This window comes from Hyperolius riggenbachi, chromosome 8 (genome assembly GCF_040937935.1).
Source record: "Hyperolius riggenbachi isolate aHypRig1 chromosome 8, aHypRig1.pri, whole genome shotgun sequence".
NCBI lineage: Eukaryota > Metazoa > Chordata > Amphibia > Anura > Hyperoliidae > Hyperolius > Hyperolius riggenbachi.
The window spans coordinates 83,919,099-84,063,277 of NC_090653.1; the positions used below are offsets into that span (position 1 = coordinate 83,919,099).

The 144,179-nt window shown below is 44.3% G+C and overlaps 1 protein-coding gene and 1 long non-coding RNA gene across 3 annotated transcripts; one reads left to right on the forward strand and one right to left on the reverse strand.

The window, feature by feature from the left end:
* Window positions 1-9,019: 9,019 nt before the first annotated feature.
* Window positions 9,020-82,529, reverse strand: LOC137528989 (zinc transporter zipt-7.2-like). Of its 2 annotated transcripts, XM_068250837.1 has the most exons (6): window positions 82,455-82,529; window positions 78,511-78,642; window positions 54,791-54,896; window positions 21,403-21,608; window positions 17,718-17,786; window positions 9,020-9,228 (listed from the first exon to the last, which is right to left on the reverse strand). In XM_068250837.1, the coding sequence occupies exons 2-6, from the start codon at window positions 78,601-78,603 to the stop codon at window positions 9,112-9,114; spliced, it is 591 nt and encodes a 196-aa protein (XP_068106938.1). In that variant the 5' UTR covers window positions 78,604-78,642; window positions 82,455-82,529; the 3' UTR covers window positions 9,020-9,111. The 2 variants fall into 2 exon arrangements, with proteins under 2 accessions (XP_068106938.1, XP_068106939.1); XM_068250838.1 differs by lacking the exons at window positions 54,791-54,896; window positions 78,511-78,642; window positions 82,455-82,529 and adding an exon at window positions 46,816-46,946.
* Window positions 82,530-82,569: 40 nt separating this feature from the next.
* LOC137528990 (uncharacterized) lies at window positions 82,570-113,296 on the forward strand. The gene is made up of 4 exons (XR_011023541.1): window positions 82,570-82,678; window positions 93,237-93,414; window positions 93,506-93,550; window positions 112,821-113,296. It is a non-coding gene; the product is annotated as an uncharacterized lncRNA (long non-coding RNA).
* Window positions 113,297-144,179: the final 30,883 nt, after the last annotated feature.

Here is a 144,179-nt window from a genome sequence, read left to right on the forward strand (position 1 = left end):
AGCATTTTGTGACCTTTTGAGCAATCACGACTTCCTTTTTTTTTTTTTTTTTTAACATTTCAATTGCTATTGCTGCACCGTTTCAACGGCTGCAGTGAGATCACCACCATGTACATTTAATCACTTTAGCGCTTGTCGGCGATTCTGAAATCTGTGGAAACCACCTGCAAAAATCGCCTCAGTGTGAATGGGCCCTTAGAGGAGCTCACTATCCAGTCATACCCTAGTCAGTCAGTGTCGTGTACCTATTGCAGTCTAAGGCCATTTTTTTTGTTGGGAGCCAATTAAACTATCTGTATGTTTTTTGGGGTTTTGGGAGTAGTAAAAATGTTTCTGTACTGTGTTAGCCAAACAAAGTATGTATGTATGTATGTATGTATCTATGTATGAATGAAAAAACAGTCTTGTAAAAGTAATACCTTTTAATGGCTAACTGATAAAGTTAAATAATGCAAGCTTTCTGGGATCTAGTCCCCTTCTTAAAGAGATACTGTAGGGGGGTCGGGGGAAAATGAGTTGAACTTACCCGGGGCTTCTAACAGTTCCCCACAGACATCCTGTGCCCGCGCAGCCACTCACTGATGCTCTGGCCCCGCCTCCGGTTCACTTTTGGAATTTCAGACTTTAAAGTCTGAAAACCACTGCGCCTGCGTTGCCGTGTCCTCATTCCCGCTGATGGCACCCCAGGAGCGTACTGCGCAGGTCCAGTATGGTCTGTGTCTGTGCAGTATGCTCCTGGTGACATCAGCGGGATTGAGGACATGGCAACACAGGCGCAGTGGTTTTCAGACTTTAAAGTCTGAAATTCCAGAAGTGAACCGGAGGCGGGGCCAGAGCATCGGTGAGTGGCTGCGCGGGCACAGGATGTCTGTGGGGGACTGTTAGAAGCCCTGGGTAAGTTCAACTCATTCCCCCCCCCCCCCTACAGTATCCCTTTAACCACTTGAGGACCTAGGGCTTTCTACCCCTTAAGGACCGGCCACTTTTTTTCCATTCAGACCACTGCAGCTTTCACGGTTTATTGCTCGCTTATGCAACCTACCACCTAAATGAATTTTGGCTCCTTTTCTTCTCACTAATAAAGCTTTCTTTTGGTGCTATTTGATTGCTGATGCGATTTTTACTTTTTATTATATTCATCAAAAAAGACATGAATTTTGGCAAAAAAATGATTTTTTTAACTTTCTATGCTGACATTTTTCAAATAAAGTAAAATTTCTGTATACATGCAGCGCGAAAAATGTGGACAAACATGTTTTTGATAAAAAAAAAAACCCATTCAGTGTATATTTATTGGTTTGGGTAAAAGTTATAGCGTTTACAAACTATGGTGCAAAAAGTGAATTTTCCCATTTTCAAGCATCTATGAATTTTCTGACCACCTGACATGTTTCATGAGGGGCTAGAATTCCAGGATAGTATAAATACCCCCCAAATGACCCCATTTTGGAAAGAAGACATCCCAAAGTATTCACTGAGAGGCATAGTGAGTTCATAGAAGATATTAATTTTTGTCACAAGTAAGCGGAAAATGACACTTTGTGACAAAAAAAAAAAGTTTCCATTTCTTCTAACTTGCGACAAAAAAAAATGAAATCTGCCACGGACTCACCATGCCCCTCTCTGAATACCTTGAAGTGTCTACTTTCCAAAATGGGGTCATTTGTGGGGTGTGTTTACTGTCCTCGCATTTTGGGGGGTGCTAATTTGTAAGCACCCATGTAAAGCCTAAAGGTGCTCATTGGACTTTGGGCCCCTTAGCGCAGTTAGGCTGCAAAAAAGTGCCACACATGTGGTATTGCCGTACTCAGGAGAAGTAGTATAATGTGTTTTGGGGTGTATTTTTACACATACCCATGCTGGGTGGTAGAAATATCTCTGTAAATGACAATTTTTTAATTTTTTTTTTACACACAATTGTCCATTTACAGAGATCTTTCTCCCACTCAGCATGGGTATGTGTAAAAATACACCCAAAACACATTATACTACTTCTCCTGAGTACGGCGATACCACGTGTGGCACTTTTTTTGCACCCTAACTGCGCTAAGGGGCCCAAAGTCCAATGAGTACCTTTAGGATTTCACAGGTCATTTTGAGAAATTTCGTTTCAAGACTACTCCTCACGGTTTAGGGCCCCTAAAATGCCAGGACAGTATAGGAACCCCACAAGTGACCCCATTTTAGAAAGACACCCCAAGGTATTCCGTTAGGTGTATGGCGAGTTCATAGAAGATTTTATTTTTTGTCACAAGTTAGTGAAAAATGACACTTTGTGAAAAAAAAAAAATCAATTTCCGCTAACTTTTGACAAAAAATAAAATCTTCTATGAATTCGTCATACACCTAACAGAATACATTGGGGTGTCTTTTTTCTAAAATGGGGTCAGTTTCTGGGGTTCCTATACCGCCCTGGCATTTTACGGGCCCAAAACCGTGAGTAGTCTGGAAACCAAATGTCTCAAAATGACTGTTCAGGGGTATAAGCATCTGCAAATTTTGATGACAGGTGGTCTATGAGGGGGCGAATTTTGTGGAACCGGTCATATACAGGGTGGCCTTTTAGATGACAGGTTGTATTGGGCCTGATCTGATGGATAGGAGTGCTAGGGGGGTAACAGGAGGTGATTGATGGGTGTCTCAGGGGGTGGTTAGAGGGGAAAATGGATGCAATCAATGCACTGGGGAGGTGATCGGAAGGGGGTCTGAGGGGGATCTGAGGGTTTGGCCGAGTGATCAGGAGCCCACACGGGGCAAATTAGGGCCTGATCTGATGGGTAGGTGTGCTAGGGGGTGACAAGAGGTGATTGATGGGTGTCTCAAGGTGTGATTAGAGGGGGGAATAGATGCAAGCAATGCACTGGCGAGGTGATCAGGGCTGGGGCCTGAGGGCATTCTGAGGGTGTGGGCGGGTGATTGAGTGCCCTAGGTGCAGATAGGGGTCTAATCTGATAGGTAGCAGTGACGGGGTGATTGATGGGTAATTAGTGGGTGTTTAGGGTAGAGAACAGATATAAACACTGCCCTTGGGAGGTGATCTGACGTCGGATCTGCGGGCGAACTATTGGTGTGGGTGGGTGATCAGATTGCCCGCAAGGGGCAGGTTAGGGGCTGATTGATGGGTGGCAGTGCCAGGGGGTGATTGATGGGTGGCAGTGACAGGGGGTGATTGATGGGTGATTGACAGGTGATCAGTGGGTTATTACAGGGAAGAACAGATGTAACTAATGCACTGGCGAATTGATAAGGGGGGGTCTGAGGGCAATCTGAGCGTGTAGGCGGGTGATTGGGTGCCCGCAAGGGGCAGATTAGGGTCTGATCTGATGGGTAACAGTGACAGGTGGTGATAGGGGGTGATTGATGGGTAATTAGTGGGTAATTAGTGGGTGTTTAGAGGAGACAATAGATGTAAACACTGCGCTTGGGTTATGATCTGATGTCGGATCTGCGGGCGATCTATTGGTGTGGGTGATCAGATTGCCCGCAAGGGGCAGGTTAGGGGCTGATTGATGGGTGGCAGTGACAGGGGGTGATTGATGGGTGATTGACAGGTGATCAGGGGGGATAGATGCATACAGTACACAGGGGGGGGGGGGTCTGGGGAGAATCTGAGGGGTGGGGGGGTGATCAGGAGGGGGCAGTGGGCAGGGGGGGAGATTAAAAAAAAAAAATAGCGTTTACAGATAGTGACAGGGAGTGATTGATGGGTGATTAGGGGGGTTATTGGGTGCAAACAGGGGTCTGGGGGGCGGGGGGGGGGGGGTCTGAGGGGTGCTGTGGGCGATCTGGGGCAGGGGGGGGAGAAATCAGTGTGCTTGGGTGCGACATAGGGTGGCTGCAGCCTGCCCTGGTGGTCCCTCGGACACTGGGACCACCAGGGCAGGAGGCAGCCTGTATAATACACTTTGTAAACATTTCAAAGTGTATTATACACTTTGTATGCGGCGATCGCGGGGTTAACATCCCGCCAGCGCTTCCGTATAGCCGGCGGGATGTTGCGGCGGGCGAGCGGTGACAGGCGCCGGCGGAGGATCGCGTCACGGATGACGCGATCGCTCCGCCCATGCCCTTACAAGGACCGCCGCCTCTGTGGGTGAGCCGGTCCTTAAGGGCTCCACTTCCCGGCCACCCCTGTGCGTTAGGCGGTCGGGAAGTGGTTAAGGCATATTTCCAGATGTTAGCTGAAGTAAAACACTGATGCAGGTAAATGGCAAACACAAAGATGGCAGATATGCTGGTTGCTGTTTAGCAGTTAGATGTCAGGCGATCAGCAGGCTGGAGCCAGTGAGCTCATGCAAGCAAACATGAAATCTAGCAGGTTTCTGAAGATCATGAAGCCAAGTCAATCATGTTACATAAGGAGTCATGAATCCCATTCCACAATTTAAACCTTCTGTTAATGTCTTGAACATTTTCATAAATTTGTACTCAGAAATCTTTCTTGCTTGTTCATTTTTGAAGTTACGCTTAAGAATAAGTACTTTGAGATCTTGCATGCTGTGTCCTGGTTCACAGAAGTGTTGGCCTGGTGTGTCCATTTTACCCTCATTAATTTTAAAGCGGTGATGGTTCATTCTTGTGCGCAGTTTTTGTCCTGTTTCTCCTATACAGATTCCTCTTGAGGGGCATTTCATGCAGCGTATCATGTATACAACATTGGGTGACTCACAGGAAAATTGGTCTGATATTTGATGATATTTCTGTGAGTTTGGTATTTGTATTTGGCTTGTGCACAAGATATAAGGGCAGGTCTCACACCTTGCGTTATTACAGGGTAATGTGCCTGGAGTTTCTGGTGTAGATAATGCACTTCTGATAATCATTTGTCTCACATTGGGAGGTTGTCTGAAAGCAAGCAGTGGTAAATCAGGAAAAACTTCTTTCAGGTTATTTGGGAGGAAACTGAAGTGCCTGAAGGAAACCCATAGTACCAGATCCACAGATCTGGCACCATGTCTCAGTAATCCCTGTATCCACACAAGCACCTCATTGAAGTGAAGCATTACTTCCTGCATTTATTTTTAAGAAATGCTGCCACTTGCTGTTGTAGAATCGACCTCAGCCATTTAAACGACACCTGAAGTGAGAGGGATATGGAGGCTGCCATATTTTTTCCCATTTAAACAATACAAGTTGCCTGGCAGTCCTGCTGATTTATTTGGCTGCAGTAGTGTCTGGATCACACACCTGAAACAAGCATGTGGTTAATCTTGTCAGATTATTGTCTGAAACACCTGATCTGCGTGATTGTTTTAGGGTATTTGGCTAAAAATATTATAGGCAGGTGATCAGCAGGACAGCCAGGCAATGTCCCTCTTACTTCTGCTGTCCTTTTGGGAGCACTTTGGCATGTCACTGAAACTCCAGGACTGGATACTAGAAAATTACTTGCCTTCAGTAATTTTCTTTTCTTGTATAAACAATGGCAGCATACTTATGGGGTTAGGCCACGTCCCATAAGTATGCCGCCGTGTTTATGCAAGAAACTAGAAAATGTAATACTTTCAGTATTTTTCTTTTCTTGTATAAACAATGGTGGCATACTCAGGGGGCGTGGCCTAACCCCATGAGTATGCCGCCATGTTTATGCAAGAAAATTTGCTTATAGGGAGTGAGGCTTTGCTCTAGAGGGGTGTGGCCTAAAACATTTCTGGGAAATTTGTAGCTACCCAGCTCTGCTGAATTGGATTTAGTGACTATTTCAAGTCATTGGTCACAATACACTTCCACTCAACAGTCTCTCTAGTTTAGTTTTTCTTTTCTTTTTTTAATATTCTTTGTAATTTGAAACAAGCACTCAAGTTTGCAGTTCCTAGACGCCTGTGTTTCCTGTTTACAATATGAGCTGCTAAAATTCTCTTCAAATCATTCCATGCCAATATACACCAATACTCCTCCGGAGCTGTATAAGATAACGGTTATAAAAGTCAGCACCTTATTGGCCAAACTCCAGAGCGATTTATTCATAGTTCCACCACCACAGGCATACAAGCTGGAGAGGGTGCGTGTTTAAGATACCTGAAGTGAGGATATGGAGGCTGCAATATTTATTTCTTTTTAACCAATACCAGTTGCTTGGCTGTCCTGCTGATCTCTTTGGCTGCAGTAGTGTCTGGATCACACATCTAAAGCAAGCATGTAGCTAATCCAGTCAGACTTCAGTCAGAAACTATACACACACTGTCCACAGGTGCAGACCCACCCCCTGCTGCTGAAGTCTGGGTCAGGTGGTACCAAGCCTCAAGCAGGTCACCTTCCTGGATAAGGGTCGGTTAATACTAGTGCAGATGCAGAACGGAAACAGTAAGTGCATCTGCGAGGCCGATGTGTGCCACCCATTCTGCATCCGCATGCAACAAATTTTACTGTCCGTTACGAGTCTGCAGCATTGATCACGTCTGTCTGTACGCATCGCGCTCATTCCCTTCAGCAGCTTGGAGGCCGGCAGAAGCATGGGGCTCTCCATAGGCTGCCTGCAGCAGGCCAATTGTCCCTAGCAACAGGGAGAATTTTCATTAGTCCAACATGAACCAATGAGAATTTTCCCTGTTGCTGAGGATTCCTATTGGTCTTTTGCAGCCCAATGGAGATTTCCTGGCCACCAGGCTGTTTTTGAAGGGGCCAAATTGCGTCTGGACATGCGAGTATGACATAACGTCGGCAACAGGATACGGGCGACTTGGATGCGGCAACTAGCCTAGTGAGAATGGACAGTGTCCGATCTAATAGGCTTTCATTGGGGACGTTTTCCCGTTCAGGTCTGGGAAAATATGCCATGTTGGGACTCATCGTTCCGCGGCACACGGGTCTGTGTATGATTCATATTTTGTAGTGGAAACTGATCCTTTTTTTTTTTTTAACATGGGATCCACTTCCTGTCTTTCAAGGGTTTCTGTGGTTCTTTTTAAAAACAAAAACTGACACCTGGGGCTTCTACCGGCCCCCTGCAGCTGTCCTGACCCATGCCGTCCTCTACGATCCTCCGTTCCCTGCCGCCGGTTACCGTCCAATTTATTCGTCTAATTAGACAAATGCAACTGCGCCTGTGTGGCTGTGCACGTCCTAGCTCCCGCTCGCATCTCTGGGAGCTTACTGCGCAGTACGAGAAGACTTCATACTGTGCCTGCGCTGGAAGCTCCCGGAGATGCAAGTGAGGGCGCGTGCGGCAGTTGCATTCATCTAGTTAGACTAATAATTGGACGGTGACTGGCGGCGGGGAACAGAGTATCGTAGAGGACGGTGTGGGACAGGACAGCTACAGGGGGCTGGCAGAAGCCCCAGGTAAGTGTTAGTTTTTGTTTTTAAAAAGCACCACAGAACCCCTTCACGTGTAGCATCAAAAACTTATTTTACGGATACGTGTTTTAAAGCAAATGTGAACTGGCCCTAATAGTGCCAAACTTTGTATATGAAGAATGAGATGACACAGCAGGCTGTTACCAGTTACAACTGTATTAGTGACACAGAGCACAGGACATGTGGTCCTCATGCCCTGTGTCCACCCTAAAGTTTTGGGAAGATGGCTCCCAGAGGCAAGAGGTGACGATACAGGAAACTCCTCCCCCTCTGCTGCAGCTCACTCCTCGCACACATTAGTACAGTTCTGCTTCTCTTGAAACCCTTTTTACTCACCTTATGCTAGAATGCAAATAACACGCTTCTCTGCTTATCTCCTATCTTCTTAAAAATAGGCGAGTGTGGCCAGTGGAAAGTTCTGCTGATTATTTTTAAGGTCCTTTCACACTGCGTCCATTGTGACGAACAATACAATCGCATTGAAATGCAATTATGTTTCTATGGTACGTTCACACGGGGTGTGGTGGGTTCTGTATAGGTCCTTACACACGCACTACCACTGGCAATGATGGGTCCGCCAGACCCTCCCGCTGGGGGGACAGTCAGCTGACAGTAGTGCGTGTGCACACTGTCGGCGGGCTGGTACGGCTGATCGTTCAGAAACAGCCTTATCAGTCCGCCGACAGCGTGTACACACGCATACTGTCTGCTAAAGACCGCCCAGTTAAGAGTAACTCACAGCATATGCGTTTACAGTGGTGGAGAAGCATACTTTCAATCTATTGTATGCTACTGTATGAAGATATTGAAAGTTTCCCTTATCTCACAGAAAACCTGAACTGAAAATAAACTCTTATGTGTTGTAGCAATAGTATGTAGAAATGTCCTGGGGTCTTATATTGTTGTTCTCTTTGTAGGTGTTTTGTTGTACACGGCAGCCATGTCAGTGTGACAAAACCTGGTTCGTGTAGCGCCTGACAAAAAAAAATAAAGACTTAAAAGGAACCTAAAGCGAGAAGTATATGGAGGCTGCCATATTTATTTCCTTTTAAGCAATACCATTTGCCTGGCTATACTGCTGATCCTCTGCCTCTAATACTTTTAGCCATAGACCCTGAACAAGCATGCAGCAGATCAAGTGTTTCTGACATTATTGTCATCTGACAAGATTAGCTGCATGCTTGTTCCTAGTGTGATTCAGACACTACTGCAGCCAAACAGAAAACCAGAGCTGCCAGGCAACTGGTATTGCTTAAAAGAAAATAAATATGGCAGCCTCCATATACCTTTCGCTTCATGTTCCCTTTAAGACATGTTCTTCGTGCAACAAGCACCCTTGTTTCTCTCATCACGTCACATGTTGGTTCAGGTACAATTTAAAGGACAACTTAACTGTGAGGGATCTAGAGGCTGCCATATTAATTTGCTTTTAAACTGCAATGTGCTTACATGTCCGTTGATCCTCTTACACTTCTAGCTATGGAGCCCGAACAAGCATGCAGATCAGAAGTTTTACTGAAGTCTGCTTGGATTTGCTGCATGCTTGTCTCAGCTTCAGCAGGATGCTAGGCAGCTGGTATTAAATATGGCAGCCTCCATATCCTTTTTACTCCAAGTGTCCTGAAAAGTCTGCAGACCGCTCCTGGTTCCCAGCTCTATTGGCCTAACATATCAGAGAGTACAATAGCATCTGTTCACAAAGGACAATGGTCACCGTATGAAATAGTTTCCATAAAATGTATTTATTAATGGGTATCACATTAACCCTTTAAAGAAACAGACAGCAAATGCCTTACAACACTAAACATTGTCTGATCAGTGAGTCTTGGATTTGTCCTTCTTCTCTTTCTTCTCCTTCTTATGTTTGTGGTCCTTGTGCTTCTTATCCTTATGCCCCTTTTCTTTTTTCTTGTGCTCGTGGCCCTCTCCATGCTGCAGGAACAGAACACATGACTTAGTGACCAGACATACCACAGCACTCCAGGAAGTACTTCCCAATCAGTAGCTGATACCGCTTTCCCATGAGAAATCTTTACCTTTTCTCAAATAGATTGGGGGGGGGGGGAGGGGAATGTCTGTGTGGCTGACATTGTGGTGAAATCCCTCCTACAGTGTGATGTCATGGCCATGGTCCTGACTGATGTCTGTAAACCTCATTGCATTGTGGGAAGTAACAGCTTTTTCCAACTGCCAAGCAACCAATATCTCCCTCTGTGCATAGAACTCTCAGTAAACTAACATTCTGGTACAGATAACCTGACAGAATTAAAGGGAACCTAAACTGAGAGGGATATGGATGTTTCCTGTTAAACAATACCAGTTGCCTGGCATGCTGCAGATCTCTTTGGCTGCAGTAGTAGCTGAATCACACCTGAAACAAGCATGCAGCTAATCCAGTCTGACTTCAGTCAGAGCACCTGATCTGCATGCTTGTTGAGGAGTTGTGGCTAAAAGTATTAGAGACACAGAGTCAGCAGGAGAGTCAGACAACTGGTATAATTTTAAAAGGTAAAATCCATATCCTTCTCAGTTTAGGTTCCCTTTAAGGATGTCACCACCACCTGGCAGAACTAAAGATGTCACCACATACATTTCAGAATGTAAATCAGGGAGAGGAAAGATATTTTATAATGGGCAAACACTGACTAAATCTTACTAATATTATAAATGTGAAAGTTTGGATGTTTGTTACTCAATCACACAACAATGGCTGAATGCAGTGGTGTACCTACCACAGGGCTGCAGGTGCTCACAGCACTGGGTGTAGCCATGGCTAGGGGTGCTGCTGTGATGCTCAGCCACTGTGTTCTTCCATCTGGAATTTTTTTTCATCGTTTGGGCAACATTTGGGAAAATAGCAGCAGGCACTGCAGGGGACTGTACTACTTCCTGCACTAGATGAGGCACCCCACCCCTTCCTGTCCCATGGCCAATGTGTCTCCATGCTCGCTACACAGCCTGCAGTGAGTGAATGTGCAGAGCAGCAGGGTGAGTAGAGCGAATGATTGCTGTGCTGCAGCTGGGACATTAGCAGGGAGAGGTGGCAGGATGTATTTAGTACTTGAGACGTTGCCTGCCAATAGTAGCCATGTGCACTGGCTGCTGTAATACTGACTGAGTGCCCTAGGCTATTAATTATTTATCCTGAACAGAGTAATTAAGAATGCAGGGCAGTCTGCTGTTGCAGAAGCCAGTGATACAGATGTTGACAGCTGACTTCTGTAGTGAGCAGAGAAGCAAGATCCAGGCAAATTAGATCAGCTTGATTGCAGGTAATCTTATCTCTTCTCCCAGCTCCCCCTTTGTCTTCCCCCCCCCCCCCATGACCCTTTCCTCTTTTCAGATTTCAGTGTCTTCTTTTAATAGCATGTCCCTGCCAAACAGCATTAGTGATGTCTGCAGTCCTGGTGAGAGTTCTTCCTGCCAATTTTCCCCTCACCAGGTACTCTGTCTTGTGCCTCTACCTCTTTATCCCCCTCTTTCTAATGCCTCCCCTTTTCTGACTGTCCTCAGAGAAGCTCACAATCAAATCGTACCATAGTCAATCGTATGACCAACTTTTGTCAGATATATTGTATTCATAGAGTCCAAATGGGGCAACGTGCATTACCGAGGATATTACTTTCCTCTACAGTACCTAGGTACGAGACAGTGATGTGAAGTACAGGTATAGCAGCGCTCACAGGGTACCGGCAAAAGACAAGCCACAATAGATGGAAATTGAGGCATCCAATAAAACAGTGGGCTCTGGGGCTACCAGCTATGCAAATTGCTTTGCACCTGCTACTTCCGTTATTGCTGCTAATCTCGGCTTTCGCAGCAGGTTTTTTTTAGTGTTGGGGTGGGGGGTGTACTTAGGGGTTAAGGTTAGGCACCGCCAGACTTAGGCACCACCGGGGGGGGGTTAGGGCCAGAGGGGAGGGTTCTGTGTGAGAGTAGGATTAAGTTAGGACATGGTAAACTATTGGTAAAAATGTCTGATATTTTACTATTGAAATTAGGTAGTAGAGTATAGTGGCAAAATCTAAGGTGGCCATACATGAGGCGACTTGGTGGCTGATCCACCATCTGATTCGGTTATTATAATCGAATAGAAATCGGTGCCACCAAGTGCATGCCCGTCAGACATTGTGATCAATTTTGGGCTGTCGTGGTCGGTTGGGTGCATAATGTTAATGGCGACAACTGTCCCACCAATTATTATTGTGCCCCTTTGGTGCCCAGTGCACTATACATTACCTGTCCGTGTCCGCTGCTGGCTCCGGCACCCGTCCTTCGTCCATACAGGCGCCCCATGTGGTTGCCGGTGTACACGTGGGAGCGTGTGTGACGTCACACGCGCCTACTTCAGCAAGCACGTGGGGTGCATTTGTGGATGAAGGACCAAGCCTGGAGGCATCGGCAGACAAGCGGTGGACGCGGACAGGTAATGTATAGTGCACTGTACACCGGGGAGGGGGGCAGCGTTGAGATGACGAGGCAGCGGATGCACCGTCACATAGCCGATTCTGGTTTGATTTCAGCATGAAATTGATCTGGAATCGGCCTGTGGTGTATGGGGAAAAAACAGATGTTTCTCTAATCAGATTTGATTAGAGAGAGATTTGTCTCTTGGTTGACCTGCCCATACATCAGATGATGTTTAGGCACCTTTAAAGTATTCTCTACAGTAATCTATGTATGATCGATATTACCACTCTGCCCCACTTAATATTGATCAAATAAATGGTGAACTGATCCAGCAAACACTGCAACACACAATGGTATACAAAGGGTAGGGGGAGTGGTTAGTACAGAATGACTGAAGATGAACTGGTTCTGAAAACTGACTTTCTTGATTGCCCCCTTAGGTGAGTACGGGTCGGTTATTGGTTTGGAATACTGCACTGTTAATGTAGGCGAAACATATTGGTTATAAAACAAATTGCTGGAACTGGGCTTTAAACAGGGCAATGCGTGAATTATAGACAATTTGTCCAGTTACTCAGCATTGATAAGTCATTCATTAACTGCGTTGGAGGACCTTCCAGGTATGATCAATGTCCACATCAAGCATCTATGACTAATATTCCAGGTCACAGCAACAGTTTTTTTATGAACTGTTTACTTTCCTTGGTTTGTGTCTCCTGCATGTACTTTTGGATGGAACGGTAGAAAAATCTTGGAAGCTGTCCTTACATTTACCTGCTGCCAGGAGTCTCAGCTGCTAGCCAACTTCTACATACGCATTTGTGGAAAATAACTATGTATACACTTAATGTTCAACATGAAAGCTGCACAGTAGCCTTTAATGCATACAAATCTTCTATATGAAAGAAAATCTATTATTTTAATGTATGCATACCTTTCAATATGAAAGCAAAATGACTTTCATTCTATTATGAAAGCATGGTGGTTATTAATGTGTATACTTAGCTTCCAACATGAAAACATCACTGCAGTCTATTAAAGAGAACCTGACACGGGGGAATATAAAATTATACATACCTGTGCCTACTCCAGCCCCTCCAGGCTGATTGCTCCCTCTGCATCCTCCTCTGCCTCCTGGATCCTCTGCAATTCAGCCCTGGAAGTACTTCGGTCTGGGCCATACTGTGCATGCGTGACCCCGTCATCGGGAGCATTCTGCGCCAGCTCAGTACAACTGCACAGTGGCAGAACGCTCCCAGCCACAGTAGAGCAACAAGGGAGGGCGCATAACCGGACTGCGCTGACTGGCCCCAAATGAAGGAATTTCCGGGACAAATTGTGGAAAATCCAGGTGGGGCAGGAGAACGGCGAGGGAGCGGTCAGCTTGGAGGGGGATGGAGGAAGCCCCAGGTATGTATATTTTTATATGCCCCTCCCATCTCAGGTACACGTTAAAGACCCAGTTCAGGCTCCCATCTTTGGCTAGGTTCACAGTGGCTATTGCGTTCCCTGTAACAATACAAATGCAACAGAATAGGAAAGTGGCTGCGCACGTTATCCACGCATTGTGTCGCATACAGTTAATGAAAAGTATTCTTCCCTGTCACCATTATAAATCGCAATGCACCCGCTGCACTGTGAACGTCACATAGGTTTTGCTTTGCAGTGCAGTAAGCTGTGTTACAGAGTGGCCATTATGTCGCACTGCACCACTGGGAACGTAGCCTTACAAATGTGTTTTGGTAGAAAATGCATTAGAAAGATAATTGAAAAAGTTTTTTTTATTTGAACGTTCAGGGTCCTTCGATTCACAGATGTGAGTTAGTGCCTCAATCAAACAGTCCAGGTTTCCCACCTTTCCTCCTAGCTATCAAAACCACACTTCCTGAGTCATATGAGGGCAGCAATGAGATGTGGCCCTGTAGCAGTGGGATAGATCTAATGAAGAGGTTCCCGGCTAGTGATTAGCTCTCAATCCTCACCACAGTGCTTCTCTCATTAAAAGAGGATGAGGTGAAAGGAGTCAAGTGTTCCAAGTTTACTGGAAATCACTGGCTGGTGATCCCCCAGCTTCTCCCCGACTTCCTCATGCCGGTGATGATGGGATAGGACAGCATCATCCATAGATCTGGTAGGTCCAGTTAAATTCCACTGGTGTCTGATCATGAAAAGGAACTAAAGGACCAAACCAGCCAGGTATTTTTTTTAATATATCTACTGCAAAACGTACAGACATGTAGTGCCCAAAACTCCATACATTGCTAGTTATTGCAAATTAACTATTAAATGGATTAAAAAAAAATTAGAGGTTGAATTAGGGTTTTAAAGTGTGGTCCTCGAAAATATCCTGGTAATTTTTAGTCTATAGAGACATGAAACATCTACTGCCTGACATTTTTCAGTTTTTAAGCATGTACAGCATCTTCTATAATTGGCTACATTAATATTTTTAGGAAGAGAAGAAAAGAACAATCGAGAGCCCCCGATAGTGTGATATTGTAACACAATGGACGTCAAATGGTTAGAGTAAAAGAATTATACTCACAAGTGTGGGTTGCCACGTTCAGGCAACCACTTGTAGCACGGTCGGGGAGATTAGGCCTGTCCCCGCTCAGGCTAAAAAGTCGCTCTCTGTGTAGAAGAAAAAAGGTGTCCACACCTATCCACCAGGTGGATGTATCATGTAATGAAAAAACAGAGGCGCCAACAGGATAAAAATGATGCCAATTAAAACCAAATAAAATGTGGGTGGCACTGGTGGATATGCCTCCCCCACAAAAATAACCACCACAATATATGGTAATCGTTATAAATTTTAATCAATTTCAAACTCCCAACAACAATTAATTATGGGATAGGACAGCATCATCCATAGATCTGGTAGGTCCAGTTAAATTCCACTGGTGTCTGATCATGAAAAGGAACTAAAGGACCAAACCAGCCAGGTATTTTTTTTAATATATCTACTGCAAAACGTACAGACATGTAGTGCCCAAAACTCCATACATTGCTAGTTATTGCAAATTAACTATTAAATGGATTAAAAAAAAATTAGAGGTTGAATTAGGGTTTTAAAGTGTGGTCCTCGAAAATATCCTGGTAATTTTTAGTCTATAGAGACATGAAACATCTACTGCCTGACATTTTTCAGTTTTTAAGCATGTACAGCATCTTCTATAATTGGCTACATTAATATTTTTGGTTGATTGGCATTGTACTTCCTCACAACTGGATGCCTCCTGTTCCTCCGTAGCAGTCATGCTCCAATGTACCCAAATTTGATTCGAGTACATTCGAATTCAGATTTGGCCGTGATCACGACCATAGAATTCAATTCGAATTCGAGTCATGATCGGTAATTGAATTTGGGTAATAGTCGTGATCACGAATTCGGATGGCCTTAAAGCAATTTTTTTAAAGGGAAATCACAATTAATTAGGTGTAATTTAAAAAAAAAAAAATTTGATGGAAAACTTTTTTTCTGCATTTCTTGTTTATTCTTCTTCACAGTCTTCACCTTCTTCTCTCCATCTTTTTCTTCTCTGTCTTCTTTTTCTGTTTACCATCTTCTTTCATCACCATCATCTTCTTCTTCACTGGCACCTGGTTCTTCTTCTTCACCCAGTTCTTCTTCTTCTGGTTCATCCTCACTTGGTTGTTGTTCTTGTTCTGGTTGTTCTTCTTCTTGTTCTGGTTATTCTTCTTGTTCTGATTGTTCTGGTTATTCTTCTTCTTCTGGTTATTCTTCTTCTTAATCTTCTTCACCGCCATCTTTTGTGTGTGTGTGTGTGTGTGTTCATATTCTTTCTCTTGTACCCAACTTAATGTTTTTTTCCCTTACAGAACTCAACTGTTGTAAAAAAATTTCTTCAACAGCATAGCTAAATTTATGGCGTAATAGCTAGTGGCGCATGGCAGCAGCAATAATTCTGTGGACCCTGGCGGCGGGAACACAGACAGCAGGAGGTTAAATGCAGCAGCAGGAGGAGGAGTGACGTGTGGCAGTAGGCAATGTAACAGGCCATGGCACCTAGCGTTGGTACCACGGCTGTAATAATAAACACCATACAGCAGGTGGTTTTGGACAGCAGTCGTGAAGCCCACATTGTGTCCAATACACAACTGGGACAGCACAGTTTTCAACCCAGACACCTCAGATTTTTTTTTTTTTTTTTTTTTTTACAAAACATTTAGCTATTGTAGTGGCATAATAGCTAGTGGCGCATGGCAGCAGCACCTAATTCTGTTGACCCTGGCGGTGGGAACACAGACAGCAGGAGGTTAAATACAGCAGCAGGAGAAGGAGGAGGAGTGATGTGTGGCAGCAGGCAATGTAACAGGCCATGGCACCTAGCGGTGGTACCACAGCACCTACAGAAAAAACAGGCCAAATTAGCAGGGGACTGAAGGCTAATTCCCAGGCACCTCATGTCCTCCTGTCGCCGACAACAGGTGCCTGGAACGTGCCTTTAATCCAGGTTGATCTTCAAAAATGTGAGTCTGTCCACGGACTCTGGGGACAGATGAGAGCGCTTCTTCGTGACCACGCCACCGGCTGCACTAAAGCATCTCTCAGACAGCACGCTGGAAGGGGGCAAAACAGGACTTCCAGGGCGTACTGTGCCAGCTCACTCCAGATCTGCAAGCGCTCGACCCAGTACTCCAAGGGGTCCACAGGTTCCTCGCCGGTGTCAAGCCCACTGAAGGACCCCATGTAGTCGGCCACCATCCGGGTCAGGCGCTGGCTGTGACTGAGAGGAGGATGCTGCTGCACGCACCTCCTCTCTCGGCTGCTCTACCATCATTTAGAGTGCCTTTGTCAAGGACAGCAGGTCTCCTGGGCGCCTGATGCTGCTGCTGGCTGCAGGCATCGGCTGCTGTGCTGGCTGGACAGGTACAGGGGGTGGAAGGCTTCCTCCAATCGCCGAACAAGGGTCTGCTGTGCGCAGGAACCACAGCATGTGCGCTGCCATGGGGAACAAGGTCGTCCGTCCAGCAGAGACATCAGGGTCAGTGGCCTCAAGTTCGCTGTCCTCCTCCTCTGGCCCCTGAGCCTCTTCCTCCTCTCTCCACCCTCGCACCACTGCAGCAGTGCTCCGCTGTGACCCCTCAACAGCAACAGGACCTCCAACTCAAAATCCTGCGCAGAAGTGGACTGCGCAGGTGGCTGCTGTTCCATCTGGATCAGGGCCTCCTCTCCCACATCCAGCAGATCACCCAGGGCCCTGTCCAGCAGACAAACAATGGGCACCCACTGGCAGAGGGATGCCCATTCCTCGCTGACCAGGTTGGTTCCCTGCAGGAAGGGAGCCAACACCAAGCAGACTTGCTGCATCTGCCCCCACTGTGCATTGGAGAGGAGCTGGCGTTTGGTGGTGCCGGCGAGAGTACCCTCAAAGAACATCGCCAGGTGGAATTCCAGCGAATTGGCACATCGATGACAAGGCGGTGTCGTGGCAGGCCCTCGCGCTGCTGCATGTCGGACAGGTTTGCTGCAGCTTTGTTTGCAGCAGCTGAGCGGCGGAAACTGCCCTAGGTTTTAGGAACAGATCAAAGGGGAGTATTCTGGCTATAGAGGAAATATTATTTAGGTTAGCCTTAGTATAAGATTTTATTTGACTGTAGGTCTGAAAATCCGATTTCGGGATTCCATAACCTTGTCTCAATTCGTTCAGAGTGAGGTATCTATGTTTTTGGAGGTCCAGTAAGTTCCCCAGTTTTTCAATTCCCTTTTCTCAGATCGTTTTTCTGATTGATTTTCCAATCTTTTTTTTTCATTGATTTCCATTAACTTCTATGAGAAAATTGATCAGAAAAACGATCGAAATCAGATTGGACCTGTTGGAAATTATTTATCGAGCCATCTATCTGTCAAAAAAACTCATGGTGTATTCCCAGCATTACACTTCTTTATTGCTCCAGTCTCAGATAATGGGGACAAAGGCTTGACATACTCCAAGACAAACAGAAGCCCCAATTCTGGGCTTCTGTTTGCTCCATGGAACACTTACCTTTTCATCACCTTCGCTATCACTTGAGCTGCAACTGGAGTCATTGGAGCCTGCATGTTCATGTTCCCCCTAAAATGATATTAAACAACAATTAAAATGCAGTTAAAGTGACAGTATGTTCAATTCGGCCTGTCATGTTTCCGCAGTTATTCACAAGTGATATGTGTTGCACTTACAATAAGGCACAGACACTTTTGCAGTTGGTGAGAGTGGATCAGAGGTCCTTTTTAGTTTAGCTTTGGGTGGATGTCACTGTGTCAAGTTATTCACCCTTATTTTATATCTCTGAAAAAGTCAAGCAGTTACGTTAGCCTATGTCCTATGAGTCCTATGTAGAGATGGGCCGAACGGTTCGCCGGCGAACGGTTCCCGGCGAACTTCGGTGGTTCGCGTTCGCCTCCCGCAGGCGAACGTTTCCGGAAGTTCGGTTCGCCCCACAATGCACTATGAGGGTCAACTTTGACCCTCTACATCACAGTCAGCAGGCCCAGTGTAGCCAATTAGGCTACACTAGCCCCTGGAGCCCCACCCCCCCTTATATAAGGCAGGCAGCGGCGGCCATTACAGCCACTCGTGTGCCTGCATTAGAGAGAGTAGGGCGAGCTGCTGTCTGTCTCTCATAGGGAAAGATTAGTTAGGCTTAGCTTTTCCTGGCTGCATACCTGTTCTGTTCAGTGAGCCCACTGCATACCTGTTCAGTGATCCTGCCACTGCATACCTGTTCTGTGAACCCACCCACCACTGCATACCTGTTCAGTGATCCTGCCACTGCATACCTGTTCTGTGAACCCACCCACCACTGCATACCTGTTCTGTGAACCCACCCACCACTGCATACCTGTTCTGTGAACCCACCCACCACTGCATACCTGTTCAGTGATCCTGCCACTGCATACCTGTTCTGTGAACCCACCCACCACTGCATACCTGTTCAGTGACCCTGCCACTGCATACCTGTTCTGTGAACCAACCCACCACTGCATACCTGTTCAGTGACCCTGCCACTGCATACCTGTTCTGTGAACCCACCACTGCATACCTGTTCTGTTCAGTGGACCCGCCACTGCATACCTGTTTAGTGAACCCGCCACTGCATACCTGTTGTGTTCAGTGAACCTGCCACTGCATACCTGTTCTGTGAACCCGCCACTGTATACCTGTTTTGTTCAGTGAACCCGCCACTGTATACCTGTTCAGTAAACCCGCCACTGCATACCTGTTCTGTTCAGTGAACCCGCCACTGTATACCTGTTCTGTTCAGTGAACCCGCCACTGTATACCTGTTCTGTTCAGTGAACCCGCCACTGCATACCTGTTCTGTTCAGTGAACAGTTTGGTGTGTCAGTGTGAAGCAGTACCTTAAATACACTACCTGATTGATGTATACACATGCAAGATGTTTTAAAGCACTTTAGGCCTGTCATTTAGCATTCAATGTGATTTCTGCCCTTAAAACGCTGCTTTGCGTCAAATCCAGATTTTTCCTGGGGACTTTTGGCGTGTATCCCACTCCGCCATGCCCCCCTCCAGGTGTTAGACCCCTTGAAACATCTTTTCCATCACTTTTGTGGCCAGCATAATTATTATTTTTTTTCAAAGTTCGCATCCCCATTGAAGTCTATTGCGGTTCGCGAACTTTACCGCGAACCGAACCTTCCGCGGAAGTTCGCGAACCCGGTTCGCGAACCTAAAATCGGAGGTTCGGCCCAACTCTAGTCCTATGCTCCTCCCACATGTTGTGGCCATTTTGAGGGGTTTTACATTTATATTGAGTTGTGGGCTTGTTAATTATTTCCCAGCTACGTCAGTAGAGACAAGACACATAAAATTTATATCACACTTTTCTCCTGTTGGACTTAAAGCGCTTCAAAGTTGCAGCCCCTTAGGGCACTCTCCATGGGTAACCAGCTGCATTAGGGAGCCTTGCCCAAAAACTCCTTACTGGCTTGAGCTGGGATTCGAACAATGATCAAAGTCTTAAACACTACATCAAAGGGAGCCCTCTTAACCATTATGCTATCCAGCTGCCGAGAAATGTTGTCCTGGGAGAATCCTCCCATTATAATACCTCTGGTGCTGTCAATGAAGCATGTCAGTAGGTATCAGTATCAGTAGGTATCAGTAGTGTAACCATAAATGAGCAGCCCCTGTGACCACAGGGGAACTCAGAGCTGCTCAGAACCTTCCCTCTCTTGGATGCAGGAAAAGGTCCATTCTCCAGATCAGGTGTCATTGTGTCTACACTTAGTATGGGTGAGAAGATCATGATGGCCACACTTGTTTTATGATCTTTTCCAAGATGGGCCTCCAGGCTTTGAGAGTAACTATAGGGAGGTAAGGAAAGGGGTATGAAAATAAGAGTGATCCATCAATGGTTTGCTGAAGGGGGAGGGGGGTAGATATTACTAATCCACTATCCACTAATATCTATCCCTGGTAGGTATTACTAATCCACTGTGTTTCTGGGAATTAGTCTGACTGGACAGACATCCTGGGAGATACAGAATATTTAATTGTAAGATTACAAGTTTCCTATTCAATGCCCAATCTAATTAAAGGATACCCGAACTGAAATGTGACATAATGAGATAGACATATGTATGTACAGTGCCTAGCACACAAATAACTAGGTTGTGTTCCTTTGTTTCTTTCTCTGCATGAAAGAGTTAAATATCAGGTATGTAAATGGCTGACTCAGTCCTGACTCAGACAGGAAGTGACTACAGTGTGACCCTCACTGATAAGAAATTCCCCTTTTTTTACCTCTTTCTTGCTCTCAGAAGCCATTCTCTGATAGGAAAGTGTTTTATAGTTGGAATTTCTTATCAGTGAGGGTCACACTGTAGTCACTTCCTGTCTGAGTCAGGACTGAGTCAGCCACTTGCATACCTTATGTTTAACTCTTTCAGGCAGAGAAAGAAAAAAAGGAACACAGCATACTTATTTGTGTGCTAGGCACTGTACATACACATGTCTATCTCATTATGTCACATTTCAGTTCGGGTATCCTCTAAACATTCTTTAGGTAAAGGTGGCCATGCTAAAATAAATTTATAAGTTCAATAAGTTGGATAAAATCTGCCTGAAATATTTTGCTGTACTCAAAAATAATTGATCACTTCTGAGTGAACCTTTGGGTCTTATGTCTTATTGATGACACGTGTGATTGGGCATACTAATCTAAATGACACTGCTTTATGGTGGCCATACATAGTTCAATCTCTAAACGATAAATCATTTATCGATTGCTTGTTCAATACTCTTGAAGCCAATTCCAACTCTAAAAGATGTTCAATTTTGATCAGATTTCTTATCCAATCTAATCAAAATGTTCAACTGTGGAAGATTTTATGCCATTCAAAGCCATGCAAAGCAATCGATTTAGAGCAAGTTCAACTGAAATTTACCAAGCTGACCAAACAAACTTTTGAAAATTAGAATGGCAAGGACTACAGCAGAGGATTACAGATCAAAAATAAGGTGGCTGATGAAAATTAATGAATAATAATTTCAGCAGAATTATGTATGACCACCTCAAGTGGTTTGATTTGGTTTCTAAACAATGAATCAAACAATATTTATATGATTCTTTACTTTAAGACTGAACCATCTATGACCATGCCTGTCCATTCTTAGAGTGGCTACATTAGCAAGTGCTACTGTTTTGGCTGGAAATATACTGTACCTTGTGTCCGTGCCCATGTTCATGTCCATGGCCATGTCCGTGACCATGGCTGTGCCCATGGCTGTGCCCATGGCTGTGGCCTCCATGTCCGTGGCCTCCATGTTCATGTCCGTGGCCTCCATGCCCATGTCCACCATGTTTACACCCATGCTTCCCTTCGGCCTGAACTTCTTTATTCAACTCATCACATTTATTCTCTTCAACGGCTGAGGAAAGAATTAAAAAAGACATAAATGTGCATTCTGGACACCTTAAAAAAATATATACAAGACTTTACGGAAAGCTCCAGATTTGTGTAACTGTAATTAGCTCACTGCTTTTTCCAATAGGCTCTAAGGGTGCATTCACATGCACTGTAAATATCACCTTCATGGATCAGGATTCAATACCTTAGAGATAGTTTTGTTCATGGTGCTATACAGCCATGCTGCTAGGAATCAGTCTCAAAACCTTTTGTTGCTATGGTGTGTGTGTGTGTGTGTGTGTGTGTGTGTGTGTGTGTGTGTGTGTGTGTGTGTGTGTGTGTGTGTGTGTGTGTGTGTGTGTGTGTGTGTGTGTGTGTGTGTGTGTGTGTGTGTGTGTGTGTGTGTGTGTGTGTGTGTGTGTGTGTGTGTGTGTGTGTGTGTGTGTGTGTGTGTAGGGGGGGGGGGGGCTGGGGATTATGGTGCAGTGCATAGCGGAGCAGTTTCCGGAAGGCACTGTAAGGTGGGGAGGGGAAAGCTGCACTCAGGTAAGATGATCCAGCACCCTGGCTTTTTTGGCATCGCCTATGAATGGCTATACACATGCTAAATTCTCAGCAAAGACTGTTCCGACCAGCCGCCTTGGCTGAGAACTAGTTCACATGTGTACTGGCTTTATGGTACGGTTTCAATTGCCATGAGTGCTGCTTTCAACTTTACGCCTCGTTCACATCTACTGTGCCGAGAAACGCGTGAAAGCGCGTAGTAAAAAACGCATGCCCTTGTGTGCGCTTTAGTGTGCGTTTCTGTGCGCTGCGCTAAGCTTCTTTAAGGCACGTTTTGCTTATTGTAGCAGTAGCAGTTGTCAATAAAGCTTTGTTTTTATATGCAAATGTATTTTTTTTCAATTAGGGGTAAAAAAACGCATGCGCTTCTGTGCGCTAAAAAAGTGCACCCATTCACTTGCATTGATGTGTGCTTTACAGCTCAACACACAGAAATGCATGCAACACTACGTTTTGGTAACGCTGCTCAGCGCAGCGCATAGATGTGAACCAGCTACATTTAATTACATTGGAAAATCAATACTTTGCTGAACGCACAGGGCAGTGCGCTGTGAAAAGCGCACAGAAACGTCCCTGATGTGAACGAGGCCTTACTGAAGTGATACTTTCATCTGTAGAAATCAATGGTTCTAACTGTGCATTACAGGGTTACTAGAGATGCCACATAACTCTTCAACATTGTGACTGATCATGAGATTTTATTATAAATCAAGGTATCAATTAAGGCTTTGTTCCAGAGAATCTCTCCCTGGAAAGCCCACAAAAACAAGTCTGGTTAATGATAACTTGAAACAGAACTGTAAAAAAAGAAGCTAAGTATGCTGGGAAAACCAGTACAGAAGTGAAGGCATTAGCCAAAGACACACACAAATCTAAAAGACTGGGAGCAAACAAAATGTGCAGCTATGTCTGCTAAATCCCTTTTTAATATTTATTGGGTAACATTTGTTTTCTCAGTGAAACTAAAGGTTCATATTAAAGTCCAACTTTGTACACAGTAACAAAAACAAAAGATGTGTAAATCTGGACTTCCTATAGATGAACCACAATAGTAGAAGAACAGTGTAGGTACATACACCATAACCGTAGTGATCATAAAAGCCAGGGTCATTGCAGGGTAAGAAACGGTTGATGCATATAATGTCTTTAAAGCATACCCAAGGTGATCTCCACTGTACAAATTAAGGCTCCAGGCATGTATATGCAGGAGTCCTTATGCCCACAGCTCCTCCCCCCCCATGTGCAGAGCGCTCCTGGCCAACGATGTGCGCTGCCAGGCAAGAAAGTGCGCAGCAATGCAGGTTTTGGCTGCGACTTGGCAAACTTGCGGGAGGGTTTTACACAGGAAGGGAGGGAGACGGAGATGAATAGGAGGAGTGCTGGGTTATGAGGACTCCTGATCATACATGTCTGGAGCCTCCATTTGTTCAGGGGAGTTCACCTTGGGTATCCTTAAAGTAGACACAGCGATGGCACTTAGTGTTTGCATGTGCGCAGCGCACCAATTCAGTTAGCCCTGGCCTATAAAAGGCATCCTGCACTGAGGCTGCCCACTGATACCTCTGTCAGCTTTGGTGTATATTGGCAACCAGGGCTGGTTCCAGTAACAATGAGGCCCCAAGGCAAAATTTCCCTCCTCGGGCCCCTGAGCCAACTGCTGACCCTCCCTCCTAATCACCTCCCAACTTAACTGTGCTTCCTGGGGCCCCTGCAGAGTCTTTGGCAGGGTAGTGTCTCACCTGCCTGCCAGCACAGGTCAGATGCTACTGTGCCAAATACTCTGTTTAGACCTTAGGGAGCAACAGTTAAGATGGGGGAGACACCTTGGGAGCCCATACAGGCTCTGGGCCCAGGGGCAATTGCCCCCTTTGCCTCTATGGTAGCGGCGGCCCTGTTGGCGACCTAGCACTTACTCCTCTGATTGATCTTGATCCTGACCTGGTTTGTTTGACCACTCCTTCTCTGTACTGCTAAGTAACCACCTTGGCTTGTTCTCGTGTTGCTGTCTGCTGCCTGCTCTGACCCAGATTGTTCACCATTCTAATTTATCATCTGCCTGCCCTGACCCAGTTTGCCTGAACCGACTTGGCCTGAATCTCATTTATGATAATTTCTACCTTCCTACTGACCCAGATTTGCTTCTCACTATGAGTATTCTCCTAATTGTGGTGTTGCCTGTTCTCTCTACCACTATTAGGGTTTCCCTTGAGGGTGACCTGGTGGGCACATGGCAGCTAAGTCCATTGTTCCTTGCGGGGAATCTGGTGAAGATACATGGTCACTTAGACCCCGCGCTATTGGGTACTCTCACCTCAGTGGGAAAGTCAACAAGTTGGCCACCAGCATAACATTCTCTCAAGCAGATATTTAGGCAAGCATTATTATTTTTTAGTATTTGTATAGCGTTGACATCTTCGGCAGCACTTTACGGAGCATGTTAGTCAGGTCACTAACTGTCCCTCAAGCATAACATGAATGTAGGAAGTATTAGAAGTCTCTAAGATCTATGTACATGTTATTGCAGACTCATCCTATATTCATGTCTTGCTTGACATAAAACATAAATGAAATATAACTCCTGGAAGGATCCATAGGGAATAACAGTAAGTTCACTTCAGCAAAGAGCATCTCTAGGGATCCTGGTGCCTCATCAACCTTCCCTTGAGCTGAGACACATAATTGCCCTCAAGTCTACAGTGGTTGCCAAGCATATCTATATATAGAGTATTTGCTCTCCTTGGTTGTCAACAATATCATGCAACACTACAAGTGATCTTATCCCCATTGCTTATCCTCTTCTTATCCTTTATTCTCCTTTCTCTCACTAAGCAACAAAGCAGAGCTAAGAAGAAGATCCCTGGTGTATACATCATTGCATACAAATCACTTACTGCACGTCTTACATCTTAGTCCTTACAGGTTCCTTTATTCTTGCTTTCATGGAATGAATACTGATGATGAGGAACAAAGGAAAAGTAAACTAAGAAATATTTTAACTCAGTTCTCAATTTGTCTCTGGCCAACAATGCACTTATGATGTTTTATTGAATTTGCTCCACTAAGGTGACCTGAAAATCATTCAGTTGCATAGTATTTATATAGGAGAAAGTTGTGGAGGAAGTCAGACTCTACTGTTAGCACCGTCCTGTAATTTAAAATAGCTCATATATAGAGTAAGGGTTGGGACTGGTGGTGGGACATGGTGGTCAAAGGTGTCCAGCTAAATATATATTGAAACTGATGATCCCTGTCAGTGGTGGAGTTTAATGCAAAGTGGGAACAATGTTGCACTACAATTCCCCCTATTTTTGTTTTGTCTAAGAGATACAAACTTGAAGGAGGAATGTGGTAATGCACAAAGTGACTTGAAGTACCAAGAGGACAGATCCCTGGAATGTGGGCCAATTTTTTTAATTGGTAGCATTTGAAGGAAGCACCTCTATTTTTGACTATATAGACTTTTGCGAAGTGGTTTGTGTGGCACTATAGTAGATGTTGCAAGCCTAATGGCCCCGTATGCAATTCACGTTTTCTCCTGAGTTTTCTCCAAGTTGATATTTTCAAACTCGTCAATAAATACCTTTTAAACCACCAGCAAGCAGGAAAATACTTAAAATAATTGTGATAGTATCCTTTCACCTACTTTTGGTTGTATTCCAATTACAACTTGCTGAAAAATTATTTTAAAGAGAGGATGAAACATTGTCTCCTAGAAGAAAACTCAGGAGAAAAAGTTAATTGTATATTGGCCATGGACTCTACAGTAATAACTTATTGAAAATTGGGACCTCACCTTGAGCAAATACAAATGGAGGGGGCTATTCTTTTCCATCACGATTGAGATTGATTTATTTGTGTCTGTTCATGAGTCCACCCTCAGAAGAACATTCAATAGGGATGTGCATGGCATGATTACAAGGAGAGAACCACTGCAATTCAAGAAGAACATTACTGCTTATCTATAGTGCCTTTAAGTAAACCAGAAGTGAGAAAACTCACTTCAGGTTTGATACTTAGCTGAGTAGAGGGAAGGCTTGGGATAGTATAGAGCCTTCCTGTTCCTCTGCCTGATATGTCATTCTATTGCTGTCCGCCAGTAAAAAGCTATGACCTGTTTGGTCAAACAGCTACAGCATATACGGTAGTCCGGACTCGTGCATGTGCAGTAGCGATGCACCCATCCTCAAAACTACTCGGGGACACAAGTACTGTAGTTCCAAAGAACTATTCAGTCAAACAGTTTTACTATTGGACATGGACAATGCTGAAATGATAGGCTGGGCAGAGGAACGGGAAGGCTCTATACTATCCAGAGCATTGCCTCTACTCGGGTTAGTATCAAACCTAAAGTGTATTTTCTTACTACAGGTTTTCTTTAAATACCATGTGGATTAAGCTTAAGCCAGAAGGCGATTTATAAAATATTGTGTAGACAAATGAAACTTTTGTAGAACGATTTGGCCCGAGTGAAATGAGTTATGTTTAGAGAAAAGTAAACACTGCATTGCAGCATAAGAACACTGTACTATCCAGGGCTGTGGAGTTGGTACAAAAATCTCCGACTCATAAGTTTATGATATCAACCACAATGCCCGGTAGAAGCCGCCACACTTCGGAGAGCGGCGAATCGCGACGGCACGCCCTTGGATGCCATGTCCCATCTGTCCTTTTGATCCTCGCTTGGTAAGCACAGCTCATTGGTCAGCGGGCACGCTGTCTTCTCTGCACTTGTCACTTATTCATGTGTCTTTGCACAATATTGTCCAGCGTGGTTACGCTGTTCCTACTTTAGCACTCTGCACTTTATATATATTTTTTCTTTTTACCCATCTGTGGGTTTCCTTATGCATAGTCACTTATATCAATCACGTGGTTTCTCAGATTGCCTTGCTCTGTGCATTGTATCCTATTAGTGGCATTTAACCTTTTGACTACTGCACCTTACCAATATTGTTGTGGTCTATGGACAGTGTTATTTATTAAGTACCTATATATTGTATACATTATGTTTTTTCATATACACCATATTGTCTGGTTGCATGGCTTCCAATTGTTTTTAAATGATTTTATATGTAGATTTGAATAAAGTGATGAATTCATGATTTACTGCTGAGTGGTGCGGTTTTTGAGGGAACTACTTTTCTTGTTTAGTTTCTTCATAAGTTTATGAAACCACCGACTCCGATTCCAACTCCGACTCCGGGTGCCCAAAATGGCTCCGACTCCGACTCCTCAACTCCTTAGTCTAATACTTACCAGGGCTGTGGATTTTGTACAAAATCATCCGACTCAACTCCCGACTCCTCAGTTTGTGAAATCTCCGACTCCAACTCCGACTCCGGGTACCCAAAATTGCTCCGACTCCTCGACTCAGACTCCAACTCCGACTCCACAGCCCTGCTACTATCTATCTGTGAAACATGGTGGTGGCACTATAGTTTGGTCTGCCTTGTTGCCTTATGACCAGAAGTTTTGCCATAATTGACGGAACTGTGAATTTTAACCCTTACCAGGAATTTTTTTAGGAAAATGTCAGTGGATTTATTTAGGAATTGAAGAGCAAAAGAACACGGGTCTCACAGCAGGACAATGAGCAGCATTCATTAATGATTATTGTTATTGTGTTTTTCAACTGATATTTTTATGGTAAGTTATATTTCAACTAAAATGTGTTTATTTGTTCAAAGATTTATACAGCGCCAACATATTATGCAGCGCTGTACAGAGTACTGTATATACTCGATTATAAGTCTAGAAATTTAGGTCTGACTCATTAAGTAAAAGTAAAGGGGTCGACTTATACACGAGTCACGGGCAACACTGAGCACACTGAGTAATGTGTGTACTAATAGTGACATTCCCATTTGCAGCAATTTACCCAGTGGTAGGTGATACATTCCTGATAAAGGAAATACCAAGAAAGCACAGATCCGAAAGTCCTGGCCACAACAATTACCAAGGAAAGGGGCAGGGGAATAATGCTGGACTGCAGGAAGAGGGGTGAATAATTGCTGCACTTGGAGGCCTGGAGGAGTTGTTGGCTACACTTAAGGGACAGGAGGGGTTAATGGCTGTAATTCTGTATGCAGTGCACTCATTATCCCCTCCTCGGCCCCAAGTGCAGCCGTTAACTTTGCTGGGTAGACTTATATTTAAGTCAATAAAAAGTTCCAGCCTAAGAGGGTCGATTATACATGAGGTCGACTTGTGTTAGAGTATATACAGTATATTGTCTTGCCACTAACTGTCCCTCAGAGGGGCTCACAATCTAGTCCCTACCATAGTCATATGTCCATGTATGTATCGTGTATTGCATGTATGGGGAAACCAATTAACTTATCTGTGTTTCTGGGATGTGGGAGGAAACCAGAGCGCCCGGAGGAAACCCACACAGACACGGGAAAAACATACAAACTCCTGACCTAGCTGGGATTCGAACCAGGGACCCAGAGCTGCAAGGCGAGAGCGCTAACCACTACGCCACCGTGCTGCCCCTTATGAAAAAACTACATTACATGATACAAGCTGCAGTATCTTCAGGTTGGCTATTTCCAGCTATATTCCGATCATTAGTTAATGCAAAACGATCACTTTAAAATAAGTTTTGCACTGAAAAGTGCGAAAACAGGATGTTTTAGAACGTCCATTTTGCATTAATTTGTTAAAATAAATACATTTCAGGTCATATATATGCAGAAATATTAAAATTTATAAAAAGTTAAGAAACTTTTCTCCATCATTGCTTTAGTAAAGTAAAACTGAAGGGGAAAAAAAGTCAGATACTTAGCTATGGAGAGGAAAGGGTCTGGATCCTGCTGAGCCTAAAGGGGCCCATACACTGGTCGATTTCAACCATCAATCGATTGATTCTATAGAATCGATCGATCAGAAATCGATTCTTCCAAATCAGCCAATTGATCAATTTGATCTATCTGACAGGATGGAAAATGTAGGTCGATCTGCTGCTGGCAGCAGATCGATTGCCCATAGAGTTGCATTGGATCTAATGGTGCAGTAATGCCTTTAGATCAATTTTTAATAGATTTCCAATAGACTTAATTCTGAAATCTATTGGAAATCTGTTCCTAGTGTGTGGCACACATCAGATAGACTTGACAGACATCTGACAGAAATCTATCTGATGGTCGAATCTGCTGCAAATCTGTAAGTGTATGGCCACCTTTAGAGTTGAGAAGTGATCACTAGATAGTTAATATATAAGTACAGCAGCTATGCAATAAAATACAATAGCAGGTTTCAGAGCAGATAAATTGTACTTTGGGAATTTGTAGATAGACAATATTACTTGTGGACAAAAGCAAATATAACTCTATGGGTAATACAAAGTAGGAAAACACATTTTAATGAATGTTATGTCAGAGTTTTATCCCACTTTAACTAAAGCAACTTTTCTGAATCCATTTGTTGAAAGGAAACACACAGAAACCATGCTCACTTTGCCTCTTTCTCCAAGCAGGTACTCTTTCTTAATGCTAGGTATTATTTCAGAAAAAAAGACAGACACCCAGACTTTGTTTCAAAACTTTTATTAAAAAAAGTAGTGGTAAATTCTCAACTTCTGGAATCACACAAATACATTTTTCAAATCACGCAAGGTTTAAACAATGTTTCTTAGAAACAGACACTGGGACAAAAATGTTTTTTTTTTGCAGTTAAAGATTTATCTGCCATGTTCTATATAGTGAACCTGTAGTGCTATAACAGATGATATATATAAAGGGTTGATTTATTAAGCTGTGCTGCTAAAGCAGAGCAGCTTAAAGAAAACCCGAGGTGGTATTTAATTATGTTAGTGGGGCACAGAGGCTGGTTGTGCACACTAACACCAGCCTCTGTTGCCCCATGGTGTGCCTCCAGGACCCCCCTGCGCGCCGCTATACCCCCCGCAGTGCTAGCGACACACAGCGTGTCGCCAGCACAATGTTAACCTAAGCGCTGTCAGTCAGCGCCGCTCCCCCGCATCGGCGCTACCCGCCCGCGTCACTTCCCTCCTATCAGCTGGAGGGAAGGAACACGGACGGGTAGCGCCGATGCGGAGGAGGCGGGGGAGCGGCGCTGACAGACAGCGCATAGGTAAACATTGTGCTGACGACACACTGTGTGTCGCCAGCACTGCGGGGGGTATAGCGGCGCGCAGGGGGGACATGGAGGCACACCATGGGGCAACAGAGGCTGGTGTTAGTGTGCACAACCAGCCTCTGTGCCCCACTAACATAATGAAATCCCACCTCGGGTTCTCTTTAATGACAGCAACATGAGGTAAAAATCTCCTACGCACGCTATGCTGCGGTAGTGCAGCATAGCGTGCGCTGCTAACATAATGAGCGCTCCATTAACTTAATCGCCACTCCACTGAACTTGCACTGAGCCCCGGCATGTCCAGTGGATACAAATGACGAGATTCCTGCACTGTGATTGGCCCAATAGACTGACTGTCAAGTGGCAGGCAGCCTACTGGACCAATCACAGTGCAGGAATTTCATCCTGTGAAGCCACTGCACCCACTGGGGCTCAGGGCGGGTTCAGTGGAGCGGCGATTAAGTCAATAGAATGCTCGTTAAATTAATGGAGCGCTCCTTATGTTAGCAGCGCACACTGCACACGATGCTACACTCAGGCCTGCATTTACATCACAGGAGCCTATAGGCACAGATGTCCTGGCACCCTTTACCCTCCATGTACCTACAAATGCCTGCCGAACCATAGGTAGCTACAGGTGCCCCTTACTATTATGTAGCCAAAGCTATCCACAGTATTAAGTAGGTAGAGGTGCCCCCAACTGAAAGGAGATCTGGTCAGTGGAATACCGAGACCTGTGTAAGTAACCTCTCATTTACATTCTGCGGAGACTCTGCACAGGGAAGAAGGGAGGGAGGCACTTGGGGAGGGGAGTGAGCCGCCTTTCCAACATCGGCGCCTGTAGGCACGTGCCTCCAGTGCCTTATGGTTAATCTGGCCCTGGCTACACTACCACAGCATACCGTGCGCAGGAGGTTTTTACCTCGCAGCAGCGCAGCTTAATGAATCAACTCCTATATATGTAGCTACAGTAGCCATTGGTGTTCGAATTCATCATAGTGAATTTGAACACCTGAATACTTCCTATCACCGCTGTTCAGCAACAAGCAGACAGGGTTAGGAGGAGGTCACATTGCATTTCACGTGACTCTGATACTTCTTCCTTCTGGTTTTGGAAGTATCAGAGTCCCGCAACGCAACGTAGCACGCAAGTCCGTGAACTCTTCCTGACCCTGTCCACTTGTTTAAATACACAGCATTATTCAGGTGTTCGAGATGCCCACTAGCTGGGAGGATTGCCTTGCCTGTATTTTGTCCCCCTCACACATGATTTTCTAACTAGTACGTCATTCCAAGATGAATACTGCAAAAAAAAAAAGGTTTGTAAAAAATAAATAAATAAATATGTTCTCCAGTCATATAATAATACTGATACTAAAGAGTATGTTCAGTTACTGGCCTTATGTGTTGGTAAACAAGCTATTTTAGCTATAGCTACTGTCTGAAAACAATGTCTACTACGACTTTATGTATTATCATCAATGGTTAGTGTAGGGGGAAGGGGGGGGGCACAACATGAACACAGCAGCAGAAATAGTTTGGGAAACAGTATCCTGATAGAAAGTTAAAGGGACACTTAAGTCAAACAAAAAAAAATTAGTTTTACTCACCTAGGGCTTCCAATAGCCCCCTGCAGCTGTCCGGTGCCCTCGCCGTCTCCCTCCAATCCTCCTGACCCCGCCAGCAGCCACTTCCTGTTTCGGTGACAGGAGCTGACAGGCTGGGGACGCGAGTGATCCTTCGCGTTCCCAGACACATTAGAACCCTCTATGCTGCTATATGGTATATGATAATATGATATATGCTATAACAGCATAGATGGCGCTATTGTGGCCAGGAACGCGAAGAATCACTCGCGTCCCCAGCCTGTCAGCTCCTGTCACCGAAACAGGAAGTGGCTGCCGGCAGGGACAGGAGGATCGGAGGGAGATGGCGAGGGCACCGGACAGCTGCAGCGGGCTATTGGAAGCCCCAGGTGAGTAAAACTCATTTTTTTTTTTTGACTTAAGTGTCCCTTTAAGTATAACCTGAAAGTCTGACTCTAGAGGTGAATATAGTATTTTTTAAATCAACCTTCAGAAGATAGAATGGAAAGTCTGAGTGATTACTTTATAAACGTTGCTACTACACATGGGAACAATGTTCCTTGCCATCTTTAAATGATGTAGGATGCAAGCTCAGGGAATGGTGACATCAGTCAAAGACTCAGGAGCTACCAGCCAGAGACAAATGGACCACATATAAGGCTACGGGTTGTCTTTAAGGTGGTCTATTTACTTTTAGTTGTCAATTGACAGCAGCTTGGGACACTTTATTCAGCAGATGGCAATGTCCATGGTGAAGCGACTGTAAAATACGTTAAATTCAGAAGAGATAACATCTAAAAAATGTAAACCTAGAATTAAAAAGGCAGGAAATAAAATACACAATAGAACACAGAATGAATGCCAATACAATTTTTTTCCACATAACAATTATGCACTCCGCTAAAAGCACCCTGGGGGTTGCTACTGATTTTTTTTTTTCAAGAAGTTGGTCATTCAGCATTGATTAAAATGCAAAGAGCTTCTATTGTCAGTCATTAGTTGATAATTCTCTGGCATGGAGTAGTCAGACCACGTTGGAGAGCCTGTGCTGTCTTTCATGTGGCCTGCTTGTGCCAGACAAGAGAATCCTCTACCACTGACTAATGCCAACCAGGTGCCTCAGGGCCTGCATGCTGCACAAGGCAACATAAGCTGTTTAGTAGTACTCATGTGTAGTGGAAGATGAAGACTTGCTCACTGACTGCAGAACAGACCCCAGAGTCTCTGATGTTGTGTGATGGGTAAAAGAGGCGATAGTGGGTTCCTCAAATGTGCTGTTGGAATCTGGGTCTGGAAGGTCCCTCTGCTGGGTGGATTGTGCAGATTCTGTGTTTGCATGGGCATTTTCTCTGTGGGATGCCATAAACGAATGAGAAGTTGGATAAACTGATGGTGGGGGAGAATAAGATGGAGAGGGGGAACGGTCATAGTTATAGGAATATGATGTAGAACGAGAAATGTGAGGGGCATGGGAATAGGATGAGGACTGAGAAGGTAGAGGATCATGAGTATAGGTTGCAGAGTTGGGAGAGTGAGTAGCACGAGAATAGGACGAGGAGTTGGGAGGGTAATAGGTCTTGGTGAAGGATGAAGGCTTTTGAGAGGTGTGAGTTGAAGAATATGGTAGGTTGGAGGTGCTGTGGAATGACAATTGTTGGGCAATGGGCTGAGGTTGTGTTGATGAAGAGGCAGGAGGAGGGTTTCTTGCCAGAAGAATTAAACTTAGAATATCCATTTTTAATTTTGTTAAGTTCTCCTCAGGAATGAGGCGTAGATCAGGCTCGAGAGATTTTAGGAACATGGTCATATGGTCATCTTTCTCACTTGCTGTGGTGCTCTGCTTGATTTGGCTCCTCATACTATCCAGTACACTGAAAATGCTGTCCTCATTATCTTGGGATTTCTTCCAGCCGCCTTTACTAGCTGCTGTTTGCACCTTTTTTGGAGGAGGTGAAAACAAATGTGAGGAACGTAGAGGATTAGGACTCACATCACTTGCTGCAGGTCCCTCTTCAGTGGGTTTCATGAGGCCTTCAGAGGTGGCAGCTGGTGTGGGCAACTGCTCCTCCATGTTCCCAGAAGTTCTATAAAAGAAGGAAGGACTATATAATTCATGGCACTTTTCTGACCTTCTGTTATGTTCCAAAATTTTCTAAGATCAATACGCTTCAAATCCTTTTTTTTTTATTTTTTATTTTTTTTAACTGCAGGATTGCAGTGCCCTTGAAAGACAATGGGACATAGACATATACTTGAAAAATGATATGAAGATATTTCAAAAGAAGAAAAAAAGCACTGATTAAAAATTGTAAAAAATAACCTTAGAATACACTTACGACCTTTTTTCGAGAGATGGAATTAAGGACATCATTTCTTTAAAAATGGGATAGACGCGATAATTTTTCTGTTCCTGCTCACTTATCTCCTCTTCGGCTTTAGGTTCATCTTTCTTAAATCGCTCCTTCAGACTTTTCCATTTGTTCTTGAGCATGTCAACTGTAAAAGCAAAACAAAAAAAAATAAAAAAATATATTTTGCAATAATATTAATTTAATACTGCTGTACATACTAGAAACATGGGGAGAACACGAAAAGAAAATACATATCAAGTTCATGGATTAAACTACTATGCTGTGATATTTGTCGACCATTTTTAATTTTTAACCTTTCTACATAAATATGATCTGAAATACTGTCTGTTTTTTATGCAAGTCCTAAAACTAGATAATGAGAACCCAGTCAACTAATGAATCAAAAACATAATGTTTGTTCATTTAATTCTTCAGGGAAATAATCCATATATACCGTAAATTGTTGTGTTTCTGTTAACTGCTGATCAGTCCTGAACATTAGCATAGATGGATTTTAGCCCATTGCTCTTTAGAGAACAGCTTCCGTTTAGGGATGTTGAGAGCTTCCAGGCATGAGCTGTCCACTTTAACTGTTTCCATAACATTTAATTAGAAATAAGGTCAGGACTTTGACTTGGCCATTCCAAAGCATTAATTTTATTTTGCTTTAGAGATTTTTTTGATCAGCCTGTGTATTTAGCATCTTTAGGCCAACTCAGACAGCCTCTGCTGCATTGTGTTGTATCACAGCAGACTTCAGACATGAGCACATATCTGTTACAGTTTTGAGAAATGCAGTACAATGCAACCCTGAACACTTTTCCAGGCAGTTTTAGGCACTGCCTTTCCTCATGACAAATAGCATGCCTCTGCATGTCAGAGCAAAGAAATATTTAAACAGGAATGCAGTCTTGTTGCATGATCCATTTTCTCTTGCGCTTCAGTTCAAAAATGAATACCTTGACATCTTCCTTCAGAATCTGCTGGAATAATACAGAATTCATGGGTCCATCAATAATTCAAGCTCTCATAAGCCAAAGCATTCCAAACCAGGACATTGCCACCACCTTGTTTCACAGTTGGGATGAGGTTCTGAAGCTGGAATGCAGTGTTTTCCCTTTGAAAAAACAGAATATTATTCTTTCAAGTCATAAAGTTCTATTTTTTGTCTCATCCATCCAAAGAGCTTCCTGTAGCTTTCTAGCTTATCATCGTAGATAGGTCAATGCTCTTTTGGATAGTTGTGTTTTTTTCCATGCAACCATGCCATGCACACCATAACTGTTTCATTTTCCTCTGATGGTGGTCTTATAAACAATGACATTAGCCAGTGCAAGAAAGCATTTTATTTCCCTGAAGATTAACCTGTTCTTTGAGATGTTGCGGAGTAATCATCACTTGCTCCTGAAATCACCTTTGTTGGGTGACCATTGCCAGGGAACATGACAATGGAGTCGAATTCCTTTTGTATAGAATTATAAGTAGTTTTGACTGACGATGATCCAGATTTCTGTTCTGCAAATAAAGCACGGCCTTACACCTCATTTTCATTCCACTGAATCAATCACTTCACTTCATTTTCCTCTTGAAATGAATAGATTATCTAAAAGGCTCACATAGTTTTGCCACACACAAATTTTTAATTTTGGACCAGTTTCTTAATAGATAAATGAACAAGCATAATGTTTTTGGCTCATTTGTTCAAAGGACAACTGGCCGGAGAGGGATATGGAGGCTGCCATATTTATTTCCTTTTAAGCAATACATCAGTAGGCTCACACACCTGAAACAAGTATGCAACATCTGATCTGCATGCTTGTCCAGGGTCTATGACTAAAGTATTCCTAGCTACCATATCCCTCTTAGGTCAGTTGACCTTTAATGGGTTCTCATTAGCTATCTGTACAACTTACATGAAGGATCACATTTTAGGCTGTATTGAAGCAGAAATATTAAATAGTCAAAATGGTTCTTAAACATTCAAGCATCACCGTATAGTGCACAATACCTACATTAGAAAGTATTAGAAGATTACAACATTAAGACTGACCTTTTGCTTTTCTCACCTCGGGCTTCAAAGCAGTAAAACTGTGGAAGATAAAACAGCTACCAGCAGGCTTTGATTTTCTTATAGCTGTGTCTGTATAAATCATCCATGATATCCCAGGTCTTTGGTTCTTTTATTTGCTTGGTAAGCAGGATGCAACTTTTCAGCCATCTTGCCTTAGACATTCATCTTTTAACTTTCTCCTGTTTCTCCCAGGGAATTCTGGGCAGTTTCCTTTGGACATCGTTGCTAAACCGATTCCCGAATGTGACACAGGCATATATGTAAAGCAATCAGGGGTGTTCTCATTGAAGCTCATTGTGGCAGCCAAGTCACTCGCAGTTAGAAGTTGCATGCAGTGGTTGCTTATCAGAGCCTGTATGGACACTCTCATCCAGTTCCGGGATCTCATATGGCATGGCAGTTGGTCGGCGTTTGCTTCTTGAAAAAAAGTTTAATAAATGTGTGGATCACTTGCTCCCGTGAATCAGCCATTATATTTTAAAGGCTAAGTGCACATCTTTATTATTATAAAAATAAGAATTTTCAGTAAAAATCATAATTAGGGTTTAGGGAAAGTTAATTAGTCTAGCATTTCAGATTTGGCAACTGTTGCAACAAACATATAATGCAGTAGAAATGTCTACCAAAATCAGAGACTCACGACATCATGTCTGGTATAATGGTATGAAATCCACAACCCTGAAAAGTGGACAAATGTCACACAAGGCACACCCTTCACTTATGAATTCTTGGTTATATATTAATAGCATCCCTTATTTATCATGTAACATGATATTCAGCGCATAATTCAGACTTCCTTGAAGGACAACTAAGAGGGATAAGGTGGATGCCATATTTATTTCCTTTTAGACAATACCGGCTGCCTGGCAGTCCTGCTGCTCTCTTTGGCTGCAGTAGTGTTGGAATCACACAGCTGAAAGAAGCATGTGGCTAATCCAGTCAGATTTCAGTCAGAAACGTCATATCTGCATGCCTTTTCAGGGTTTATAGCTAAAAGTATTAGAGACAGAGGTTCAGCAAGACAGCCATGCAATCTGCACTGTTTAAAAGCAAAGAAATATGGCAGCCTTTCTATCCCTATCACTTCAGGTGCGCTTTAACAAAGTAAAACTCAGCACTGCAGGCATATTTTAAAAAGTTATGTAATGGCAGGGAACCTAATAGCCATATTGGCCTGATTATTGATAAAGCACTAAGTATGATCTATTCTGGAAGCAGATGCATCTGAAGGCCAAAGACTTGTATCATTCCAATATTTTGTGTTAGTTTGTTAGTTACTATTTACACCTATGGAAAATCTGTTCTTTTAGAACATACATGTCAAACTCCGGCCTACGGGCCAAATCTGGCCCTCAGAGCCATTCAATTTGACCCTCAAGTGTTTTCCCCACTTTGCATTATGTTTGGCCCACTCTAGACCACCAGGGAAGCTATATTGGAAGTGAAGCCCTAGAACACAAGGAAAGCCATATGGGGGAGGTAGAGGGAAAGTGCTAAACACTAGGAAACTGTATAGGGGAGGGTGGAAGCTCTAGACACCAAGGAACTGTATAGGGGAGGGAAGGGACCACTAGACCCCAGGGAACTGTATAGGGGTTGGAGGGGAGCCATTAGACACCTGAGGATTTTATAATGGAGGATGGTGGCCAGGAGACATTGAGGTTGGCCCGCGACTAGGTCCCAGTGTACAATTTCGGCTCACTGTATTTGCGTTTGACACCCCTGTGTTAGAAGATCCCCCTACTGAATGGCTCCAGCAGGGGTTATTGTCTAATTTAATTGGATTATTTGGATAGCAGTATATACTCTCATCCCTTCATTACCAGGAACCTTTATAGGGCAAGCAGGGAGTCTGTAGAGCTCCTATGACTGTCCGCAATAACCTGTGTTTGTACGTGTGTGTGTTGGGAGAGGGGGGGACTCCATTCCCTCCCACCTCAAAAACCCTGTCCCAGGTGTAACTTCAATGTGACGTGACCCTGCTGAAATCTCGACACCCCCCCACACACATACGCTGATCACCGGGCCCCAACCCTCCCACCAAGATTAGAGGCAGCACTCCAGCGGAGCTGCATATCTTCCTCACTCCCCTCTTCTTCACTGAAGTCACTGTACAGTCTCCCATCGGCTCCCGCCTCTGCAGGTCATGTGACAGGATAATAGTCTGCACAGCGGGCCGACTACAGTGAAAAAGAGAGGCGTGAGGAGGACATTCTGGATGACTTTAATGTATGATACTGCCATTGCTCTGCTCATTTCCAAAGGAGCAGCCCCCTTAGCGGGGGTTATTGTTATACCCCCTGCCCTGTCCCATTGCTCAAAGGAATAGTAGGCTGGTAAACCGAGCTGGGAGTATCCCTAGACTGGCCAGTTTTATCTAGCTCATTGCCAGCTCCTAGGTGCATGGATGGGAACTGCAGAAATGGATTAAAGTGTAACTGTCGGGCATAAATTCAAAAATCAATTCTTTATTTTTGTCTAGTAAACAAGTAATACGGATGCTAACCAGGCAATCCAAAAGTTAAAATCACTATTACTTTTCTTGTTGATAAATTATCATTCCCCAGTTTACCTGACTCTTATTTGGTACACACAACATTTGGTACGCAAAAAGGAAGTTGCATGGCATGCTGGGTTGTCCTTTTTTTGCTTCTCTACTTCCTCTCAGACTTCACTAATGCAGCCTGATTGGCGGAAGCTTCTTTCCCTCCTGTTTTCCCCTCCCACACCTCTGTTCATCTCTGAATGGCCAATATTTCTCATGCTGAGGCAATGCACTTTCTATAGTGAAGGGCAGGCAATACATACACAATCAGACAGAGCAGAGTAAGGGAGGAAATGTCATTAGGATTGGCTTCAAAATAGCCACACTTAAAATGTGAGATGCTAAGAAGGATTTTCTCTTTTTTTACTGTAGAAAAATAACTAAAATCTGAATGTGGACAGTGTAATACATATGTTATATAAGTAGAGCACGTATTTATCTACTTATATATGTGGGTTTTTTTTCTGAGATAGTATGGCTGACAGCTCCTCTGGGCCCTAGGCAAGAAAGCACTTTTTGTCCAGTGCTGATGGTCACCTGGATTTTTTAGTTAGATTTGGTGGTGGATAGCATCCATCAGGCCCCTAAACTTGCCCAGAATTGCCTTGTGGATGATCCGGCTATGGGGAACTGGTATATTTAAGTGTTAATGAACTGTACACAATCTATTTTATGTATTTAGTCTGAACTAAAAAATAAACAATTCTAAACTGAACATATTTTTATCTCACATGACTGTTCCTAATTACCTAACTCTCGCTTAATTGAGGTTTTAATTTGGTGCTTAAAAGTAATTTCATCTGTTTATGAACTGAGATTTAAGTCCCATACACACGCTCAACAGCGGTCTTTTAAGGCGGGGACACTTGCCATACCACCGCAAACGACTGGTCCGTCAGACCCTCCCGCTGGGCGGACGTTCAGCCGCCAGTAGCACGTGTGTACGCGCTGTCGGCAGACTGATAAGGCTGTTTCTAAACAGCGCAGACACACGTGCTATGCTACAGTCGGCTGAACATCCTCCTAACGGGAGGGTCTGACGGACCCGTCGTTTGCGGCGGTATGTCATGTGTAGGCACCTTTATGCTTTCGCAACTTGTGAAACAAGTTGAAACACTTAAAAAAATAATTTTGCTATTGTTCAAAGAGCTGATAAGACTGATAAGAAGTCAATTCAACTTTAGGATTGACTTCTTATCAGTCGTATCAGCTCTTTGAACAATAGCAAAAGACTTTTTTTAGGTGTTTCAACTTGTTTCACAACAATAGTTGTTAAAGCATAAAAGACCGCTGTTGAGAGTGTCTATGGAGCTTTGATCAAGGTGCTATGTTTCAGGCTGCTCCTTTCTTCCCAGTTCTCATTGTCCAGCTGTCAGTAGGCCAGTTCCTGCGACTCCTGTCATCAATATTACAGGACCATCAGTGATGACAGCTGGCCAGTGACAGCAGCAGAGAGGTGTACAACTTACTTTGTCAGCATGATTAACACAGGTTACATACACACATACATACACAAACTGAACATTGATGAGGCAGGCGGCAAACTGTGGTATTAGGACACTGAGCTCTCAGCTTGCTGCACAAAGACACTAAGGGGTTGATTCACTATCACTATAGCTCCCCTTATTGCACGCTTAGCGAGCCTTATCAGAGTTAACGTGTGTTATCTGAGTTAGTGTGCCTTATCAGAGTGGCATAGCGAGCGCTACGAACTTATGCCTGCTAATTGGCAATGACGAGAGCTACACTCGTCCTGCCCTGAGCCCCTGTGGGTCCAATCACTTTAACCCCCTTGGCGGTATGAAAAATACCGCCAGGGGGCAGCGCAGCAGTTTTTTTTTAATAATTTTTTTTTAAATCATGTAGCGAGCCGAGGGCTCGCTACATGATAGCCGCTGCTCAGCGGCATCCCCCCAGCCCCGCCGATCGCCTCCGGCGATAGGCGATCAGGAAATCCCGTTCAAAGACGGGGCGGAATGACGTCACCGACGTCAGCGACGTCGGGACGTCATTGGGAGACCCGATCCACCCCTCGGCGCTGCCTGGCACTGATTGGCCAGGCAGCGCTCGGGGTCTGGGGGGGGGGGGCCGCGCGCCGCACCGGATAGCGGCGATCGGGCGCGCGGCGGCGGCGATCGGGGTGCTGGCGCAGCTAGCAAAGTGCTAGCTGCGTCCAGCAAAAAAAAAAATTAAGTAAATCGGCCCAGCAGGGCCTGAGCGGCACCCTCCGGCGGCTTACCCCGTGTCGCACACGGGGTTACCGCTAAGGAGGTTAAAGGACATTATCCCCGCACTTTGATTGGCCCAATAGGCTGCCTGTCAAGTTTCCTGTGAAGTGACAGGCAGCCTATTGGGCCAATCAAAGTGCGGGGATAATGTCCTTTAAAGTGATTGGACCCGCAGGGGCTCAGGGCAGGATGAGTGGAGCTCTCGTCACTGCCAATTAGCAGGTATACGTTCGTAGCGCTCGCTACGCTACTCTGATAAGGCACGGTAACTCTCATAAGGCGCACTAAACATGCAGTAAGGGGAGCTATTGTGATAGTAAATCAACCCCTAAGACCTAAGGAAGCGGGATGTAACCCATGAAACGCGGCGTCTATATTCTATAGTGTTCCTAATAAAGTGATTATAGACGTTTTAATACATATAGGACTCCTTCTCCCACCCCTCTAAACCCTGTCTATGCTTCTCATTGGTCACTACCTCTGTCACTACCCTCTGCCACAATCTTCACTCATGGTAATTCCTGACTGACTGACCCACCCACCAGCTCTACAGAGGACCAGAAACTTTACAGCAGAAAACAAGTTCACTTTTCCACCACTTTCCTTCCATACACTGCTAAAGCCTATGTTCAGACTTATGTTTTTACGATGCATACTGTGTGGAGTATATCATCATGTTCAATGCACTGACCATTGTGCTTTGCATATGATCCATTTTTGCAGGATTCATTATTTTATTGCCTGGCTGGTGGGATTTGCAGTGGCACTGCGCCTGCACAGAACGCTCCCGTCAACAGGAGCGCGACTGCGAGCAGCGTGTGCTAAGGAGGGAACCCTAGAAGAGTGGCTGATGGGGGACCCGCAGCAAGGGACAAAGAGGGCATACATTTCAGCTTCACCGCTGCATGCCGTTGCTCTTGCCAATCCAGTGATGCTGCAACCCGCTCGCTTTGCTGTCACAGTGACAGCAGAGCTCTATATCTCATTGACTCCTTACCATGTGATTACTGTGGGCTAATCACAGTAATCACTAAGGGAAACGGTGGCTCTGGTCCTTATGGGTCCCGGAGTGGTTAATATTTGTTTCCTAATTAAGAAAAGAATAGGGCATTACAACCTACCCGTAATTTACGGAGATGGGCATACCCATTTAAATAATTCCTTACACTTTGGCCAACATGCATCCAGGATCAGGCTCGGACTGATCCACCAAAGTGCCGATTTTTCCATCGGGGGGCCCAGCCGCCCCGCCTCCTGGGGGCCCCAGCGTTGAAAAGGAGGGGGGCACAGCACATGAATGGGGGAAAGTGGGCACAGAGCGGCGGGGAGGGGGGGAAGCCTCCCCCCCCACCCTCACCTAGGGCCCCCCTTCCGCGCTCCCCCCTCCAGAATTGCAGCCAGCCAGCCGAACGGCTTACCAAGATAGCTCTGCGTGCCACTGGTCTGGTCGCCTGCACTGACATTGTCCAATCACGCTCTCGCAGTACTTCCTGTAAGAGCGTGATTGGACAGTGCAGTGCAGGAGACCAGACCAGCAGCGGCACGCAGAGCTCTCTGATTCTCCCGGTAAGTGATTCCCGCTCGCTGCCGCTGCTGGCTGGCAATTTTGGAGGGGGGAGCGCGGAAGGGGGGCCCTAGGTGAGCTTCCCCCCCTCCCTTCCGCTCTGTACCCACTGCCCCCCCTTCCAGCATGGGGGCACTGAGACCTGCCTACCTAACTGGAGGGGGGGGGAGCATGGAAGGGGGGGCCTAGGTGAGGGAGGGGGGAGGCTTCCCCCCCCTCTCCGCCGCCCTGTGCCCACTGTCCCCCCTTCCAGCATGGGGCCCCTCCACTAACTGGGGACCTGCCAACCTAATCTGGGGACACCTATAGACCGTATATCTATACTGGGGACACCTATATACCTGCCTACGCCTACCTAAACTGGGAAATCTACCGGCTGCCGCCAATCTGATTGCATTTTGTGGGGATATCTGCTGCCAATCTGATTGCATTTTGTGGGGATATCTGCTGCCAATTTGATTGTATTTTGTGGGGATACCGGCTGCCAATCTAATTGTATTTTGTGGGGATATCTGCTGCCATTTGACTACTTGATGAATTATCATGGGGCATGTAACTACTTGATTATTTTATCTAAAATGTATCTGGTCGGACCTAATCTCTGTGAATAACACGTCTACTTATTTTGTGTATTTTTAACTCTGCCCATGACCCAGTGCGTGGTGACACCCATCTATTTTTGCTGTGCGCATGTGGTCATATCCTTATTGGAGACTCAGAAGTGCTCACAATCTATTCCCTACCATAATCATGCAACATTTCTAGAGTACATGTGTATGTGAGCCCAAAATGGGGGGAACAGGGGGATTGGGGGGGGGGGGGGGGGGGGGAATTTGAAACTTTCTTGGTGGGCCCTTAGTGTCCCAGTCTGACCCTGTCCAGGTTAGTTGGTATATAGTACAGAAACAGCTTAGTACAAACAGAATCATTGAATCCCACCCACAGAGAGCTGTTTCAGGCTATCTGGCCCTAATTAGTGCAAGGCATGGGTCTACATGGCCCTCTGGGAAGTGGGGCTTTAGAAGTAGTGTTACAGAAAATGAAAACATCACAATTTGTGCATTTATATATTGCCATGAAAATTTAAATCAGAATTATAATCAAAATCATTGTTCAACATAATATAAATCACTATATTACAACACTAGTTCTTATGGTCTCCCAACAGATCTTGTTTTAAAGCGCAATTGTCAGCCACAAAACCAAATTCTATTTAAACATTGCAATGTGTTTAAAATGCTGCCAGAAATCTCTCTCTGCAAGTACAAGCTCTCCAATCTATTCAGTAATCTCTTTGCTTTTATTGTATTTTCTCAGTCCCCAGGCTCTTATCTGTGCCATTGCAAATGACCCTCCCACCTCCCAGCTTCTCAGTGATTGGGTGAGTAGACTGCTGCCTAGCTGAAACATTATCCTCTGCTCACTCGTGTTTACAAGCAAGGCTGAGGTGACTCAGCGATTGGAGGAGAAAAGAAAAAAAAAGTTAAGGGAAGAAATGACATCAGGATTTAGCCTCAAACTGTGGGCAAAGGACATGGCCCTCACAGGAACAAAATTCTCTTCGTTTACTATATAAAATGTACTGAAATGAAAACGTAGACAGTACAATACATGTGTTATGTAAATAGATCAAGTATTTATCTACTTATATATGTGTGTTTTTTCCACTGGCATAGAATAGCTAATCCTCCTGCTTTAAAGAGGCACTGTAGCGACATATTGTAGAATTCAGTAAAGTATCCAGGAAAGCCACTTTTACAGTAGTTTTCCTGGTTTCAGCAAAACACTTCCTATACTGTATCTATATACTGCTGTATGTTGACCTGTAGCCCCGCCCTTCCCTGTTATTCTTAGCCGAGGCTGTTTAGCTATGCAAAATTCTCCTCTCAGAGCATTCTGGGAGACCAGACATTATTTCCACAGGCTTCAGAATTCTCAAAAATAAACATGCTGCAGAGATGCACCTGAGGATTAAATATGTTGCTGCTTGCGATAAATTTCAGAGATATTTTACAATGGGCAAACACTAAAAAATGAATGTTGTAAAAAACAAACAAAAAAAAAACCAACAGCAATTTTATTAATTACGTTATTTTAACTATAGTTCCATTTTCAAGTATGCTAAAGGAGGCCACTAATGATAACATTTTGACTGTACAATTGTACCAAATCTACATTGTAGAAGGGTAAACTGAGTGAGTGACCTTTGAATGGATCCATACCATTACCTCATAACAGTGGTAAGATTATACAATTAAGATTATTTCATTAGTAGAGTAGGAGCAAGCACTACTTAATAAATCTCCTGTGGGTGGGGAAGGAAATCCTGAAAAAAACATGACAGAACAGAGCAATATTTGACCATTTTGGTGCACAACCTCTGTCACTACCCCAAACCCTATGTCATCTATAGGGATCGGGACTCCATCTCTCAGGCAACATTGCAGGGCCAAGGCTGTACAGATGCATCGTTAGCCTGCAGGCTAGTGATGTGTTCTTTTGCTATTCGAGAAGGGGAGGGCTAATGGAGCGGTGCATGGGGTACATCATGTGGTGGGCGGGGTGAGTGGGGAGAACAATGCCAGCAATTACCCAGGTCTATCCACCAAGCTTATCACTAGTGGGCAATGGGGCCTGTTGTGGACATGCTAGATTCTCGACAAGGGTGGTCTTTATCGTCCACCTTGGCCAAGTATCCTCTAGCCTAGGTAAGAGGCTTATGATTAGTATATAGGAGGAAGGCAGTTAACCTACCAGTATGACAGGATTGTTATAGCACCAGCAATGCTATAATTATGCTAATCACATGTCCATTTACGACAAAGGTGAGTATACGTGTCCAGTTTTCATTGACCGCCGGCATCTGATAGGCTGAAGCCTATCAGAGGCGGTACAGGACAGATCACCGTCCTGTACCGCCTACAGAGGAGAGGAGAGGGAGGGAAGGAGAGGGAGGGGGGAATAGCGCTGCGGAGGGGGGCTTTGAGGAGCCCCCCCTTGCAAATCACAAACAGACGGTGGCGATCAGACCCCCCCAGCAGGACAAAAAGGGGGGGAAGTCTGATCGTCCTGCCTGCAACGTGATCTGTGCTGGGGGCTGAAGAGCCCACCCAACACAGATCATAAGAAAATCACCCGGTCCTTAAGTGGTTAAACAGTACAATTTCATGTATTTCATGTAACCAGAATCAAGCTGTGCATATTAATTCCTTAAAATATGTACTTGGCGTGTTAATGTGGTACCCTCTCCAGCAGGGTGCCCTAAGCCACTGCCCAGGCTGTCTATGCTAAGTAAACAGTCCTGCACTTTAGGACTGAAATTGAAAATTCCTCCCCTAAAAAAAATGGATTGCATGTATAACACATACTCAATTATTGTAATTTAGGCATTATTATTGTATCTATAAATACATACCGTAACAACTAGACCTGGACTTTCAACTGTATGATTTTTTTCAAAACAACAAACACACAAAACACCACTAAAAGGTGTCTAACTGAGAAAATGTCAGATAGTAAAAACAAAAAATGCTAGAATATGGTTATGAGGTGAATTGATAAGCACACAAGCTCTCTGCAAAGCGTAATACAAACATATACTAATAGTAGTACAAGAAGTCCCCGGTTAACAGACTAGATAGGGACCATAGGTACGTTCTTAACCTGAATCTGTCCATAAATCCAAACGCTGTGCCATCTCAAGTCCCCTGTACCTTGTAATTACCATATGGAAATATAGGAAATATTTTATAAAAACTAAGGCAGCCCAAAAGCTTAGGTGGTTTCGCATATGCACTTTTGTGCGCGTTTTCTGATGAATCCCGTATGTGGATAAAAACGCGCCAGTCCGCGCCGATATTCAGAACACAATACAGAAATGAAGCATCAAGATGCCATTTTTTCTCCTTCAACAGAAAACTGCATTAGAAATATTCCAGCCCAATGGTTAACATGTCAGATCCAATGCGTCCCTGCATGTTAAAAACCACATGTGGAGGAAAAATGGACCCTAATACTTAATATAAGGAATTTTTCAGCTGGAAATATTATGTAAATATACTACTTGTTTTAAAAGCATCATTGTTGGGTATACAAAGGGGAACATCAGTGTGAAGGCTGGATTGTCTTTAGGTGACTATACATTGCTGCAGCAAGCTTCTGTTATGGTATTACCATATGGAAACATAGGTTAAGTGAGGCCATAAGAACATGTTTCCTACCTTCAGACAGATTGAGGTCCATGTTGGATGCAGAGGGTGTGCTGAGAGCCGCAATGAGAAATGAGATATCCTTCTAGCTGTGGCTGTGAGTCCTGTGCTGAGGTAGCGTAGTATGCAGTGTGTAGCTGTGTCCCTTTATCACTGGCAGCTGCAGGGAGGTGTGACATGCAGAATACACTCCCCTGTGCCTGCAGCCACATCCATCCTGCCTGAGCATATCCAGTGACAGAGTCAGCATTGTGCAGAGTTGTCCAGATTCAGCCAGGCGAAAGAAATGCCTGCTACAAGGAGGCAAAATGATCCACCAGACTTTTGTGTGCAAACATCACAAGACACCAGCGCTGACTCACATTACAAACCTTCACAAATAACAGATCTTTTTACAGGAAAACAATATACAATGTTGCCGTCACAAGCCGGGAAACTGAGGGCTCTTTTACATTACATGGATTCCAATTTCCAATTTAAATGCGATTTTACAAGCGATTTTCTAGATTTAAAAAAGAAAAGTCCTCCATGCTGCGTATTTTCTGCGGTTTTTTTCTTGTGTTCCTAGCATCCAGTAAAAAATTGGAATCGCAAATCAGAATTGTAGATCGGAATCACAAATCAGATTAAGGCTTTGTTCACATCTAAAATCCAAATCGCTGACGGACGCATTTGGCGATTTTGAGAGCGTTTTTTCCCCCTCCCGGCACGTACCTGCACACTATGATTTTATGTAAAGCGCTTTTCAAAGCGCTTTTGCAGAGCGATTTCTTTTTTCACTTCCTGACCCAGAAAAGAATTAATACAATGTATTTATTCTTAAAAGCGCGAACGCAATCGCCGCACAAAGCGATTTTGTGAGCGTTTTGCATTTTTCCTATACCTTCCATTGTAGCAAAATCGCCCTAAAAATGGTACATGCAGCGCTTTGCTGCGCGGATCGGAAACGAACCTCTCAGATGTGAACACTCTCATAGGGAATCATTGCACACGCGCTTTTATGGCGATTTTGAAAATTGCCGGTGCTTAAAAAAACAAAACGCAAAACGCCCTAGCTGTGAGCAAGCAGTGACAGAGTGCAGGGGGCCTCAAGCAATTTTGAAGTATAAAGGTGGCCTCGCACGATACAATAAAATGATCCAATTTTATGGCAATTCAATAAAAACGATTGGTTGAACTGAAAGGTTTTTTTGTCATTCGTTCGAGAAATCTAATCAAAATTTTTTCTTTTTCTTCAATAAATGGAGATCGGGAGTGTTGGGTTTTTCTGATCAATTTTAATGAAAATTGTATGTGTGGTAGATTGTCAATTACTTGATGTACAGATCCAAGCAATTTTTTACTGAGTTTTCAATCATTTTTCCCCCCAATCATTGGGGAACAAATCATTGGGGAACAATTGAACATATATGTGTGGTACATTGGTCAGATTTTTCAATCAGTCAGAAAAACTGATTGTAATTAAAAATATATTTAACAATTGTATGGTGTGTGGTCACCTTTAAGCCCCATCTACACCATACGATTCTTTGTCTGATTCGATTCAATCCGACATGTCCGATTCATGATTCAATTCAATTTCCAATTCAAAACAATGACAAATTGAATCGAATTCAATCATGAATCGGACATGTCGGAATGAATCAAATCGAATTGAATCGGACAAAGAATCATATGGTGTAGATTGGTGTAGACAGAGCTTTAGGCTTCTTTTCCACAAGCAGCTGAAGGCGGTAAGTTTACTGCTTGTCAGCTGCTTCCATCCACCGGCCAGGTGCTTGCTAGCTCGGCACAGGCGGTGGGCAGGCGGCCCACTTATGGAGTTGCTTCTGGGTGCTAAGACGCCACATGAGACTTTTCTTGTTGCTGGGTAAGCCAGCCACGTGACAAATGCCGGCGTTACCAAACGCTTCCGTTCAGCTGCATGTATTTTCAGCCGCATGCCGCTTGTGTCTGGCAGCTGGGAGGCTGAACAGCTCTACAAACGAGGCGTTCAGCCGCCCATGGAAAAGAGGCCTTTAACCAGTGGGAGTGATGACCTGCAATTAACTTATATTTTAAATGAGTTATCCGTGCTGAATAAAGAAAATAAACGCTACTTACCGGGGGCTTCCTCCAGCCCCAAGCTCCCAGGACCTCCCTTGCCGCACCTCTGCGCTCAGCCATTTGCTGGAGCTCCATCCCGGTCCCCGGCGATGACGTCAGAGCGACCTCCAGGTCGCTCTGTACTGCGCCTGCGCGAGCGGTGCTGTCAATCACCGCCACGTGGGCCGGAGCGGACTGCGCAGGCGCAGAACTACTGCGCCTGCGCAGTCTGCTCCGGCCAGCCCAGATAACTCCTTTAAACTGAACCCAAGGTGGGGATTACAATTAAAAACAAACAATGCTACCTGATTCGGGGGCTGATTGGATCAGGTAGCCGCTATCCCCACCGCTCTGCAACTCTCCTGTGGCCTGCACTGTCCCACTTTCGTTTTCGTGACTCCTGGGGTCGCCATGCTGGAAGAGCTGCTCTGTGTGTCTCACACAAAGCAGCGTGCAGGGAGGCGGGGGAACTGCAAGGGGAGTGGTCAGGGAGAGGCAGAGCTGTTCAATGGCAGCTGGTAAAGTGCTTCAGGAATGCCCCCAGGGGGCGTTTAAGCAGAGAATACCTCTCCTCCCTTTCCTCGAAATTGACGACAAGCGCATGTCGTCAATCTCAGGGAGTGATAGCGTGTGTGTGTGTGTGTGTGGGGGGGGGGGGGGCACAGAGGCATGTCATGGGGCAGGTAACATGCTTCTGTGTCCCATCTGCCCCCTCCCCCCACTGCCTCAGGTACACTTTAAAGAGACACTGAAGCGAAAAAAAAATGATGATATTATGATTTGTATGTGTAGTACAGCTAAGAAAAAAAAACATTAAGATCAGATACATCAGTCTAATTGTTTCCAGTACAGGAAGAGTTGAGAAACTCCAGTTGTTATCTCTATGCAAAAAAGCTATTAAGCTCTCCGACCAACTTGGTCGTGGAGAGGGCTGTTATCTGACTTTTATTATCTCAACTGTAATTAAATTGTTTACTTTTCCTCTAGCAGAGGAGAGTTTATTACTTCACAGACTGCTCTGAAAGACTCATTTTGAATGCTGAGTGTTGTGTAATCTGGACATATTATAGAGTGATGCAATGTTAGAAAAAACACTATATACCTGAAAAGAAAAATATGAGAATATTTTCTTTGCTGCTAATCTTCTAGTAATTATTCATAGTACACAACCAATTCATTATATCATATATTTTTTTTCGCTTCAGTGTCTCTTTAAGAAGATGGAACTGCACCTGGCAGTAACGGTGGTTGTCTGTAACAGTAAACCTTTACATAATATACACTTCAAATAATTGTGACATCTTCATCCAGTAGTAGTGGTAGTAGAAGTATCAGGCATACTTGCTAAAAGGTGGGGTTTACTCACAAAACTCCAGTTAGGGTGCAGTACCCTGCACAATAACTATTGTGGACTGTATACCCCAACCCCTATACCCTCCCCTTAATCCCACAACCATCCCCTACCATGCTAATGTTTTTCTTTGGCGATTCTGAATGTATTTGGTCCACCTAATAACGCTTTTTTGTATTTGGAAGCACCCTTTACTGGACCTTTCACTCATAAAATGAACGTGAAAATTATCTCACCTGTTAGCAGGTGCACTATGGACCCCTACAGCTTGTTTTCTGATGTGGGTTTCTGAACTCATCAGCTTATTTACTGAAAAGCATAAAGTGAACACCAACAAGACATTTGTAAAGCGCTTTTCTCCCACAGGACCAAAAGCGCATAAGCTTGTCTCAGATCAGTACATAGTTGCAGTTTGTGATGAGTTACAGGGGAAACAGTTTTGATATAACCTCCCTGGCGGTAAGCCCGTGCTGAGCACGGGCTATGCCGCGCAGGAGGATTTCTCAGGCCCTGCTGGGCCGATTTGTATTTTTTTGTACACGCAGCTAGCACTTTGCTAGCTACGTGTACCTCCCGATCGCCGCCGCTCTGCGCCGATTCGCCGCTACCCGCCGCCCCCCAGACCCCTTGCGCAGCCTGGCCTATCAGTGCCAGGCAGTGCTGAGGGGTGGATCGGGACTCCCGATGACGTTATGACATCGATGACGTCCATGACGATCGTCGCCATGGCGATGGGAGAAGCCAAACAGGAAATCCAGTTCTGAACGGGATTTCCTGTTAAGTGCTGCGCTGCCCCCTGGCGGTTTTAATAGACCGCCAGGGAGGTTAAACACCCCTAGGGTTGGAGCTGTCTTGATTGGGTGTGGCAAAGCGTAAGAAAGGGAAGGGGCAGCAAGATAGAAGGCTCTGCCTCTAAAGGTTTTGAGTTGGACTGTTGGGTTCATCTTGTTCAGCTTATACAGTATGTTTTGCACTGACAAAAATTATCTTTACAATATAAAAAAACAGCATGGGGTGCCCTTTCAAAACTTTACCAATTCCAAAGGCATAGAGACAGATAGAAAGAAACCTAGATTGTAAGCCTTTGGGCAGGGTCCTCCTCCTTTTGTGTTCTACCTGATCATGCACCTCCATTACTGTGAACCCATGCTATGCATCTGAGTGAACCTAACTTGCCTAATCTCCATGCTCCATCCAGTGACTGACTAAGCATTACCTTGTACTCAGAGGGCTGGAACCCACAAGAGCGTTTTTTTGAGCATTTTGGCAGCGCTGCGATACGCTAGCGTTTTGCCAAAACGCTCAGCTGATGTTAATGGATGGGGCAACTTCCACAGGAGCGTTTGCGTTTCCCAGAAACGCAAACGCAGGACCTGCAGCATTTTGGGAGCGTTAGCGCTTCAATGTAAAGTATTGAAACGCTAGCAGAAACGCTCAGCAAAACCTAAACTGAGCGGTTTTGCTAGCGTTTTGCGGTTCAGCACACTGTAACAAAATGAAAAATAATTCACAGAACCAATCAGAATAAAAACGCAAAACGCAAAACGCTAGGCACCCGCTGGGGAAAAAAATACAATGTTGCAAAACACGACCAAAAACGCGCATGAATCCGCTTGCAAACCGCTCAGACAAAACGCTAGCGGTTGCGTTTTGCGTTTGCGGTTTTCAGTGGGTTCCAGGCCATACTGTGCTGTGTGATCTGGTTTTCTTGTATTCCTGTATTGTCATATTGCTGTTTGTCACCCCTAAATATTGTCTGTAACCTAAATTAATGTCCAGCGCTGCGTAATATGTTGGCGCGTTATAATTATAGAGAGTGTGGGGTGTAACTCCCAGCTCTTTTTACCAGTATCTTATGCCTGTCAGCCAGGGCAAGTTTGCAAGTGGGGTAATTGGCAAGTCCTCTCCTTATTCCTTCACTGTTACTTTGTAGTGCAGGTGGTGTTTACTCTGCCACTAGTGGTAGTCGTGGGCTCCCCCAAAGTATGAAGGTCTTCAACCGAGCATCCCGCAAAGCACAGAAAAGTACTGTTGCTAAGGCACGAAAGAATAATGCTAGGTATGCACTATGAGATTTTTTGGCAGATTTACTGTCAGATCGATTATTTCCAACATGTCCAATCTGATTTTCGATCATTTTTTGATTGATTTCGGACTGTTTTCCATTCACTTCTATCAGATTGGACATGTTGGAAATAATCGAACTGACAGTAAATCTGCCAGAAAATCTCATAGTGTGTACTTAGCATAACAATCTGAACTTGCAAAATGTCTTGTTTGGAAATACTTTGCTGGCTGCAAATTGAATTGGAAATATTATTGGGTGCTACTGGCTACTGTGACCACTGGAAACCAAAAACTTGGGAGTGAGCAACAACTAGTATATTATAGCGTGGCGTGGGTAAGCTATATATTGTCTATACATTATTTAACTCCCATACAATATAGTTTGTAACTAATGATTAAAGCACTATTAAACAATTGTACAGACATGTGCCTATTTGCATGTATCCATAGTATATAGCGAAAGACTGATACCTTATCATGGTCACACCTAACCATTGAGGCTATTTAGCCCTGTTGTGTGTGAGCAAACAGTGACTCATTACATTCTTTCCATTAACTGGCATTACAAAGCACAGATGGGGCAATACCTGATATTTTCAAATATTGGTATTTTTTACAGTTTGATAAATGTATAACACAATGGTGCTGCTTTCTAAATATAGAGGCCACAAGACTTGTATAGCAACTAATAAGATCTCGTTTTACACAAATACTGGAGGTTTCAATATAAAACCTATCACCCGATTGGCTGTTCTGCTAGTTTTTGTTGGCTTCGAGTTTCTTGAATCATTGCTTGAAAGCTTTGTGTAACGATCGGTGTTGGCACACAGAGAGAATCTGATTATTAGTGATCTGCAGTATCACCAAGAATACAGATATATACCTGATTATTGGTGATCTGCAGAATCACCGATAATACAAGTATAACTAACCTCTGGACACCTGACAAAAGTGTGTTTGGTGTGACAGTTATTGAGCCAGTGATTCCCTGACTGTTGGGAATCAGACTCTACTGCAGTCAAAGGACACTTAAGAGATGGAGTCCCTGACTGGATTGCAGAGAGGTCCCTTTAAGAGACAGGGAGTCTATGCAGACAGTAAGAGAAGTCGGCCAGGCCACGTCGGTAACACACGAGCAGATAAGGTACAGAGACAGAAGACTGATACAGTAACCAGGGACAGGCAGGGTTGGCAACAAGTAATCAGATATGCGTAGGTACCAAATCAGAGAGCAGAAGGAAGGTCAGGAGAGCAATAGGTCATAACAGTTATCAAGCATAGGCCTAGTCTAGAGTGTGAGGTCCGTGTTCTCAACACCCAGGAACTGGTCTAAGAATAACACAATATTAACACAGTATCCCTAGTCTTGGGTGTGAGGTCCGTGGTCTCAACACCCTGGAACTAGTCTGGAGTATAACACAATATAGCACAGTATCCCTAGTCTTGGGTGTGAGGTCCGTGGTCTCAACACCCTGGAACTAGTCTGGAGTATAACACAATATAACACAGTAATCTGGCTAAGTGTGAAGGATCTGACTATGGTCTGAGTGCTAACACGTAAGCATTCGCAACGGCAGACAACCGGCAACTGACAGGGAAGAAGTATATATAGTAGAGAGCTCCTCAGCGCCGCCCAGACCCATTCAGCCAATCACCTGCTGCGCTGGGATCAGCTGATCGTCCCGATCAGCTGATCCCTCTCCTATTGGCATAAAGGGCTTGCCTGTTAGCGCGCGCGTAGCTCTCCATCTGTGTGCACTACTAGGCTCAGAAAACACAGGTGCACGCTGCTGCTGCTGCGGAGAAACCGCTGGTCTGAACGTGGCTCCAGCCACCTGGCTGTCAGACCGCGCGGCGGTGTCTCCGCAATCCATTACACTTTGTTTATAAGATTAGAAAGCCTGGATCCGATGTTGTCTAATTACGTGGTCTTCCTAGCTAATGGTTTGGGTCCCCCAGTGGAGAGGTTATTTTACGTGTTCACGTGTCTATTGAGTTTATTTTGTTGTAGGATGCTGCCTTTTGTCCTTGGTAGTGATGGTCAATGAGAAGCTAGTAAATCAATGTTGATACAAATATGGTCATTTTATACAAATGTATGCGGCTTGCAATTGGGCCAATGAAATGAGACAGTTACTGGTTTATTATCAAACTAAATAAATTGGCATAACGTTAGCATTCAGTTTGCATCAGCTTGGCTATATTAGCATCTCACTGACTATCCCCTAGTCTTTAGTGGTCATTTTGGATAAAAGTTTAGAATGGATCACTGTATAGGCACCACTCAGCTATCTCCCAAGCAGCTCATTCATCACATGGAAAAGGGTGGGCAACATATGACTGGGGGGGGGGGGGGGGGGGGGGGTGTTGATGAAAATGGCTCGTAAGCATGTAGGATCTAATAGGATGAATTACCAAGTTGGGGCAGCAACTGCCTCTCACCCTATGGCATTATGCAGAGGGTCTGCAGCAGAGCACACATACCTATTCCAGGGTCCTCTCGTCTCTTTTCACTGTGGCCGATGTCCTTCTGTAGGCTCCGGATGTCACGTGACACGGGGAACCTACGGAGCTGGTGCACATTGACTGGCTGCAGTGAAGAGGAGATGAGAGGACTGGATTAGTATTTGGCTGCTCTGCATACTCACATGGGGAGACAGAGAGGGTAGGAAAGGAGGAGGATACTAACCACACTGACAAGTAATGCATAAAATAATTAGCACTGATGCTGCACTAATAATTTAAAATACAAACAAAAATGTACATAATGATTATTTATTATTTATTGTATTTATAAAGCGCCAACATATTACGTAGCGCTGCACAATAGATACATGGGTTAACATACAAGGTAGGACATACAGGAAACTCACAACAAAACAAGATGATGCAAATGATTTGATAACAGTACAGTGTCATATGTCAAAATATAGACTGTTCTAGTCCACAAGAGGGATGACTGACAGTAAGATTGCATAATCAAGCTGGAAACACTAGAGAGGAGGGCCCTGCCAGAGGCTTACTATCTAAAATGACTTAATGACATAATGACTTAAGGCCTGTTTCCACTAGGGCCAAATGTGGCCCGAATCTGCGCCAAATCAGCAGGTCGTCTCGCTGCCTATACTTTCAATTGTTTGCTGTTTGAATTGCACTATAGTGCAATTCTGGATGACATGCTGCAGATTTCTGCAGCATGCACCCAAAGCAATCTAAAATGTGTTTGCATGACTTCAAGTGTCAGGCTGTGGAAACCAGCCCTTAGACCACAGCTCTGGAAAAATTAAGTAACCACTGGAAAAATGACCAGTTTATCTTGTTTTATCTTGTATAGGTGCAAATATTGCACTGAGCAGCTTTGCCTTAGCTTTTAACCTTTTAGCAGACAAATAAAGGAAAATTTTATATGGCTGCAGGGCTGAATTTTCCTGCCACTGGAGAAGTGTACCTTCTCCAGCTTGGCCGGCTGTTCAGAGCGGCGCATCACCGCTCTTCCATCAACAGGTGGCGCTACATTGCTAACACTATCTTCTGAGCCCCAGTCACATGTAATAACGTGATCGGACGTCAGAGGAGAAAGATGGGAGTGCAGCACCACTCTCTGCTGCCGGCAATGCATGACTTCAGTAAGCAGAACAATTAATTCTACCAGGTGAGGTTAAAATGAGTATGCATCTTCAATTGAAATATTTAATTTGAAGATGCTAACAGGTTAAAAACTGCTAACAATATCTCTCCTAATTTTCAACTAAAATATTGTTCTTTAGAGCATAATTTTAACCACTTATGTGGTTTGCGACAGTATATCTATGTCCCGCAGGACTTCAGTTCCTGCCCAGGGTCGGGACATGGATATTCGTCCGCGTAGATATTCATCGCACTGCAGCCTGTTAGAGGGGAGATGAATGAATGGGAATGCAGTTCCCATCCATTAATCTAAGTCCCCATGTCAATGATCTCTGGCATCAATGAGATGCCTGTGTTATTGTAACTACCGGATTAACACATCCACGGATTTACTTCCTGTTTAGCATACTTATAGTATGCTAATAGGAAATAATGCGCGAGGACATTTTGTGGCCAAATAGTAAAATTACACCTTCATTCATTTTTATTTATAAAAAAAAAAACCACCATTACATTTAAAATTAACCCCTTACCTCCCACCCTCTCCCATAGTTACCTAAATAAATGATATGCATATTAAAAAAAATTACAAATAAAAAAAAAACAGTTACCTTATGGACTGAAATGTTTCCATATGTATGTCAAAAGGGTATCTTAATGTTATTTATGAATTATGTGCTTATAATTAGTGATGGATGCAAAATTTAAAAATGCACATTTATTTCCAAATAAAATATTGGCGTCATACATTGTACTAGGGAAATATTTTAAACATTTTAATAACCGAGCCAAATGGGCAAATAAAATGTGTGGGTTTTAATTATGGTAGCATGTATTATTTTAAAAATATAATGGCTGAAAACTGAGAATTTTTTTCCATTTTTTTCCCATTAAAATGCATTTATAATAAAATGATGGCAAAAAAAAGTAGTAATAAAGTTATAGGCGAATGAATAAAAGGAGAACTGAAAGATGAAAATTGCTTTGGATAGAAGGGAAAAACCCTCTTGGTAGTGAAGTGGTTAAAGGAAATGACAATAAATCAAAATAAAGAAAAATGAGTTGAAAAAGACTTGAACAGTTCAAAGAAAATGAATCCCGCTGTTCGCTCTCAAACAAAGTGGCTGGATGGTGTACTGGTTAAAGACACCACCTTTGGCATAAGAGACCAACAGTTCTCAAGCGCAGTCTGACAGGCAAAACTTGTTATACAAAAATTACATTCAACTAAGGGATGTACAGAAACTAGTATTTGGTGGAATAACCCAGATTTGTCTTCCAGCAGTTTGGAATGCACATCACCAGTTTTTCACATTGCTGTTGGGTAACTTCATAACGTTCTTTCTACAAAAATCCACCAGCTCTGCTTTGCTTGATGGTGACCATCCCTATTCTCATTCCAGAGGTTTTCAACAAGGTTCAAATATGGAGATTTGGCTGTGCCAAGACAGACTTTTGATTTGGTGATCCCCCGTCCAGAGCTTTATTTCCCTGATTGCGTGGCATGGAGCATTGTCCTGCTGCAAATGCCAAATCTGAGTTGGGGAACATAGTCTTAGCAGAAGGAAGCAGATGTTTCTCTAGGATAACCTTGTATGCGGCTTGATTCATGCATCCTCCATGAAGACACATCTGCCCAATTCCAGCCTTACTGAAGCACCCCCTGATTGTCACTGACTGGTCTCCATGTTACAGTTGATGCAGGACACTGTGGGTTGTAGGCTTCTCCAGGTCTCCATCTATCCATAAGATCGCCAGCTGAAAACTGAACTCATCAGAAGGATGATCTTACTCCAAACCTTTAGCAAACCTCAGCCTGACTCTTCTTCTTTGCTTCTCACTGATGAATGGCTTTTTCTGTCTTTGTATGACTTCAACCCTGCTTGTAGGAGCCTGTTTCGGTCTTAGCCTTATTTCATGTCATGTACCCCTTTGGCAGTCTGTTAGAGCCTAAGGTACCCTTACGGAACTAGGAAGATTATATCAATGTGATCTAAAGAAAGCATAGCACCCTTGCCATTACAGCGCAGCATCCCAGATTGAAATCCTCATCAAAACAGTATCTGCATACATTTTGTATGTTCATGTCAGGTTTATGTAAGTTTCCTCTGCAGAACCTCCATTGGGAAGACACATGCAGTTCTCCAGTACTGGGACTAATGGGAGGGAGTCATCTGAACTTTACTTTGAATGTTGACCCAAGAAGGACCCTGAAGTTTATTTTGTATGGGGCCCACAAAATGTTATGGATTTTGATGGCAGCCCTGGCTTCTTTCCATATCCGAAAACATAGTTGTAGGTTAACTTGCTTGACTCAAATTGGATTTGGAATTTCATAAACATAGGACAATGTTCTATGTCAAATGCTGCAGGAAGGTTGTTATGCATTATGGTGTGGAGTGGCACTCTCATCTTGCAGTATTACAATTCAAGATTTGACTCTTATCCTGGACACTATTTGCATGGAGTCTGTATGTTCTCCCAAAATAGGCTGATAAGTGTATTGGTTCTCCGCAAAATTAGCCTTATACTGTAATACAAACACTATGACTATGGTAGAGTTTTGTTTGTGAGCCCCTCTGAGGGACAGTTAGTGACAGGACCATGGTCTCTGTAAAGTGCTTCAGAAGTTATCAGTGCTAAATAAATACATGATAATTAATGTATGATCAAAATCTGATATGAAAATATCTGTCATTTCTATTGATAGCAATCATAGGTACTGATAAATCTACCATGATTTGTGGCCTATATTCCCAGCTGTGGGAAATGCTATATTTCAAATACACACTAGTGAGATAAAGATGTCACTTTCTACACATGGAGAACGTGAAATCCATGGTGATATCCCTTGTCCTTGAAACCTAGCCGCCGGAATTTGTATTATATCTGCCTTAAAGCTTCATGGAGTCCATCAAAAATGCAAATTCAAGATCACTATCACACAGGAATAGTGCTGTGTCAGTGGCAGGTGACTGGTGGAGTGTTTGCTTTGTAGTACACTGAGTAGTACAATACTGTACCATGTATAGTGCCATGTGAAATCTGATCAGGATCAAAAGGCACTGTGACCAGGGCTGGATTTCTGGAAAGGCCACCAAGGCCCGGGCCTTGGGCAGCAGCAGACCAGGGGGCGCCTGGACATGCCAGAAGGACTGTTGCATATGGCAGAAGAGGTTGCAGATGGAATACCAAGGTTGCAATAAGGAGCAGCACATGGAAATAGGGAGCTACTGCCCAAGGGACCTGTACAGAACTGAAGGAGGCTGCTGTACATGAATGTTAGACATGGAAGAGGGGGCTGCACAAGGAATAGGAGGGGGTGCTGCACATAGAAGGGAAGCTGCAAGCAAGTTGGCCTAGGGGCAGGAAAAGTATAAACCTGGCCTTGACTGTGATGGATTAATCACTTGTACCCAGAGCCTAATCACCCATATGGACATATAGGCAGATGTATAGGGCCTAGTGGTTGTCCACAGAAATAGTTGCAATCTTCTCTAAGCCTCTACCCCCTACCTCACCTTAACAAAAAAGCCAGGTGGCAAGCAGAGGGAGCCAAATCTGCTAACTTACCTAGACCCCCATTAGGTCTGCTTGTCTTTGACCCGTATTTAAGGTGGGAAGTTGCAGTGTATGCCTACCATAAGGTCCTGTATTAACTATGATCTTTGAAATGTTTTGCAAACTTACTTACACAAAGCAGACAGATGCAGCAACACCATGACTCAGCAACATCTGACTCTGCTGGAGGAGGTTCTTATGGAGCTGCAATTATCAGCATACATTATTTACAGAGGAGCTCAATTAACGTGTCCTTATTTTTCTTGACTTTAACAGATAAAAGCATATATAAACAGTAGCCAATCACAATTCACACCAAAGTCTGTAACTACTAATACTGTAGACATATCCTCACTTTGAAAATATATTTTTGGGACATGCAGACGTGGAACGCATGGGATACAACATGGAGTGGCATCTCTGAAACAACCGCGGCACACAGCGCACCAGGAGCCAGCCAGACAGCCCACGATCGGCGTAGAGCCCAGTAAAACTCTGTGCTGTTTTTGAAGTCATTGACATGTGAGTGTTCTACCAACAGTTTTAATAAATTTGTAATATGGTTTTACACTATGGAGCCTTTTTGGCTTGTACTTTGAGGCGACAAGTAAACCAGGATTACACTAAAGTTTGGAAGATAAGGTGATTGGAGAGTCCATGACAGGCAAGGGGAGGCCTTGATTGCCCCGCAGGTGCTGACGACCCAATCTAATAGAGGGTCAAATCTTAAGGGTGAGTTCTCCATCTTCTGGGTGTGGTGGAGGTGGCTCACTTAGCAAGGCACATCTGTGTCGTAAACTTTTCAAGATTCCCTCAAGGGATACATTTTTTTGATTAGAACTGTTATCTGTGGTGTTATGTATTTTACCGGAGCACTTTGAATTTGAAAATGTATGTTAAAGGGAAGACCAGGTTGGTTCTCTTTGTTTCCAGGCAATGGCAAGGTACAAGGTCTGGTTTATATTTAAAGAAAGCTTAGCTCTTTTCCGTGCTGGACCTTCCATCCTAAATGTATACCCTTCTTGTGGCCAGAGATGGTACAATATAACAGATAGCAATGACGGGGTCAAGGTATCATAGTGGTGGAGATGAAAAGAAGAGGAAAAAAACAAAACACAAAAAATTAGGGGGGCAGGGAATTAAATTGTTTGTGGTCTTGACCCTTAGGAGAGACTCATTCTTGTAAAGGTGGGATGGTGCGCTGCAAAGGTCTCCAGCTCATCTTCGCCCAAAAGCTTTGTGAGTACTTTTGGGTAAGAGCCTTAAAATTAAGTTATGGTCAAGAATTTTCATTGTTCAGTAGATTAAATTTTACCCAGTTAACCCATATGGTAGTGAAATTTGGATTTTATACTGTTGTAGGAATCCTGGTGTAGAGAGTTTTTTCAATCCCGCAAGTGAATTCTATGTGTCTGATCCAATCTTTAATTATGGGCAAAAGTTTTTTTTTCCCAGGGGCTTGGAATTAGGGAAAGAGTAAAGGTGGCCACACACCATACAATTTTTCACCAAATCGATAGTTTCAATCAGCTGTCCCAAAAAATCGAGAGCTTTCCTTTGTTTTCGATCGATAAATCTGATCGCATTTTCCATTTTTTTTTTCGATTTTTAGAGATTGGACATGTTGGAAATTTCAGACCAACTTTATCAAGAATTGTATGGTGTGTGATGGATTGTCAATTACTTGTACAGCTCCAATCAATTTTTTCTGAGCTTTCAATTATTTTATTTATGAGTGGGGAAAAACTGAACATAGATGTGTGTGGTACATTGGTCAGATTTTTTGAATTGTTATAATCAGTCAAAGCCACTGTTTGCACCCAATCACCCCCCTAATCACCCATCAATCACCCCCTGTCATTATCTGTCAACGCTATATTTTAGATCAGGTCCTAAACTGCCCCCTGGGGGCTCCTGATCACCCCCCACACCCTCAGATCCTCCCCAGACCCCCCCCCCCCCGTGTACTGTATACATCTATTTTCCCCTGTAATTACCCACTGATCACCTGTCAATCACCTATCAATCCCCCCCTGTCACTGCCACCCATCAGATCAGACCCTAACCTGCCCCTTGCGGGCACCTGATCACCAGCCCACACCCTCAGATAGCCCGCAGACCCACCCTCAGATCACCTCCCAAGTGCATTGTTTACATCTATTCTCCTCTCTAATCACCCACTGATCACCCATCAATCACCCCCTGTCACTGCTACCCATCAGATCAGACCCTAATCTGCCCCTTGCGGGCACCCAATTACCCGCCCACACCCTCAGACCCCCCCTGATCACCTCGCCAGTGCATTACATGCATCTATTCTCCCCTCTAATCACACCCTGATCACCTATCAATTACCATCACCCCCTGTCACTGCTACCCATCAGATCAGACCCTAATCTGCCCCTTGCGGGCACCCAAACACCCACCCACACCCTCAGATCACCCTCAGACCCCCCTGATCCCCTCCCCAGTGCATTATTTACATCTGTTCTCCCCTCTAATCACTCATCAATCACCCCCTGTCACTATCTGTCACTGCTACCCATCATACCCATCAGATCAGACCCTCATCTGCCCCTTGCGGGCACCCAATCACAGGGCCACACCCTCAGAACCACCCTAACCACCTCCCCAGTGCATTGATTGCATCTATTCCCCCCTCTAATCACACACTGAGACACCCATAAGTCACCTCCTGTCACCACCTGTCACCCCCTAGCACACCTACCCATCAGATCAGACCCTAATCTGCCCCTTGCGAGCACCCAATCACCCGCTCACACCCTCAGATCGCCCTCAGACACCCCCCCCCCCCCCCCCGATCACCTCGCCAGTGCATTGCTTGCATCTACAGTATTCTCCCCTCTAATCACACCCTGATCACCTATCAACCACCCCCTGTCACCACCTGTCACTGCTACCCATCAGATCAGACCCTAATCTGCCCCTTGCGGGCACCCAAACACCCGCCCACACCCTCAGACCCCCCCCCCCGATCACCTCCCCAATGCATTATTTACATCTGTTCTCCCCTCTAATCACCCACTGATTACCCATCAATTACCCATCAATCACCTCCTGTCACTCACCACCTCTTACTGCTACCCATCAGATCAGACCCTTATCTGCCCCTTGCGGGCACACTTACCTGCCCACACCCTTAGATCGCCCACAGACCCCCCCGATCACATCCCCAGTGCATTGTTTGCATCTATTCCCCCCCTCTAATCACACCCTGAGACACCCATCAATCACCTCCTGTCACCACCTGTCACCCTCTAGCACTCCTATCCATCAGATCAGCCCTAATCTGCCCCCTGCGGGCTTCTGATCACCCGGCCAAACCCTCACCCGCCCCACCGCAGTGACAGAATTTTTTTTTTCTGGTCACTGCTGGTCTCTAAGACTTAATTGTGGCTGAGACCAACCGTTATGCCACACAATACGCTACCGCCAATCCAAGAAGCTACCATGCCCAGCCTTTTCGGTGGAAACCACTCCAAGTTTCCAAATGTAACATTTTTTGGGGCCTTCTCCTTAACATGGGTCTAGTCAAAAAGAATGTATTGCGGTCTTATTGGTTTATGCACCCAATACATCACATGCCCAGGTTCTCTCCTGCCATCTCCAGGTCACGATTTGAGAACATCCTGCGCTTCCTGCACTTCAGTGCCAATACAACCTATCATCTAAGAGGCCACCCTGCTTATGACCGGTTCCACAAAATTCGGCCCCTCACAGACCACCTGTCATCAAAATTTGCAGATGCTTATACACTTGAACAGTCATTTTGAGGCATTTGGTTTCTAGATTACTCCTTACGGTTTTGGTCCCCTAAAATGCCAGGGCAGTATAGGAACCCCACAAGTGACCCCATTTTAGAAAGAAGACACCCAAAGATATTCCATTAGGTGTATGATGAGTTCATAGAAGATTTTATTTTTTTGTCACAAGTTAGTGGAAAATGACACTTTGTGAAAAAAAACTATAAAAATCAATTTCCGCAAACTTGTGACAAAAAATTAAATCTTCTATGAACTCATCATACTACTAATGGAATACCTTGGGGTGTCTTCTTTCTAAAATGGGGTCACTTGTGGGGTTCCTAAACTGCCCTGGCATTTTAGAGGCCCTAAACCGTGAGGAGTAGTCTGGAAACCAAATGCCTCAAAATGACCTGTGAAATCCTAAAGGTAAGCATAGGACTTTGGGCCCCTTAGCGCACCTAGGCTGCAAAAAAGTGTCACGCGTGTGGTATCGCCGTACTCAGGAGAAGTAGTATAATGTGTTTTGGGATGTATTTTTACACATACCCATGCTGGGTGGGAGAAATATTTCTGTAAATGGACAATTGTGTGAAAAAAACCAAAACATTTACAGAGATATTTCTCCCAACCAGCATGGGTATGTGTAAAAATACACCCCAAAAACTCCTGAGTACGGCGATACCACATGTGTGACACTTTTTTGCAGCCTGGGAGCGCTAAGGGGCCCAAAGTCCTATGAGCACCTTTAGGCTTTACAGGGGTGCTTACAATTTAGCACCCCTCAAAATGCCAGGACAGTAAACACACCCCACAAATGACCTCATTTTGGAAAGTAGACACCCCAAAGTATTCAGAGATGGGCATGGTGAGCCCCTGGCAGATTTTTTTTTTGTCAAAAGTTAGCAGAAATTGATTTTTTTTTGTCACAAAGTGTCACTTTCCGCTAACTTGTGACAAAAAAATAAAATCTTCTATGAACTCACCATGCCTCTTAGTGAATACTTTGGGATGTCTTCTTTCCAAAATGGGGTCATTTGGGGGGTATTTATACTATCCTGGAATTCTAGCACCTCATGAAACATGACAGGTGCTCAGAAGAGTCAGAGATGCTTCAAAATGGGAAAATTCACTAGTTTGTAAACGCTATAACTTTTACCCAAACCAATAAATATACACTTATTGGATTTTTTTTTTTATCAAAGTCATGTATATGTCTTTGATAAAAAAAAATGCACAATAAATTTGGACAAAAATGTATAAGAAATTTTACTTTATTTGAAAAATGTCAGCACAGAAAGTTAAAAAAAAAAATTTGGGACAAAATTAATGTCTGTTTTGATGAATATAATGAAAACTAAAAATCACAGCAGCAATCAAATAGCACCAAAAGAAAGCTGAATTAGTGACAAGAAAAAGAGGTAAAATTCATTTAGATAGTAGGTTGTATGACCGAGCAATAAACCGTTAAAGCTGCAGTGGTCTGAATTGAAAACAGTTTCTGGTCCTTAAGGGGTTTTAACTGGTATCAGAAGAAAAGTGAGTGTGGCACTCCTATATATTCATGAGAGGATCCGTGGGAGAAAATGGAGGAGGTCAAAAACATCCCGCACAGGAAGTCTCTTGCACGTACCTATCACTAATGGCCACTGACGTGTGCTCCGCATGAAGAGTAGGAAGGAAGTGTACCATGGATATTATACAACAAGAAGCAGGCACGGGCACCCTCCGTCATTCAGCTTTCAATTGTGCAATTTATTCGTGCAATACATGACAACATTTTGACATCACCTGATATTCATGGCGATAGCTGTGCGGGGTGGAGGTGGGTGTTCAGGGCTGCAAATGGATCGGCCGATCCATTTGCAGCCCTGAACACCCACCTCCACCCCGCACAGCTATCGCCATGAATATCAACTGATGTCAACATGTTGTCATGTATTGCACGAATAAATTGCACAATTGAAAGCTGAATGACGGAGGGTGCCCGTGCCTGCTTCTTGTTGTATAATACCTTAAGGGGTTTTAAGACTGCAGTCCTTAAGTGGTTAAACATACCAAGAGACACCATAGGAAGGATCATTCGCAAATTCAAGGCAAAGGACACTGTTGAAATGCTACTTGTTTGTGGCAGAAAGAAGATGCTGACTTCGACTGTTGTGCGAGAAAAGTGGAGAAAAGTCCCTGTGTGACTGCTGAGGAACTGGAAAAAGATTTGTCAAAATCGGGTACTGAAGTTTCAGCTCAGACAATAAGGCGCACACTGCGTAATGAAGGCCTCCATGCCAGAACTCCCAGGCGCACCCCCTTGCTGTCTCCAAAGAATAAGAAGAGTCGACTGCAGTATGCCAAAAGTCATGTGGACAAACCACAAAAGTTTTGGGATAGTGTTCTGTGGACTGATGAAACAAAATTAGACCGGTTTGGGCCCATGGATCAACGCTATGTTTGGAGGAGGAAGATCAAGGCCTATGAAGAAAAGAACACCTTGCCTACTGTGAAGCATGGCGGGGGGTCAATCATGCTTTGAGGCTGTTTTGCTTCTGCAGGTACAGGGAAGCTTCAGCGTGTGCAAGGTACCATGAATTCTCTTCAGTACCAGGAGATATTGGATGAAAATGTGATGCAGTCTGTCACAAACCTGAGGCTTGGGAGACGTTGGACCTTTCAACAGGACAATGATCCCAAGCATACCTCCAAGTCCACTAGAGCATGGTTGCAGATTAAAGGCTGGAACATTTTGGAGTGGCGATCGCAGTCACCAGACTTAAATCCGATTGAGAACCTCTTGTGGGACCTAAAGAAAGCAGTTGTAGCGCGCAAGCCTAAGAATGTGACTGAACTGGAGGCTTTTGCCCATGAAGAATGAGCTAAGATACCCGTAGATCGCTGCAAGACACTTGTGTCAAGCTATGCTTCATGTTTAAAAGCTGTTATAACTGGAAAAGGATGTTGTACTAGGTACTAAGAATGAATGTCACTTGGGGGTTGAATAAAACTGATAATGATGTGAGCACAGAAAAGACATTTGTGGTTATTTCAATATAAATATTATGTTATATTTGTCTGACTTACAAGTGCCTCTTTGATTTAACTGTAAACAAGATGACTGAAATGAACAAAATCAATGTCAAACTGGCCAAAACACTAAATTTCAGTGGGGGTTGAATAATTTTGAACACAACTGTATGTCTGAGTGGAAGTTGAAAAGTAAAAAGGACAACCCAGCATGCCTTGCAACTTCCTTTTTGTGTACTAAATTTTGTGTGTACCAAATAAGAGTCAGGTAAACTGGGGAATGATCATTTATAAACAAGAAAAGTAATAGTGATTTTAACTTTTGGATTGCCTGGTTATCATCCTTATTACTTGTTTAACAAATAAAAATAAATAATTGATTTTTGATTTATGCCTGACAGTTACATTTTAAGGACATGCCTCACAATAGACCTCTTGTACGCTTAGTGTTTCTGATGTTATACAGTACTATCCAACAGTAGTTCAGTCCATGAAGGCCGAGTTCCTCACACATTTTGGCACAGTTCAAATTAATTGATGGGACTGAGTCAGTAAAGTGTGGTTCATCAAGTAAGACATATTTCTCCCTTTCTCTGTCCATGCTAAACACTAGCATGGATATGTCCCGAGGACTGGAACTGGACAACCCTGGTGTAATAAACAGAAGGGGGACTCAGCAGGCACCTGGCTGTGTGAAAGTTCTCCTTGCAGCTCTGGTTTTCGAATCCCAGCCTGGACACCATCTGCATGGAGTATGTATGTTCTCCTGGTGTCTGCATGGGTTTTCTCCAGTTTCCTCCAACATTCTGATAAGTGAACTGGTTTCTCCCTAAAATTGACCCTAGACTATGATGGACATATGACTATGATAGGGATTACATTATTACATTATGAACCCCTCTGAAGAACAGTTAGTGTCATGACTACATGCTCTGTACAGGGCTGCAGAAACTGTTGGCGCTATATAAATGCTAGAGATGGGACAAATCCCCAATTTCCTTGAATCCGAATCCAAAAGGATTCTCGAATCTTATGAAACTCTGGAATCTAACAAATCTTGTACATAACAATTGTGTTATCCTTGTAAGAAAAGTAGTTAAACTTAGAATAGTATAGTCTAAGTCTAACTACTATTCTTACACGCATCACACATTTTTTAAGTACAGGATTCAGTGGCCTAGCTAGAGACTAGGGGGCCGCATTATTATTATTTGTTGTATTTATAATAACATAATATAACAACATATTACGCAGCGCTGCACAATAGATAAGTGGGTTAACATACAAGGTAGGACATACAGGAAACTCACAACAAAACAAGATCATGCAAATGATTTGATAACAGTACAGTGTCAGGTCAAAATAAAGACTATTCTAGTCCACAAGAGGGGTGATTGACAGTAAAATTGCATAATCAAGCTGGAAACACTAGAGAGGAGGGCCCTGCCAAATGCTTACAATCTAAAGGGTGGGGGTGGAAACAATAGGTGCATCTGTTGAGACGTTGTCTAACAGAGCATATTATGGTTCTGGTGTAGGGGGGTATGCAGGCATGAAAAGGTGAGTCTTGAGAGCTTGTTTGAAAGTATTAAAGGTGTGGGCGAGTCTGATGGCTGGTGGGAGCGAGTTCCAGAGAGTGGGGGCAGCCCTAGTGAAGTCCTGCAATAGTGCATGGGACTGAGATATGCGTGGTGCGACTAGGCGCAAGTCATTGGAGGATCGGAGGGGGCGGGCTGGTGTCACAAGCCCCCTAGTGGCTGGACCGCACAATGCCTTCCAATCGGTTTCAGCACACAGACCATGCAATCTGTGGTCGCAATCGGTGTGCAGAAACCGCTGGGAATTTGGCAGCAGACCGACTAGAAGGGAGCCTGTAATACAAATTACACACTATTTCAGGGTATAACTGCCACCACTCCTACAGAGGTGTAGGAGACCTAACTAATACTGAGACTAATACCTGCAAATAAAACGGTTAAACGCACTCTATTTTATCTAGCTATCAACAATAGTAGCGACTCTTCAGAGGCTAGGATTCGGTTTGTGTTGCTGAATAATACGTGTAGCTGAACAAATAAATGACGTTAGCGTTGTTTATTATAAATGCAATATAAATAATTAATATATACAGAAAAATCATTAAAATCAACCATTATAGAGACAATCGTAGCGCAGTATAAAAATGAAAAGGGAGGTAAATACTTAAGTTCCTGTGGAAATATGTCCTTTCTGGGAAAACACGTGCAGTTCTTTGTTTCAGTTCAGGAGCCAAAGCTCAGAGAAGATGGCCGCCACTCTTCCTCAAAGCAGCGGCAGGCTCACATGAAGATGGAATTGGAGGAACTGAAAAGGAGACCCTAGCAAACACTTTTGAATAAACCACAATTTTGGGTGGAGTCTCAGGTTCAGCCCAGGAGCTGAACAAGGTGCGGTTAACCTCCTGGGTGGGTTTCTGGTGCCCACCAAACATGACAGTTTTCATATCTCAGCTTACGCTTCCTGCACACACATCATTGCTATGCTGATGATGACACCCAGCTATACTTGTCATTCAAACCTGGCGTCACAGACCCTACTCCACAAAAAAACGCATGTTTAGCTGAGCTTCAGGAGTGGATGAATAATAATTGGCTAAAACTTAAAGGGAAGGTCCAAGCAAAATAAAAAAATGAGTTTCACTTACCTGGGGCTTCTACCAGCCCCATGCAGCCATCCTGTGCCCTCGTAGTCACTCACTGCTGCTCCAGTCCCCCACTGGCAGCTTGCCGACCTCGGAGGTCGGCGGGACGCATTGCGTACATAAAAATTTACGCATTGAACCAGTAATGCATAAAAATGTATGTGTTAATGTTCCTGCACTAGCAGGAATGCGTAAAAATGTACGCAATGCGTCCCGCCGACCTCCGAGGTCGGCAATCTGCCAGCGGGGGACTGGAGCAGCAGTGAGTGACTATGAGGGCACAGGATGGCTGCATGGGGCTGGTAGAAGCCCCAGGTAAGTGAAACTCATTTTTTTATTTTGCTTGAACCTTCCCTTTAATGCTGACAAAACTGAGGTTCTTGTTATCGAGGGTCAGGGCCCAACAGCAAAGCAGCCCCAGTCTCAACCAACACCGCTAAGGATAGGGAGCTCAGACATGAACAACTCAGACTGTGTGCACAGCCTGGGAATACTGATTGGTGGGAAATTAAGCTTCAGGAATCAAATCTCAGCTGCTGTGAAACATTCCTTCTTTCACCTAAGGAATATTGCAAGGATTAAACACCTCATTCCTTCAGAGGATCTTCCAACCCTAGTTCATGCCTTCATCACATCAAGGTTGGACTGCTGCAATGTCCTCTACACAGGCCTGCATAACAAAGACCTACGCCTCCTGCAATTAGTACAGAATGCCACTGCAAGGCTGTTAACGAGCCAACCCCGCCATTGCCACATAACACCAACCCTGTGCTCACTACACTGGCTACCGATAAAATGGAGAACTTTTGTTTAAGATTGGCTTAGACATTCAAATCCTTGCACAATCTGGATCGTGGATACCTGAAGGACTTGTTGCAACTGCAAGACACCCCCCACAATCTTAGATCAAAAGGACGTAACACCTTGATCACCCCCAGAGTCCACCTCAAAACCTTTGGAGACAGAGCCTTTTGTCATGCTGCCCCTACACTTTGGAACTCCCTGCCACACCCAATCATGACAGCTCTATCCCTGGGAGCATTTAAGTCTAAACTGAAAACCCACCTCTTCAGTCTGGCATTCGTGAACATCTGACTACCTCCTCTGTAAAACAACCCAGCCTGCAACCCTGTATTGATCTGAGACACAACTATGTACTTTGAGTCCTATGGGAGAAAAGCTCTTTACAAATGTTATTGTATTGTATTATTATTATTGTATTGTATAACAGTCACGGATTCATATTCCTCAGAATATGCCAGTTCATATGACATCAAACTTGGGTGCTTTTGCATGCCCGGTTACGAAGTAGCGGAATACCTCGGGTTCTGGGTATGTCAGTGGCCTCAATTTAATATTAAAATATTCACCAGATCCAGACCAGCAGAATGAGATAACTTTCATACCTCTCATATGAATGGTATTCTTTACACAGGCTAAAAATTATATACAGCATTCATTTTCTCTCTGCTTCCGACGGAGTCGAGCAGTCTGGCCTCCTGCGGAGGTTATCCTGCCTCTTCAAAAGGCAGTAACACCTGCCATTTGGGGCTTACTGCTGGAGAGCTTTCACACCTCGGTGTCACTGGCCCAGGAAGGGACTTCTTTTGATCAAGTTAATTTACACAAACATGCCTTCACTGGTAAACAAACGTTCTGCATGAAAAGAAAAAATGTCATTCTGATCGCTGAAATGACTGCGCAAATCTAACCGGGAAGTGATCAGAAAATCAACTACGCAAATCTTCCTGATTCGCCCTGCGTTTCTCACGGCTGTTCCGTGACAGCTGGTATGTGCCTGCGGACCAGATCACAGATGTAGGTCGGGCAGGTCTTGTGCACCGATTTGTAGGCCAAGCACAGGATTTTGAAATTGATCCAAACGCTGATGGGGAGCCAGTGTAGGGCTTTACAGAGTGAAGTCGTAGAGGCGCTGCGATGAGAAGAATGTATCAGTCTGGCTGCCGCATTCACTACCGATTGAAGTGGGGCAGTAAGTTTAGAGGGGAGGCCAGACAAAAGAGAATCACAGTAGTCTAGGCGGGAGATGACAAGGGCGTGGATGAGGAGTTTAGTGGTGTCAGGAGACAGGTAGGAGCGGATCTTGGAGATGTTGTGGAGGTGGAAGTTGCAGGATCGGGCAATACCTTGGATGTGGGGTGTAAAGGAAATTGCAGAGTCCAGGGTAACACCTAGATAGCGGGCTTGGGAGGTAGGGCAGATGGTAGTATTTTTGATAGTGATGTGCAGATCTGGGAGGGTGCAGCTGTGTGGGGTGGGAATATTAGAAGCTCAGTCTTGTCCAAATTAAGCTTCAGGAAACTGGCGGCCATCCCAGAGGAAATGGATGTGTGGCAGGCGGAGACTTTGTCCATGGTAGAGGAGGAGAGATCTGAGTGTGGAGGTATATCTGACTGTCATCGACATACAGGTGATAACAAAGCCCATGGAGGAGATGATTTTGCCAATTGAGGCAGTATAGAGTGAGAACAGTAGTGGTCCTAGGTCAGAACCTTGAGGAACACCAACTGAGAGGGGTGTAGGAGTGGATGAAGAACCATTGAAGAATGTTGTGAAGGTGTGGTTGGAGAGGTAGGAGGAGATCTAGGCTAAGGCTAGGTCCTGAATGCCCATTGACTGCAGGGAGTGGAGGAGGAGGGAGTGGTCGACAGTGTCAAATGCCGAGGAGAGGTCCAGGAGGAGCAGGATGGAGTATTTACCTTCGGCTTTGGCAAGGTCATTGACCACTTTGGTGAGGGCTGTTTCTGTAGAATGGGCTGTACAAAAACCAGATTGCAGGGGATCGAGAAGGGAGTTGGAATTGAAGAAGTTGGTCAGGCGTTGGTGGGCCAGGCGTTCAAGAATTTTCGAGGCAAAAGGGAGGAGGGAGATTGGGTGGTAGTTGGATAGCAGTGCTGGGTCAAGTGAAGGTTTCTTCAGCAGGGGAAGCACAGTGGCCTGTTTGAATATGGAGGGGAAGATGCCAGTGGAGAAGGAGAGGTTGAACAGGTGGGTGAGGAAAGGGCCAGATCAGAAAAATGTGGGCGGAGAGAATCAGAAGGGACCGGATCTAGGGGGCAGGAAGTAGCTGGTGAAGTTGCCAGCACCTGGTTTACTTCCTCCACCGTGACAGGAGTGAAGGAGGTAAGGGGGGAGAAAGAGGCAGAAGTAGGATGGGGTGAGGAGGAGGAGGGGCAACAGTTTTATGGGGCCATCAGATCTAGGCACTCTTGAGCAATGCCACCTGCCCCTACCCTCTGGATATCAGTTGACTGGGCAATTTCTATTTCCATTCAATGAACACTGTGTATAGTCCATGGGCACGGAGGGGAAACAAAGTGAACACATCAAGTACCACCTGGGCCCCTCCTCTCCTGGGCCCCATAGCAGTTGCTATGGCTGCTATGGCTATTGCTAGCCCCTGACAGGATTTGTTAGATTCAATAATCCTTTTGGATTTGGATTAGTGGAAATTTGGGATTCGGCCCATCTCTAATAAATAGTAAATAATAATAGGCATGCCCTTACATACCCTACCAATTCTGACATGTAATCTATTAAAATACCACACAATACCACACAGTGCACATCTACCATAAGGTGGTGTATTGTCTGTGATATCTATGGTCTCTGGATTGTTTACAAGCTTATGTCACACAAAGCAGACAGATGCAGCAGCACCGTGACTCAGCAACATCTGACTGTGGCTCAGCAACATCTGACTCCTTTGGAAGATGTTGTTATGGAGCTGCTATTAGCAGCATACATTATTTACAGAAAAGGTAGACAATGCATGGAACATGATATATGTGCAAACTATCACACAGAGCAGAGGAGGCAATACTGGGCTCATTTATCACAGCGTCTAAAAGAATGAAATGTGTTAAACTGTACCTGAGACATAAAAGACGCAACACTTATACTTACCTGGGGTTCACCTTGGGTTTCCTTTCAGCTGCATACACATACACAATTAGCCTAGTGACACATTGGCCTCAATTCACAAGCTTCTCATAAATGACTTTTTTATCACGTGTTTGATAAAAATAACCTTTAAGCACATTTACAAGCAAAATAATCACTCAAAGGGTTTGATTCACTATAACAAACAGTGTGCCTTATCAGAATTTACATGCCTTATCAGAGTAGCACAGTGAGTACTACGAACTTATGCCTGCTAATTGGCAATAACGAGAGCTCAAATCCTGCACACTAACTCTGATAAGGCATGTTAACTCTGACAAGGCATGTTAACTATGATAAGAAACGTTATTTGTTATAGTGAATCAACCCCGATGTAAGTGGTTGCTGATTAACTTCATTTCATTATTACTTTTCTTACCTTAATTATATTAAAATGTTGCTCTTTGGGAGCTTAAAAAAGTAACAAAGATAAGGTGAACAGAGGAAAACAGGTGACAATGCTTTATGAGTAGTGCTCAATGTGTTATGATGAAGGGGGGGGGGGGGAAGAAAGGCGGTCCATGAGTGGCATGGAGTGAGTAGAAGAACAACAGGTGCTCTGCCAGTCCAGGACTTTCTGGCCGTTACATCCAGGGGTAGGGGATTGGGGTTGTCATCCACAGGCTAGATTCTTGGCAGAGGTGGTCCCAACCGGCTGCCTCAGTCGAAAGCCATCTAGCATATGTACAAGGTTTTAGATTGTGAGCTCCTTTGGGGGATAATTCACGAGAAAACAATATACTCTGTAAAGCAGTGCTGCTCATCAGGATTCCGGATATCCGGGTAACCTGGATAATCCGAACTTTTTCAGCTATTCGACCAGATTCGGATTCCAGATAGCTGGGCCCAAATCCGGATGGTTATCTGCGGATAGTTGGGCGCATAATCCGGATATCCGCGGATATCTGCGGGTATCCGGATCCAAAATACAGTAACTAAGGTGATGACGTCCTAGAGCCAATTAGAGGGCTCCCAGCAGAAGCCCTAGCAACCAATCACAGAGGGGAACCCTGGTCGGCACCACCTGACCTCATTGAGCCAATCAGAGGCCTCCCAGCCTAAGCCCTGGCACCCAATCACAGAAAGGAACACTGGCCAGCCCCCCTGTATAATAAGGAGGGCTGCCATGATGAGACAGATTGTCCTGGCTTGCTGAATGCACACTGAGAGACATGCTCCAGTGCTGGTTCCCTACAAAGGGCTGTACACAGTTATAAACCAAAGCTGTTCATTGATTAACCCCTTCACTACTATCACTACTCTATAGTTAAATCGTTAATTAGCTTGATTGATGTCTCATAGTGTGACAGTTAGAGTGTGTGCTGCAGTGCTGCTGGGCCAAGGGCTGTACACAGTGATTAGCTGTTCAGTGATTAACCCCTTCACTATCACTACACTATAGTTCAATCGTTCATTAGCTTGATTGATGTCATAGTGTGACATTTAGAGTGTGAGCTGCAGGGCTGCTGCAGCTGCAATGTGTCTGTGTGTGTGCTGTGCACACACCAGGCCAGCTGCTGCCTGCCACGTGCAAAGTGCCACGTGCAAAGTGCAAACACATGCAAAGTGCCACGTGCAAACACATGCAAAGTGCCACTTTGCATACGCCACTTTGCACGTGGCACTTTGCACGTGTTTGCACGTGGCACTTTGCACTTGTTTGCACGTGGCACTTTGCACGTGTTTGCACTTTGCATGTGGCACTTTGCATGTGGCACTTTGCACTTGTTTGCACTTTGCACGTGTTTGCACGTGGCAGGCAGCAGCTGGCCTGGTGTGTGCACAGCACACACACACAGACACATTGCAGCTGCACTTTGCACGCGTTTGCACGTGGCACTTCGCACTTTGCACATGGCACTTTACACGTGTTTGCACGTGGCACTTTGCACATGGCACTTTGCACGTGGCACTTTGGACACAATGGGCTTGATTTACAAAGCGGTGCTAACCTACTTAGCACGTCTAAAGTCTTTAGACGCGCTAACCAGGGTGCTAAGTAGGTTAGCACCGGTTTTCTCAATCAGATCAGGCGCTAACTTTGCACGCGCAAAGTTTTACGCGCGCTAAGTCCCATAGGCTTTAATGGGCACTTCGCGCGGAGCGCCCTGCGCTCTGTGCAGTACGCGCGTAAAGTTTTACGTGCATAAAGTTTTGCGCGCGTAAAGTTTTATGCGCGAAAAGCTTGTTTAGACGTGCTAAGGGGGTTTTCACAGGCGTGCTAACAGTTAGCACCGCTTTGTGAATCAAGCCCAAAGTGGGCTACACGACCGCTGTCTGGAACCTAGGCCTGATGTTAATGAACGGGTCATCAATTAGTGTTCCCCTTTGCAAAATAATGATGATACATGCCTCATTGACCCTAAAAACCTTTTTTAAAGCAATTAAAGCAGGGTTTTTCTATCCAGATATCCGAATCCGGCCAGATACCACGGATAGTGGGGTCGGATTGGAAAATGTTTGATCCAGATATCCGACCTGGATCGGATAGAGGGGTATCCGGATCCAAATTAGTTCCAGATAGTGAAAAATGGTATCCGAGCAGCACTGCTGTAAAGCACTGCAGAAGATGTCAGTGCTTTTTAAATACACAAACACTGTATATGTATTAGCTAGGTGGTATCATTTAAGATGATTTGTCTCCAGGTCTTCTCTCTGTAGCAGTGCACATCCAGCCAAAAATTATGGACAGCAGAAGCAGGCGCAGAACGCTCCCGGCAATGCGACTTGGACAAAATACCGGGCTGTGCAGTGGGGGACAGGAGCAGCCCGGGGAGACGGCGAGGGACTGAGCGACTGGTGGAAGCCCCAGGTGAGAATAACACCTGAGATGACTTTCATCTCAGGTGCACTTTAAATGCTTCTAAGTGGTCATGTTGATAAAGGGTGTGTGCAATGCCATATATGTAGGAGTGGAATGTTGATTTGTTTTTGATGGAAAATTGAACTTTAGAATTTCATTGTGCAATTTTGGTTGTTACAATAACAATAAAGACTTATATTCTATAAAACGATTGTTTCATATACAATACAATACAATACCATTTCTATAGCGCTTTTCTCCCATAGGACTCAAAGCGCTTAGGCTCTCTCAGATTCAGTAATTGGTAGTGGGATGAAGTATTCACACAACAAAAGTTATATTTCTGCAAATGCCAAACTGAACAGGTGGGTTTTCAGTCTGGATTTAAACACGTCCAGGGATGGAGCTGTCCTGATCTGTTGAGGTAAGGAGTTCCAAAACGTAGGTGCAGCATGACAGAAGGCTCTGGGACCAAAAGATTCCAAGTGGACTCTGGGTATGACTAGATTATTAGAACCTGTGGATCTGAGAATGCGGGGATTGCTACGTAGCTGCAACATATCTTTCATGTATCCAGGGCCTAGATTATTCAGGGATTTAAATGTCAGTAGGCCGATCTTGAATAGGACCCTCCATTCTATGGTAGCCAGAGAAGGGAGTGCAGGACTGGCGTTATGTGGCAGTGATGGGGTTGGTTGGTTAGCAGTCTGGCAGCAGTATTCTGTATCAGCTGTAGTCGGTGCAAGACCTTTTTTGGAAGGCCAGTGTAGAGAGCATTACAGTAGTCCAGTCGGGATGTGATGAAGGCATGGACTAAGGTTGGCAGATCTTCTGGGGGGATGAGGTGCTTGATTTTTGCAATGTTCTTCAGGTGAAAATAGGATGATTTCACCACAGCAGAGATTTGAGTTCTGAAGTTCTGAAGTTTAACTCTCCATCAATTAGAACTCCCAGGCTACGCACATGATCAGAGCTGCGTAGATCCGTGCCTCCTATTCCCAGTGGTGAAGACTGCAAGTTAAGTTGTTTTGTTATCACGCTCTGCCCTCCAATCAGAAGGACTTCAGTTTTGTCTGCATTTAGTTTCAGCCAGTTGTCATTCATCCATTGCTGTAGTTCACGTAAGCAGGCGTTTATAGTTAGAGTTGGGTCTGTCACACCAGGCTTGAAGGAAAGATATAGTTGGGTGTCGTCTGCATAGCAGTGGTATGTCAGGCCATGTTTTTGGATTCGTTTTCCAAGCGGTAACATGTAAATCGTGAAAAGCAGGGGAGAGAGGATTGAGCCCTGGGGCACCCCATACTTAAGTGATACAGGGGTGGACAGGAAGGGCCCCATAGACACTTTGTGGGTTCTGCCACTCAAGAAGGATTGGAACCACTGAAGAACTATGCCATCAATGCCGCAGTATTCCTGTAGCCTGTTTATCAAGATGTCATGGTCAACTGTATCAAAGGCTGCAGAAAGGTCTAGCAGTATGAGGATCGAGCACTCTCCTCTGTCTCTTGCCATGAGCAGGTGGTTGCATATTTGGATGAGGGCAGTATCAGTGCTGTGGTGTTTCCTGAAGCCAGACTGGAATGGGTCATAACTGTTGTTTTGTAGGATTTTGGCTTCTAGCTGGAGGTAAACAGCTTTTTCAATTAGCTTGCCCAGAAAGGGGAGGTTAGAGACAGGTCTGTAGCTGGTCATTGCATCCGGGTCCAGGGAGGGTTTTTTGAGGAGAGGCCTGATCATTGCTTCATTCAGTAATGCAGGAAATATCCCTGATTGTAAGGAACAGTTAACAATTTTGAAGAATACCGGTACGAACAGGTCGGGGCAGTTCAACATGAACTGTGTTGGGCCAGGATCCAGGTCACAGGTAGTTAGGCGGAGGTGAAGGAGGATGCTTGATGTGACTTCTTCATCAATCTCTTTGAAGTTGAGGGACGAGGCTGAGGCGAGGGACCCTGGCTGTATGTATTTAATCTAACTCTAGAGAATTCCACTTCAGATCATGCACAATTAGCTGATCTCTGTATGCCTCACATCTCTCCAGTGTCTTTCTGAAACCTCCCACTTTCCTCTGCTATGACTGTGATATCTACCGCTACCAGCAAGTCAGGGAAAAACAGTAAAGAATAGGCACTGCTGAGTAAGAGCTGGTTCACACTAGACAGAAAACTGTCCAATTAACGGAAATGATTGCAAAAGAGCAACGGACATGCTAAAAAGAGCCTGAGGTGGGTTCATAAAATAAAATAAAAAAGTAGGTTACCTGATTCTGGGAGCTGAGTGGATCAAGCAGAATCAAAAACCGCCACTCCTGTAGGCAGCAATGGCCCACTTTCACTTTCGTGACCTCCGGATCACGACGCTGCAAGGAGAGACTGTGCGTCTCTCACCAGCGCGCAAGGAGGCGGGGGAGCGACAGGAGGCATGGCTAGGGAGAGAGAGCTGCCCAATGCCAGCTCCGGAGACCCTAGGAACGCCCCTGGTCAGGTCGGTGGCCTCTGCACCTGAGATGAGCTGCGGCGAGGGACACATAGGCTTCCAGGTGCAGGAGGAAACTCCACGTAAGTAAATCTGTTTTTTTTTCTTCCCTGATGTTTCCTTTAAATCGCTAAATAATTGGCTTTTTCATCAGGGGAGGCAAGCAACCCACCTCTGCTTTGTAACAGTTTATTCTTATTGGGCGCCTCCACCCATCAGTTATATTTTACCTATGCACTTCTTGTGCAATAAAGTTGACAATAACAACTTTTTTTTCTAATGAATGCTGCGATTATTATTGGTGTCTACTTACTTGCTGGAATTTCTGCTGTCCCAGGTCCAGATGGCTGATGGAAGGTAGCATGAGGCCAACAACTGCTATGGCACAGGGACGGAATCTCCTCATTTATAAGTACGACATGCTGACAGATATGAGACCTGACAACTGAACAGAAGAAAGTGAAACTCTGTCTGAATAGCTGTTTATTATTCATCTTATGTTTTAGATGTGCTCATTTAAAATATAGTATGGTAGAATGTTCTGGTTGTAGCAGAAGCCTGCTTGAGATTCATCTGTGTGTTCTGATTACAAACTGGATATGCTGAGGTATGCTGGCCACGCACTTGTGCCTAGAAAGCCGATATTCACTTCCAATACAAAGCATTTTTGTCCATTCTCCACTCCACAGTGAAAGGCTCCTATTTTGTAAACAGGAGCCATTCACACTTGTCACGCTGCAACGGATCTGCGGGATCCGATGCAGTAAGAGGACTGCACTTCTGTGCATTCTGCGATACTCCCGGACACATGGATGCGTTCCCCCATATAGTCTATGGGGGTAACGCATCTGCCTCGGGCTTCAGCCGGACCACAGTGGACCATCAGTTCCCGCTGGCCACACGTTGTCTGAAACAAGTGGAAACACAACCTAAGGCCCCTTTCAGTCAGGAAACTGAACTGCGCACTTTCTGGGCAGTTTAGCGTACCGTCTGAATAAGGTGTCTGCAAGCTGGGTTCTATGTTTGCTAACCCCTTTCCAGAAACAAACACTGCGTGACCTTTCAAGACAGATGGTAACGCAGTTGGAACAGGATTTTTTGGTCGGGTACTACTACTCTTCAAAAGCAGGAATTTTATCACGCTGTGGGCCTCAATCTATTCCATCTCACACTTTAGTCACTTCGGCACAATGTGTAAAGGAAATAAAACAGAAATTTGCCTTCTTAAGGCTGCTTACACACAGGGACGTTACAGGCGCACGTTATTGCAGCCTGTAACACTCCCCCAACGCACAGCAATGTAACACAAGTGGGCTGTTCACACTGCCCACGTTGCGTTACATGTAACGCTGCACGTTCTCCCAAAAGTGCAGCATGCTACGGCGTTACAGCGGCTTAAGCCGCGTTAGACTGTTTGCTCATGCTCAGTCATGTTCGGGAGGAGCGGAGAGCGGCCAGGCACATGGCTAATTAATATTCACTGCACGTTGTGTCGTGCAGTGTTTACTTCCTGGAGCGGCCGCTCTGTGCGGTGATTGGCCGGCGGGACCACGTGATGCTGCATGCAACCAAGAGTACGCATCACGGCATCACGGACGCCAGAGTGAGCTGCACAACGCGGCTCACTCTGACATCCACATCGAAGAGCACCAGGCCTTTCGTTAGGTGCACGTTATGCGACCTTAACGTAGCACCTAACGCAACGTCTTGGTGTGCAAGTAGCCTAAATCAGAAGGCATTTCTGATTATTCAGGTTATAGTAAGCATATGATGTCTCCCACAATGCATCATTGCTGAATGCAAATCGTCCCTGAAAGCTAAATACATCTCTAGAACCATGTCATGTTGGATTACTGTGGCTCTGTACAATGAACAAGCTGCCACATTTTTGCATTCCAGCAGGTCTGGAGGTGTGTTTAGCTTTCAGGGACAACAAAGGGACGATTTGCATATTTAGCATTGTAGGAAACCCCATATGCTCACTCCAACCTGAATAATCGCAAATACCTTCTGTTTTAAGAAGGCACATTTCTGGTTTGCATAGTGTTTTTTAATAAAATAGCTTTTTGGTCCTTTTTAGCCCCTTACACACTCCTAGGATTTATGGTTCACCATGAGCTTGCTGACCGATCTGTAACTAAAAGAAATAAAGGATAAATTGAGCTGATTTTCTCAACATACTGCACCAAAGATGATCCCCAACATTTCATCAATATACCATAATAACTTCTGGGAGATAATTAAAACTTTACGATACTTCCTCATACACCAGTAAGTCTTGTATGTTTGTTTCCATGTGCATGTGCCTTCAGTGAAATAATTGTCTATTTACCAAATGTACACATTTGGTAAATGGACCAATGTACCAGATGTACACATTTATACATCACCTGTCCTGTGTCACGGTGCTCATCAGTCTTCCGAATCCGCTGCTCTTCCATTAGCGGTATACACCCCGCCAATGCATAGTACATGGCGCTTGTGTGCCTGTGGCATGTATATAGATAATGGAAGAGCGGCGGAATTGGAAGACAGATGGGCACCGTGACACAGGACAGGAAATGTATAAATGCAGACATGTACATTAATACACTAGGGAGGTAGTGGCGAGGTGGTGGATGCAGCGGACTCAGCAAATTCCCGAGAGATGTCATGCTAAAATTGATTGTGAAATGGGCAACCAACAGATCTCTCTATTATCAGATTCGATCAGAGAGAGATTTGTCTCTTGGTCGAATCTGCCCATCACCGCCGGATGTTTGGCTACCTTAAAGCGGATCTGAAGAGATTAACCATTTCAGGACCTCAGGCTTACACCCCCCTAGTGACCAGGCTATTTTTCATTACATAGGGCTGTGCAGCTTTGTTAGGGTGCTGCACAGCCCTACAACTCAGCACACAAATTATTTTTACCACCTTTTAGTGTCCTTAATAGGACACTCTGTCGGGGGTCTCTGATCGCTGCTGCGATCTTTTTTTTTCTTCTTTATTAGCAACAAAAGGGAGGCTTTTCCCTCCCCCCTGTACTGTCCTAATCGCCATAGGATGGCAATCGGCACTGCTCCCCGCTTCTCATAGGCATCAGCCTATAAGAGGCCGCGCACAGCGAGCTGCTCTGAGGGACAGCCGAGTGTCCCTCATACAGCGCTGCATCTCCTGCGTACAGCGCTGTACAAATGTAAACAAAGGGGAATTATTTTCCCTGTTGGCTCTTAACAGCCTGCTAGCCACAATCGCCGGCTGGGAAAGGTCGCATATGTGCGCACACGTTCCCTGCCAAACTGCAGCTCCAGGACTTGACGCCAATCAGCGTTAGGCGGTCCTAAGTTGTTAAAAAAAAAAGTTTCACTTACTCGGGGCTTCTGCCAGCCCCCTGTAGTCGCCCTGTACCCTCAAAGTTACCAAACGATCCTCTGTTTCCCTGCCGCGATTCACTTTTGCTTCTGGCAGTCGCCATCCACTGCGCATGCACAGCCCTGGCACCCACGTCCTTGTTCATGCTCCCTTTCTCGTACTGCACCTGCACAGGACACTCATAGCCACGGGAGCAGGTACGAGGATGTGCGCGGCCAGGGCCGCCCAGTAGATGTTGACTTACAAGTCGACGTGATTAAAAGTGAGCTGCAGCGGAGGAACGGAGGATCATTCCAGGACAGTGTGGGCACAGGATGGCTACAGGGGGCTGCCAGAAGCTCCAGGTAAGCGAGACTTTTATTTTTTTCATCTCTTCAGTTCCGCTTTAACAATACTAGTGTCCCATGTAAAGCACTGCAGAATGTCAGTGTTCTATAACTACAAGGTCATAATAATAACTGATCTAGGTTTGCACTAAAGCTCAGCAGATAATAGTTATAATACGCTTTCCTAGTGTAATTATGTACTGACTGACAGCCATACTAGTTTTTATCAGCTGTGACTAGACTTTAATGTATTTATCTAGCTAAGCAGAAGGGTGAACTGGGCATCATTTCAATACTGCAGTCAACAACATCCACAAAACCTGAGCGAGGGACACATTTATAAACAAAAGTAAAGTACTGTTATTTCTTCAGCCTGATTGCCACTTTAAAGATTGGCAAAAAAAAGTAAAAAAAATGTTTTCACTGCACTGCTTACACAATGCAATAAATAAGGTACAATGGAGAAGGGTGCTATTGATTTCAAACTGCCTGTTCCCTGTTGGGCAACTTTTTACAAAGCTTTACTAAGTTGTGGCCACAATGCTAATCAATTGGAGCTCAATTAAATTACACAAACCTCAAAATCAGATGCTACGCATGCGCAGATAGTACGGCACCTCCATACTGTGGCTGGCGCTGAATGGCGCTCGGAGTGACGTCACCTGCAGACCGGATACCCAGTCCCAGCTGTAAAAGGGGCGGGGCAGGATGCGGAAGTGTTTGTTCCAGCACAGCAGAGGGGTGAGCTGGGGATCTGAGCCCAGAGTCCCCCTGAGTTCCACCAGGGGACCCGGCAGCCTGGTGAGCGCCGTGTGCTGTACTGTATAGTGCAAGACAACCCTGTGGCGTCTGCTGCCTGCTCCATTATACTGCGTGTGTGCAGCGCAGCTTATGTGTTTGTTATCATTTTTGGGGGAGGGTCTCTGTGTGCCCAGCTCATGCTTGTGTCTCTCTGTTATTGTGGGGGAGGGTATGTGTGTGCCCAGCTCATGCTTGTGTCTCTCTGTTATTGTGGGGGAGGGTATGTGTGTGCCCAGCTCATGCCTGTCTCTCTGTTATTGTGGGGGAGGGTATGTGTGTGCCCAGCTCATGCCTGTCTCTCTGTTATTGTGGGGGAGGGTCTCTGTGTGCCCAGCTCATGCCTGTCTCTGTTATTGTGGGGGAGGGTATGTGTGTGCCCAGCTCATGCCTGTCTCTCTGTTATTGTGGGGGAGGGTATGTGTGTGCCCAGCTCATGCCTGTCTCTCTGTTATTGTGGGGGAGGGTATGTGTGTGCCCAGCTCATGCCTGTCTCTCTGTTATTGTGGGGGAGGGTCTCTGTGTGCCCAGCTCATGCCTGTCTCTGTTATTGTGGGGGAGAGTAGGTGTGTGCCCAGCTCATGCCTGTCTCTCTGTTATTGTGGGGGAGAGTAGGTGTGTGCCCAGCTCATGCCTGTCTCTCTGTTATTGTGGGGGAGGGTATGTGTGTGCCCAGCTCATGCCTGTCTCTCTGTTATTGTGGAGGAGGGTATGTGTGTGCCCAGCTCATGCCTGTCTCTTATTGTGGGGGAGGGTATGTGTGTGCACAGCTCATGCCTGTGTCTCTGTTATTGTGGGGGAGGGTATGTGTGTGCCCAGCTCATGCCTGTCTCTCTGTTATTGTGGAGGAGGGTATGTGTGTGCCCAGCTCATGCCTGTCTCTTATTGTGGGGGAGGGTATGTGTGTGCACAGCTCATGCCTGTGTCTCTGTTATTGTGGGGGAGGGTCTCTGTGTGCCCAGCTCATGCTTGTGTCTCTCTGTTATTGTGGGGGAGGGTATGTGTGTGCCCAGCTCATGCCTGTCTCTCTGTTATTGTGGGGGAGGGTAGGTGTGTGCCCAGCTCATGCCTGTCTCTCTGTTATTGTGGGGGAGGGTAGGTGTGTGCCCAGCTCATGCCTGTCTCTCTGTTATTGTGGGGGAGGGTAGGTGTGTGCCCAGCTCATGCTTGTGTCCCTCTGTTATTGTGGGGGAGAGTAGGTGTGTGCCCAGCTCATGCCTGTCTCTCTGTTATTGTGGGGGAGGGTATGTATGTGCCCAGCTCATGCCTGTCTCTGTTATTGTGGGGGGAGGGTATGTGTGTGCCCAGCTCATGCCTGTCTCTCTGTTATTGTGGGGGAGGGTATGTGTGTGCCCAGCTCATGCCTGTCTCTCTGTTATTGTGGGGGAGGGTATGTGTGTGCCCAGCTCATGCCTGTCTCTCTGTTATTGTGGGGGAGGGTATGTGTGTGCCCAGCTCATGCCTGTCTCTCTGTTATTGTGGGGGAGGGTATGTGTGTGCCCATCTCATGCCTGTCTCTCTGTTATTGTGGGGGAGGGTATGTGTGTGCCCAGCTCATGCCTGTCTCTCTGTTATTGTGGGGGAGGGTATGTGTGTGCCCAGCTCATGCCTGTCTCTCTGTTATTGTGGGGGAGGGTATGTGTGTGCCCAGCTCATGCCTGTCTCTCTGTTATTGTGGGGGATGGTAGGTGTGTGCCCAGCTCATGCCTGTCTCTCTGTTATTGTGGGGGAGAGTAGGTGTGTGCCCAGCTCATGCCTGTCTCTCTGTTATTGTGGGGGAGGGTAGGTGTGTGCCCAGCTCATGCCTGTCTCTGTTATTGTGGGGGGAGGGTATGTGTGTGCCCAGCTCATGCCTGTCTCTCTGTTATTGTGGGGGAGGGTAGGTGTGTGCCCAGCTCATGCCTGTCTCTCTGTTATTGTGGGGGAGGGTAGGTGTGTGCCCAGCTCATGCTTGTGTCCCTCTGTTATTGTGGGGGAGAGTAGGTGTGTGCCCAGCTCATGCCTGTCTCTCTGTTATTGTGGGGGAGGGTATGTATGTGCCCAGCTCATGCCTGTCTCTGTTATTGTGGGGGGAGGGTATGTGTGTGCCCAGCTCATGCCTGTCTCTCTGTTATTGTGGGGGAGGGTATGTGTGTGCCCAGCTCATGCCTGTCTCTCTGTTATTGTGGGGGAGGGTATGTGTGTGCCCAGCTCATGCCTGTCTCTCTGTTATTGTGGGGGAGGGTATGTGTGTGCCCAGCTCATGCCTGTCTCTCTGTTATTGTGGGGGAGGGTATGTGTGTGCCCAGCTCATGCCTGTCTCTCTGTTATTGTGGGGGAGGGTATGTGTGTGCCCAGCTCATGCCTGTCTCTCTGTTATTGTGGGGGAGGGTCTCTGTGTGCCCAGCTCATGCTTGTGTCCCTCTGTTATTGTGGGGGAGAGTAGGTGTGTGCCCAGCTCATGCCTGTCTCTCTGTTATTGTGGGGGAGGGTAGGTGTGTGCCCAGCTCATGCCTGTCTCTGTTATTGTGGGGGGAGGGTAGGTGTGTGCCCAGCTCATGCCTGTCTCTCTGTTATTGTGGGGGATGGTAGGTGTGTGCCCAGCTCATGCCTGTCTCTCTGTTATTGTGGGGGAGGGTAGGTGTGTGCCCAGCTCATGCCTGTCTCTCTGTTATTGTGGGGGAGGGTATGTGTGTGCCCAGCTCATGCCTGTCTCTCTGTTATTGTGGGGGGAGGGTAGGTGTGTGCCCAGCTCATGCCTGTCTCTCTGTTATTGTGGGGGAAGGGTAGGTGTGTGCCCAGCTCATGCCTGTCTCTGTTATTGTGAGGGAGGGTAGGTGTGTGCCCAGCTTATGCCTGTCTCTCTGTTATTGTAGGGGAGGGTATGCGTGTGCCCAGCTCATGCCTTTCTCTCTGTTATTGTGGGGAAGGGTCTCTCTGTGTGCCCAGCTCATGCCTGTCTCTGTTATTGTAGGGGAGGGTCTCTCTGTGTGCCCAGCTCATGCCTGTCTCTCTCTTATTGTGGGGGAGGGTATGTGTGTGCACAGCTCATGCCTGTCTTTCTGTTATTGTGGGGGAGGGTCTCTGTGTGCCCATCTCATGCCTGTCTCTGTTATTGTGGGGGAGGGTCTCTGTGTGCTCAGCTCATGCCTGTCTCTGTTATTGTGGGGGAGGGTCTCTGTGTGCCCAGCTCATGCTTGTCTCTGTTATTGTGGGGGAGGGCCTCTGTGTGCCCAGCTCATGCTTGTCTCTGTTATTGTGGGGGAGGGTCTCTGTGTGCTCAGCTCATGCCTGTCTCTGTTATTGTGGGGGAGGGTCTCTGTGTGCCCAGCTCAGCTTGTGCCTGTCTCTGTTATTATTTGGTGGGGGTGACTGTGTGCTCAGTTCGAGCCCGTCTCACTGTTATTGTGGGGGATGGTATGTGTGTGCCCAGCTCAAGCCTGTCTCTGTTATTTTGTGGGGCTGGGTCTCTGTTTGCCCAGCTTATGCCTGGCTCACTGTTATTGTGGGGGAGGGTCTTGGTATGCCCAGCCCTTTGTTATTGTTGGGAAGGTGGCTTCTCTTTGTGCCCAGATCATGTCTGGCTCTTTATTATTGTTGGGGAGGGTTTTTGTGTGCCCAGATCATTCATAATATGTTGGAAGTTAACTGGCTTCCTCCAAAGGTGGTAGTGCTGCCAGATTGTGAGCTTCTATGAGAGACTGATGGTGACATGAATTATATGGTGTACTCTGCAAAGTGCGCAGGAAAACATCAGCACTGTCTGAATGCATAATATTTTTCTGGCATGTATGTGGTTGCTCAGCCAGAGGGGGGAAATGGTGATAATTTAAGTTTACCTTGTGCATTGTACAAACATAATTAAATAGGGCTGTCTCTGAAAGCACTAGGAAAGAGAGACCTGGCCTTTTCAGCTAAAGAAATGTACTTGCTGTAAATATCTGGCACGTTACATACTGTGCAGACAGGCCAAGCAACATGGTATTTTGTATAGGGAAGTGGGGGATGAGCATGTGGTACTCTGCAACAGGTACAGTATTTCAATGAAATAAGTTGGGAAGAGTGCACAGTTTACGGAAAGGGAGGCAGTTGACGTTGGATGATACTTGTGCTCTCTATTATTGCTGCAAGGATTGGCGGTTGGTAGGGTTAATCAGTCACCTGGTTGCCCATAATTTATTAATAACGGAGACTCTGCAATTCTGCATTTGTAAGACATCCACTGCCATGTTTCCTGAAGTTTTCTGCAGGGCTGTGGAGTCTGTACAAAAATCTTCAGACTCCTCCGTTTATGAAACCACGACTCCAACTCAGACTCCTGGTACCCAAAATAGCTCCGACTCCTCGACTCCGACTCCTTAGTCTAATACTTAACAGGGCTGTGGATTTTGTACAAAAATCATCCGACTCCTCAGTTTATGAAATCAACGAATCCGGGTGCCCAAAATTGCCCCGACTCCAACTCCACAGCCCTGGTTTTCTGAGGTTCTATGGCCGCCCTCAACTGCTTGCCGTGGCCTGCCCACAGCTTGGCAGCCACCAATTAGACCATGGCTGCTGACTTGGGGCAGGCCATGGCAAGCAGGTGAGGGCAGCCACAGATCTTCAAAAGACTTTAGAAATAAAGCCACAGCGACTTTGCTGAGGCGGGGAGTGGAATTTCGGTCATTAATGAATCACGGGCGAGTGATTAACCCTACCCACCCGCTGATCCTTGCGGTAATAGAGAGACTTACAAAGCAGGCTCTCTATTTTACATGGGAATACATTTCAACAGCAACTGGTCTGATAAAGATGCTAATCCTGCATTCAAAACTTTTTCTGCTGTTATGGTTTGGAGTTATCACATACTTTAGGAGCACTGGCCCTTTAATTGTCAGTGCCAAACAGTTGCATGCTGGGGGTTCTTTTTATCTATAATATATTCCTCCTCTTCCATTTATTTCCCTGCTTAGCTGCCTATCTGAAACACGATCCTCTGCTCACTTGTGTTTACAAGCAAGGCTGAGGTGACTCAGCGATTGGAAAAGAAAAGAAAGTGAAGGGCAGAAATGACATCAAGATTTAGCCTCAAACTGTGGGCAAAAGACATGGTTCCCACCAGGAACAGAATTCTCTTCTTTTACTATATAAAATTCTCTGAAATCAAAACAGTACAATACATGTGTTTATGCAAGTAGATCAAGTATTTATCTACTTATATATGTGTTTTTTCCCCCTTGCATAGTATGGCTAATCCTACTGCTTTTAAAATTGTGAGCGAGCTGTACAGTCATGGCCCAAAGTTTTGAGAATGGCAAAAATGCTGGTATTTACAAAGTCTTCTGCTTTGGTTTTTATGATGGCAATTTGCATAGCCTCCAGCATGTTATAAAGAGTGACTAGTTGAATTGCAAAGGTTTTCTTTGGCATGAAAATGAACTTAAAGGGGAACTGAAGTAAGAGGTTTACGGAGGCTGCCATATTTATTTCCTTTTAATCAATACCAGTTGCCTGGCAGCCCTGCTGGTCTATTTCTCTGCAGTAGTATCTGAATAACACCAGAAACAAGCATGCAGCTAGTCTTGTCAGATCTGACTTTAAAGTCTGAAACACCTGATCTGCTGCATGCTTGTTCAGGGGCTATGGCTAATAGTATTAGAGGCAGAGGATCAGCAGGAGGGTATGGCAACTGGCATTGCTTAGATGGAAATAAATATGGCAGCCTCCATATCCCTCTCACTTCAGTTGTCCTTTAATTCCAAAAGCACATTGCCATTGTATTTCAGCCCTGCCACAAAAGGACCTGTTTGTTAACACAGGTGAGAGTGTTGACCAGCATAAGGCTGGAGATCATTTTGTCATATTGATTGAGTTAGAATAGCAGACTGAATATTTTAAAAAGAGGATGATGCTTGAAATCCTTGTTCTTCCTCTGTTCACCATGGATACCTGCAAAGAATCATATGTAGTCATTGCATTGCATAAAAGGGTCTTCACAGTAAATTATATTGCTGCTACTAAGATCGCACCTAAATCAACCATTTATTGGCTCATCTAAAACTTCCAGAAGAGAGGTTAAGTTGATTGAAGAAGGCTTCATGGCGCCCAAGAAAGTCCAGTAAGCACCCGGACGGTCTCCTGAAGATGATTCAGCTGTTGGATTGGGGTGCCACCAGTGCAGAGCTTGTTTAGGAATGGCAGCAGGCAATTTTGAGTGCATCTTGCATGCACACAGAAGACTTTTCAAGGATGTCCTGCCTTCACTCCAAGAAAGACATCAGGGACATGCTGATGATCCAAAAATTACAGGGATTGTATTGCTGAGGATCGGGGTAAAGTCATTTTCTCTGAAGAAGCCCCTTTCTGAATGTTTGAAGCAACTGGAAAAATGATTGTCCGGATGTAAACCATTCAGGGACCATACATGTTTAGGGTTGTTTCTCATCCAAGGGAGAGGGCTCGCTCAGAATTTTGCCTACCATCCAGGAACAGTTGGTGAAGAACAATGCCTTTTCCAGCATGATAGAGCACCGTGCCATAAGGCCAAAGTGACAACTAAGGGCTGCTGACACTTGCAGTGATGACACTTATGTTGGCACGTGCAGTGATGCAAGCATGCAACCGAATGTAGGACTTTGGGTGCTTGCTGCAGTAAACTGTAGCGTGGCGTCCAAAATAGCACAGCAGTGAGGGTCAGATGGCAAGCCATTGCTCGAATAGGCAGCAATTTCCCCATCTGATTTGCCTGCATGGAAAATGCTGCAGGTTCGGCACACATTCGGCCCTAAGTGGATCAGGGAACAAACCATACAATTTTTGAGTCCATGACCAGGAAACTCTCCAAACTTTAATCCAATTGAGAACATCTGGTCACAGAGCTGACTCCCTGCTAACACCACAAAGGTTTGTTACACTGCTATAGTAAAGGTGCCCATACATCAAGTGAATAGGTGGCCGATCGACCATCCAATGAGATTTTTATAATAGAATTGGATGAAAATCGTTGCTGCCAAGTGCATGCCCGACCGACAAAGTGACCAATTTCGGGGCAGACATTCGTTGCTTTGTCTATCGCGCATGCTGCAAGATGTCGGGCCAAAGTTGGTTGGTCGGGTGTACGGCGACGAAACCCCTGCCGCAATGTATAAATGTGCCCCCGTGTGCGTTTATACGTTACCTGTCCTGTTGCAGCCTCCGTGCGGTGTCCCGTAACCTCCGGGCAGCTATCCGTACACGCTACTGGTGCATAGCGTCTGACGTCAGAAACTATGCGCCAATAGCGCATACGGAATACCGCCCGGAGGTTACAGGACACCCGCGGAGGCTGCAACAGGACAGGTAACGCATAAGTGCACACGGGGGGCACATTTATACATGGCGGGGGGTAGCGGGCTCAGGCGATTCCCTGAAGATTTCATGCTAAAATCGGACGGCAATCGGCCTGTAGTGTATGGGCAGAATTGACTAGCGACAAATTTATCTCTAATCAGATTCGATTGGAAATAAATTTGTCTTTGTCGAATCTCCCCATAATCTTAAGGTCTATGGGCACTTTTAGATGAGGAGTTGAAAAAGCGTATATGCTGGTCCATTCTGGTCAGCCATAGCATCTGATGATAGGCCTTTGTAACTATATATTGCATGCAAGCACAAACTGGGTGAGCGGTGTTTGCAGGGAGCACTGGTGGTGTGAAAGCTTGGTGTATGAAATATCTAAACGCTATTACACTATTGCTGTCTTTTCCATCTTCATGAGTGGTTTAAGGATATCCAGATGTTGTAGATGTTGATCGCTTTCATACTAAGGAGGATATGAAAAGTCCTTAATCGTGGTCTAATGTGGTCAGCCATATTATCCGGTGAGAGGCTATATATATTTCTGCGTGCTTCTACACGTTGGTGAAATAGTGTGATCTGGGAACACTGGTGCTGTGGAGACATAGGCCTCTATTCATAAAACTTTACCGCAAGTTTACCGCTGAAAACAGCTGACTTTCCTGACCATTTAGCAAAGTGTGCATTCATAAAAGCTGTTTCCGCATGAAAAGTTACAATTCCCCAGCAGAGCGATACATTTCTGCCTTGTGCGGTGATTTTCTAGATTTATCTAGAAAAAGTAACAAAATGTCCATTCATAAAGATTAGAGGAAGCGGTATGCGGATGGGAAGTACCGCTTCCTCGGATGTAGCGAGAAGCGTGCGGAATACATGCAAGTGAATGGAGACAGACCTCCCAAGCAGCAGCAGCAGAGAGAGCAGCGCACGGAGGGACTCTGCCAGCTTCTGTGTTTCCGCAAGCCTACCGCCAGCCTACAGCGGTAAATCTCCGCACTGCTATCGCAGTTGGAAACATTTTTATGAATGACCACCCAGAAGTCTAAAATACCAATGCGGTATTTTCCCTCCACAAATTTTTTTTTTTTTTATGAATAGAGGCCATAGTGTGATCTGGGAACACTGGTGCTGTGGAGGCTTAGTGTATAGTGATTTAAAGCAGTAGCACACTATTGCTGTGTTTCTTTTATTGATGAGCATTGAAGGATAACTAATCTGAATCATGTGGAGTCTGCTGGCTGGGCCAAAAGCGAGGTTGCTGATCTACTGAGGTCAGCCACATTTTCTGGTGAGCGCAATCTATTTTATTGGTCATTTATATATTGAAGCAACAGATTTGAAGAAATACCATCCAGGACGATCTATCACATGCAATATTTTGGGACTGTTCTTTTTGGCTTTGTACTTTGTGCTGATTGTTGAGCGCCATATGCTTTTAGTATTGTAAAAAACCCACAAACACCTAGCATTGATGAAAGAATGGGTGCCCTCAGTCAGGATATGGCCCAAAAGTTGATTGACAGCTTGCCAGGGCGAATTGCAGATGCCTTGAAAAAGAAGGGCCAATACTGCAAATATTGAAACTTGATTGTCAATAAAAGGCTTTATAACTTAAGAAATGCTTGTCATTATACTTCATTACACCTCAGAAACCACTGACAAAAAGATCTAATAGCACTAAAGCAGTAAACTTTGTAAAAACACCTATTTGTGCCATTATTAAAACTTTTGTCCTTGACTGTATGTAAAGTATAAGTGTGTAACTTGCTGGGTTTCAATGAACTGAGGAGTCTGATGATTTTTGAACCAATTCCAAGGCCTTTGTAAAAAAAAAAATATACACTAAGGAGTCGGGGCAATTTTGGGTACCTGGAGTCGGAGGTTTCATGTCAGAGGTTTCATAAACTGAGGAGTCGGATGATTTTTGTACCAACTCCACAGCCCTGGTATATGGGGATGTTCCATGCACACTCTGTACACCTTGTACCATTTGAGTGGTATCCACTTTTTCTAGTTGCTGAGGAATCTGTAAAAGAAATGTATCTTGTCAGCAGCGGGAAGAACAAAATGTTCACCCTTTTTAGAGATATGGAATGTGACCGTAGCTACATGATGGCCTGCAGTGGCTTGCACTTGCCTAGCAAGGGCTTCGATGGTGTGGGTTGAGTATCTTGGACCCCACTTAGAATCTGTGACAGAGAGAAGTTAAAGTTGGCATTCTTCTTGATCCTTTCCTAAGCTGCTGCCTATCTAGTAGTCACCTCAGCAGAAGCTTGAAGATTTACTACCAAATCTGCAGCCTTAAAGTGTACCTGAGATGGATCGAAATAAAGAAATTATACATACCTGGGGCTTACTTCAGCCCCTTCCGGCCTGATCACTCCCACACTGCCGTGCTCCGCTGCCTGCAACCTCCGCAACTGGCCCCAGTAAGTCATCCAGTTGGGGCCAGTCAGCACAGACGCAGTCCGACTGCGCGCTCCCATGTCACACTCCCATGGCCGGGAACATTCTATGCATGTGCAGTATGCCCCAGCCCGGAGGACTTTCCGGGGCAATTTGCGGAGACTGCAGGCAGCAGTAAGGCCAGAGGGGACTGGAGGAAGCTCCTGGTATGCATACTTTTTTTTTTTTTTTTTTAATTTCTCCCCATCTCAGGTTTACTTTAAAGGAACCCCAAGGTGAGGGGGATATGGAGACTGACCTATTTATTTCCTTTTTAATAATGCACATTTTTCTGGCTGTCCTGCTGAGCCTCTGCCTGTAATACTTTAAACCATAGACCCTGAACAAGCAGGTAGCAGATCAGATGTCTATGAGAAATCTGACAAGATTAGCTGCATGCTTGTTTCAGGTGTGTGATTTAGATCCCACTGACCAGTAAATTCAGCAGTACTGCCAGGGAACTGGTATTGTTTAAGAGGTAATAAATATGGCAGCCTCCATATGTCTCACACCTCTGGTTCCTTTTAACCAATGTTACTAGATGAGCATACTGGTCAAAAACCTGGGAGGCCAGCTAGGCTTCAAAAACTGCGTGCAATTTTATTCAAATGTATGTACCTTTATATATTTGACCTATCCATTTTCAAAATTCATACATTTGTTTAAAATTACCATATATTTTACATAAACAACTCTGAACTACTTGCATCTTAGGGACTCTCTGTGTTCAACATTTGGTTTCAGCCTGGCCACACTGAATTATAGTAATACTGTTTGTTTGACTGTAGATGCACTCTAAATGTTGTCTGTCCTCATCCAGGGCCTGTGGGGTGACGGCACCCAGCGTCGGGGTGTGAAGGAGGCAGGATGGTGTGTGAATTCTTCCTCCTCTCCTCCATCTGGTTTGTGGTGGTCATATTTTGGATGGAGACTATCAGCATGTGGCTGTTTCTTTGCCACTTGTTCCAGGACAGAGCCATGTACCAGTGGGGAGACAGGTATGTGGAGGGCTGGTTACAGGGTCTGTACTCTGGAATTCCTACTGATCATCACTTACGATATAACAGTGCTCTTCTGCTTCATCCACAGGATTTATGTCACCCACCCTGACCAGATTATGTACATAATTATTAGGTAAGAAAGCACAGTATGTACCTGGATTCTAGAAGCAGTGGAATGTTGTACCGTGTTGCCTGAATTTTATTACCAAATGTGTTTTCGGTATATTTCATTTTTAGGCAGTTTCTCAAATAGATGTGTTTAGTGTAAATGTAGAATTGTGGGATATTTGTACAGAAAACGCCACATGTATTTCAGTATGACAGCTAATGCAGATCACTAGAACACAAACTTCATTTCTTCCCACTTCAAATTGCTAGTTTGCCTTTTTTTTGCCTCTAGAACAGTGGGAAAGTGACAACTGTCCTTCTCCTTCCCCAGAGTAAGGTGAAGAGACGCCCAATATACAATAAAATATATTAAAAACAAATAGAAAAAAAATGAGGTGGCTTACCTCAAGGACTGCAAATTCATAAGAAAATGAATTTTATTACTACAAAGCACATGCAACGCGTTTCGCGAGAACTCGCCCACTTAGGCCAAATTAAGTGCCACTAGATGCTGGTAGCCGCATTCAGGGCGCCTCTCCTTCCCCACTCCTGGCATCGGTGATAAGTGTAGGGATGATCAGTTATATGCAAATACTTCTGAGTTTATGCAAATTTGTGTAAATGTTTATGCACATATATGCAGCTTGAAAATGGACCAATCAAGTCCCACCCAGGTTTAAATGGATTGGTCTAATTTCATGCAGCAAATATTTGCATAGAAATGTAAATTCATTTGCATAAACTCTGAAGTATTTGAGTATCATTGATCACACCTAGATAAGTGATGCTTCCAGGGTTGTATATCTGAAGTGAGGAGGCATATCCAGAGCCTTCAGGATGTTGATGGGCTGGAGGAGGAGAGGTACATAGGTCTCTTGGTCATGGTTTCCGGATGCTCCTAAAGGACGCATACAGACAAGTTGGTATCTTGGACAGCAAGAAGTTATTGAGCCTTCTGATAATAATCAAAGCATGTGTCTCTCTGGCCTGTTTGTAGGCTGAATCTACCCCCAAACTAACCTAGTTTGATACTTCTGCCTAACTTTCACCATGACTCCTATACTAACTTGACACTTGCCTAAAGGTGCATACACACACATCCATTTTTGACTGGTAAATTAATGACCAATTTTACCACCATCATGTAGTATGAGGACCAACAGACTTTGAATACTAATTGTGTAGGTAAGCTCTCATACTACATGGAGGTAGTAAAATTTAGCACTTATTAGCCAATCAAAATTGGGCGTGTGTACCAGGTTTAATGGTGTGTACACACTTGAAAGATAAATGAAAGATATCAGACCAATTTTACCCCCTTCCATGTAGTACGAGAGCCATACTCTACACAGTCTTTTCTATGGAGCTGAACTCCCCATCAGATAAAACTCTTTGCAAGATGCTGCACACACAGATGCTGTACAGACACAAAAGATCAGTATCTGCAAAATATCTGTTCCTGCCAAAGATCTGTTCCTGCAAATTGCATGCATAGTCTGAGATCTGCAGATCATACACACCTTGTTTAACTGACATTCATCTGCAGATCAGACAATTATCTGCAGATCTGAAAATCCATCCTGGTGGATCTGATCTGCAGATGAATGTCTGTTAAACAAGGTGTGTATGATGATCTGCAGATATCATAGACTATGAATGTATTTTGCAGGAACAGATCTTTTGCAGATAATGATCTTTTGAATGTGTACTGCATCTTTGCGTGCAGCATCTTGCAAAGAGTTATTATCTGATGGGGAGTGCAGCTCCATAGAATGGACTGTGTAGAGTATGGCTCTCATACTACATGGAAGGGGGTAAAATTGGTCTAAGATCTTTCATTTATCTTTCAAGTGTGTACACACCATAAGCCTGGTGCACACATTCAGTAAGGATTGGCCAATCACTGACACATTTTACCACCTCCATGTTTTATGAGTGTCCACATATATTTTATACTGTGAACAGATTGTTTAGGTAGGCTCTTACAGTGGTTTGCAAAAGTATTCGGCCCCCTTGAAGTTTTCCACATTTTGTCATATTACTGCCCCAAACATGAATCAATTTTATTGGAATTCCACGTGAATGACCAATACAAAGTGGTGTACACATGAGAAGTGGAACGAAAATCATACATGATTCCAAACATTTTTTTTACAAATCAATAACTGCAAAGTGGGGTGTGCATAATGATTCAGCCCCCTCCTGAGTCAATACTTTGTAGAACCACCTTTTGCTGCAATTACAGCTGCCAGTCTTTTAGGCTACTTGCAGACCAAGACATTGCATTAGGTGCCACGTTAAGGTCGCATAACGTGCACCTAACGCATCGTATAGTGCTGCAAGAGAGGACGGTAGAGTGAGCCGCGTTAGGCGGCTCTATCCCTATAAGGTCTCCCAGAGTGGCGCTGATTGGCCGGCGGGACCACGTGATGCGGAGCGAGACACTCCGCATCACGTGGTCCCGCTGGCCAATCAGAGGCCGCCAGTGCAGTGAATATTAAGTAGCCATGTGCGCGGGTACTGTAGCTGGCTCTCCCCGCCTCCTCTCCGCCCCCCACTGCGCATGTGCAAACAGTCTAACGCGGCTATAGCCGCTCTAACGCCGTAGCATGCTGCACTTTCCCGACAACGTGCAGCGTTACATGTAACGCAACGTGGGCTGTGTGAACAGTCCACTTGTGTTACATTGCTGTGCGTTGGGGGAGCGTTACAGGCGCAATAACGTGCGCCTGTAACGTCCCTGTGTGGAAGCAGCCTCAGGGTATGGCTCTACCAGCTTTGCACATCTAGATACTGAAATCCTTGCCCATTCTTTGCAAAACAGCCCCAGCTCAGTCAGATTAGATGGACAGAGTTTGTGAACCGAAGTTTTGAGATCTTGCCACAGATTCCATTGTTGCCCTGGCTTTATGTTTAGGGTCGTTGTCCTGCTGGAAGGTGAATCTCCGCCCCAGTCTCAAGTCTTTTTGCAGACTCCAAGAGGTTTTCTTCCAAGATTGCCCTGTATTTGGCTCCATCCATCTTCCCATCAACTCTGACCAGCTTCCCTTTCCCTGCTGAAGAGAAGCACCCCCAGTATATGATGCTGTCACCACCATATTTGACAATGGGGATGGTGTGTTCAGAGTGATGTGCAGTGTTAGTTTTGCATTTTAAACAAAACACCACAAAAGGTTTACAAAATTTGTATTGAATATGCACACACCTTGCTTCATATATTCTACAAACCTCCCGTGAAATTGAACATGCCCCAATAAGACCTCTCCCCCCTAGAAACACAGTTCTTCCCGGCCTGCAGGACTTTTGAGAAGTTAAATATACCAGCGCTGGTTTTTGACTTTTTGATGACCAACATACAACGGTATTGCAGTTCCATGCACTGGTTCTTTAAACGTAAACTGTCCTAATATGAAAAGCAAGCCTGTGTTCAAAGTCTGAGGAGATGAGTCAATCCCATTTAAAACAGCCGCAGCGGCCCAGCTGCATGACCTGCAAGAAAATAACGTTCATTTGCCGGTGGACCTGCCCGCAGATTTAACTCTATGATTTTTGTTTCTTACCACCCTCGGGTTTTCTGGGAGCGAGGACCGAGCGCGCGGGCGTCCCCGCCTGCTCCTTTCTGCCCTACTAGCTCCCTCATGAACAACGTCTTTCTCCCGATGGGCTGGCGTGCTTGTATTTGCCGCGGACTTCCGTCTCTCACACGGGCCTGTGATACGTCACTTGCTGCAGCTACGGCGGCCGGCTGTGCCCAAACTTCTTGCCGACGCGTTTCACTCGCTCCTTGCGAGTTTTCTCAAGGCATAAGGCGTAAATCTGATGAGAGCACCCTCTCGTGGCTGTTAAATAGGCCTTCTTCTCATGCATATTCATATTTCTCTGTACTTTCTTTGGCCTAGTGCACACCAGAGCGGTTCTGCTGCGGTTTGCGATCCGCTTGCGGGTGCGGATCCGCTTGGTTAATGTATTTCAATGGGCTGGTGCACACCAAAGCGGGAGGCGTTTTGCAGAAACGCATACTCCCGGGCTGCTGCAGATTTTGGATTGCGGAGGCGTTTCTGCCTCAATGTTAAGTATAGGAAAAACGCAAACCGCCCTGAAAAACGGCACTTCAGAGCGGTTTGCCCGGCGTTTTTTGTTACAGTAGCTGTTCAGTAACAGCTTTACTGTAACAATACATGAAATCTACTACACCATAAACGCTTCACAAAACCGCAAAATGCTAGCTGAAACGCTACAGAAAAAGAAGAAAAAGCGTTTCAAAATCTGCTAGCATTTTGCGGATCTGCTAGCGGTTTTTGGTGTGCACTAGGCCTTTCTGGCGCCATCTTGTGGCTGCTTTGATAACTTTTTCCATTTGTATTACTCATTCAACATGGTTAAATGCGCTAATATAGCACCATCATTTAAATTTTCTATATCTCACGTTATTAGAAGTACTAAAATCATGCATTCCATTATATGACCGTTTATACTCTCTCATTACATTTATTTGGGATATAAAATTGCCTCTAACAAGAGGGGACCCAGGAGACACCCAAACCAATGCGCCACCCCCCCAGAAAAAACACGGGCATAAATTGTAGTCTTATTATCTACTACTCAAAAGCTGTTAACTCACTACGGGAAGAGATCTGGGCCACACCCACCTTTGTTTTTTATAAGAACACTCCCAAATTTAGGTCTACATTTATCCCGTGGGGTGCTACTGTATTACATTTATAGATCCACATACATTCCTTTTGCAGTAGAATTCTATCAAAGTCACCTCTTCTAGGGCTAATTTTCAAATTATATATGCCTCGAAATTTGAAGCCCTTACAATTTCCCCCTTGGCATTCATTAAAATGTACTGCTACTGCACTTTCCACTTTTTTATTCTTAATATTATTCAAGTGTTCCCCTATGCGTGTACCCAAATCTCTTCCCGTTTTTCCCACGTATATCTTCCCACATGGGAATAATATCTGATAAACAACCTTTGTAGTGGCACACGTTATATAGTCCCGGATTTTAATCTCCTTATTTCCTGAGCTATCAGAAAAAGTTTCATCTTCCTTTACATATTTGCAATGTGAGCAGTTCAAACATTTATACATGCCTTTTCTTCTAATCAATGTCATATTGTGCTTTTTATATTCACTTGAGACCAACATGTCCTTTAGATTACTACTTCTTTTAGCTGTTATCTGGGGTCTTTCCCCTACTATGGACAGAATTTCCCTATCCAATGTCAAAACTCCCCAGTTTTTTTCCAAAACTCTTTGTAGTTCCGGCCAGTGACTACCATATCTAGTCACCAAACGTGTGACTTCTTTTTGCTGACTTTTTTTCTCTTTTGTAATCAATAATGTTTCTCTGTCTGTTTTCAATCCTCTAATGTACGCCTTGCTTATCATTCTAGAGGAGTAACCTCTTTCCTTCAAATGGGTTCTCAACTTCCTGGACTCTTCTTTATACAGATCAACTGTGGCACAATTGCGTCTGGTTCGTAGAAATTCCCCTGTGGGGACAGCTCTTATCTGACAATTCATATGATGACTATCTGCATGTAGGAGGGTGTTGCCTGCACTCTCCTTCCTATATGTGCTTGTTACTAAACGATTTTCCTGTTTTTGCAATTTCAGATCTAAAAAAGTGACCTCTCTTTCATCATAATTATACGTTACATTAATATTTCTTTTATTCTTATTCAGCTGATCCACAAAGTCATGCAAACTTTTTTCATCTCCCTTCCAGACCACTAATATGTCATCTATAAAACGCAGCCAGAGGGCGACATGCTCCCCGAACCCACACGCGCAATACACCTCCTCCAACTCCCATCTACCCAGGTGCAAGCACGCGTAGGCCGGGGAGCACGCCGCCCCCATGGCCACGCCCCTCAACTGTTGGTAATACTGGCCATTGAACTCAAAGAAGTTTTTCATCAGCACCAACTTCATCAGATCCAAAACATAATCATTATGTGATTCTTCTTCACCTCCATAAAATTTTTCCAAAAAGAAATGCAATGCCTCCAAACCAATATCATGCGGAATTGATGTGAACAAAGATTCTACATCTAACGTTACTAGAATACATTTTTCAGGTAATTGCACATTTTCTATTTTCTTTAACACATCCATTGTGTCACGTACATAAGATGGTAGAGACATCATTATCGGTTTGATTTTCTCATCTATAAAGTGTGCTATTCTTTCAATTGGGCCCCCATTGGCTGAAATGATTGGCCTTCCCGGGGGATTATGTAGATCCTTATGGGTTTTAGGGATAATATAAAATGTTGGTATATTGAATTCCTTTACCTCTAAATAACGAAACTCCCTCTCCAATAATATTCCCTCTAATAAACCCCATGACAATTTTTTATTTATTTCCTCCGTTAATTCCTGAAAAGGGTTCCCTTTCACTTTTCCATAGCAAGATATATCCGACAATAATCTCTCCACTTCCCCTACATACATTTCACAAGGCATTAATACTACATTGCCGCCCTTATCGCTTTTTTTGATGACTATGTCATCTCTGCTCTGTAATTCCTTTAGGGCTTGAAACTGTCCTTTCATCAGATTGTGATTTTTCTCTCTTCCCCAATTGATTGCCTTGAGATCTTTTTTCATTAATTCCAAAAATATTGCAGTCGATCGATTGGACGACAAAGATGGCATAAATTTGGATTTTGGCCTAAAAACTGTATGCATTTGTGTTAATTCTGTTTCCTCATACTCTTCAAATTCCAGATTGTCAATGTCATAAATCTCATTTATATCATTTTCCTGTGATTGATTGGCATCAATCACAGGTTCAATTTCCTCTTTTAGATACATTTTTTTCAATAAAACCCGTCTAAAGAACAAATTTATGTCCTTAAAAACTTCGAATTCATCGCCGTGGGCTGTGGGGCAAAACGTTAAGCCCCTACTTAGTACAAAATAATGATCTTCTGTTAAGTTATAACTGGTGAGATTTATGACATTTAGATCATCTGTTTTATTTTTTCCTAGGTTAGATTTTCCTCTGCCTGTGCCCTTGCTCTTGTTATCATTCTTTCTGTGTTGGATTCCTTGATTATTTGGTCTAGGGAATTCACCAAAAAATCCTGTTCTTCCTCACTTCCACCAATTGCACCCCTTTCTTTATGGCTTGATGTCTCATTATTATGACCCTGGTCCCCTGACCCATCACTATCACTATAACAATCAGATGAGCTATAGGTATTCTCTCCCCACCTAACTTTTTTGTTATTCTTTTTATATCTCTTATTTTTGGGTCTTCTTTTATCTTCCCTAGGTTGTAAATTAAAGATTGTTCCCTTTTTCCAATCATTTTGATCCCTTAAAAATTTTCCTGCTTTCATCTTTTTAATTTTATATTGTTCTTTTTCTATGATCTTTTTGGTTCTAACATTTAATTTGTCAAAATCTGCATCCTTTTTGTATTCATTTACTTTTCCCAATTGGGTATCCATTTCTCTTTCCAACTGATCTAATTGTATTTTCTCTTCATCTGCCATGATCTGCATCACTCTTAAACCGTGGCCTATGCATTCTTTTTTCCATATAGGTATGAATCTTTCCGTTAAAAGATGGCCTGCGGGGATTACTCTCTCTCTAATACCCCTTGGAATTATACCCTCCTTTACATATTTCTCCATGTAGATTATGTTCCATTTTCTTTTCACAAACTTCACTGTTATTTTTTGATAATTTCTAAATAATTTATCTAAATTTACCTTACTGTTTTTTTCCTCGCTATTATTAATGTTTGTCTGTATTTCCTGGTCCAATTCAATTATAGGAATGTATGCCATCTTGATCACCTTATGGGAACACTTTTACAGATCTCAAACCAACAAATAAACCCAAAACTTTAAACTGGAAGGGAGGCACTGGATCTCCCCTGGGTCCCCCCCTGTGAGGCAAAATACTCTTATCTAATCAAATGGGGGCATGTGTTTAGTACCTAGTACTCAACACAACTTATACTAATTAAGAGAATATTCTATGCATTGCGCAGGTCATAACTTACTAAACAAAACACCACAAAAGGTTTGCTGATTACAAAATTTGTATTGAATATGCACACACCTTGCTTCCTATATTCTACAAACCTCCCGTGAAATTGCACATGCCCCAATAAGAAAGAATGATAACAAGAGCAAGGGCACATGCAGAGGAAAATCTAACCTAGAAGAAAATAAAACAGATGATCTAAATGTCATAAATCTCACCAGTTATAACTTAACAGAAGATCATTATTTTGTACTAAGTAGGGGCTTAACGTTTTGCCCCACAGCCCACGGCGATGAATTCGAAGTTTTTAAGGACATAAATTTTGTTCTTGAGACGGGTTTTATTGAAAAAAATGTATCTAAAAGAGGAAATTGATCCTGTGATTGATGCCAATCAATCACAGGAAAATGATATAAATGAGATTTATGACATTGACAATCTGGAATTTGAAGAATATGAGGAAACAGAATTAACACAAATGCATACAGTTTTTAGGCCAAAATCCATTTATGCCATCTTTGTCGTCCAATCGATCGACTGCAATATTTTTTGAATTAATGAAAAAAGATCTCAAGGCAATCAATTGGGGAAGAGAGAAAAGTCACAATCTGACGAAAGGACAGTTTCAAGCCCTAAAGGAATTACAGAGCAGAGATGACATAGTCATCAAAAAAAGCGATAAGGGCGGCAATGTAGTATTAATGCCTTGTGAAATGTATGTAGGGGAAGTGGAGAGATTATTGTCGGATATATCTTGCTATGGAAAAGTGAAAGGGAACCCTTTTCAGAAATTAACGGAGGAAATAAATAAAAAATTGTCATGGGGATTATTAGAGGGAATATTATTGGAGAGGGAGTTTCATTATTTAGAGGTAAAGGAATTCAATATACCAACATTTTATATTATCCCTAAAACCCATAAGGATCTACATAATCCCCTGGGAAGGCCAATCATTTCAGCCAACGGGGGCCCAATTGAAAGAATAGCACAATTTATAGATGAGAAAATCAAACCGATAATGATGTCTCTACCATCTTATGTACGTGACACAATGGATGTGTTAAAGAAAATAGAAAATGTGCAATTACCTGAAAAATGTATTCTAGTAACGTTAGATGTAGAATCTTTGTTCACATCAATTCCGCATGATATTGGTTTGGAGGCATTGCATTTCTTTTTGGAAAAATTTTATGGAGGTGAAGAAGAATCACATAATGATTATGTTTTGGATCTGATGAAGTTGGTGCTGATGAAAAACTTCTTTGAGTTCAATGGCCAGTATTACCAACAGTTGAGGGGCGTGGCCATGGGGGCGGCGTGCTCCCCGGCCTACGCGTGCTTGCACCTGGGTAGATGGGAGTTGGAGGAGGTGTATTGCGCGTGTGGGTTCGGGGAGCATGTCGCCCTCTGGCTGCGTTTTATAGATGACATATTAGTGGTCTGGAAGGGAGATGAAAAAAGTTTGCATGACTTTGTGGATCAGCTGAATAAGAATAAAAGAAATATATTTATGTAACGTATAATTATGATGAAAGAGAGGTCACTTTTTTAGATCTGAAATTGCAAAAACAGGAAAATCGTTTAGTAACAAGCACATATAGGAAGGAGAGTGCAGGCAACACCCTCCTACATGCAGATAGTCATCATATGAATTGTCAGATAAGAGCTGTCCCCACAGGGGAATTTCTACGAACCAGACGCAATTGTGCCACAGTTGATCTGTATAAAGAAGAGTCCAGGAAGTTGAGAACCCGTTTGAAGGAAAGAGGTTACTCCTCTAGAATAAGCAAGGTGTACATTAGAGGGTTGAAAACAGACAGAGAAACATTATTGATTACAAAAGAGAAAAAAAAGTCAGCAAAAAGAAGTCACACGTTTGGTGACTAGATATGGTAGTCACTGGCCGGAACTACAAAGAGTTTTGGAAAAAAACTGGGGAGTTTTGACATTGGATAGGGAAATTCTGTCCATAGTAGGGGAAAGACCCCAGATAACAGCTAAAAGAAGTAGTAATCTAAAGGACATGTTGGTCTCAACTGAATATAAAAAACACAATATGACATCGATTAGAAGAAAAGGCATGTATAAATGTTTGAACTGCTCACATTGCAGATATGTAAAGGAAGGTGAAACTTTGTCTGATAGCTCAGGAAATAAGGAGTTTAAAATCCGGGACTATATAACGTGTGCCACTACAAAGGTTGTTTATCAGATATTATGCCCATGTGGGAAGATATACGTGGGAAAAAACGGGAAGAGATTTGGGTACACGCATAGGGGAACACTTGAATAATATTAAGAATAAAAAAGTGGAAAGTGCAGTAGCAGTACATTTTAATGAATGCCAAGGGGGAAATTGTAAGGGCTTCAAATTTCGAGGCATATATAATTTGAAAATTAGCCCTAGAAGAGGTGACTTTGATAGAATTCTACTGCAAAAGGAATGTATGTGGATCTATAAATGTAATACAGTAGCACCCCACGGGATAAATGTGGACCTAAATTTGGGAGTGTTCTTATAAAAAACAAAGGTGGGTGTGGCCCAGATCTCTTCCCGTAGTGAGTTAACAGCTTTTGAGTAGTAGATAATACTACAATTTATGCCCGTGTTTTTTCTGGGGGGGTGGCGCATTGGTTTGGGTGTCTCCTGGGTCCCCTCTTGTTAGAGGCAATTTTATATCCCAAATAAATGTAATGAGAGAGTATAAACGGTCATATAATGGAATGCATGATTTTAGTACTTCTAATAACGTGAGATATAGAAAATTTAAATGATGGTGTGCTATATTAGCGCATTTAACCATGTTGAATGAGTAATACAAATGGAAAAAGTTATCAAAGCAGCCACAAGATGGCGCCAGAAAAAGTACAGAGAAATATGAATATGCATGAGAAGAAGGCCTATTTAACAGCCACGAGAGGGCGCTCTCATCAGATTTACGCCTTATGCCTTGAGAAAACTCGCAAGGAGCGAGTGAAACGCGTCGGCAAGAAGTTTGGGCACAGCCGGCCGCCGTAGCTGCAGCAAGTGACGTATCACAGGCCCGTGTGAGAGACGGAAGTCCGCGGCAAATACAAGCACGCCAGCCCATCGGGAGAAAGACGTTGTTCATGAGGGAGCTAGTAGGGCAGAAAGGAGCAGGCAGGGACGCCCGCGCGCTCGGTCCTCGCTCCCAGAAAACCCGAGGGTGGTAAGAAACAAAAATCATAGAGTTAAATCTGCGGGCAGGTCCACCGGCAAATGAACGTTATTTTCTTGCAGGTCATGCAGCTGGGCCGCTGCGGCTGTTTTTAAATGGGATTGACTCATCTCCTCAGACTTTGAACACAGGCTTGCTTTTCATATTAGGACAGATTACGTTTAAAGAACCAGTGCATGGAACTGCAATACCATTGTATGTTGGTCATCAAAAAGTCAAAAACCAGCGCTGGTATATTTAACTTCTCAAAAGTCCTGCAGGCCGGTAAGAACTGTGTTTCTAGGGGGGAGAGGTCTTATTGGGGCATGTGCAATTTTACGGGAGGTTTGTAGAATATATGAAGCAAGGTGTGTGCATATTCAATACAAATTTTGTAATCAGCAAACCTTTTGTGGTGTTTTGTTTAGTAAGTTATGACCTGTGCAATGCATAGAATATTCTCTTAATTAGTATTAGTTTTGCATTTTAGCCAAAAAGTTCCATTTTGGTCTCCTCTGACCAGAGCACCTTCTTCCACATGTTTGCTGTGTCCCCCACATGGCTTGTGGCAAACTGCAAACAGGACGACTTATGCTTTTCTGTTAACAATGGCTTTCTTCTTGCCACTCTTCCATAAAGGCCAACTTTGTGCAGTGCACAACTAATAGTGGTCCTATGGACAGATTCCCCCACCTGAGCTGTAGATCTCTGCAGCTCGTCCAGAGTCACCATGGCCCTCCTGACTGCATTTCTGATCAGCGCTATCCTTGTTCGGCCTGTGAGTTTAGGTGGATGGCCTTGTCTTAAAAGTTTACAGCTGTGCATTACTCCTTCCAGTTCTGAATGATCGCTTGAACAGTGCTCCGTGGGATGTTTAAGGCTTTGGAAATCTTTTTGTAGCCTAAGCCTGCTTTAAATGTCTTAATAACTTTATCCCTGACCTGCCTGGTGTGTTCTTTGGACTTCATGGCTGTATTTGTACTGACATTAGATTACACACAGGTGCACTCTATTTAGCCATTAGCACTCATCAGATAATGTCTATGGGCAACTGACTGCACTCAGACCAAAGGGGACTGAATAATTACGCACACCCCACTTTGCAGTTGTTTGTAAAAAATGTTTGGAATCCTGTATGATTTTTGTTCCACTTCTCACGTGTACACCACTTTGTATTGGTCTTTCACGTGGAATTCCAATAACATTGATTCATGTTTGTGGCAGTAATATGACAAAATGTGGAAAACTTCAAGGGGGCCGAATACTTTTGCAAGCCACTGTATACTACATGAAGGTGGTAAGATTGGTCAGTGATTGGCCAATCTCATAATTGAAACAGTGTACCAGGCTTAAGAGTGGCCAAACCTTACGCAGTCTCTAAAGCAGGGATGTCAAGGGCCGAGGACCTCACTTGTTTTTGGCACCGCTCAATTACCACACAAGTGGTTTTTGCCCATCAACAGAGCTTTCCCTCCCCCCGGCAGCCTATGAAAGTGGATAGCTCCTAAGCCTCCCAGGGGGACAGCCGTGTCATATGGCTGTCCCCAGTACAGTGCTGCCGTAGATCGCAGCGCTGTAACATGTAAATAAACGGTGATCTAACAGTCTCCTAGCGGCAATCGTTGCTGGGAGGCTGATGACAGAGCAGAGCTCTGTCATTCAAGCGAGAATGCGCGTGCACTGATGCATGCAGTTCCCTGCAATCTCTGCCCCCAGGTTTTCATGCCAATTAGCGTTGAGCGGTCCTTGGGCTGCCGCCGTGTTCACACCAATTGGCGTGGAGCGGTCGGCAAGAATTTAAAGAGAACCCGAGGCAAATTTTCTAAATCTTAATAGGACACAGAGGCATGTTCTGTGCACAATGACATGCCTCTGTCCTGGTGCCGCTGCCAGTCCCCCGGGCTCTATCTCCCCTGAAAAATATCGCCAGAATAGCGACGATATGTCGCTAACCTCCTGCTTACCTGGCAGCTTGTCAATCACTGCTCCTCCGCATTGCCTCCCCTGTCTCCTCCATTACATGGCTGCTCTCGCCACTCCTCGCCTTTGTTAGCTTTCTCCAATTGGAAGCTAAGCCCTGACCCTGGGTCGCAGCTTAGCTTCCGATTGGAGGAAGCTCGTAGTGGCGGGGGCATCCATGTAATCGGGGAGGCATTGTTAGGTATTAGCTGCATACTTGTGTCTGGTGTTGTCAGCAGCCAAATAGATCAGCGGGGCTGCCAGGCAACTGGTATTGTTTAAAAGGAAATAAATATGGCAGCCTCCATATACATCTCAGTTCAGTTGTCATTTACAGAATAACATTTCCTTGTTACAGCTTATAGATTTCCTACTGAGATTCTGCAGAGTGTTTACTTCCTGGTATCCTTAGAACCCAGAAAGGGTTAACACCCTGTGCTTACATATTTGGTAACAACTTGGCAGACAGCTAGGAGCTCAAATTACACTAGCTTATTACTTGCTGAGAAGGGAGAATTAGACAGGCCGGTCTCTATAAAAAAACACTGGGTGTATTTCTGTGTGCAAGAGTTTAGGTCTAGTACCAATCATCACTAGGAGAGCGAAACGAGGGGGGGAGGTAAGGTAAGCAGTCAGCTATTCCACTTTCTTGCTGTGTAGTTCTAGGGGAGGGACAGTGCAAATGAAAACTATTTGGTGTAGAATGGTGATTCACTCATCAAATGAAAGAAGAGAGCACAAGCTACAGAAAGGTATGCATGTTTAAGTACTTTGCAGTACTGGTCAGAGTCTTAAAGGCATACCCATGAGAGGTGCTCGGAGTCCCTTTAATGTTTCGTGCTTTCCTGCATAGCAGATCTATGTGATGGCTAATGCTACCTCTCCAACCCAATGGCACACCATCAGTCGCAGCACTCTTTTTTGCATGAGTCCTACCACACTGCCATTGTTTGTTTCTAGTGCTATGCATGGAACAGTTAAGCTGGCCATACACTGGCCCGATTTGCGGCCGTTTCGACAGCATAGTCGATCACTGGGATCGAATCTGCTGCCAATCGTTCGCGCTAAACGCACCCGCCAATCCGATTTCCTCCCGAAATCAGATCGGTCCGTCGATCGCGCCGTGCGGAAAAATACAGTCGATCGCCCGAGGGTAAAGTGCGCGTCGCTAGCGGCTGCCGATCCGATCAGGTATACATTACCTGACGCTGACTCCCGGGCATCTTCTCCGCGCTGCACGGCTCTGTTCCTGCTTCCATCCCAGCGTACATTAACTTCCTGTGTCACTGCAGTGACCAGGAAGTTCAAATAGAGGGCGCTCTATTTGAACTTCCTGGTCACGGAGTGACACAGTGTACGCTGGGATGCGGTGCGGGGTGCAGCGTGGAGAAGAGGACCCGGAGCCAGCTTTAGGTAATGTATACGGGGGGGGGGGGGGGGGGGGGAGTCAGGCGACAGGAGCAGCTCAACAGATTGTGATCGGTTTCAGGTTGAAACCGATTCACAATCTGTTTGCAGTAAAGGCAGCCATACGATCCCTCTCTGATCAGATTCGATCAGATAGGGATCTGTCAGCTGGTCGATCTAATGGCAAATTGACCAGTGTATGGCTACCTTTAGTGTAGGGATGATGGGGAAGAAAACGCGTCTTGGTGGGGCTGATCAGGTTGATAAAATTACTGCAGTTTTAGAGAGCCTATACTACTTCGTATTTTAAACAATTAGCTGCTCTTATTGTAATCTGTGAAAAGCCATTGTATGATTCTGAGAGAGAAACTGGTTCATGTTGCTAGATAAAGGTTAATCATTATTCCGCTGTCAGTTGGGATGGGGCAGCAGGCTGAGTTACTGTCTCTGCATTATAACACTCGCCCAAACTGAAGGCTCCAGGATTTATGGATTTATTGGGGTTTATTCTTGGTTCCAGCAACTTTATACGTTCTGTTAAATGCTGACAATGAGATGACTATTGCTCATTGATGCCAGGCTGGTTGAACTTGCCCTCTGCTGACCTGTCTGGATTGGAACGCAATTGTTGTGATTGTTAATCCCACAGACACCTTTTGGCTGTAATCCATCTAGATAGAACACGATGGCCTCACCTAGAACAAATGTTCACCTGGCTTGGTAACAACTGAAAACCCTGTACGGTGCCCCCGTTTGGAATCATAGACGGTTTTGTGACAAGGTGAGGGCATTTGGACAGCAACAACAGAAGTAGTTTTGTCAATGAGACAATCCTACTTGGCATAAGAGGTAGCTGGTGACTGGTTCACCAGTCCTTTTAGTAATTAACTGTGATGATGACTGGCTTAAGGCACACAATAGAAAGGTCAAAGTAAGCCAGAGAAGCCCATCTTCAAGAGGAACTTTAATCCAGTATTGAACGTAATTCCAATCAGTAGCTGACACTCCCTTTCTCAAGAGAAATCTTTCTTTTCTCAAATAGATCGGGGACATTTTTATGGCTGATATTGTGGTGAAACCGCTCCCACAGTGTGATGTCTGGGCCTCCCTCTATGCTTGGATCTCTCAGAAACATTCTGCAGAGATCTGGCAGGAGTAAAGTTGTTAGTTGTTTCATGATGTAAATCAGGAAGAGAAAAGATTTTACAATGGGCATATACTGACTAATTTAGAAAAGCCCTATAAATGGCCATCTCACTAACACCCTCAGAACAGGTCCCTTAGAGGCTGCAGTCGTCTATTCCATCCAAAAAATACATAGATTAGAGTAAAACCGTCTTCCATGTATGAAATACTGCTTTATAAACTCCACAAGAAAACTGAATAGAACTATAATGAAATTGAATTCATCAGTATAAGGCCACAAGTGGTATAGAACTTGAAGCAATTTCCAAGCCAGAAAGTGCAGGCAGCAAGCTTCTCATATTTCCTTTTTGGCCTGCACAAAGTCCCATATAATGGGAGCTTTAAAATGTAAATCTGCACTTACCTGGGGCATCCTCCAGCCTGCTCTTAGCCCTTGAGGACTCTCCTCGTCCTCTGGGTCTCCTACGTGGTCATGCGCATGCTTGGCTCGTCCATGCACCCGGCTCGATCACGTGCGTTAAGCCTCCTGCACATGCACAGTTCAGTTTTTCGAGAACTGCAATTTATGGCAAGGTGTGCAGGTGCACGGATGGGCCGCACATGCACAGTTGTGCACGACTTTGGCTGAAGTCGCCAGCTTAACGATGCCGCCAGTGGGATCACGGAGGAGACCCAGAGGACACCAAGGGACCTCGCGGGCTACGGGGGGCTGGAGAAAGCTCCAGGTAAGTGCAGATTTTCATTTTAACCAGTTCACCCCCAAGGGTTTTTACTCTAACGGACCAGAGCAATTTTCACTTGTCAGTGCTCCTCCCTTTTATTCCCTAATAACGTTTACTACTTATCACAAGAAAATGATCTATACCTCGTTTTTTTCACCACCAATTAGGCTTTCTGTCGGTAGTACATTTTGCTAAGAATTTTTTTATTCTAAATGCATTTTAATGAGGAAAAAAACAAAAAAATAGAAAAAAAAATCATTATTTCTCAGTTTTCAGCCATTATAGTTTTAAAATTAAACATTCTCCTGTGGATAAAACAAACACATTGTGTTTGCCCAGTTGTCCCGATTATTAAAACATTTAAATTATGTCCCTATCACAATGTATGGCGACAGTATATTATTTTGAAATATAGGTGTTATTTTTCTGTTCTGTTTTTTTTGTTCTGGCCATAATTACAAGCCCCAATGTAATAAATTAAATAATTTTCCCCCATAAAATATAGATTAAAAAAAGCTGAGTCCCTAAGGAAAGTATTTATTTATTTATTTTAAGCTGATTTTTTTTTTCAAGTGTTTTCTTTTGGAGGGGGAGTGTTGGAAGTGGAAGTTTATTAATTTTATTACTCATGTGTATGTACTTGTAAATGTATGTATTTTGTATGTGTCATATACTTTTTGGCCACAAGATGGCACTAGTGAACACTCGTTATAGTAAGTGTTCACTTTTTTTTTTTTTTTTTTTTTTTTTTTTTTTACACTTTATTTAATTGTTACATTTCCTGTTTTTGTGAATGGACGTAGCCGCTGTTCGCGGTCACGTCCATTCACTCCAGGCACTGCGATTGGGTAGAGGACCGTTTGGTCCTCTTCCCCCAATTCCTCAGCACGGGATCCTGACGGAAACGGCGGCCATAGCGGCGCGCACACGGCGGTAGCAGCGGCGGGAACGCGCGACTTATTAATACGTCATGTTGCCGTTAATAGGGTAAAGCATGACGTATTAATGCGTTAGGATGCCACTAAGTGGTTAAAGCTCTGCTCAGGGTCACTGTAATTTCTAGGCTTGGAAGTGACAGTTTTCGCCTTGTCGGAACCTTGTCGAAAATATAGTAAACATCACTGGTAAGCTAATTACAGCCGTAAAAGTTTTAGTGGCAGAATACAACTTTTGCGGCCGGCAGAGGTAGGACAAGGTCAATAGTTCATATATTTTCACTCTGGGACACTTAATAGACTGCCACTGATTGGAGACAGTAAAACCTTCAACCTACTTTGTTAATGTTTAAGTATAAAAGTCCTTTTTAGGAGTAGGAGGATAAATGTAATAGTTTATCTACTCAGTTTATTTTCACCTCTGGTTCATTTTTTTTTTAAAGAGAACCTGTATAAAAAAATCCTTCTGGGGGATACTTACCTAAGGGGAAGCCTCAGGGTCCCAATGAAGCTTCCCTCTCCTCTGCAGCTTTGGGGAATCCATCGCTGGCTCCTCCGAAACCTCCTCAGACAAGCAGAGATTTATTTACCAGTCTGCGATCCTGCGCAGGCGCACTAGCAGCTCTTTGTTCGGGTAAGGCGGAAATTGGCCCGATTGTATCTGTTGTACTGCACGGGCGCAAAGGACTCGCGTCTGCGCAGAAGAGCGGATCTGATCAGTTTCTGCTACAGAGAGCCCCTAGTGCGGCTGCGCAGGATCGCGGTAGGTAAATATTTACCTCTCAGCAGGAGATTGTCGGACACCGGAGGACAGGGGAAGCCTGGTTAGTATCCAGAGGCTTCCCCCTCCCGAGCTAAGTTTCCCCCAGAGTTTTTTTTTTTTTTTTTTTTGCAGATCCTCTTTAAAGTGGATCCGAGATAAACTTATAATTGTGTTCCTTCCATATAGTTTATAGGGCATTCCTTAAGCCAAATACTTTACTTTTGTTTTGTTTTAATTCCCTATAAACTAAACAAGACTCACCCAAAGCTCCTTTTGTGCCTTGGCACTGTAGCAAGAGCTTATAGGAGCTCAGTCTTGGCAGGGGGAGGGGAGGTGTTACTAGCCAGAGATTTCAGAGGCAGAGGGGAGGAGGGAGGAGGAGAGGGGACTGAATTTTCACACAGGCAAGCTGATAGCATCTCCAGCTCTCAGCCTGCGACAAACAGAAAATTGCTGCCCTCATTGTATCACAGGAATAAATATTCATAAACTGTTGAAGCTGTTTGCAGCTAGATATGCTGTGTAAACTATCTAAACATTAGATAACCTATATAGACAAGTTACTTGTTATAGTTTTTCATCTCGGATCCGCTTTAACCTCCTGAACGTTACGCCGCTCAGGAGGTTTTGTCAATTTTTGCCCGATTAATTAAAAAAAGTTCCTAGTGGCTTTAAACCCTCTAGCTAGCACTAGGCTAGCTAGAAGAAGTCTCCGGCACCCTTTGATCACTGCCGCTCCCCAGTTTATACATTACCTAGCTTGGCTCCAGCGATCGGCACAGCCCCCAGGGACCGCTCCGGTCTCTCTATGGGGAGGATCGCACATGTCATGAGAAAACCCGATCCTCTCCATAGAGAGACCGGAAGTGTGCCGGGAGGCTGCGCCGATCGCTGGATCCAGGGGGGGGGGTGTAATGTATAAACTAGGGGTGCCGCGGAGGCTCTTACTAGCTAGCCTAGTGATGGCTAAAGGATTTACGGCTATTAGGAACATTTATTTATTTATGGGGGACTCCTGGGGCCACTGTGCGGTATGCCAGACAGTGTCGGGCATACTGCTAAGGAGGTTAAGGCCTATGATTTTATCATTGTGGAATATTCATAGAAACACTTATTCTTTATGGTTGCTGGCTTTTAATGTTTGTTTTTCTTGTTTTTTTTTTTACAGAGTTGATTCGCTAAGGTAGCCTCACAATAAAGCTGGATTCATAAAGCGTGGAGAAGGAGGATTTTCAATGTTTCACTACGATCCAAAACAAAAGGGAAAAGATGCAATTTTTAATAAATCAGTATTTTGTAGATTTGATTTTATAATGACTGTAAATAGACTTTTGCTCCTCGTTATAAGGGATATATCATGCAAGGAACTCCGTCCATTCATTCTGTGCCTAGAGAGGGCGAGGCAAGGTCATGTGACAGCTTGGATTCTGATGAACAGGCGGAGCCTCTATCTTCCGCTCCCAGAAGTCTTCCTCTGAAGATCGTCTCTGTGGGGAGATCAAGAGCCGTCAGGAAGCTGCTTCAGATGTGGCCTGTTTTTTTGTTACAAAACATGCGCATAAATCAAACCCATCGTCTTTAAGCCAATTTCAATCTGTTTCAGTATTTCTATATTTTGAAAATAAATCTTATTTTCAACTATAAGTGGAAGTGGTTTGTGAAGTTGTACTTTTTACTGCTGGGAGCAGAAATCAAGTGACGGAAACAACCAGCACTGTTGTATTCTTTACAAACAGTAGAGGGCAGCAAACATGCTTTGAGATTTATCAGCTACAATTGTCCATGCCTGCTATGGGGTATTTTATATAAATTGAATCAGAATTTGTTTTGCAAGAAATCCATATTGAAAATGCATATCTTTAGTTTGCAGTGTAGCTGAGACCAAAGAAGTCTCAGGTGTTATAGTTACCTGAGGCTTTCTCCTGCCCCCTATAGACTGATCCCTCAGTCTCCCCTGGCTGCTCCTGTCTATCACTAGACTTTCTGGAGCTTGAGCAAGTCGCAATTTGTAGCCCGGGCCAAGGGAGCGTGCGGAGACTGGAGTGGCCCGGGGAGACAATGAGGGACCGAGTGGTCTCAAGGGGGCTGGAGGAAGCCCCAGGTAAGTATAAAACCTAAGACTTCTTTGGCCTCAGGTTTCCTTTTAAAGGCTTGTACATTAGAAACCTGTTTTAGTAAACTCTGATACAGTAAACTTAGTCCCCAAGTCCCAACCATATGCCAGTATAAGGATATACAATGCATAGCTATAGTAAACTATTTGGCCAAGTCTCTTGAAGCTTACTATGGATTGTACTGTATATACTTAACATTTGCCCCTAATAATCTAAAACAAATCATTTCAAGCAGCAGTTTTGGAATGATCACTGTACAGACACTCTGTAAGATGCATCATTTCACTGCTCTCAATTCCCACCCGATATTATTATGCATTTATGGGCCCTTACACAATTAACGTTTTCTCCTAGGTGATAGTTTTTCATCTTCTATTTAAAATAACTTTTCAGCACTTTGCAATTGAAAATGTACCAAAAAGTAGGCTGAAAAGTACTATAAAACTATTTTTTAAGTATTTTCTTACTTGCTGGTGATTTTAAATGGCATTTTATTGACAAGTTTCAAAATATCGCTTTGGAGAAGCCTCAGGAGAAAAACTTAATTGCATGTAGGCCTAGTGCTGACATGTTTTAGAACACTTCACAGAATACATTGTGATGCCCGAGGACAGTCAGTGATATGACTGATATCTTCCAGAACACTTTGGAATACACAGTCATGACACTAATTGTACCTAGAGCAATCTAATGTGTATTGGAAGAAAGGGGGTGAGGATGATGCAGGGTACGTTCTGGGTAAACCTTGCTCTACTCTTAAAAAGCACACCAAACAAATGTTAAATCATGTGCAAATTTGGACAGAGGCGCCAGGCAGGTTAAAATGATCTAAAAACAACTAAAAAGGAGGAGTACAGGTGGACTTACCTCCTGAAATGATGGACAATCGAGATTGTTCAAATCGCAAATAACAATTTATTTTGGCACTCCGCTTATGTTAAATCATATATAAACTGCAGCTAGACTTGCTATTGTAACTAAGTTTTAAAAGCTTGACCCGCCATTAATCTTGAATGTTGTCAATTAAATTAGATAAAATATATCAAATGCTGCGCCTCCTATTCAATACAAGTATTATCAATTACAAACCACAAGTCCACAATGTAACTCCAATGAGTGCTTCCTTCTCCTTATCCTTAATAGGCGTACAGTCAGTGCGCTGTGTAAAAAACCTCTGAGTAGAAATGAAGATAAAAAGTAATCCACTGCGCGCTTCCACACCTAAGACCAGATCATATATATAGTGTAATACTGTTTCAACTACTGTTATATGCAACACACATATCCACTGTGCACGTGAAAACTGAGTGTCCACTCGTGCTCCCACCACCTCTAGTAAAAGAGCGGCTCACCAGATTGTAGCCACCAGATCAGGGTGGGGTACTCGTTCAATATATGGTACATTAGGTGCATCAATGATCCATATGCAATTTTCCAAACGGTTAATTTCTTTTATTCCTCAATAAAACACATAAAACTTTCATTGCGCAATATATAAAGAAAAATAAAACCACACTGCGCTCCTCGCGCCCTCCATACACTTACAAGCTCCCCTTAGGGGTCAGTAGCATGTCACAGCGGCAAGTCTGCTGGGCCTGGTGTGCCTCTCCGAGTCCGTGCGCGGCGTCCCGCTAGGTCCCCTCACGGCGTCCACCTCACCCGAACTTCCGCATACAGTGTCAGCGTCAGGCGTACTGGCTCCGCCCTACGCGTTTCGTCACAATGACTCATCAGGGGCTCGCCGCGCACGGACTCGGCAAGGCACACCAGGCCCAGCAGACTTGCCGCTGTGACATGCTACTGACCCCTAAGGGGAGCTTGTAAGTGTATGGAGGGTGTGAGGAGCGCAGTGTGGTTTTATTTTTCTTTATATATTGCGCAATGAAAGTTTTATGTGTTTTATTGAGGAATAAAAGAAATTAACCGTTTGGAAAATTGCATATGGATCATTGATGCACCTAATGTACCATATATTGAACGAGTACCCCACCCTGATCTGGTGGCTACAATCTGGTGAGCCGCTCTTTTACTAGAGGTGGTGGGAGCACGAGTGGACACTCAGTTTTCACGTGCACAGTGGATATGTGTGTTGCATATAACAGTAGTTGAAACAGTATTACACTATATATATGATCTGGTCTTAGGTGTGGAAGCGCGCAGTGGATTACTTTTTTTATCTTCAATTAAATTAGATATGTTCAAGTATACTTGTAGGGAAAAAAGAGCCCCTGGGGGCTACTTACCTCTGGAGAGGGAATCTACTGGATCCTAATGAGTCTTCCCCAGTCCTCTCGATCCTGCTCTAAGACCCCGAACCATCCAGGACCATAATAATCCTGAGAGAGCCTCGCACAGGCTGACTTGCGGCTTTTGTTGAGGCTCTGGAGTAAATAACTGAGCCCAATCGGATCCGCTCTACTCTCACAGGATTGCTATGGTCCTGGATCCCGCACCACCAACAAGCTTGTTGATGGATTTTTGGGGTCTGCCAGCGCTGTATTGGGGCTGCAGGAGAGGACAGGGGAAGACTCATTAGGATCCAGAGGCTTCTCCCACCCAAGGTAAGTATGGAACATTTAACATCCTTGGTTCAGGAAGGAGAAATGCAGTTTCAAAAGATTTGGGACTACTGAGACATTATTTATGAGCTTTCTTTGAATTACCAGATGTTAGTACCATCTGACTGATGGATTATGCGCAATATTGTATAAAAATCAAATGCAGCTGCTGGTCTTAGAATTCTGAAATATTGTGCATCATAATCACAGGATTTTATAGCAAAAAATGCTAGTATGAAGGAACATTCTCTTTATCGAGTTATGTGTTTGCTTTTATTTAGTTATGTTTTAGGGTTTACAGAATTTGATGTGGCTCTTTATTCAACACTATCCTATAGGGATATATCCTGGTTCCCTTATTTTCCCCATGAGCTATAGCTAAAAAGGTTCTGGAGCCTACGAGATACGTGAAGGATTGACAATGGTTATTATTGCAGTATGTCTGATTTCATGATATCTTAACCACTTCTGGACCAGTACCCTCTGCCCCCTTAAGGACCAGAGGGGGCTGGTCCCGTAAACCGCCGCTTCCCGACGAATCGCCGCTAAGCTCCGCCGCTCCCGCCGGGCACGTCGCTCTGTCCCCACCGCAGGCTACTCTCTTTGCCGTCGGTATGACGGCAGAGCGCTCTGTGCCGGTCAGGAGCCACTTTCATTGGCTCATGACCCTGTCACTCCATGTAAGCCAATGGGAGCGGCTTACATGAATGACAGGGCCAGGAGCCAATGAAAACGGCTCCTGCCCGTCGCACAGTGCTCTGCCGTCATAGAGGCGGCAGGGCAGCAGATTTCCGCACAGACCGAGCGGGGACAGCGGCGGAGACGGGCAGGGGCGCGCGGTCAATGGGACGTAGAGTTTACGTTCGGTCAGAACCGCAGAGGCCCCTGCCCGCCGTAGATTTATACTGCGGCGGTCCGCAATAGGTTAATTACTAACAGATATGTATGTCACGTTTTTGTTTCATTTTTTCTATCATAATAAAGAAGATCGCGCCGGACTCTGTCGCCACGGCCAGAGGGCTCCGGCTTTTTTAGTACTTCTTAGTACTTTTCTCTCTCCTCCACTCACCTCTGAGCTCCACTCTTGCTGGGTAAGAGGCGGAGGACATGGGCACTACCGGTCCTGCTTCGCAACAGCCACGGATTGCAGGCGGTGTGAGGATCAGCTGTCCGGGGCCACGTGTTGTGCGCAGGCATGGAGAGGCAGCACGGAGTTCCGCTGATCCGCTGCCTCCAGATCATCACCGCCTCCACCTGCGCTGATCCCAGCACCGTAGCTCGTCACCCAGGACAGTTCCCAGCGGAGAGGACCCCCCTTCGTGTGGCTGGAAGCTGCCGCTGGAGAAAATCAGGACGTCGCACGGAGGAGCCCACAGCCTGCCACAGTTCACAGCGGCCTGAAGCCGCTGCCATGGAGACCCGGACGCCACAAGGAAGGATCTTATGGCCGTTCCCCTCCGCTCACAGCTAGCAGGCGCTGCCAACGGATCCAGGTCGCCGCACAGAGGAGGGTCACAGCTGCTTCCAGCCTCACTGCACGAGGGACACACCATGGCAGGCCCCATCCACCAAGGCCAGAGGATCCTTTTGTTTAACTGGATTCCCATGGGCCCTGGAGCTTGGACCTTTCTCCACCAGTCCTGGCTCTGTATGCTTCAGCTGCCAGAAGCACGGGGTCCCATCTGCCTGCATCCACCATAGATCCCTGAAGATCAACTGGACTGATGGCCGGACCCAGGGGTGTTTTTTCAATCTGCAGCCCCATGGACTCTGCCTCTGTCTCTCTCTTCTTGCCTTGGTCTTCTCTTCGTCTCTCTTAGCTATCCTTCTCTCTCTCTCTACTCTTTCCAGGACACACTGCGGGGCATCTGGAGCTGCTGTGGAGCGAGCGAGCGCCGTCGATAGTTGGCAGGCTGCTCCCCTCACATAGCACTCCAGATTTCCCCACGTGTCCTTCACTACAGTTATTGGTAATATATATATATATATATATATAGGTATATGCTTACTTGTACTACTGTACCTGATTGTATGTGTTGAATTGCATGCATGTGTTTGTACCATCTCCGACCCTGTATGAGCCAAAAATAATTCCGGGTACAACCCCCATTGTACTTGGCGAAATAAATTTGATTCTGAAACGTCCCTTATTTCAGCGCTGGACCCCGGTGAAGAACTTCAACCAGCTTGGTGAAATGGCTCTTTGGCCCTCCTTGGGCATTCTTCGGGAGTTTTCACGTCCCCAAGTATTGCCAAAGAAAAGCTGATGCGCGCTGCACGCCCATGTACCTGTCGTCAGAAGCACTTGACGACATGAGTGCTTCTGAAGCCTTTCCAAGGATTCCCGAAGGTGCAAATTTGAAAGGGGGACAGCGCTGGAATGAGGACATGAAGAGAGGACCAGGAAGACTATGAAAGGGGGTGCCCACTAGGGATGGTCAATGAGATGCAAATAATTTTGAGTTGATTCAGGACTATGTAACTTATGTATGCAAATGTATGCAGTTTGAAAATGGACCATTCAAATTTTATCTCAGCAGGATTTGATTGGTTCATTTTCAAGCTGCATACAATAACCTTTTCATAATGCTGCATCAACTCAAAATTATTTGCATCTCATTGACTATCCTTAGTGCTCACACTTTTTTGGGTTGTGAGCTACTTTTAAAATTACCAAGTTTAGATTTACCAACAACCCTTCCCTCCCAAGCAAAGCCCCCCCCCCCAGACTTGCAGACCCTGTACTCCCTCCCCCCCACAAAGAAAAAGAAAATATTGGGCCCCCACATCGATATACAGTCCACACACAGTGCCCACCTAGAAGATGTCAGACACTCCCCTGCTCCTTTTGTTTTCTCTCCTCTCTTCACCTTCCCCTGTTTATGCACTTGCTGGCTATGGACAAAATGTCTAAAATGGGTCTCAAGCTGCCACAGTACCGCAAGGGGGCCACATTGTGGTCACATTGCCCCCTGTTACAGCCTGGAGGGGAGGGGACATGGACTCTCACATACCACGCCTCTCCCTTTGCTGCCTCTGACTGGCTGCGCACTGCTCTGCATAGAGCAGCACAATTTGATAGTACGCCGGTGCTGCACTGTCAGCATGGAATGCACCATTTTAAAGCACTCAAACCATGAGCTACCCAGCAGTCCTCTTTGAATTGCTGCTAGATTGCGATCAACGAAATGGGAACCCCCGCTCTATGAGATCCAGAGCCTTCCCCCTTCTTAGGTAAGAAGTTTTTTTTTTTTATTGAAGCCGCTTCTGGTTTACATTAAAACAGAAACCATTTGCAATTAACTGGAATATACAAATCACCCCTTTCTATTTCTTCTCTGAAAAGCCAATCACACATGTAGAGCCACTAGTAAAATGAACAGGCTATAGGCACACTTTACACTCGTGATTATACAGTAGGTGTGCTTTGCTTTTTAGGTACCTAAAGAAATGATTTTGTGTCTTCACTCAATGGGGTTATTTCATTAAGACAAATAGCATGCCCTATCAGAGTTAACACACCTTATCAGAGTAGCATAGCGAGCGCTATGAGCTTATGCCGGGGGGGGGGGGGGGTGGATGGTGCTGTGTGGTAGTTACAGCACCAGTAACAAAACAATATTAAAAGTATCGGGGGGAGGGAACCAGGTCAGGGGTACTTTAACTACTTTGGCCTCCTGGACGTACTAGCTACGCCCAGGAGGCCATGTGGGCGTCCGCGCGCTCCCGCGGCCGATCGCGCACGTGCACACACGCTCCCGGCCGCGGATCGTTAGCCCACGAATTAGTGAATCGGGCTATGGTGCCCGATCACTGATTCCTCTCCCCCGCAGAAAAAGCGACAGCTTCTCTCAGAAGCTCCGCTTTTTCTGGCTGTTGCCTCCCCCATGCGTCTCTCTAAGCGTATGTTACGCTTAGAGTGACGTCATGTAAACAAACTCATGGCCGCCATCTTGTGGCCAAAAAGTAAAAGTACAACTAAAAGTAAAAATAATAAAACTCAACACACATTTACATTATAAAAATACTGTTTACATCCCACCCTCCCAAAAAATACCCAAATAAAATGTTTAATATAAAAAAAAAACATTACAATAATAAAAAAAAACGTAAATATTTACCTAAGGGTCTAAACTTTTTAAATATCAATGTAAAGATGAAATATTTCTATATTTTTTTTTTTTTATTCTAAACTTGTAAATAGTGATAGATGCAAAACGGAAAAAATGCACCTTTATTTCCAAATAAAATATTGTCGCCACACATTGCTATAGGGACATAATTTTAATGGTGTAATAACCGGGACATATGGGCAAATACAATACGTGGGTTTTAATTATGGAGGCATGTATTATTTTAAAACTATAATGGCTGAAAACTGAGAAATAATGCATTTTTTCCATTTTTTTCTTATTCTTCCTGTTAGAATGCATTTACAGTAAAGTGGCTCTTAGCAAAATGTACCACCCAAAGAAAGCCTAATTTGTGGCGGAAAAAACAAGATATAGATCAGTTCATTGTGATAAGTAGTGATAAAGTTATAGGCTAATGAATGGGAGGTGAACATTGCTCGGATGCATAAAGTGAAAACGACTGAAGGCTGAAGTGGTTAAGGGCTGTTTGAAAAGGCTGTCTAAACCACAGCTCTGCCTACCTCGAGCAGAAAAGCATTTGGCAACCTTCGGTGGTGCCTCCCGTTGCTAGGCAAATGCGTCACGTTTTGACCCCCGCAGGGGGACACGGAAGCTCTGCTGTTAGCCGATGAGACGAGGTCAAATGCGGTGTTTGCGCAAACAACGGTAAATGATCCTACTGATGGACAAAGCTAATGTGAACCTGAGATGAAAATAAACTGATGAGATAAACAATTGGATCTGTCCTCCTACTCCTAAAAATTACTTTTCTTAGAATCCTACAATTTTATTTTCTGTATAAACATTTACAAAGTAGATTTCATGTTTTATTGTCTCTGTTCAATTGTAGAGTCTCAAGAGTCCCAGAGTGAAAATACATGAACTATTGATCTTTTTATCTATCTATCACAGTCAGGAGCCCAGTTATCTGCTTTGGAAAGTGTTTTATAACTGTAATTTATCAGTGAGAGATGCTATAGCCCAACTGGGAAAATAGCTGGATATTATCTCTTTCAGGGAGAGAAAAAAAGAAAATGAGCACAGCAAAGGGGTCTGGGTTCTTGCCACTGTATATACACATGCCTATCTCATCATGTCACATGTCATCTCAGGTACACTTTAACCACCCTGGCGTTCTGATTAAATCGCCAGGGTGGCTGCGGGAGGGTTTTTTTTAAATTAAAAAAAAACTATTTCATGCAGCCAACTGAAAGTTGGCTGCATGAAAGCCCACTAGAGGGCGCTCCGGAGGCGATCTTCCGATCGCCTCCGGCGGCAAGGAATAACACAGAAGGCCACAATGAGCGGCCCTCCGTGTTTCGCTTCCCTCGTCGCCATGGCGACGAGCGGAGTGACGTCATGGACGTCAGCCGACGTCCTGACGTCACCCGCCTCCGATCCAGCCCTTAGCGCTGGCCGGAACTGTTAGTTCCGGCTACGCTGGGCTCGGGCGGCTGGGGGGACCCTCTTTCGCCGCTGCACGCGGCGGATCGCCGCGCTGCAGCGGCGATCAGGCAGCACACGCGGCTGGCAAAGTGCCGGCTGCGTGTGCTGCTTTTTATTTGGTGGAAATCGGCCCAGCAGGGCCTGAGCGGCAGCCTCTGGCGGTGTTGGACGAGCTGAGCTCGTCCAGACCGCTCAGCAGGTTAAGTGACTAGTGCCACAGTAGTCTTTAATGGTAACAGTGGCGTATGAACCATAGAGCGCCAGGTGCGCAGTGCTCCAGGTATTGCCATGCCTGGAGGTGCTGCTGGGGGAATCTGGGGCGACTGTGGAGTATCCCTCGCCGCTTCCTCTCCCAGCGTTCGTCTCCCTGCACAAAGTTCCCGTTGCTCCGACCGCTGTCCGGGATTTTTTTACCTATCCATTCAGACTTGCAGAGATATCAGCGGGTTTGCAGTGATGAGGGAAACACATACATACTTGGAGGGGAGAGCTGTTACCAGGAACCAATACAGACATCAAGAAATAGTTACGATAAAACCGTAAACAAAAGTGGGAAAGCCCTATTGAACCTTTGCCGGAGCCTCGGCCTACACATAATGAATGGGCGAACTAGGGGTGACTCTCTTGGGAGATTTACTATGAACTCCCACGTAGGCAGCAGTGTGGTAGATTATGCTGTCACAGACACAGACCCCATAAACATCAATGCCCTCATAGTCACCCCTGAAACACAACTGTCAGACCACAACCAAATATTGCTGTACCTGAAATCGACTGATAAACCAACCACACAGCAGCCTAACCAGACCGGTCTCTACAAGCTGCCACCATCCTTCAAATGGCCCAAAGAGTCTGCCACCAAATTCACCAACATGACCAACACAGCCAAAATCCAAGGACTGCTGACAAACTTTTATACCAACCTATATGAACCAAACCAACACGGTGTCAACCATGCAGTGAAGGACTTCAGTAACGTCCTATTTACCATAGCAGTACTAGCTGGCCTCAAGCAGACCAACTTTAAGAGATCCACACAAAAAAAAACAAAAAAAAACTGCAAAGTGGGGTGTGCGTAATTATTCAGCCTCCTGAGTCAATACTTTGTAGAACCACCTTTCTGCAATTACAGCTGCCAGTCTTTTAGGGTATGTCTCTACCAGCTTTGCACATCTAGAGACTGAAATCCTTGCCCATTCTCCTTTGCAAAACCGCTCCAGCTTAGTCAGATTAGATGGACAGCGTTTGTAGTGTTGGGCGAACATCTAGATGTTCGGGTTCGGGCCGAACAGGCCGAACATGGCCGCGATGTTCGGGTGTTCGACCCGAACTCCGAACATAATGGAAGTCAATGGGGACCCGAACTTTTGTGCTTTGTAAAGCCTCCTTACATGCTACATACCCCAAATTTACAGGGTATGTGCACCTTGGGAGTGGGTACAAGAGGAAAAATTTTTTAGCAAAAAGAGCTTATAGTTTTTGAGAAAATCGATTTTAAAGTTTCAAAGGGAAAACTGTCTTTTAAATGCGGGAAATGTCTGTTTTCTTTGCACAGGTAACATGCTTTTTGTCGGCATGCAGTCATAAAGGTAATACATATAAGAGGTTCCAGAAAAAGGGACCGGTAACGCTAACCCAGCAGCAGCACACGTGATGGAACAGGAGGAGGGTGGCGCAGGAGGAGAAGGCCACGCTTTGAGACACAACAACCCAGGCCTTGCATGAGGACAAGAAGCGTGCGGATAGCAATTTGCATTTTGTCGCCATGCAGTCATAAATGTAATACAGATGAGAGGTTCAATAAACAGGGACCGGAAACGCTAACCCATCACAGATGTTCATTGTTCATGTTACTTGGTTGGGGTCCGGGAGTGTTGCGTAGTCGTTTCCAATCCAGGATTGATTCATTTTAATTTGAGTCAGACGGTCTGCATTTTCTGTGGAGAGGCGGATACGCCGCCGATCTGTGACGATGCCTCCGGCAGCACTGAAACAGCGTTCCGACATAACGCTGGCTGCCGGGCAAGCCAGAACCTCTATTGCGTACATTGCCAGTTTGTGCCAGGTGTCTAGCTTCGATACCCAATAGTTGAAGGGTGCAGATGGATTGTTCAACACAGCTACGCCATCTGACATGTAGTCCTTGACCATCTTCTCCAGGCAATCGGTGTTGGAGGTGGATCTGCACGCTTGCTGTTCTGTGTGCTGCTGCATGGGTGTCAGAAAATTTTCCCACTCCAAGGACACTGCCGATACCATTCGCTTTTGGGCACTAGCTGCGGCTTGTGTTGTTTGCTGCCCTCCTGGTCGTCCTGGGTTTGCGGAAGTCAGTCTGTCGGCGTACAACTGGCTAGAGGAGGGGGAGGATGTCAATCTCCTCTCTAAAGTCTCCACAAGGGCCTGCTGGTATTCTTCCATTTTGACCTGTCTGGCTCTTTCTTCAAGCAGTTTTGGAACATTGTGTTTGTACCGTGGATCCAGAAGGGTATAAACCCAGTAATTGGTGTTGTCCAGAATGCGCACAATGCGTGGGTCGCGTTCAATGCAGTCCTAGGCCGAAGAGGTCATAGCCTAGGGTCACAAAACCTGTTTATTTGGGCAATTTCAATGGTGGCGACTGGCGAGTCTGACGTACATAAATCGCAGCAATGGCCGTTAGCAACGTCTGAATCTCACGAAATGTCTCATGCAGGTAGAAGACATATTGTTAGACTTGTGCTCCAAAGATGGGTTCCCTACATCTCTGCAAACCAGAGTTACAGGGCTCCAAATTTGGTAAAATCCCCCATAGGCTTTCATTGGGCCTCCTATTTACAGTTCCAAAATCTCACATCTTTTCAAAGGGCAATTACTCAGCAGTGGCAAATTTTCTAGCATTGTAGGGACCCTTAGGGGGAACATGACTGGTGAGTTTCGGGCCCCTAGGCCAAAGAGGTCATAGCCTAGGGTCACAAAAACCTGTTTATTTGGGCTATTTCAATGGTAGTGATGGTGACGTACATAAATCGCAGCAATGGCCGTTAGCAAAGTCTGAATCTCACGAAATGTCTCATGCAGGTAGAAGACATATTGTTAGACTTGGCTTCCAAAGATGGGGTCCCTACATCTCTGCAAACCAGAGTTACAGGGGTCCAAAATTGGTAAAATCCCCCATAGGATTTCATTGCCTCCCTATTTCACTTTCCAAAATCTCACATCTTTTCAAAGGGCAATGGCTCAGCAGTACCAAATTTTCTAGCATTGTAGGGACCCTTAGGGGGAACATGACTGGTGAGTTTCGGGCCCCTAGGCCGAAGAGGTCATAGCCTAGGGTCACAAAAACCTGTTTATTTGGGCTATTTCAATGGTAGTGATGGTGGCGTACATAAATCTCAGCCATGGCCGTTAGCAACGTCTGAATCTCAGGAAATGTCTCATGCAGGTAGAAGACATATTGTTAGACTTGGATTCCAAAGATGGGGTCCCTACATCTCTGCAAACCAGAGTTACAGGGGTCCAAAATTGGTAAAATCCCCCATAGGCTTTCATTGGGCCTCCTATTTACCGTTCCAAAATCTCACACCATTTCAAAGGGCAATGGCTCAGCAGTGGCAAAACTCACCAGTCATGTTCCCCCTAAGGGTCCCTACAATGCTAGAAAATTTGGTACTGCTGAGCCATTGCCCTTTGAAAAGATGTGAGATTTTGGAAAGTGAAATAGGGAGGCAATGAATTCCTATGGGGGATTTTACCAATTTTGGACCCCTGTAACTCTGGTTTGCAGAGATGTAGGGACCCCATCTTTGGAATCCAAGTCTAACAATATGTCTTCTACCTGCATGAGACATTTCGTGAGATTCAGACTTTGCTAACGGCCATTGCTGCGATTTATGTACGTCACCATCACTACCATTGAAATAGCCCAAATAAACAGGTTTTTGTGACCCTAGGCTATGACCTCTTCGGCCTAGGGGCCCGAAACTCACCAGTCATGTTCCCCCTAAGGGTCCCTACAATGCTAGAAAATTTGGTACTGCTGAGCCATTGCCCTTTGAAAAGATGTGAGATTTTGGAAAGTGAAATAGGGAGGCAATGAAATCCTATGGGGGATTTTACCAATTTTGGACCCCTGTAACTCTGGTTTGCAGAGATGTAGGGACCCCATCTTTGGAATCCAAGTCTAACAATATGCCTTCTACCTGCATGAGACATTTCGTGAGATTCAGACTTTGCTAACGGCCATTGCTGCGATTTATGTACGTCACCATCACTACCATTAAAATAGCCCAAATAAACAGGTTTTTGTGACCCTAGGCTATGACCTCTTCGGCCTAGGGGCCCGAAACTCACCAGTCATGTTCCCCCTAAGGGTCCCTACAATGCTAGAAAATTTGGTACTGCTGAGCCATTGCCCTTTGAAAAGATGTGAGATTTTGGAAAGTGAAATAGGGAGGCAATGAAATCCTATGGGGGATTTTACCAATTTTGGACCCCTGTAACTCTGGTTTGCAGAGATGTAGGGACCCCATCTTTGGAATCCAAGTCTAACAATATGTCTTCTACCTGCATGAGACATTTCGTGAGATTCAGACTTTGCTAACGGCCATTGCTGCGATTTATGTACGTCACCATCACTACCATTGAAATAGCCCAAATAAACAGGTTTTTGTGACCCTAGGCTATGACCTCTTTGGCCTAGGGGCCCGAAACTCACCAGTCATGTTCCCCCTAAGGGTCCCTACAATGCTAGAAAATTTGCCACTGCTGAGTAATTGCCCTTTGAAAAGATGTGAGATTTTGGAACTGTAAATAGGAGGCCCAATGAAAGCCTATGGGGGATTTTACCAAATTTGGAGCCCTGTAACTCTGGTTTGCAGAGATGTAGGGAACCTATCTTTGGAGCCCAAGTCTAACAATATGTCTTCTACCTGCATGAGACATTTCGTGAGATTCAGACGTTGCTAACGGCCATTGCTGCGATTTATGTACGTCAGACTCGCCAGTCGCCACCATTGAAATTGCCCAAATAAACAGGTTTTGTGACCCTAGGCTATGCCCCCTTCGGCCTAGGACTGCATTGAACGCGACCCACGCATTGTGCGCATTCTGGACAACACCAATTACTGGGTTTATACCCTTCTGGATCCACGGTACAAACACAATGTTCCAAAACTGCTTGAAGAAAGAGCCAGACAGGTCAAAATGGAAGAATACCAGCAGGCCCTTGTGGAGACTTTAGAGAGGAGATTGACATCCTCCCCCTCCTCTAGCCAGTTGTACGCCGACAGACTGACTTCCGCAAACCCAGGACGACCAGGAGGGCAGCAAACAACACAAGCCGCAGCTAGTGCCCAAAAGGGAATGGTATCGGCAGTGTCCTTGGAGTGGGAAAATTTTCTGACACCCATGCAGCAGCACACAGAACAGCAAGCGTGCAGATCCACCTCCAACACCGATCGCCTGGAGAAGATGGTCAAGGACTACATGTCAGATGGCGTAGCTGTGTTGAACAATCCATCTGCACCCTTCAACTATTGGGTATCGAAGCTAGACACCTGGCACAAACTGGCAATGTACGCAATAGAGGTTCTGGCTTGCCCGGCAGCCAGCGTTATGTCGGAACGCTGTTTCAGTGCTGCCGGAGGCATCGTCACAGATCGGCGGCGTATCCGCCTCTCCACAGAAAATGCAGACCGTCTGACTCAAATTAAAATGAATCAATCCTGGATTGGAAACGACTACGCAACACTCCCGGACCCCAACCAAGTAACATGAACAATGAACATCTGTGATGGGTTAGCGTTTCCGGTCCCTGTTTATTGAACCTCTCATCTGTATTACATTTATGACTGCATGGCGACAAAATGCAAATTGCTATCCGCACGCTTCTTGTCCTCATGCAAGGCCTGGGTTGTTGTGTCTCAAAGCGTGGCCTTCTCCTCCTGCGCCACCCTCCTCCTGTTCCATCACGTGTGCTGCTGCTGGGTTAGCGTTACCGGTCCCTTTTCCTGGAACCTCTTATATGTATTACATTTATGACTGCATGCCGACAAAAAGCATGTTACCTGTGCAAAGAAAACAGACATTTCCCGCATTTAAAAGACAGTTTTCCCTTTGAAACTTTAAAATCGATTTTCTCAAAAACTATAAGCTCTTTTTGCTAAATTTTTTTCCTCTTGTACCCACTCCCAAGGTGCACATACCCTGTAAATTTGGGGTATGTAGCATATAAGGAGGCTTTACAAAGCACGAAAGTTCGGGTCCCCATTGACTTCCATTATGTTCGGAGTTCGGCCATGTTCGGCCCGAACCCGAACATCTAGATGTTCGCCCAACACTACACGTGACCCGTTCGGCCAATCACAGCGCTAGCCGAACGTTCGGGTAACGTTCGGCCATGCGCTCTTAGTTCGGCCATATGGCCGAACAGTTTGGCCGAACACCATCAGGTGTTCGGCCGAACCCGAACATCACCCGAACAGGGTGATGTTCTGCAGAACCCGAACAGTGGCGAACACTGTTCGCCCAACACTAAGCGTTTGTGAACAGCAGTTTTCAGATCTTGCCACAGATTCTTGATTGGATTTAGATCTGGACTTTGACTGGGCCATTCTAACACATGGATATGTTCTGTTTTAAACCATTCCATTGTTGCCCTGGCTTTATGTTTAGGGTCGTTGTCCTGCTGGAAGGTGAACCTCCGCCCCAGTCTCAAGTCTTTTGCAGACTCCAAGAGATTTTCTTCCAAGATTGCCCTGCATTTGGCTCCATCCATCTTCCCATCAACTCTGACCAGCTTCCCTGACACTGTTGAAGAGAAGCACCCCCAGAGCATGATGCTGCCACCACCATATTTGACAGTGGGGATGGTGTGTTCTGAGTGATGTGCAGTGTTAGTTTTCCACCACACATAGCATTTTGCATTTTGGCCAAAAAGTTCAATTTTGGTCTCATCTGACCAGAGCACTTTCTTACACGATTGCTGTGTCCCCCACATGGCTTGTGGCAAACTGCAAACGGGACTTCTTATGCTTTTCTGTTAACAATGGCTTTCTTCTTGCCACTCTTCCATAAAGGCCAACTTTGTGCAGTGCACGACTAACAGTTGTTCTATGGACATATTCTCCCACCTGAGCTGTAGATCTCTGCAGCTCGTCCAGAGTCACCATGGGCCTCTTGACTGCATTTCTGATCAGCGCTCTCCTTGTTCGGCCTGTGAGTTTAGGTGGATGGCCTTGTCTTGGTAGGTTTACAGTTGTGCCATACTCCTTCCATTTCTGAATGATCGCTTGAACAGTGCTCCGTGGGATGTTCAAGGCTTTGGAAATCTTTTTGTAGCCTAAGCCTGCTTTAAATTTCTCAATAACTTTATCCCTGACCTGTCTAGTGTGTTCTTTGGACTTCATGGTGTTGTTGCTCCCAATATTTTCTTAGACAACCTCTGAGGCCGTCACAGAGCAGCTGTATTTGTACTGACATCAGATTACACACAGGTGCACTCTATTTAGTCATTAGCACTCATCAGGCAATGTCTATGGGCAACTGACTGCACTCAGACCAAAGGGGGCTGAATAATTACACACACCCCACTTTGCAGTTATTTATTTGTAAAAAATGTTTGGAATCATGTATAATTTTCACTCCACTTCTCACGTGTACACCACTTTGTATTGGTCTTTCACATGGAATTCCAATAGAATTGATTCATGTTTGTGGCAGTAATATGACAAAATGTGGAAAACTCAAACTGAATACTTTTGCAAACCACTGTATATATAGGGTATGCCATGGAATTGCATGCATTACTATGACCTAACTTCTCCCTACTCTCACACAGAACCCTCCCCTAGTGGTGCCTAACCCTAAGTCCCCCCCCCCCCGCTTCTGATGCGTAATCTTACCCCCCCTCACCCCCAGTTCAAAAATATTGGTTATAAAAAGGCGCCCTTTTGTAGCAGAATAAAAAACCTTGTAGCCGAAAACATTGTAGCCAAATTAAAAACATGGGCTACAAAGGGGTGCTCTTTTGTAGCAGAATAAAAAACCTTCTAGCTGAAAACCTTGTAGCCGAATCAAAAATATGGGCTACAAAGTGGCGCCCTTTTGTAGCTGAATCGAAAACCTTGTAGCCGGAAAAAAAAAAATCATGCACCCTTTTCACCACCTTGTAGCCCATATTTGCAGAAATAACATTGAAGTCTATGGAGGTGCCCTTTTAATACAGATGGCTCATGCACCCTTTTTAACTGATTCTGTAGAGCAGGCCTCGGGGGAGATAAGGAGTTAGACATTGGGGTGCTCTTGGCTGCAGCAGCTGATTCCCCAGTTATTACACCAATGGTTTCTAAGTTTCATTGAAATCTATCCTAAACCATCCGGCTTTGAAGAAACACTGGTCAGAATAAAAGGATTAGCTCTTCACATTACCACAGGGGCTACAGAAATGAAATCACTTGGTGTTAAGTATTCTTGAGGTTAAAGTGAACCGAGCACCATTTTTAGCACCCAGGGAATCTCAATAGCACCTTAAAATGCATGTCAACAATGTGTCTCATTGCAAAAAAAAAACTTTCATTTTTACCTTATCTTTTTACATTTAAAAGTCAGCAGAGGTTTTATTAGCCTCCTTCAGCAAGCCTGCCTGCCCGCAGAGGTTTCAGGCAGCTAAAGACTAAAGTAATTGTTTCATTGCACAAATTAGGAAGAAGTAATCAATGCCTTTCATCAACAGAGGGGAGTGGGTAATTAGGACAACTGCTTCAAAGAGTTTATGCAGAGGGGAGGTGTGAAGATAGCATCTTTGACTTCTGTAAATAAAGACAGCTAGAAGGGGGGGGGGGGTAGAGATGGCAGCTCCTGTAGCTATTAGAATCCAGGAGAAATTCCAGGGAAGAAAGGTGCTTAGTTCCCTTTAAATGTTTAAAGTGCATATTGTTACCTGGAGGATATCACACAGATTACACTTAAAGTGGACCCAAAATAAAAATACAAAATTTCTGAAATAAAATCTATTTTCTAAATTATAATAATAAATACCAGCCTTTTTTCAGCTGCATGATAACAAATATAAAATATTTTACATTTATTGGAGGAACCCCTCCCCGACTTTCATATTGCCGGCAAATAATCCGGCAAACTGGTGGAGTAGGAGGTGTCCGGCAAAGGAGGAATTGCTAATGGCTGCCACCTGTATAACCCTAGTTATGAAAAGAGAAGGATGAAAAGCATGCACTGAAATGCTCATAGGCTTGAAGGAGTGTTTATTTATCTTTGTATGTGTCAGAGTGGTGCAACTAAATATTTTGAATTAAAAAAATGTTTGGTTTGGGTCCGCTTTAACTTTACAGATTACACTAACTTGACCACTCAGTTGACCAAAACAGTAGAAAATAAAATACACACCAGACAGGGGTCTAGTATTAACACATGGCCCCTAAGTGAAATAGGTAGTTATTTTCAGACTTTTAGAGAATAGCGTAACATACTTTTCCCTATGAATAGTTTGTTGAAAGGTTACACTTGGCTTAAACTTTGACATAATATTTTTTGCTTTGCAATAAGAACGCAGAGGACAATGTCAGATAACATTTGAGTTCAAGTAAAATGCATGGTTTATTTGACATGGTACAGTATATCGCTTTGAAAATCTTTATAGCAAGGACATTGTCATAAGTGATTTTGAACTCACAATTAGTATTGTAATAAAATCATTGTTTACAGTTACAGTACAGTACAACTTTTACTATATAGTATTCTTTCAGTTCACCACAAGGTGGCACTGGTTGATCACAAATTTTACTGTTTGATTATTTTACTTGCATCTCTTATCATTGTACATTTTTACATATAAACATTACTGATTTGTGTGTAAGTCATGTGCTATCTATGCTCTCATAGGAAATCAAGTAAATACACCAACTTTAGAGCTCTACTTTTTATGTATGACATTTCTGAACCACTTTTTTAATAAAAAGATACTCCGTAAAAAAAGAAAAGAAAAAGAAAAAATGTATATTTATATTAAGTGAATTAAAATTGAAGATTCAGTGTTGTGCTCCACATTAGGGAGAACAATTGAGATGGGTGCCTATTTAAAGTGTACCTGAGATGAAAGCCATCTCAGGTACCATACTTACCTGGGGCTTCCTTAAAGAGAACCCGAGTTGGTTCTTGGGGGGGCAAATGGGGGAAGATGGGACACAGAGGCATTTTCTCTGCCCCATGACATGCCTCTGTGTTCCCCCACCGACTCTCTCTGCCCCCCCCCCCCACCCCCCAAGATTGGCAACATTATTTGTCGCCATAAATTACTTTTCTCCTATCTTGCTGTCACTTACAGTAAGTAATAGAAATCTGACATTACCGACAGATTTTGGACTAGCCCATCTTCTCATAGGGGGGTTCTCAGGGTTTTCTTTATTTTTAAAAGCACTTAATGAATGGCAGTTGCTCCGTCCAACTGCCAAAATAGTGTACAGCGAGCAGGGAAGCTGCCCAGAATCTTTGTATAAATCTTTTTCAAGGAGTGTCTTTATAAAGAATAAAGGCCATGCTGAGAATCCCCTATGGAGAGATGGACTAGCCCAAAACCTGTCAGTACTGTCAGGTTTCTACTACCTACTGTGAGTAACAGCAACATAGGAGAGAAGTAATTTATGGCTCATTTTACTCAGGGAGAAATGTACTTCTTATTTGTGTGTGTTTCAAATTTTAAGATTTTCGCAACAGTTCCTCTTTTCTTTTTAACAATGCCATGTTCTTTTTTTATTGAGCAGTCCCCAGTGACTATGGACCCTATGGGGACAAAGATTCCTATTAACCACTTGCTGTGTTTCAGGAAGTATATCTATGCCTTGTGGGAGGACTGTTCCATTCCGAGGGCATAGATATACGCCTCCCGCTGCATCACCCCTGTGAGCGCTCTCCGCTGTCTCCCGCGCTCATTCATGTCAATGTTCGCCGACACCAATGAGATGCCTGCGTCATTGTATCTAAGGAAGTAACACATCTACGCATTGCTTCCTGTTCGCATACATATAGTATGCTAATAGGAAATAATGCGTGAGAGAAACGCTGGGTTTGAGGTGTACACAGAATATACAATAATCGAGGTCGGATCTTTAACTGAGGTCATACACGGGAAGTCAGAAATATGCGGTACAAAAGGACTAAGACAGAGCTAGGTCAAATAACAGGCTTGGATCATACACAGGTATTCAGATGGCTAAAGTACAATGGGCTGAGACAGGTGCTAAGTCGAGAAACAGGCTGAAGTCATACACATTAGTTCAGATGGCTGAGGTACAATTAAGGATGTGACAGAGACAGGGTCATAAGGCTAGCCGAGGTCTATAACGGGTATAACGGGTATATCAGATGACTGTAGTACAAAGGGATGAGGCTTTAATCGAAGTAGAGGGCACACCGGGTCATACACAGAATAACAATCAGAATAATAAGAATATACAATACTAGACTAACCAGAGTACTGGTATGTATATATCGGCAGTGTCTGCATATATATGAAGCTCTGCGAAACTTTAACTAGACTCAGTAGTAAAGCAAGGTCTAGTGCTCAGTGACCTGATAGCTATAACGGACACTGGACAACTGATAGAGCAGGACTTAAATACCTGAGGGAAGAGCAAGCACGCCCCTGACCCTCCAGCCTTCCTCCGAGTCAGCTGACCAGCCTCACACCCATTTCCTCAGCCTATAAAGGCTGTCACGGGTTGTGCGCGCTCGCCCAGGGTCTTGGGTGGAAGCACGGCGCTGGCTTACAGCCACAGGGGAGCGGGGGATGCCGCCAGACAATGCGGAAATACGCGGCTGCCCGGAGCTGTCGGCAGCCGCGTCTGTGAGTTTTATTGCAGCGAGTAAAATTACACCTACATACATTCATTTTAGTTTCAAAACTTTTTTATTAGGTAGCAGTACAGTTTTTATACATACTTACAGTGCAGAATGTATATCGGCGAAAGTCTTTGTTAGTAGCACTTCAATATAGATATACAGCGAATCAGATACAGTAAGGTATATTTGACAATATGTTTCTATTTATTATTTTTAAAACTAGTATGCTACCTATACAATTTTTCCAACCTTTATAAATGTTGATCTGCACCTTTATGCGCTCAAAGGCTTAGCTTATGAAGAAAAAGGGCATAAAGGAGGCTTTAAATAGGTCGGCAAAGTTTACATGACCATATAACAAGAACAACTAAATAATTACTAAACCAATAAGGTATAACTATAACCGACAGCCATCTGTGTACCAGCTTTTCGATAAGAAGGAATGAGGGAGTAGAGAAAAGAAGAGTGATAATTAAACATTCTGACAATTGGGCATAGTGTGCTGATTGTATGGAGATAAGCTCTTTACTTTTTAATTTTGCTTATTAATTTTGTTGTATATGCTGTGTTTTCCCTTTTAAAAAGTTTCTAAAAGGCTCCTAATTCCAGGTGTGGTAGCGTTTTGTATCCAGGGGAGCCACACTTTTTCAAAGTGGTCGGTCCTGTCGGACAAGTTCGCCTTTATTTTCTCATTAAGCATAGTAGTGTGGATTTTAGAGATCACTCTAAAGTATAGTAAGTTAGCCTGCCTCCATTGTGAGGCTATGTACGTTTTAGCTGAGTTCATTAGTAATTGTATGAGCTTATGCTGGGGATTAGTAACATGTTCTGGTTGCAAGCCAAGTAGACATATAGCTGGGTCAAGATCTAGAGGTATCACTAGGATATTTTTAATTTTACGAATTCGTTTTTCCCATATGGAGGCGACTATCGGACAGGACCACCACGTGTAGATGAGAGTGCCCGTGTCCTGGCATCCCCTGAAACAGAGCCCCGAAACATCACTATAGATACGATGCAGTCTTGCTGGTACCATATAAGTCCTATGGAGTAGGCGTAAGGACACTTCCATATCAGTAACATAAAGACTACCTCTTGAGAGTGTATAAAAACATTGTGACCAATTTTCACTATCAAGCTCTTTTTGCAAGTCTCCTTCCCAAGCCAGCTGATATGAAAATTTTTGCTCCTGAGTTTTAGTATTTAAAGTGGAATAGAGAAAGGACAGCACGCCTTTTCTTAAGGGATCTGCTGCACATATGTTCTCGAAGGACGTCTTTAATATTTCTTGGCCTACTTTTGCTAATGACGTTATGTAGTGATGCAATTGATGCAACCTAAAGTATTCAGTAGCCGGGGCTGCTAGGTTTATTATCATATCTTGTTTAGTAGGGATTTTACTTCTGTGCAACAATTGCCCCAAGGTGGTTAGGTTGCGCTGTAGCCACCACTTAAAGCTTATTTCAATTTGTCCCTCTCGGAATTCAGGATTGTGAAAAAACTCAGCTAGCTGGGAGGGGTTCGATTGCAGTTGATGTTTGAATCACACTATTTTCCAAATTAGGATTGTGAGGTAAGTGAATGGAGATAATTTTTTGATCATGGAACTATCCCATCTACAAGCCCACAGTATGCCCTTCCAATTCAGGGGGACCATACAATCATTTTCCAACTTTATCCATAGGGGGGCATGTATGTCTGAGTATATTGTTGGTATAAAAGCTAATTGAGCTGCTTGATAGTATCTATAAAGATTCGGCACAGACAGACCACCTTCCTTTTTATGCAGCATCATAGTGGTCCTCGTGATTCTAGGTTTCTTTTTTGCCCATATAAAGTGAAAAATACCTTTTTGTAAAGGTTTTAGTGCTTTTTTAGTTACTAGTACAGGCAGCGTACGGAAATAATATAATATTTTTGGTAAAAGGGTCATTTTGATAGCAGTTACTCTGCCCGCCCAAGATATATTGTAATTCATCCAGGATTGAATTAAAGTCATAAGAGCTTTATAGAGTGGGGTATAGTTCCATGAGTAAAGTTGTGAAGGGTCCACTGTAATCTTGACACCAAGGTACTTAAGATAGTGGGGTTGATATTGAAAGTGAAAGATACTGCTAATGTAGCGACTACATACATTCATGTTAATAAAAAAAAATCCACACTTACATTTAAAACTAACTCCTTCCCTCCCACACTCTCCCATAGTACTCAAATACATTTCTTGCATAACATATTTTTTATTACAATAAAGAAAAGAAAATAATAAATAAATAGCTACCTTAGGGACTGAACTTATTTAATATGTATGTCAAGAGGGTATATTACTGTTCATTTTTAAATTATGAGCTTGTAATTTGTAATGGACGCAAAACTGAAAAATGCACCTTTATTTCCAAATAAAATATTGGCGACACATTGTAGTAGGGAAATATTTTAAACATTGCAATAACTGGGATAATTGGTGAATGAAATGTGTGGCTTTTATCCACAGTACAGGTAGTCCCTGACTTATGAACACCCGACTTACAAATGACCCTCTGATACGAACGGCATGGATTCTGTGTTTCCATGGGAACAAGTCAAAAAAAAATTCAAAATGGACTTGTAGTTTTTGAGAAAATTGATTTTAAAAAATTCAAAGAAAAAATGGCTTTTAAAATTGTATAAGCAGGTACAGAGGGCAAATGTGACACAGAGGCGGACACTGGAGGCACAGAGAAGGTGCAGGGGACAGAGATGTCACAGTGTTTCCGACTTAAGAACAGATTCGGGTTAAGAACGAACCTACAGTCCCTATCTCGTTCGTTAACCAGAGACTACCTGTAGAATGTTTTTTTTTTTTTAAACTATAATGGTCAAAAACTGAGAAATAAATCATTTTTTTCCATTTTTTCTTATTATTCCCATTAAAATTCATTTAGAATAAAATAATTTTTAGCATAATGTACCACCCAAAGAAAGCCTAATTGGTTGCCAAAAAAAAAAAAAATTATGGGGGCTTTGCTATTCACTGCTAAAGTCGGCAAGAAATTACGCAAAATTTTGCGATATTTTATGCGAAATTACGAATGACATGAAATCAATTGAATTTGCAAATCGTAATTGCGTATGTGCGTAATTGCAAAAATTAAATTTAGCGAAATCGTAATTTGTTGATGATGATCATCACTAAGTATGACAGCTCTCCATTGGACTTAAAGTAAACCTGCAGTAAAAAAAAAACTACAGGAGATAAATAATTGTATATATCCTCCTACTCCTAAAAATTACTTTTTAGATATCTCATGGTTTTATTTTATGTTTAAACATTTACAAAATAGATTTAAGGGCCTTTCACACATAACAGAATTTGTATGCAAATTGCGTTTTTCCCAATTTGTGTTTGTTACACATTTAATGCATGTCAATGACATTGCACTTGTTGTGAGATTTAAAATGAATTTTCACATCCGAATTTGCTGCAGAAAAAAAATGGCCTATATAGGTATGCTTTTTTTCTGGAACGGATATGTGAATTGCAAACAATGCAAGTAAATGGAAATTTTCGCATTCCAAATAAAGTTAATTACATACAAATTAATCTAAATGAACGCCATGAATATGCATGGAAAATCAGAATGTGAACATATGCAGCACTAACAAACAACAGATTAATCAGATGCGAAAAAACAGGTAGAACCACTAACATAAAAAAAGTCAAAAAACGATCTGAAAATTGTTGGGGTAAGTGTGAAGGCATCCTAAATATTTTTTAAGTGTCCCAGAGTTAAAATAAATGAACTACTGACCTTGACCCGCAAAATGCTAGCAGATTTTTAAACGATTTTTTTTATTTTTATGAGGCGTTTTGCGGATTGCTGCTGCAGATTTCAGTGTAGCATATTTCATATATCGTTACAGTAAAGCTGTTACTGATCAGCTTCTGTAACAAAACCACCTGGCAAACCGCTCTGATCTGCCGTTTTTCAGAGCGGGTTGCGTTTTTCCTATACTTAACATTGAGGCAGAAACGCCTCCGCAATCCAAAAAATGCCTCAACCTGGGAGGATTCGTTTCTGCAAAACGCCTCCTGCAGTGGTGTGCACACCCCCATTGAAATACATTACCCTAGCGTATCCGCAGCCGCAAGCGGCTGCAAAAACGCTCAAAAAGCCGCTCGGTGTGCCCCAGCCCTTAGTGAGGGTTAAGGGCCTATTTCCACTACACACAGATTGGATGCAGAAAAACTGACTCCAATGAATTCCTATGGGAAAATCTGCTTTAGAAAAATCGCATTTAGTGGAAGCAGGCCCATAGGCATTCATTGGAGTCAGTTTTTCTGCATCCATTCTGCATCCAATCTGTGTGTAGTGGAAACAGGCCCTAAGCTATAATTTTACAGGAGTCCGACAATAGAGAAACTGTCAGTTGCATGCCTAAGGCCTCTTTTCCACAAACTGTTGATATTCAATGAAATGTCTCTAAAACTCTCACAACTGCTAGCTGCTGCCTTGTAACTGCTTGTTGCTGCCTGGTAACTGCTTGCTGACCACACAGCTCAACAGTCTGTGGAAAAGAGGCCTAAAGGTTAAATCTTTCAGGCAGAAAAAAAAAAGAAAGACATACAGCTTAGTTATTAATGTTTTGTGCTGTTCACACGTTTATCTCATTATGTCACACGTCACCTCAGTAACACTTTAAAGTGAACCTAAGACGATGAGGGAGAAAAACAAATGATACATACCTGAGGCTTCCTCCAGCCCCTTCCAGGCTCCCTCGCCATCCTCCTCTGCCTGCATCATCCACAATTGGCCCCGGAAAGTCCTACGGTCTGGGGCGTTCTGAGTATGCGCAGCCTCTTCTCCGGGAGCATTCTGAACCTGCACAGTACTACTGCAGGCACAGAATGCTCCCAGTGACCGGAGCATGGCCCTGACTGGAGGACTTTCGGGGGCCAATTGCAGGCGATGCAGGTGGCGGTGGAGGATTCCGAGGGAGCCCGGAGGGGGCTCCCTGGGTTCTGGTACCCTTTAAAGCCCTAGTTCCGCCCCAGAGTGCTCTGGGGCAGAAGAATGTGCAGGACCATTTCTGATTATTTTGGCACTCAAAGCAAGGTAGCTGCCCCCCGTTAGACTAATGAAGTTGAAGTCTACAGCCTGCATGATTTGGCTTTGAAGACAGCGATGAGGAATTGATACACTGGCGTAACAATAGGGCCTGCAGCCCCTGCCCCCCATGGGGCCCACTCGGGGCCGTTTTGTGGGTTTGGAGGGGTCGCAGCATGAGGGGAAAGCCATGCTGCACTTCGGCGGGAAGGGGGGACGGTCCCCCCCTCCCTCACCTCGGGCTCTCTCCTCTGCGCTCCCCTCCAGCATTGAATACTGGGTATGCAGGCGGCGGGGCAGCGGCAGATACATACCTTCTGTGCGCTGCAGCGTGGACATTTCTCCCTCTAGTGTCTGACGTGACTTCCTGTTTACACAGGAAGTCGCGTCAGAGGCTAGAGAGAGAGGAAGATACTTGCTAGAGCGCACGGAAGGTATTTACAGGATCTTCTAAAAAAAATTAGCATATTGTGATAAAGTTCATTATTTTCTGTAATGTACTGATAAACATTAGACTTTCATATATTTTAGATTCATTACACACAACTGAAGTAGTTCAAGCCTTTTATTGTTTTTCTTATTGATGATTTTGGCATACAGCTCATGAAAACCCAAATTTCCTATCTCAAAAAATTAGCATATTTCATCCGACCAATCAAAGAAAAGTGTTTTTAAAACAAAAAAAGTCAACCTTCAAATAATTATGTTCAGTTATGCACTCAATACTTGGTCGGGAATTCTTTTGCAGAAATGACTGCTTCAATGCGGCGGGGCATGGAGGCAATCAGCCTGTGGCATTGCTCAGGTGTTATGGAGGCCCAGGATGCTTCGATAGCGGCCTTAAGCTCATCCAGAGTGTTGGGTCTTGCGTCTCTCAACGTTCTCTTCACAATATCCCACAGATTCTCTATGGGGTTGAGGTCAGGAGAGTTGGCAGGCCAATTGAGCACAGTAATACCATGGTCAGTAAACCATTTACCAGTGGTTTTGGCACTGTGAGCAGGTGCCAGGTCGTGCTGAAAAATGAAATCTTCATCTCCATAAAGCTTTTCAGCAGATGGAAATCATTTAGATGGTGGAGAGGCCATGAAGTGGTGCGGTTTCCTGCAATTCTCTAGCTATGGCCATTAACATGAACAGGGTATACAGTGGGATGCAAAAGTTTGGGCAACCTTTTTAATCGTCATGATTTTACTGTATAAATAGTTGGTTGTTACAATACACAATGTCAGTTACATATATGATATAGGAGAGACACACAGTGATATTTGAGAAGTTAAAGGAAGTTTATTGGATTTACAGAAAATGCGCAATAATTGTATAAATAAAATTAGGCAGGTGCATACATTTGGGCACCACAAAAAATAAATCAAATCATTATTTAGTAGTTCCTCTTTTTGCAGACATTACAGCCTCCAAACGCTTCCTGTAGGTTCCAGTGAGAATCTAGATTGCTTGAAGGTATTTTGGACCATTCCTCTTTACAAAACATCTCTAGTTCATTCAGGTTTGATTCTGCTTGAAGGTATTTTGAACCATTCCTCTTTACAAAACATCTTTAGTTCATTCAGGTTTGATGGCTTCCCAGCATGGACAGCTCTTTAACTCAGACCACAGATTTTCAATTATATTCAGGTCTGGGGACTGAGATGGCCATTCCAGAACGTTGTACTTGTTCGTCTGCATGAATGCCCTAGTGGATTTTGAGCAGTGTTTAGGGTCCTTGTCTCGTTGAAAGATCCAGTACCGGCACAGCTTCAGCTTTGTCAGACATTGGTCTCAGAATCTGCTGATATTGAGTGGAATCCATGCGTCCCTCAACTTTGACAAGATTCCCAGTCCCTGCACTGGCCACACAGCCCTACAGCATGATGGAACCACCACCATATTTTACTGTAGTTATTAGGTGTTTTTCTTGGAATGCTGTGTTTTTCCTCCATGCATAACGTCCCTTGTTATGCTCAAATAACTCAATTTTAGTTGCACGAGTCTACAGCACCTTATTCCAAAATGACGCTGGCTTGTCCAAATGTGCTTTAGCATACCTAAAGCTGCTCTGTTTGGGCTGTGAGTGGAGAAAAAGCTTCCTCTGCATCACTCTCGCATACAGCATCACCTTGTGGCAAGTGCGCCAAATGGTTGAACGATGCACAGTGACTCCATCTGCAGCAATATGATTTGGTGCTGGTCTGTGAATTGACTCTGACTATTTTCACCATTCGTCGCTTCTGTTTATCCGATTTTTCTTGGTCTGCCACTTCGAGCCTTAACTTGAACTTAGCCTGTGGTCTTCCATTTCCTCAATATGTTCCTAACTGTGGAAACAGACAGCTGAAATCTCTGAGACAGCTTTCTGTATCCTTCCCCTAAACCATGATAGTGAACAATCTTTGTCTTCAGGTAATTTGAGAGTTGTTTTGAAATCCCCATTTTGCTACTTTTCAGAGAAAATTAAAAGAGGAGGGAAACTTACAATTGACCCCCTGAAATACCTTTTCTCATAATTGGATTTACCCGTATATGTAGGTCAGGGGTCACTGAGCTTACCAAGCCAATTTGAGTTCCAATAATTAGTTATAAAGGTTTTGGAATCAATAAAATGACAAATCTATGCACCTGCCTAATTTTGTTTAAACAATTATTGTGCACTTTCTGTAAATCCAGTAAACTTCATTTCACTTACAGAATTGCATTGCAAGTAGCACTTTATATAAACAGCCAACTAAAAGGAACATTTTTTAGATATAGAAGGTTTTTACAAATGCAGATGGTGTTTTGGATATCATTCATGCCCAAATCAAGGTAGGAAAATTACTACTTTTAGCAGTAACTATAAAGGAGAAGATATAAGATTAAACGTTTCTACAATTGCAACAGTATGTATATTGTATATCTTTTGGAATGCCCTTTAAAACTGCTCATAAAAGGATCCTTCCTTGTTGAAATATTGTATCATTGACCAGCTAAAACCAGATTGGAGGGGGTCAAACAAGGAAAGAGACCTGTACAAACTTGAGACAAAATGGATTTTTATTGTGGGCACTATGCAACCTAGAGGATTAAATATTGATTTTAAAATCAATTGTTTTATAGATAATTCCTAAGTGCAATAATTTCTTTGAAAACGAGATGGTGGTAGTGTGGGAATGCTGTGTAGAATTGTGATAGGACCAAATTAGCCCATAAAGGAGATGGCTATTATATTATAATATATTGTATTTTTATGCTTTGACGGTATTTGATAACCTTTAAAATTTTTTAATATTTGTGATTATTTTATTTAAACATATAAATGCACAAGGAAAACAATTGGCTCTTAGGTGCATGCAAAAAAAACTTTAAACTTTATTGTTACTACTTAATATATCAAAAAGGGATTCAAAATACATATATATTGCACAAATACAACAAACACCAAATGCAGAAAACACACCCCTTAAAAGGACTATCTGACTATGAGACCCCCTTGAACAGACCCCCAAACACCCTATGGAGGCTGCAGTCCTCCCCCTGAGACCGAGTACTGGTATTAAAGTGCACTTCTATTGATCCTGACAGGCATTAGAAATTATCTGATGATTGTTAATAGGCAGAAGATGAAAAAAGCAAGCAAGAACATGCACAAACGTTGTTGTAGCTCCAAAGTTCATTAGCAAGGCATAGATTGTACTCCATATATATCTCTCTCATAGCACTTGAGATCTCCACTCCATATACAGTTCAATCCCAGTCGCAGATTGCAACAAGCAGAGCAGGCATAGTAAGAAGCACAGTTTCTTTGCAAGCGGAGCAGATGTCATAGAAGACACAGTTTCGTATGCAGAAAAAGAAATGAGGCAGTGGAAAACCCCAGGTGCGATCAGGCCACCCACTTTCAGCTAGGCTGCTCCCGAATGCCACTAGAACGATATAAAAAAGAGAAGAGGGGCGCTCTAAGCCTTCAAGTCACAATGGAATAACCCACTTCCAGGACAGATCTCACCTATTTCCAGTTTGGCCAGCACAGCGTACTCGGCCACGATTAGCGTGTGTCCCTCTCTGCCGAGCCGGGGACCGGGCTCTCCAGATCGAATGGGGTGGATGTGACGTCACTTTCCCGCGCGCTTCCTGGAAGGTAACTATATATGGCTGTGATTGAGTGCCTGTTATAAATTTTATATATCCATATTCGGAAATATGCGTATACATATATATGTATTCTTCCAAAGATGTTGCATATTGTTACAGCCAATGGGTTTTGTGTGAGAGCATGGAAAACCCTGTATATGGATTTTATGTTTGAGAGCAGTAATAGGTTGCTTCTCTCAATCTATTTTAATGGTAGTGAAGTATCATGTCGATATAAGAATCTTACTTTTAAATCAATTCAGTATGTCTCCTATTGTTTTGGAGGTATTATGAAAGTAATTCTTTGTACAGCGTAATATCTTATTTATTTTCCCCCTCTGACCATCTATTAGGAATATTACGTCCTTTCAAACTACTATGGACATTAGGGTCTTAATCCCCGCCCCACACAGGACCGATTGGTTGATTTTTTATGAGGTCATGTATAAAATGAAACCATTTTATTAAGTACCGTATATACTCGCAAGCAAGCCGACCCGCATGTAAGCCGACCCCCCCACTTTTACCCCAAAAACAGGGAAAAATGATTGACCCTCATATAAGCCGGGGGTAGGAAACGCTGGCCGCGTGATCCCCCCAGTATGTCCCAGTATAGCTAGTATAGTGCCCAGTATTGGTAGGTAGTGCCTCAGTATAGCTAGTATAGTGCCCAGTATAGCTAGTATAGTGCCCAGTATAGGTAGGTAGTGCTCAGTATAGCTAGTAAAATGCCCCAGTATAGCTAGTATAGTGCTCAGTATAGTGCTCAGTATAGCTAGTATAGTGCTCAGTATAGTGCTCAGTATAGCTAGTATAGTGCTCAGTATAGCTAGTATAGTGCTCAGTATAGCTAGTGAAGTGCCCCAGTTTAGCTAGTATAGTGCTCAGTATAGCCAGTATAGTGCTCAGTATAGCCAGTATAGTGCTCAGTATAGCCAGTATAGTGCTCAGTATAGCCAGTATAGTGCTCAGTAGAGATGGGCCGAACCTCCGATTTTAGGTTCGCGAACCGGGTTCGCGAACTTTCGCGGAAGGTTCGGTTCGCGTTAAAGTTCGCGAACCGCAATAGACTTCAATGGAGATGCGAACTTTGAAAAAAAAAAATAATTATGCTGGCCACAAAAGTGATGGAAAAGATGTTTCAAGGGGTCTAACACCTGGAGGGGGGCATGGCGGAGTGGGATAGATGCCAAAAGTCCCCGGGAAAAATCTGGATTTGACGCAAAGCAGCGTTTTAAGGGCAGAAATCACAT

Excerpts from the sequence above, each read along its gene's own strand:
- LOC137528989 (XM_068250837.1), bottom strand. The coding sequence starts at position 78,603 with ATGAGGAGATTCCGTCCCTGTGCCATAGCAGTTGTTGGCCTCATGCTA. Across the intron at positions 54,897-78,510 it reads GACAGCAGAAATTCCAGCAA|CCAGTCAATGTGCACCAGCT; the intron begins GTAAGTAGACAC and ends TCTTCACTGCAG. Across the intron at positions 9,229-17,717 it reads ATAGCGAAGGTGATGAAAAG|CATGGAGAGGGCCACGAGCA; the intron begins GTAAGTGTTCCA and ends CTGTTCCTGCAG.